The sequence below is a fragment of the Chrysemys picta genome, chromosome 13, assembly GCF_011386835.1.
Source record: "Chrysemys picta bellii isolate R12L10 chromosome 13, ASM1138683v2, whole genome shotgun sequence".
NCBI lineage: Eukaryota > Metazoa > Chordata > Testudines > Emydidae > Chrysemys > Chrysemys picta.
Genome location: NC_088803.1, coordinates 38957192 through 39101370, shown reverse-complemented (window position 1 = coordinate 39101370; position 144179 = coordinate 38957192). Strand labels below are relative to the sequence as shown.

Here is a 144179-nt window from a genome sequence, read left to right as displayed (position 1 = left end):
CCTTATTTCTTCACAACTGATTTGTAGTCAGCATGTCAATAATGACAGGTTTCAGAGTAGCAGCCGTGTTAGTCTGTATCCGCAAAAAGAACAGGAGTACTTGTGGCACCTTAGAGACTAAGTCTCTAAGGTGCCACAAGTACTCCTGTTCATGTCAATAATATCACTGTAATAGATACGTCTCTCAGTAAGCAGCATTGATAAAAGTATGTTTGTCAAATGGCTCTAGCCCAACCATAAAAATAGGACATATATACATAAAAGTTCATATCTTAGATTTTTTTTGCAGTCTTGATTTCATGGAAGGATACCTGTATAGTGTACCCTATACATTTATCTCCAATTCAGACCTATGACAGAGTTCCCTTTCCCCCCTTTCCACTTCAATACGCTCCATGTTACCTACTTACATAATCTCTTTATTGGAATTTTCTCAATTTGTGCATGCCTAGCAGGAGAATCTCAGTCATGCAGTTATGTGCTGTATACTGCACAGCATTAGTCAAGTGCTCCCAAGGAAGAATGAAATATGTCCCTAAAAGAGAACCATGCATAATCAGACTCTCAGAAATAAAACCTAGATGGAGCTACTATAAGGTGGATGCATAACTGGTTGGAAAACCATTCCCAGAGATTAGTTATCAGTGGTTCACAGTCAAGCTGGAAGGGCATATCAAGTGGGGTCCTGCACAGATCCCTTCTGGGTCCAGTTCTGTTCAATATCTTCATTAATGCTTTGGATAATGGCATAGAGAGTACACTTATAAAGTTTGCAGACGATACCAAGCTGATAGGGGGTTGCAAGTGCTTTGGAGGATAGGATTAAATTTAAAATCATCTGGACAAACAGGAGAAATGGTCTGAAGTAAATAGGATGAAATTCAATAAGGACAAATGCAAAGTACTCCACTTAGGAAGGAACAATCAGTTGCACACATACAAAACAGGAAATGATTGCCTAGGAAGGAGTACTGTGGAAAAGGATTTGGGGGATTTGGGATCACAAGCTAAATATGAGTCAACAGTGTAACACTGTTGCAAAAAAAATCAAACATCATTCTGGGATGTATTAGCAGGAGGGTTGTAATCAAGACACAAGAAGCAATTCTTCCGCTCTACTCCACACTGATTAGGCCTCAACTGGAATATTGTGTCCACTTCTAGGCACCACATTTCAGGAAAGATGTGGACAAATTGGAGAAAATCCAGAGAAGAGCAACAAAATGATTAAAGGTCTAGAAAACATTACCTATGAGGGAAGATTGGAAAAAAATGGGTTTGTTTAGTCTGGAGAAAAGAAGACTGAAGGGGCACATGATCACATTTTTCAAGTACATAAAAGGTTGTTACAAGGAGGAGGGAGAAAAATTGTTCTCTAACATCTGAGGATAGAACAAGAAGCAACGGGCTTAAATTGCAGCAAGGGTGGTTTAGGTTGGATATTAGGGAAAAATTCCTAACTGTCAGAATAGTTAAGCACTGGAATAAATTGCCTCGGGAGGTGTGGAATCTCCATCATTGGAGATTTTTAAGAGCAGGTTAGACAAATACCTGTCAGGGATGGTCTAGATAATACTAAGTCCTGCAGCCTGGCTTTAATGCATGGGACTGGACTAGAAGACCTCTCTAGGTCCCTTCCAATCCTATGATTCTATGAAATGACTTGCTTGGCACTAAATAAAAGGGGTTTCCAATTATGTTAACGAAGCTACAGAAGGGCTGCATTCTGTGAGCCAGATTCACTGGAGCTGGCACAGGGAAGTATAAATACAACTCTCTATTCCAGTGAAGCTTCTTGATCTTACTCTAAGGGAGGCATGTGATGTTTCCCACTAGGGGAAGGAGCTTTACATTCCACTGAGAGCTGCATAGGAGCAGTGCCTGTTGACCCCTTGAATCAGTGCACTCCCTGAATATCCACTCCCCTTTCCACACCAATGCACACCTTCATCCCCATCATAGAAGAAGGGAGACTGCAGGCATCTGGAACTTCTGCAACCTCCTCCCCTACTGGATTCTCTTTCACCTACATCAAATTTCACTGAGGGTGAACCTGGCCCATGTTCCCACAGCATGACCCATGACTGCACCATTCTTCAGTCTCCTAAGTGCCTTGGAAATACGTTAACAGCACCCCAGGTCTTCTCATGGAACTTCACAGTTAGTCCCCTTATTGCATGATACCAGTCCAATTTGCTTTCCTATAACAATACACAGCCCACAGCTTATTATTTCAATGGGATTCACCACCAGAATGTCTTCAAACAGTTTGGCCTCTCTGCTAGCTGCTGTAAGGTCCATAAAGTTGCTAGGTCCTCAAAGGCTGCTTTTGGCAGGAGGTAACTAGATTGAGCTGTGACAGTTGAAGGCCACAGATAGGCCTAGATGTTCAGAAATGTACATGCATAATTGCACAGACAAAACTGAATGTATATTTGCATACACATGGGCTGTAACTTAATGAGCAGCCAATTAGACATCTAACTTTCCCATTGTGTGTGCATTTACTTCAGTGCATACACATGTAAGTCACGTATGCAAATACATAATCTAAATATATGACTTTGGGAGGTTCCTTGCATTTTCTATCTGTCATGCTTTTGAGAAAATAGACGAGTCACTTTCTCATGAAATTCCAAAGACGAATTTAGAGGTTGATTAATAATACATAGTGGGGGGGGGGGGGGGGGGGGGAGAGAAACCATTACCTTACCTTTCCAGCATTAGCACAGTCACACTGTGGATCTTATAATTTGGGGGTCTAATAAGTTTAGCCTTAGCATCAATTAAAATGCTTAAACACAAAAGGAAGTGAGGGGTGAGCTCCTAAGGACATTCATCATACAAAGTACAGTGAGACTGGACTGTCATTAGCTGTGAAATTAAATACCGTGAAGCAGCTTTTTCATTCTGACAATTATGAAAACACCTTAAGAAAGCAGTTCTCATGCTCCTTTCTGTGCATTCAAGTCAGGAGGAGAGCCCAGCTGGGTGCCATTGTGCTGTAAGAGAGCTCCTGCAATTCAGAAATTCATTAATGGTGACGTGAAGGGGAAAGGGGGCGAGACTTGGCCTTGTGCCCTTCTCTGCTTCTTTGTGATAGAGAAGGTTAATCCCAGAGGTTTTTCGATTTTTTTATTCTGCTTGCTTTTTACATTAAAAAGCACCTGTCTAGGCTGACAGACTATAATGACTCAAGTACTAGTGAACTGGTGACATCACAAGTTCCAAGAGAGTAATAGCTGTACTATTAAGAAGGGAAGTGTCTTTTGGATAGGCTGCTTAAAGCATTTTTTTTTAATTGTATTTTTAATACTACTTATTTATGGCTAATTAACATTTTTGGCTAAAGGCAGCCTTTGTTAAAGATCCAGAATCCTCACCACTTCAATTAAGGTACTAGAGCAATAAATCACTGAGACCTCCCAGTGGTTCTCCAGCGAAACCAAGGAAGACCAGACCTGCTAATTTTTCTAAGGTAAGAAAACAAATAGTATTTTAAAAGCCTCTCTTTCTCCATCATAAAGAAATGAAAGAAACACAAACCCAAGTTGTTTGCAGTTCTTTGCAGTCACAGCAAAGGAGGGAAGGGATTTGAGGGGAGCATATGAGGGCTGCATGGGGCAGATGGAAGAGGCTTGGGAAACATTTCCCTTCCTCACTGGAGTGATTCTTGTGTGTTCATCATCACGATTCCATTGCAACAAGTCTGGCTTCTTCAGTGGAAACTCAGATAAATGAGCCAACAGCACACACTCAATAAAAGGATAAAATTCAGATGGAGTTGAATCTCTGAGTGAAGACAACTTGGTGCAAAAACAATTGCTACATTTGCAGGTAGCTCACATCTCAAAGTCAATACCTTGTCTATGTCAAAAATGAAATTTCATTTTTAAGAGAGACCCAGAAACCCTGGTTAAATACAATGAGCCAGATTCTCTCCTGTTACGCTGGTGCAGCCCCAATCACTTCATTGGGGGTTTCATTGGTGTAACTCAGATTATTTGTCTCTGTCATCCAACAAGCTTCATTTACTAACACATTTGCTCCAGCAAAAGGGGTGGAGGGAAAGCTGTGAAGGTTTTTTGTTTACTCTCCTGAAACAAAAACAAACAAACAAAAAAACAGACACAGAAAGCCACATCCTGGAATGCACTGGGATGTAACTGGCCAGGAGAGCAGCAACTACACAGGAGGGGTTGTGGTCAGGAAAGGGAGTGTGGCTAAGGTTTATGTGGGACCCTTGGGGCAATTAGCAGACAGAAAAAAAACTGTCCAGCAGTTTTCAGGCTGCTTTTAGTTATGCTGGAAGCCTGGCACAGCACAGAACAACCCAGGATTGTGGGAGCATAAATGTGATTTAAAGCCACCTTTGCACTCAATTTCTTGATCTATGCTGGGTGCTCCTTGGCTGGAACTCATGCTGTGGACATGGATTAAATAGCCCCATCTATTCAAATCTCACTGTCCCGCACAATTTACAGGAGGAAAAAACTCTCAGACTGTAAATCTGTAGATCACACCCATCTGACCTGGAAATTAGCAAGAGGAAACTTGCTGGATTTCTAGTTTCCATCAGTCTTACAGAGGACACAGAGAGGGGGCTGTCATTCTCACTATAAATCAATGCAGAAAAGCCTGTGAGAAAGGTAAAGGGCACTTAGCATGATATAAATGTGGAAGGAGTGGGGAGTGGATTGATTCCCTTGGTTATTTAGCTCATGCTAAGAACAAGTAGGCAGTTTCATGGAGTTAACATTAGTTGTGTTGATTTTCCGTGCAGATCTCATTCTACTTTTACTCTGCAAACACAGCACATGGTGACTTTTTGCATCCTGTTCCTGAGGATGTACTCAGTGTATATAGTAACAGAGGGTCCTGGGGCACCTTTAAGACTAACAGAAGTATTGCAGCATAAGCTTTTGTGGGTGAATGCTTGCGTCTGATGAAATGGGCATTCGCCCACGAAATCTTATGCTGCAATACTTCTGTTAGTCTTAAAGGTGCCACAGGACCCTCTGTTGCTTTTTACAGATTCAGACTAACACGGCTACCCCTCTGATACTTGACTCAGTGTATTATAGGTAATTATGCTATGTGAACAGTTACCTAAGGAGAGTCAGGGAGTTTCCACTCTGCCCAGAACAACTATGAAACCTAAGTGGGTGGGTGGCGGCCTCAGACTTATAATAACCCTCTCATGGGTGTATTCTGCTATTGAGGAGACACCTGTGACAGTTACATTTTCCACTGCATTACAAGCAGTTAGGAAAGCTCCAGAAGAACAGGGCGGGGGAACGGAATAAATCGAACACTTGTGAATTACAAATGCTTTAGAAACTAACAGTCATGCAAATGAGTATATTCAAACAAAGATGGACTGGATTATCAGTAGGAACTATTATATTCCCAAAATAATCATTGCAGAACAAACAGCAACACTCATTAAACAAGACAATGCAAGAAAAACAGGATGATATTAGCTATTAGTCCATGTAACGGTAAAGCACATACTAATGAGGGAGTATTTTTTATTAAGTAGAATTTATGGTGTTTGGTGTTGCCTCTTTGACACCAGCTCTATATTCTTCACAGCGGAAGACCTCCAGGATGCAAATTTTAACTGATTTTCTTCTTTCATATTTTTACTGCCAGTTTATTAACACAGAATTAAATTTTAAGCCTGAATGTCAAAAGTGCACATCAAAAACGGTGTGGTTGCATACCTAATTTGTACATGCAATTGTCCTCACAAATTTTATGTGCAGATAGGCAATTATGTGCATGACTGAGCAAATTAACATGAGTGTACATGAACATGTCTTTTTCCATCCATAACTGTGCATGCACACGTAGAAGAGACACTCACCAGCCAGCACATCACCTTGATGCTGGGCATGGCGTAACATGTTCTCCTTTGGCACACCCCTCTGATAGCCATTCCAGCCCTGCAGTGATGTAACTTTCCCCCTAACTCAGCCCTCCAGGCAGGTCACTTATAATCCCCCCATTCTGGGGTAATACTGTCCCAACTCAAAGGAACAAAAAAATTCTTCCACCCTTTCTGCGCCCCACGCTTGGCAAACTCCACCATCATCAGGCTCTACAGTTCCCCCACTTCTTCAGAATGTTGCCTCCCTAGGCTGTCTCCCTGGAGGCCTGGCACTTCCTGAGCTGCTGGCCGTAAGAGCTTGTTCCCTGGAGACTCTTCCCCTAATCTGGATCAACTCCAGTCTGCACTCTCAAGCATTTGCTTGTAGGTTGGCCTTCTCGCTGTCTTACTTCAGGAGTCTCCTACAACCCTCTCCCATCAGGACCAACCCCAGGATGCAACAATCCTCCCAGCAGCTTAGCTTTCTCAATCTTTTGTGCAAATCCTCTCGCCTTCTCAGCAGGGTTCGATCATTACCCAAGGCCACCTGATCCCCAGCTGATCAGGATGAGCTGGGAGAATAGTTGATCTCACAGGTAAGGCTGAACCTGACTCCCCTTAAAGGATCAGTCTGCCTGTGACAGTGCGGTTTTGAAAATCAACAACTATCGTGTAGAAGTTGCATTGGAAGATTGTAGCAGGGACTTACATTTTCCCTGTGAAATGCAGAAGATCTTACAATAATTCAGATTATCTGTCCTGGCCTCTTAATTTTACACACTTTCTTCTGTACACACAGTTGATTTCACCTGCAAAAGTGAGCATGCACTTTTTCTGTGGACACTAGAAGTCATGTGTGCCTTCAAACTGGCCAACCAGCTAAGAGTTTTGCCTGATTCACAAATTAATTATTATTTTTATTACTAGTAGTACTGTAGTACTAGGAGCCCCGGTCATGGACCAGAACCATATTGTGCTAGGTGCTGGATAAACACAGAACAAAAAGATGTAGGTTTTGGGTGCATGAAATCAGAACCCAGCTTGAGGCTGGACGAAAATGTGTTCCGATGCGTGACCAGAATGTGTTCACTAGCCACAATATTTCTTTGACTCTGAATTTAACCATCATCATTGTACTTAATAGATTTGGTATTCTGTAGGGAGGAGGCTCAGTCCAGCAGATACAGCACAGAGCTGGGAAGCAGAAGACCTGTAGCTATATTGGGGTCTAGCCTTTTATTTCATTTACTGCATAAAAACAGCCCTACTCACCTGTAAATATTTCTTTTTGTTTCACAATGAAAACCTTGTTTCACAGAAGGTTGACGTCATTGCCTGAGATGATCAGTTGTAGCTGGAGTTTGGCTGTAATAGAACAATTAGATTGGATAGCTTTTTTGTGCAAAACCTGAACAAATATGCTCAGGTCATCATCCTGGTGTTCACATATGTCCCCTAATTGGACACATTATACTGTGCAACCTCATTCATGAGGCTGGGGCATTTCTAAATAGGATGTTCAGTTCTTATTTCTCATTATCAAATAAAGAGAAGGGGGAGGAATGAAGGCGAATGAATGTGATAGGTTTTAAGAGGCTCTTCAGACTCAATAGGATGACTAGCAGGGGGCTGTGCTTAATTTAAGATCATATTCACACTCGTGCTGCCTAACCACTAACCAGGACTAAAGGGGTCCTGAGGATCTGAGAGTTTGCCAGCAGCACAACAGTTTGGCTGTGGCTGTTGCTGAAGGAGCCAAGAACTGGCTTGTTGTTCCCTGTGATGAAGATGCCGTGTTATACAACACCTTGTTCCACAGGACAAACACGAGTTCAGTGGCCAAGTTTGCATAGCTCAGCTGCTGTATTGGTCTCTCTCCCCCGCTTTGTTCATTAACAGTCATTACAAGTTAAAAGAGTATTCTGTGCAGATGCAGCGGCTCAGTAGGGGATTTCGGTTGGCAATGCTTTTGGTGAAATATGTGTTAACATTTTTTTTTGCTTCTTTTATTGTGCTTTACAGTTGAGACCCAAATCCCTGTATTCAGTAGAGCTCTGCTCAGCATCTGACCTGGTGTGGGGTAGAAAGGCAGGTCCCCTGTTCCAGCCTGATGGGGCTGGGCGAGGGGACCAGCTGCAGCCTAACTTACAGCAACCTAAAACTGTGTCCTTGTTGTGCCTCTGGGTCACACAGATCCTCTGAACTTGGGGTGGGGAAACAACTGGCATACAAACAGCTACACTGGTTTTGTTAATGCCACCCAGGGGTTCCTGCTGCATCCCTCATCTTCCCAGTTAGGGGTGCGCTTTGTCCCCTTGGCACTGTTGAAGGTGTTTCCAAGTGACAAATCCTGCCCCTTCCTCTCCATGGCTGCAGAGGTTCTCCCAGACACAGTGGAGCTGGTGTGGGTTTGCTGCACAAAAGGGAGGAGGATGGAACTTGGAGTGCCCACATAGGGCTATGCACTGTGGAGTCCAATTATGCAGGGAGTTTTTAGGTTGGCTGGAGGAAGGCTGGAGAATTTGTCAGCTCCGTGTATTGTGATCTTCCACAGGGGCCCAGGAGCTGCTACCCTGCAGCATGGGGTCAACGATTGCTTCCTTGGCACCAGAAAAGGGTTTGATCTGAAGCAAGGAGTAGATAAACACCCACTGCAATGGAGCAGTTTTCAGGTGGAAAGAAAGATGCCTCTCCCTGTCCTGGCCATGTGAGACCTGCTTTCAGTGGGCACTGGGCAGACCTCCCTGTGTTATGGGATATTAGGCAAGCAACCACCCTTTCCCCAGATACATCCCAATGGGCACACTCCCCCTTCCACATCTCCTTTTGCCAAATCCTAGCCATCCTTTGGGAGTCAAAGATCCTTCCTGAGAGCTCCCTTGCACCTGCCTGTTCTTCTCTTGATTTTTGTCTGCTAAAGCTTTAATCCAGGGATTAAACATCTGCATCATCCAAGTGGTAGAAATGGCTCCCCAGGGTGCTGAGAGCTCCCATGCAGACTCGGGCTATACAGGTTTTATTTGCATTTCCCAATAATGGACAAAGGCACCTTTCTCCACTGCTGACTGAACTGGGGCCTCTCCATTCCTTAGGTGTCTGTGTGTGTCTTGCCAGACAGAGATTCCAGTCTCCTGTGGCAGCCCTAGCAGCATTCAAACCAATCTGATGAATATTTAGTGAAAAGAAACAAAGAAAAGGAGGTGAAACCTCCCTTTACTCAGATTTGCTGGTGACCTCCCCTGAGCTGAAATTTAATCTGTGTCCAAATCCAAATCTTCATCTGGATCGGCTACATTTAATCCTGCCTGAGAGTGGGGGAAGGAGGAGAGGACCTCTTGAGGTCCTTTCCCATCCTATATTTGTATGGTTCTTTCTCAGTGCAAAATCAATATCTTAGTCTCAGAATAATCCAGAGCCAGGCACTTCCTCATTGGTCCAATGACTTTTTAATGCATTTCAAATACCATGTGGCCCTATATCCATTGTATTATTACTAATACTTCCCAATAATTTCACCTTGCTTTCCAAAGGAAACACAAACATCCGAGATACAGGCTCTCTGGTATGTATCTGGGACATTCCAGATTCCCCACTGAACAGATGGAACAGGTTATAACCCTCCAATTTCTTAACTTGTGCTAGGCCTGAATACATCCCTAAGGTGTGCACAGAGTTAATCGGGTTCCTTTGAAAGGGTCAGTGTGGAATAGATTAATCCCAGATGAGTTCACCCAGTTAGCCCCAGAGGACTAGTACTGCTTGTTGAAGGCCCACATACAGAAACTTGCATTAAGCTCAATTAATCTACCATGGAGTAATGAAGGGCTCCAGCATATGAACCCATTTCCCCAGGGAGTCTAGATGTTCTGTAGATGGGGCTTAGATTCCTAAACAACCAGTGCAGAAAGGCAGTATTATATTAATTTACATGGGATAAATGGGCTAAAGGTATTATCATAACCCAGTCGCTGTCCAACATTAAACAATGTTAAACAAGGTATGGGGTTTGGTATACAGAGACCTCAGCCTGCTTAGCACCATGGCAAACACACCATTAAAATCCTTTTAACCTTTTATTAAAGATACAGAAAAGAAGGAAAAACAGTCAAAGCATTTGAAATGTAAAATATTAAATAAAGCTTTCATTCTAACAACGTTCCTTGTTCTCTTTCCTTCAGCTGGAGAGAGTCTTTAGAGGGGAAAACCCGCTGTGTTTAATAGTCTCTTAGATACAAGATGGTAATAACTGATCTTTTGCAGAAAAGAGAAGAAGTTAGTTGAGGTGGGCTGGAGATGTTGCTGCTGTTGTCATTGAAGCCCAATCTTAGAAGGAAAAGCCCCCTTGTGTGACAGTCTCTTAGATGGTATCAGAGATAGCAATAACTGTCATCCCACGGGGTGTTTGGGATTCAGCAGGAGCTGGTAGGGATGATGATGTCATCTGGGTCCTGCTCTCTCTGACCCGTTCTGGTCAGAACACCTCTCAGGATCAGGATGAAGATGACCCGGGGTGCCAGGAAGTGGTGCGAGTGGCAGCCATGGTTGTGAAGCCTGCTCCAGTTGCCTCCATCTCTTCTTTCCATCTGTTCTTTTTGTCCTTTCCCCACAAAACCTCTTTCTTATATGGAACCAAAAAGGGAGTGATGGGTGGAATAGGCCATCCCTTCATTATTTTGTCCACCAATTAGGCCTAATATCTGACACACTAATTTTGGCTTATTAACTTCTGGCTCCACAGCTCCTGTTTTTAAAAAAAGCATAATGTCAATATAGTCCTTGAATCATATCAGCTTGGCCTTTTTGTTTAGACTAATTCAGTTATTCTGTCTCCTTTTCATACCTTTTCCCATCACCATTTGTTCGTCTCAGATTGAGACTCGTGAGCCACAAGTGGCTCTTTAATGTGTCTCCTGAGGCTCTTTGCAGCACAGGATATTAAAACACTCTGTGTGATTTAATTATTAACCATCTAAGTTATTAACCAATCTGGATGCTTTTACTATGTTAACCAACTGTAGTTGATAAAATAATACTTGGTCAGTCATTTTCCTGTGAAAATGTGAAAATATATATATACACATACACACACATACTAAATATTTCCTGTCATACTGATTAAATATGACTATATCGTACTATAGTAAATGAAACAATGAAGTCACACTACTGTGGCTCTTTTGAATAATGTTGATCACTAATTTGGCCCCTGAACCACTGAGGTCTGCTTATCACTGTTCTAAGTTATTGTAACATTATGAAATTTTACATAATTTTGACAGTTGAGCTCACAATTTGGGTAAATTCGTAGGCCCACTTGTCACAAAATAACTCACCCTAACTAACTTGGCCAGCATTCTATCTAATTTCTCCAGGCAGCTCCACCATTTTCATAGTACGTGAACATTAATCCAATGGGAATAATTTGATCATGAAAGCATTTTTATTGGCTGGCTAAGGCATAGCCTCCACCCTAATCCCCAGTCCAACCTAAAAAGCCTTTGAAATGTTTCCAGTTGACTCCCCTTTGTGATTACTGGTGGGGAAAGCTACCCAAATTATAAAAACCCTGTGACTTGTGTGCAAAACCAACCCAATGTCTTGAGAAAGTCATGAACCAGGCCAAACTAATTAGAGTCCACAGTGAAGTGGTGTACAGGGACCAGTAACTCAGGGAATGAAGATCTATTGGCAGGATCTATTGGCAGTTTAACACCAATTAGTGCCTTAAAATAGATTTACACTCAAAGCCAATTTAGTTCTACTTGAAGTAATTAGGTTCATCTGTCTGAGTGCAGTTTTGGATGGGAGTCTGGCTTTTTTACCCATGTATGAATAACAGTTTGTGGTTGCTCCATTTGTGAGATCCAATGTCATCAGTAATCCATGAAAAGGAATACTCTACCCCCCAGAGCTATTAGCCCAATAGTTATCCTCTAGGTAGTCTTGTGTCTTAAATGAAATGCTGCAGATAAAAGCCTGTTAGCAATTCCATGGCATCCCGCAATTAGCAGTGTAGTCTAGTTGACTAAGCACAGGGCTGGCAGCCAGGAACTTGTAAGCTTGAATTCCAGTCTCATATTGACTCCTTCCGTAGTCTTGGGCAAGTCACTTCACCGCTTTGTGCTTCAGTTTCCCCATCTGTAAAATGGAGGTAATACTACTTATCTTACTTGCAGAATCACAGAAGTTGAAGGTGGAAGAGATCCAGCCCATATCCCTGAGAGCAATGCATGATTGTTCCCTACAGTACATTTACTCTTTCTTTGTCCAGTCCAGCTTTAAAATTCTAAGCACTGGAGTTTCCACTCCTTCCCCTTCGAGACAATCCTATGCTTGACACAACTCACTGTCAAGAAGTTTTTCCTGATATTCAGTTCACATTTCTCCTTTCTCAGTTCCAGCCTATTAGTCCAGGTTATACCCCCATGGGGTCTCCTAAATAATTCAAAATCCAAAAAGAGACAGGGAGCCAAATTTTTATCTTTTTCACACCTGCTGGCACCTTACTGAGACATTTAAATCCTGCACATGGAAGCTCAGTTCAGCATTTAAATGTCCTTTCAACCAGAACATTCAAACCCAGTGTTTGGATATTCTATTGCATCCCACGTCTCTGGAAATAGGGCCCAGCTAATCAATGCGATGAAGAGACACAGAAAAGCTGTTGCCTGGTTGAAGGAGCTGCAGGGAGGAAGGCTCTCACCCCAGCACACTCTCACTTTCTCTCTCTTTGGAGATAGCTATTACTGTGTATTCAATATTCTCTCACATCACTGCGGGACGGACTAGTCATGCATCTAGAGTAGCACTATCTGTCGAATGGATCTCATAACTCTTCCCCAGCACACTGTTTAGGACCTGCTCTTCTGAGCTGCTCTGCCTGGGGCAGGGGTGTGTGTGTGTGCATTGCTGGATGTCCAGTTACCTCCAGTATGCACTAGTTCTAGGATGGTTCTTATAGCAGAACTCACCCAACACACCCTCAGCACATATCACCTCTGGCTTCGCACTTCATCGCAGGGTGGGAGCTCCTCATTCCACCAACAGTTAGTGCGACTGTCAGTTGTCCTGCCCGGCACATGGGGACCCCTCTCCTCACATTGTCTTCAGCTGAATTCCTTTTACAACACCTGCCAGTCTATTACTCATTGGCATGGCTCCTATTAATAAGGGGCTCATATGGTACACAAGTGGGGGGCAGAGAGAAAAGAACAGAAATAATGCAGGTATTAAACATCCCAGAAGCAGGCTAGAGCCATTAAAACGTAATTATCTCATTATTTCTTCCCCTCCCTCCCCTGTTTTTTTTTAAATGAGTAAAATATTTTTCCATTTATTTGTTATCAGCAGAGGGAGTGAATATTCTGAAAAGCATCAAACGTTCCACTTTACTACCCCCTATTAACTTTCTAAGCACCTTGGAACCTTTGGTTCAGCTGCATGAAATAACAGGAAAACTAATTAGACCAATAAAACATGATGACTTAGGCATCCTAAGAAAGTGAACATAACTTTTTAACTTTTTTTTTAAAATACACCCATATCAGCAAGCTTACTGTCTATCCTGCCAGGATTTTAAATGAGGAAGTACTGGGAGTAAACAAACAAACAAACAAATTACCAACCAGAAACAGCCATGAAATGTGGGGACAGAAGGTGATTCAACGGCTCCTCACAAACAGATGTGTCTGCCTCATCGTCTTTCTAGTGCCATTTCAGATATCACATGGCAATGGAAATTAGAAACGGTCCCGCTGGTACGTGAATGGTTTTGGAAGTTTCACAGCACATCACCAAATGAAGAACTGCAGCCAGGTCCTCAGCTGGTGTAAAATTGGTATCACTCTATTGACTTCAGTGGCGCAATGCTGATTTACACCTGCTGAGGATCAGGCCCCTGGTGTATAGTGCAAGAAACAACAAGACTTTTTTTTTTAAAAAGTGTGGGCTCCAAGGATATAAAATAGACAATTCCTTTAATGTAACTCTTTTTGACTGTAAAATCAAAGTCCTGTTACGGAGCAGGAATCTCCGTGAAGCAGTTTGTGCAATCATTTGAGTACAGAAATGGTTTAAAACAAACCCCACCAGTAGAATTTGGGTTGCCAGGAGCAAATCCTGTAGCCTTCCATGGCCTGGGAATTTGCTGTTACCCACAGGATAGCAGTTAGTTGAATTGCATAAGAAAGGATCATCATTAAAAAACACCCTAAGGCTGATGTACCAGTATTGGCACTTGGTGCATCTTCAAGCTGCAGCCATACATCCTTGGCTGCAGAAGGCTTTTTAATGGTATGAAGCAGCATCTCTTTCCAAAAAGCATGTATTGGAATCCAGCCTCTTTGCATATGAGGTGCTGCAACTCATGGAAGGGGTAGCACATGGCAGTGTCCACAGACTGTGAACCTACCCTGGATGGACTGTAAGATAGGAGGCCATATGGAAAGTGCCGTTAGCAGCTAGAATCAAACAGCATGGCTGTGTGTGCGATTACCCTGACAAGGACATTTTTTACTGAATGCTCACTGACTACTTCTTTACAAATCATGACAGGATCTCGGGATTTGAAGGCACATCCCTGTAGTGGGGGTGAGGTGGAGTCGCACAAGCAGAGGGTGGGCACTAGAAGGCACAACATCCCATAAAATTTCTTGGTGAGCATTAGGAATGCTCAATTACTCCTCCCCCCCAACATGCCAGTCATACTTTATGGGCTGGTAAGATGGAGGAAGATGGGACCATGGCCCCTTTGAGGCACCACAGGGTGCTCTCCATGGGAGCAGGGAGGGAGCAGTTCCTGAGCTCCTCACAGCAACAGAACTTCAACTGTGCCTAGTTCTTAGATTCATGCCGTAAGGTGGGACAGACTCCTTGTATCCTTCTCCTGCACCACTGTGCATCTGTGTGAAGGGACAGGCACAATTTAGCCCTGTATATAGTAGACATATAGCCTCACATTTTCTACACTGATGCATGCATGTGTGCTGACGTTTGCAGGTGTAAATCAGGGGTGCACAAGTGTATGTTCCACATATTGTGTGCCTGAAAATCTGGCCCACAGTGATTAGAGCTTCTTGGTGTCTGGGTTTCAGAGGTGATGAGCAATCTCTGCTCCTATTGAAATCTGCTGGAACTGTTGGTGTGAAACACTTGTGAAAATCAGGCCCTGATGCTCTTTTCCCAGCTCTGTCATTCCCTCTCTGGGTGGCCTCAGCCAAGTAGGTCACTTTTTTCAAAGGTAAAGAGAGGAGTGAATCATTTCCAAATAAAACGGCATCATTAGTTTGTTACTGCAGCATGTAATCTGGGGATAGAGATGGGTGAAAGCAAGACAGGAGATCAGTGCTGGAGGGTACCTTCACCAAGTGAACCTTTAAGAGGGACTTGAAGGAGGCAGCGAGGTTGCAGGCTACAGGGAGTCATGGAAGATGCTGCAGACACAGGCAGGAAGCGAATAAAGGTGTGGAGGTATTGTGTTTTTTATTGGCATCCCACTGTCCTTAATGAAAAATAAAAATTAAGGTCCATTCGTTGCAAGAGAAGAATGATCATAATTTGTTTCCTGTGGGAAAAGTCTTGCTTTTCTAAAACTTGGGGCCACACCCTCATCTGGGTAAACTGGCCTAGCTCTGTGGATAGCTGTAGAGCTAGACTGATTCATGTCACATGGGGATCTGGCTTTGGATTTTTAGGTAAACTGAGTTAATGAACAAACAGCAGCTTTGATGGGGTAGAACATTCTGTTCTACTTTGTACAGATGCTTGTACTACACCCATCACAAGAGTGCTTGAAAGGAGTAATCAGGCAACAGCAACAAACGAAGTTTTATACAATGCTCATGGAGACATAACCACAGACCACATTATTAAATTGCCTTCAGCGCTTTAGCTGTTTGCCTTTCAATCCAGGACGCACTCTTCAACTGAATACAAAGTTGACTGTTTTGTTGGAGGGAGGACGTGGGTGAAACCTGAGGACAAAAATTGTGTAATCCTTTTCGTTTGGGGGAAGTTTCTACAGACCCAGGTAGTCCATGAGGCTAACAAACTTTAACGCGTCATCAACTTAATAAAAACAAACCCCAAGACAACTGCTCACAGGTAAGGGCCTGATCCAAAGTCCAGTGCAGTCAATGGAACAGATTTCAGTGAGATTTGGATCAAGCCTTAAACTTACCTCTTCCTCTGGGTCTTCCTGAGCATCTTGGATGAAATCTTGACTGAAATCTTGACTCCTTTGACTTAAAGGGAGCAGGATTTACCCCTTCTTTTATGCTTACAATGTAAACTGCTTAAGGCAGGGCCTGTCTTTGGTTTTGCCCTGCACAGGGCTGAGTACATTATCAGTCCTTAGCAAATAACATTCACCCAGGTCAGCAGCTGGCCTTCAACAAGGTCCTCCCTCATGCTAACTCCCAGGGTGGCCTGCCATCTTTGACAGAACTGGCTAGTACATACTAGCTGCAAGGGAATCTGAAAAAGGTTTGGTGGTTCAGATCAGAGGAGCATCCAATAGTCCTGAATGTCTTTGCAGTGGGAATCTCCCAGGAACAGGGTTTCTTGAATGTTTCACAGTGCACCTGGGTTTGTCTGGGCTGTCTACCATGAAAACTGTATTTCTGCTAGGTTCCTGGATGAAACCAGGAGACACACGAACAGGAAAGTTTAAAAGAAGGGAACTGGATGATTCTGGGCCTAGGCAATGGGTTGGGGAGCCTTTCAAAACTGAGGAGTCAGTTTGAATCCAGCTCAGGTTAATAGTGACAGAAAGTGGTTACTACCTGATTAGAACGTAAGAACGGCCATACTGGGTTAGACCAATGATCCACCTAGCCCAGCATCCTTTTCTTCCAGCAGTGGCCAATGCCAGGGGCTTCAGAGAGAATGAACAGAACTGGGCAATTATCGCGTGATCCATCCCCTGTTGTCCACTCCCAGCTTCCGGCAATTAGAGGTTCAGGGACATCCAGAGCATGGGGTTGTGTCCCTGACCATCTTGGCTACTAGCCATTGATGGATCAGTCCTCCATGAACTTACCTAATGCTTTTTTTGAACCCTGTTATACTCTTGGCCTTCACAACATCTCCTGGCAACAAGTTCCACAGGTTGATTGTGTGTTGTGTGAAGTAGTACATCCTTTTGTTTGTTTTAAGCCTGCAGCCTATTAATTTCATTGTGTGACCCCTGGTTCTTGTGTTATGTGAAGGGGTAAATAACACTTCCTTATTCACTTTCTTGCCACCATTCATAGTTTTATAGACCTCTATCATATCCCCCCTTAGTCGTCTCTTTTCTAAGTGAAAAGTCCCAGTCTTATTAAGCGCTTCTCATATGGAAGCTGTTCCATACCCCTAATCATTTTGTTGTCCTTCTGTGTACTTTTTCCAATTCTAATATAGCTTTTTTGAGATGGGGCAACCAGAACTGCATACAATATTCAAGGTGTGTCCGTACCATGAATTTATATAGTGGCATTATATTTTCTGTCTTATTATCTATCCCTTTCCTAATGGTTCCTAACATTCTGTTAGCTGTTTTAATTGCCACTGCACAGTGAGCCTATGTTTTCAGACAACTAACTGAATGTTGCTCAGTGGCATGTGTGGTTGCAGTCCAGTCTCTAGTGTTATCCACACCACAAATACCACAACAGATAAATCTATCCATCAGAAAGACATTGATTTGTATTTGATGTATACCATAACCAATCTCTTGCCTGTGTGGGCAGAAAGTCATAACCAGCCACTCAAGGCCATGTTTTCAGCACCCCCACTTTTGTGTGAGCAACTGATTGGCCTAACAAAAGTGATTCTGGGGGTGTTTTGCATGTGCAAATGGCTATCAGTGTGCAGAGACCAGGCACGTAGGTGGAAATGAGGGTTTTGCACATGCAAAGAAGTGGTGATGCATATTTGGAGGCTGCCTTGGGCTTGGCTGAAAACCTAGCCCTTCAATTTTAGTTTCTACTGGTCATCTTTTGTGAGCGTATATAGCCCATTGCAATCTGCATGAGTTTAACACGTGAAAAATGGAGGTCAGACCCTAAGGAATCCCACTGGCAGATGAGAAAGATGCTTGATATAAAACCACTTCGCTAAAATAGGGCAAAACTCCCATTGACTTGAATGGGGCCAAGTTTCACCCATAGAGAGGAACATGGCAATTGAATCAGCGAGTGGCCTTTTTGTCATGTGAAATATCTAAGTCAGATGCTTTTAAAAAGTATTAACTTGCAGCTAGTCAGTGTAATTTGTAATTAATTATACCATGCTCTGAGTGAGATGACCAGCAGCTATGCAGTTCAGTCTGATCCTACCATTAACCCATTGCGCAGCCAGTTAGCCGAGCGCCACACTCTTTATGAACTGTGTCACTCCCTTTATTCACGGCACCCATACAATGTAAATGCAGTTCCAGCCGCTGACTTTTGTTTATCCACAGCCTGAGGAAGGCCTCATGCCAAAAATGTGTCTTTCCAACAGCCATGCTCCCGCAGGAAGAGGGAAAACGGAACATTCCTGAATTAATAAAAAATCACCTCCCCTTACATTTGTATTCTGTTTTGCAGATGGGAAATGCCTCTGATTCCTCAGCGTTCACGTCCACCTTATCAGAGAGAGAAGACCTGATTTTTGGCACACTCTATTTGCTCTTTGGTAAGGAAAGACTTCTTCTTACGCAGGTGATCTCACACCCATCTCCATGACAAAATCTTACTGACATGTCTGTCACAGGGAGATTCAGGCACCTTGCATTCACTTCCACTAATAGTTTATTACTCCCAGAAAAGTGTTCCATGTTCTTTGGGTTCATCTGAGCTCACCCCTCCCACACTCTCCTCCATCACAGACAAGTATGGCATGAGCACAGGACTTTCTGGATTCTACTCCTGACACCAATTTCCTCTGGGTTCTTGGGCAAGCCACATCAGTGCTCCGTGCCTCAGTTTCTCCACATGCAAAATGGGGCTAGTAGTACATATCTCCCTCACAAAGGGTTGTGAGGATTTATTCATGTTTTAAAATGCTTTGAAGTTGAAGAGTGATATATAAGGCCCTGATACAACTCCTACCGCAGCCAGCCATTGGGAAAAGAATCAGGCCTCAGTTACTTAGCATTATTATTAGCTTCAAGCATGTAAAATGCATTAACCTCAAGGAGCGTGTACACTTCTGAACTGCCCTTCACTATCAGCAGGGGGCACTGGTGACATCTGAAAGCCAATAAGTAAAGCTGAGGTGTAAAGACATGCTTTGACAAGGCCTAATCCTGGCTAAAGTGAGCAATGCCATAGATTCCCATGGGGCTGCTCCTGCTCACATGAGTAAGACTAGCAGTGTTTTGTCTGTAAAAATAACAATGAGGAAAGTAAGGAGAAAAACTGGTCAGAAAAATTCCAATAAAACAATTTTTTGGCAGAATTTGTCAATTCCGCAAAATCAAAATGTTCTGTGGAGATGGTTCGATTTGGCCAAAGTGCCAATGGAGTTCCTGTAAGAAACATGCCTGGTTTCCTGCCAGCTTGTCCTTCTGGCTGTTGGGCAGCTACCTGGTGCACAGCTGGTGAGCCTGAATTTCCAGGGTGTGTGGCTCTGGGGCACGCTGCCCCTGCAGACTGCGTTGGGGATGGGAACCCCAGGGATTGCAGGGTTTGTGAATGCAGGGCAGCTCACCAGGCAAACCACCCTGAGGCTGGGGCTCCATTCACTTTTGAAGAGAATGTTGGAATTTTTGATTTAGTTCCTCACTGAAACAAAACCAAATGTCGAAATACCGAAATCCTCTGGGAAAGGAATTAGCTCTCTTCGCCCAGCTCTAGGAATGAGTGTGAGCTGTGAGTGAAGCCCTGTGACACACACTGTGGTGTGAGGAGAGGTGAATAAATCCTGAAAGGAAATGAAGGATAATCTGCAAACATTCATAGACCCAGATCCTGGTCTCTGTTACACTGGTGTAAAAGTGGAATAACTCCATTGCAGCCAGTAGAGTTACCAGTTTAACTGAAAACAGGATTTGACACACTGTCCCACACAGCTGCCTTCTCAATGTCTTGTTCATTTCAGGTTTCAATAGATAGCAAGGTAAATGAATCAGCGTCTCTTCTGTCTACGGCTAGGAGACGCTTAATGATGCGCTGAACAAAGGATCTCTGCTGTCAAGGAGAGAAGGAATTAATGGCTTGGATGCCTCTGGAAAAAATAAATAGTTTGTAACAAAGTGATCACCCAGGGCGTCCGATCAGGCATGGGCGCCAGACCTAGACACAGATCATCCAGGCCCTACATCTCAAAGACCACTTCCTAGGTCAGAATTCTGTCCCCTGACCAATGAGCCGGCCTTGTGCCATTCCTCTGCATTCCCCCACAGCTTAGACCCAGGCTGGTCAAGTCCTCGTATTTTCATTCTTGTGAGCTGTGTGTGTAGGTGGCAGTTTATTCTAAAGGCAAAAGATTCCCAACAGCAGCGTTGCCAGCTCTTGAGATTTAATCATGAGTCTTGTGACATCTGGTGTTTCTCACAGAGCCCAGGCATGTGCAGTCATGTGATTACATGTAAATCTCCCCTTTCAACAAAGTTTCTGGCTCTTGTGGTGGAGGAAAAGCTTGAAAATGTGCCCCAAGTGCCCCCTGAAGGCTCAAGAGCTATAAGGTAAAAGAAAAACAACCCAGTTTGTTTGGGTTGTTTAAACCTCCTGATTTTTAAGGGCCCAACTCGAGTTTTGAATGCTTGAGATTAGCAACATTGCAATAGCTGATTCCCAGTCAAAGCCAGGGAGGGAAGGGAAGGACCAGTCTGCCCACACTCCTGCCTGGGATGCTGCATTTCACATCCTAATTTTCCTCCATCCCACCCAAATGTGATGATCTTCCACTTTTACTATCAGAGAAAACTCACTTCAAAAACCAGAACCGATCGCAAAGCAAGGTCGCAGGAAATCTTATCTGAACTTACGCTGAAGAAATGGATCCCATGTCATTTTAAACAGCCTGAGCTCATACACTCACTCTGTGTCCCATGTGTCGACCTCTGTAAGATGAGAGGTGTGCAAGCAATGCACAGAAATGCACACACAAGCGTGCACATCCAACACACATACACATGCAACCACACCAGGAGTACACAGAAACACAAACACACAACTACACAAATGACCATACACACACACAGGTAGACGTGTGCATACCAGAGCACTCAACACACACACACGCATATGGAAACAGACACAGGAACAAACACACATGTGCACACAGGAGTGCACCCGCTCACATAATGAAATGGCATACATGGAAAAAACCAGCCTGCGTCATGCCATTCTGAGTAAGACGGCGAAAGTCAGCAGCTCTTGCATGCAGCTAAGGAAGATCCTAGAAGATAATAAAGCTAGTAGAATACAGCTAATGAAGAGGCGAGGGAAGGAGTCAAAATAGCTTTGTGGAGGAGTCCTCTAGCAGTGCTGGAAACAAGGATGTGCATTTGCAAACTAGTTCCCCTTAAGTGACCCATAAAAAGCATTCAAAAACTATGTATCTGGGAGCAAGTCTCCCCTGCAGGAGTCCTACTTATTGAGGATAACATATTTATATTAGTCATTATACAGCTTTGGCATGTAATTGTAACTATAATATTTCATTTACAAGCTAATCCACTAGGAATTAATTCGAGTCCCACATAACCTGCCCCTTGAGTAGCTAGGTTCCCCTTTGTGCATACACAGGAAAATTCTTTTAATGTTACTTAACAGACGAAGAAAACCCTGGTATGAACATTTATTTACCACTGTTGTTTTAAATACATTCCAAGGAAACAAATGGCTTTTTCCTGTTGGTTAGGCTGGATTTACCCTAATCTTCATAATGTCCTTTTGTTTATGTTGTAAACCCAATATTGTACAGCACAGACTCACACTAGAGAGATTGCCAGGAAGGAATTAAAAGCGGAACATGCTCAGCTTCTTGGCATCACCACCATAACAACACTGTCACAAAGCTCACACTATTTATCCGGCTGGAAAGGGTTGGAGGCTCCCTGTCTTCAGTCAGAGGAATTCAGTTCTGCCTTGGACTCTGCTCCCAGAGTCCGTTTCACTGACATTCTGCCTGCTGCCCCATCCTCACAGCATCTAACAATTACATTCCCATTTAAAGTTGCTCTAAAAGTGCTCAGGCAGCCTCATGCCCTTAGGTGTCTAATGGTTGTTATTCACTGTGCCAGCTGAAGACACTCTTTTTGCCAAGTACAGCAAGTCCTGGAAGCAGATCATATCCCAGGGGGTGACCAGCCTTGAAAAGCCTGAAGACACTTCCGCCTTTTGTATAGCGTGAAAATGATGCATCCAGGAGAGCTTGGAGAGTTGCCTGGCTCTTGCCCTATATCTGGTTACCTGGAGCTCCTGAATGCAAACTGAAAGGGCAGTTACCAAGTTCTTAGAATGGCCATGACTATGCAGAGGAGATGAGGTAATGTTAGTGTGGAAGGAGCATGCCCAGTGTGAACTATATCATTCCAAGAGCCAGAACAGACAGATTGGACAGAGTGCTTGAGCAGTCCATATAAAACCCTTCTTCTTGTCTCCAGCCAGCCAGCCTGCCTGCCAAATGCTCGCTAACCATTGCACAAGGTGCTGATGCAGCAGAGGTACAAAGCCAAGTGCTTTATTGATCACGTCTGTCCTGGCTGAGTATTCCCCATGTACTCACTACACTCCAAATTCCTGCACCAGCACACAGTGGACGCTGGGTAAAAGCTGAGACGCAGTTTTCTCCTTGCATGTTTCAAAGTCCTGGTTAGCAATTAAGAAGGGACGTGACCCAGAGTGTTATAGGGCCCCACAGATCCTAAAGTGGGAAATCTGCATGTGTGAGATCTGTGTCTGTTCTTCCCTTTACACATTCATACATGCAGTGAGCGGCATCTCTGCACGTACACGGCTGCCAAATAAACACAACCCATCAGTGTTTGAGGATAGTAAGTGAATTGCAAGACAGACCTGCACACATGCCCTCCCTGTCCCTATGTCATGCACTGCACTGCTGCTATCGAGCTTGGGTATCCTATACTGAGTCTGTCTCTCTCTGCCTTTTCTCAGGCATAGTTTCTCTCTTTGGAAATTCCCTGCTCTTGCTGGTGGCCTATCGGAAGAGATCCATGTTGAAGCCTGCTGAATTCTTCATTGTGAACCTGGCGATCAGTGACCTGGGCATGACGGTGACCCTCTTCCCTTTGGCCACGCCATCCTTCTTTGCACACAGGTAGCTCATTTGCATGGCATTGCATTTAACGGGCATTCCTGCGGGTGTCAGTTTGCCAATCCTGCCTTGACCTGGAGAAGGAATGAAGACTAGGGGCCAAAGTCTGAGCTCAATCACAGCGATGTAAATTTGAAATAATCCCGTTGAAGGCAAGGGACTTACACCAGTGTAAGTGGGAGCAGAGTTTGGCCCCAGATCTCTCCTAATAGGAATTCATATCCTGCACTGGGAACAGGGATCATTCCCAAGGGACTGAGCCAAATATAATCAGATATGAGCCACCTCAGCAGGAAGAGCCACCCGCCGCCTCCCCTCAGCAACTCCCCCCCAAGACATAAGCTAGTGCTGCTGGCCCTTCTGTGGCCACCACATACGCGCCTCTCAGAGGCAGTGGCTGCAATTAGTCCCCTGCACTGGCTTAGGCTGCTCCCTTGTTCACCCTCCTCTGGTTTGCCATACAGGGTTTTTATGGGGTGCACCTCCCCTCCCCACAGCAAGAGGTACGAGCCCAGCCATCAATCTGACCAATGCCTGGTGTTGCAAGTTGGAGTTTAGTTGAATCCATGTGGCATTGTGGGGATGTATCCACGTGGGGCAGTAGGGAGAGTCGCAAACGTGGTCCAAAGAAACCACATGTGGCTCATGAGCTGTAGGTCCCCTGCTCTAGAGCCTTGCAACCCTGCAGGACCTGACGACAAGTGTCAGGTTTGGTTTGGGTATGAAAACAACCTGACCCTCCCAGCCTCGGGTTGGGTCACCTCTGCTCACCATCTGCTGGCCAGGGGGTCGGCGTGGCAGCTGCGTGCCCCACTCCTGCTGGCTGGCACCACTTTGCTGCTCTCTGCATGTGTTGCAGTGTGAGCATGCTGACACACAGCACAGCGTTGCACCAGCAGCACATGCAGCCGCCAGCCCGACCCCACAGGGAAGCAGCCAGAGACAGATCATGGCCATGGGACGTAGAGCGCAGGAAACCCCCACCAGGCCCAGGGACTCAAGGACTAGGGGGCAGTGCCGACACAGGTTCAGGGCAAAGTGTTGGATTTGAGTGGAATCATTTTCAGAACTGACCTGACACGCTCCAGTTGGGTTGGGGTCGGCTGTGCTCAGGTCAGGTTTGGGTCCAGGTTGGGCTTTAAAATTAGGCCCAAGCAGACCTCTACTCTGGCTCCACCCGATGGCAGGGGGCTGGCGGGACTTGTACAGTATGTACCAGCAGGTGCTGCAGCATATTTAAACTGAGCTTTGCTAGGACAAAACCTTTCAGCCACGTGCAGTGTCCTTCCGAAACTGACTTATCACCTTTCTGTTTTGAGGGAGGTAGCGTGGGCTAGTGGTTAGGACACAGGACTGGGAGTCAAGAGACCAGAGATTATTCCCAGCTCTGCCACTGACCTGCTGTGCAACCTGGGGCAAGTCACTTTGTCTCTCTGTGCCTCAGCTTCCCCATCTGTAAAATGGGGCTAATGATATTAACCATCCTCTGTAAAGATCTTTGAGGTCTGTGGATGAAACGTGCTAAACAATATTACTACTTCCTTGAAACTGACACTCCAACAGTAATGTGCAAAGAGTGAAACTGTTTCAGTTCAATATAGAGAAGGCTTTTTTTTTAAAAGCAGTACATGCAGCTTGTGTGTACAACTGCATGTGTGACTAGCTAATCACGGTAATTTGCATTCACAATGACTCAGTTTGTGCTCACAGCCATGATAACGGTGTGTACCGTAGGGGCACAACCACATGCACAACTCCTTAGACAATCAGGCCCTAGGTATTTATTTCCCCATTCCATTGCATCCACCAGAACAGCCTCCTAGAGCGCAGCTCTTCCGCTTCGGTAGTTTTGCTTTCTGTGTCAAACCATGAGCTGGAGTGGTGCCAAACTTCTGTAATCAAGTGTCTGGTTTGAAATGCCGGGTGGGAAATACCCAGGTGACTTCATGAACTGCACAAAGCAACTCAGACAAGTTCCTTCTCAACAGAATCACAAGCCTGGCGAGCTCAGCATGGGGTGTAACTGTGAAGGTTTTGATTTTACCTGATGCTTTTTCCCTTCCAGATGGCTGTTTAACCATGCGATGTGCACATTCTATGCATTCTCCGGCATGTTCTTTGGCCTCTGCAGTCTTACCAGCCTGACAGTGCTAAGCACGGTTTGCTGCCTGAAGGTCTGTTATCCAGCATGTGGTAGGTGCTGGGATGTGTAACCCACGTTATTCTCTCCACTTCTGCCATCCGGCTAATACTTCCAGTAACCTCACTCCATCTTCCCCATTCTTTCACAACTTAGGTTAGTCACAAATCTCTTGGCAACAGCCCCCTGAAAAGCTCTCCATTAGGGAACATTTTCATAAACATTTTAAATTACCCTAATTAACACAAACAATAATACCATAGCTACTTGTTTTCCTCTTTTAATTTGCATATGTAAATTCATCACCATCCCATTTACTGTTTGGTGCCATACAATCAACGCAGCAGGTCCTTAGAAGTGTGGGTGGGAGCAAGTTAAATTTATTATTTCACAACCCCTAATTAAATAGGGCGATGTGTTAGAGCTCCAGTATCCTTTCCATGTACTAATTGTACACACAACGGGGCGTCACTTTGAGTGATCGCTGCTCCCAGAGATCATTGGGATCTATGGATCAGCAGTTCCTTTCCAAAAGCTATGTCCTAGGGGTGTCAGTGTGGTTGTTGCCCCTTTGCCCTACTGCTCTGTGTGGCTTTTGGTTTTAAGGATTTCATGGATTGTCTCGGGCCAGGCAATTTCACACCAGTCTGAGTGCTGGGCTGCAGATAAAGACAGTTATGCTGCATGTGTGAGCTCCTACCTTAGTGTTAAATACATTTTGCTTGACTGACTCTGTCCTTGCATAGGAAATGCAATGGATGTGCAGTGGAAATGCTGCACATCTGATTTAGGAAGTTCCCTGGTTTATGACTCTCAGTCTAAGGGTTATTCAGATCTAATCACCATCTTTTAGTTGAATGTTAGCCATATGGCTGGTTTTGTGCAAGACAGAAATACAAAGAAAATCGTAGCCCGGCCCCCCAGTTGTTCACAATCAAGGCAGGGTTTATCCAAACTGATCCTAATAACTAGGGCCCTACCAAATTCACAGCCATGAAAAATGCATCGTGAACCATGAAATCTGATCTCCCTCTGTGAAATCTGGTCTTTTATGTGCTTTTACCCTATACTATACAGATTTCACGGGGAGACCAGTGTTTCTCAAATTGGGGGTCCTGACCCAAAAGGGAGTTGCAGGGGGGGTTGCAAGGTTATTTTTGGGGTGGGTCACGGTATTACCACCTTTACTTCCGCACTGCCTTCAGAGCTGGGTGGCCGGAGAGCGGAGGCTGTTGGCCGGGCACCCAGCTCTGAAGGCAGCACCCCGCCAGCAGCAGCACAGAAGTAACGGTGGCGATACCATATCACACCACTCTTACTTCTGCGCTGCTGCCTTCAGAGCTGGGAGGCCAGAGAGTGACGGCCCAGCAGCCGCTGCTCTCCAGCCACCCAGCTCTGAAGGCAGCACCACTGCCAGCAGCATCACAGAAGTAAGGGTGGCAGTACCACAACCCCCCCCTACAATAACCTTGTGACACGCCCCCCCCCCCCCCCCCCACAGCTCCTTTTTGGGTCAGGACCCCTACAATTACAACACCATGAAATTTCAGATTTAAATATCTGAATTCATGAAATTTAGGATTTAAAAAATCCTACATCTGTGAAATTGACCAAAATGGACCGTGAATTTGGTAGGGCCCTATTTCTGACAGATTACACTGCAGAGATAGCAAAACAAAAATGTATTCTAGGTCCAGATTTTTAGGACTGTACATGCATAAGTTTGCATGCATTTGCACACCTAATCTGTGCACACAATTACTGTGATTGGACATGTAAATGCTTATTGCCATTTTGGAGGATGATTAGCAGCTGTGGACCCAAATTAGGTACACAGACAGCATGCACAGATGAGCACTTGTAATTCTGAATGTCTGGGCCTTCATCTCCATCCCCCCCACCGATAGAGTAAATTCATAGACCTCTTGTCTCATGTATTCTGATGTAAAACATGGCGGATAGCTTTCTTGGGGCTTTCCGACTTTGGAGAGTGCCTCCACTTAAAAGAGAGGGAGGTGGCAACAGAACATTCTCCATGAGGGGCCCTCAGTCTGAAACGGCTCAGGTCACTGGACCTTCAGGGCACAATACAGGGCATATGCATTTATCGAGAGCCCAGTTCCAGTGCCTTACTCACATGGAGTAGTACCTGACTCCAAGTGGTCTCTCAGAAATCAGTGGAAGCACTTGCAGTGTCAGATACTAGCCCATGTGAGTAAGGGTGGCAGAATCAGGCCCCAAAACACGTTAGGAGATGGGGTTTATTAGGGGCTGAGATTGGTGAGGGAGGGAGAAGTTTGGGGGAAGACTGAGTTGGAGGGCTGCTGGGATCGTTAGTTGTTCATTTGCAGTTGATTGTTAGAAAGGCTATTTTCCACTGAGGAAAAGGCTCATGCTACAGGAACCAGCACTGCTCTTACATACAGCCAGGGCAAAAGCCCTGGGGCACCAATAAAAAGACAGCCGAATGCTGCAAAAAGGACTTGAATCTTTTCTGGCAAAGTGGTGTGCTTTAGCTAATGCCAAGGAAACAGCTTCCATAGCAGGGCCAGAAAACACTAGAGAGTCAGAGCTGTTTTCATAATCACATGAGTGGGAAGCCTGGGAGAATTCCAACCCCCAAATTAGGGCTGGATGGCAGATGTAGTCATTGCGGGTAACATCCACCCTCCACACTACTTAAACCCCACAGTGGGGTCATGGATGGGGGCCTCAGGAAGACCAGCTGTCTATGGGAGTCTTTGAATCCTCTGTGTGCTATGGAGAGGGACTCCCTGCCTGCTCCAGCCAGGCCGGTGCAGTGGGCAGTTGAGGAAGGCTGGAGGATGAGCCACTGGATCCACAACTGCACAAACACAGGAGACAGGAACATCCCACCCCCAACAGGAGGGTCTGAGGTGGGCTCTGGAACAGCCAAGGCGAGTTAGTGGCTGCACAGAGGCTGCAGGTTGGGCTGAATTCCATTCAGCCTTTGGGAAGGGAAGGGTGAGTAGGACAATAACCTGCCTAGGCTTCATTCTAGTGGGAACATCACTCCCGGAGGGTTGTATTTTAAGTACATTGCATCATGAAGCATAATCTGAGTGGTGCAAACTAGAGCCTAGATCTTTATACATAGGCACACAGTAGTGAGCGTATGCCAGACTCATGCATGAGAAATGAGGTGTGGCATGAAAATCTGGCTCTAAACTGTTGCTATTTATCTAACCATGATATTGCAAGAAAACGCAGTATTTCCCTATGGCTGTACCAGGAGGACATGGAGGGCAGGCTTGACTGTGACATGTTCAGTGCTGACCTTTTATTTTGATCCACTATTGGCAAGACATATATAACACTGGGAAATAATTAATATTGTGGGGCCAAATTCACAATGGGGCAACTCCCTTTTGCAGCACAATTTTCACCTGCATTATTGTTGCCGGGACTTTAGTTGTAGATGCTAATCTGAGTGCTTGCAACACACCAAATGTGGGTATGAATGAGGTAGTTAAAGAGATATGTACTTAGATTTGCACTTGCAGTTCATTGTCTGGGTACAAAAATTGGGGTACAAATTGCACCCACAAAAGAAGAGCTGAGGTCCAGACACCTATCTGTAAATGTACCCTATATGTTTTTATATTGTCCTGCAGGAATTACTTGCATTTTCTCATTTAGACAGCTGAACCTGCCAACCAATATATCTTCACAGATTTTGGATTACAGACAAATATAAATATAATAGAAACCAACAATATTAACTTGATTTGCAGACAAATTCTCCAAGATATATTCTCCAATAAATTCCCTCTGTAGCAACCCAGAATGGATACTGTGTGGGAAGGACCTGAGTAGCTGGATTTCAGTCACTCATCGCATTGGCATCCATCTTGTGGCTGAATTTGGTAGATTGCAACAGAGAGTCCTGTGGCACCTTTAAGACTAACAGATGGATTGGAGCATAAGCTTTCGTGGGTGAATGCCCACTTTGTCATGCATGCATCCGATGAAGTGGGCATTCACCCACGAAAGCTTATGCTCCAATACATCTGTTAGTCTTAAAGGTGCCACAGGACTCTCTGTTGCTTTTTACAGATCCAGACTAACACGGCTACCCCTCTGATACTTGGTAGATTGGTGATTTATACACACACTAACTAACACACAGCAGCGTATTTCTGAAATGGTGTGCCTGGGAAGGGAAGCCCAGGCCAGCCTACAAAGCAGCCAGGGTCGGCTCTGGCTTTTTTGCCGCCCCAGGCAAAAAAGCTGCCCGCCGCCCTCCCCCCCCCCCCGCAGCGTGGCAGGGGAGGGCACCGAGCCCGGCCGCAGGCCGCTCTCCCCAACCGGCCAGAGTGCCGGGGGGAGGGCGGCGAGCCTGCCGCGGCTCCGCTGGCGGCCGGAGCCCCGGGAGGAGGGCAGAGAGCCTGGCTGGGGCTCCGCTCTCCTCGGTGGCCAGAGCGCTGGGAAGAGGGTGGCAAGCCCGCTGCGGCTCCGCTCTCCCCGGTGGCCAGAGCGCCAGGGGCAGGGCAGCGAGCTGGCCGGGGCTCCGCTTTCCCCGGCGGCCAGAGTGCCGGAGGGAGGGCGGAGAGCCCGCCGCGGCTCCGCTGTCCCCGGTGGCCAGAGTGCCGGGGGGAGGGCGGAGAGCCCGCCGCGGCTCCGCTCTCCCCCGTGGCCAGAGCACCGGGAGGAGGGCGGAGAGCCCGCCGCGGCTCCGCTCTCCCCGGCGGCCAGAGTGCCGGGGGGAGGCCGGAGAGCCCAGCCGGGGCTCCACTCTCCCCGGCGGCCGGAGCACCGCACCGCCCCCCTCCAGGTGCCGCCCCAAGCACAAGCTTGGTGGGCTGGTGCCTGGAGCCGGCCCTGAAAGCAGCATCTCAAAGGAGGCCACGAGGCTGGGTAATTAGGGCCTGATCTTGCACCATTGAAGTCAATGGGAGTTCTGCCATTGACTCCAATAAGCAGAATAGAGCCCTTTGAGGAGCTGTGTCATGCTTAGCAGAACATGCCATGTACCTTGTAGGAATCCAGACACAGCTAAGTGAGTAAATTGGTATCCCTCTTGGTAACGAATAAGTACCCGAAGAACAGACTGCGGTAATGAGCTTCTGCAGCTCCTGAGCCTTAAACCACCAGTGGCAGCTGCCTTTGCCCCGCTTGGGAGCATATACCTCCAGCCAGGTTGGAAACGTGCCTTCTGTTCTAGCAGGCATGTCTGGCATTTCCCCTCTCAATCTTTTTCTTTTCTACACTCTCCCAGCCCAGCCACACAGTGGGAGGAAGCAGCACCAAAAGGAGAGAAGCAAATTTTAAATTCTGCAGGAAAACAAACAAAACACAAAACCTCCTATAGAACTTTGCTTGGCAAATGCCACTAGTGGCCACATTCTCTGACTGGCGTGGCACAAGGCACCTGCAAATTCACACTTTTGCATACCCCAGTGGTGTGATCGCACATACACAAATACTGACAGGAGGAGTTACCCCATTTCCATGTGCAAAATGCCCATTCATGTGCAGGAAGGTACATTTCACATTTCTGAAGTCTGAGATCTCTTTGGAGAACCTAGCCCTTAGTGGTAAGGAAAGGGACTCCCAGTAGCTAGAGCAGGGACGCCTGGGTTCTAGTCCCATTTCTGCCAATGACTCCCTGTGTTACATTAGCAGAAGTAATTTGATTGTTTGTGCTTCTGCCAGCTGTATAATGGAGATAATAAATAGTGACCTACCATTTGGGGATTTGCAATAATGAATTGTTTGTATGTAAAGCACTTTGAAAGAAATGAAGGACACGAGAGAAATGCCACTGTTACTTAGCATATTACTAGATGAAAGTCAGAGCCAAACTTTCAGCTGATTTCTCGTTAATGCTTCTGTCAAACTTGTGGTGCCTCCATTCTGCACAATGCAAACCCCTGCTTTGCCACAGCTGAACTCAACTGCCAAGCTGCAGGGACACACTGATTTGCTTGCAAACTTTTGCAGATGCATGACCGGCAGCCACAAAGCAGATTGTCCCTAGAGGCTAACGGTCCAATTCATAGAGATAGCATTGGAAGGAAGTCACCTCAGTTAAGCAGCCAACAGAAAGCTTATGGGATCACTTTGTATAACTGCAGAAATTATCACAAAAGGTGGGAAAAAAAGAAAGATTAAATTTGGCCATTAAAAGACAGCCAGGTACCAGCATCTTTTCCCTCTGCAATTTCTGTTTCTGCTCTCTAGATGATTACTGCACTTGGTTGTGTGGCTTCTCAAGCTTATCTTCCTGTAATGCACTTGTGCATTTTCCACTAGGAAATGACTAATCTCAGCATATTTTTAATTGCTTAGTTTCAAAGAAAAGTTATTCCGACATATGTCTGAAGATTTAGCTCTTTAAATTAAGCCCTTAGAAGATCAGAGAGTTTAGGATTTAAGGGAGGGGGGAGGGAACTCAGAGAAAAACCCAACTCATGTTTCATCAACTGGCTTTTCTGAAGGAAACTCTGATAACGCTGTTGATTTAAAACTTAAAATAAAAGCTCTGATCTTTCTCCATTTCCAGATGCAAATCCCCCCAGGCGCCTCCCCCAAACCCTTATTTTCATCAAGGTTTAGGAAATCTGCATCTTACTTAGCATTTCACCTCCAGAATTTTAGGGACTCATAGAAACTGGAGCTGAAAAAGGTCCATCAAAGCCATCTTCCCTGGAACCAGTACAGGACAGAACTTGCAGGACTCCCCCTCAGCATATTCTTCAGCACTTTGGCCCTGATTACTAGCCTTTATACTGTAGGTCGCTTGTCATACATAAATGTATATAATGGGCACTATACACATGATTAAGTAATCACAGTTCCTGCTCTAAAGAATGTACACACTCAATATGCAGTGAACTTTCAAACTGTAGCATAGAGTACACTTTAACTGCAGAGCTACTATGCTTGAAGGGTTTGTGTTGTGTGTACACAGGTCATTTCAATGAACTCAGCCCCCAAATTAGTGCATAGTAAACCCCACCTCCTTCCCCTGTGTAGACAAGCCCTAGAAGGCAAGGAGTGGGGGAAAGGGAATATTACGAAGTAGAAGTGCCTGGTCCAGTTTTAACTATCCAAATGCTGATGCTCTCCGTATCTTGCATGTGAGACTATTGCCAGTGAAGTAGATCTCACTCTTGGGTATTTCTCCGGTTATTCCGGTGAAACAGGCTTTACCTCAATTTCCCCTGGTTATGTGAATCATCTCACCATGAATTCCATGGGCCCCCACATGAAAGAGGAAGGCCAGGATTTCTAGCTATTACCATCAGTCAGGGTTTTACCACTAATTGGGGCAAGTCATTCAACCTCCTTCTGGGATTTGTTTTCCCTGGCTGTCTGACGGGGATGAGAGTACGTGTAAACTGCAGTGCTTCATTTGTGCCAGGGCTGAGCCCCGGCACCTCTGGGGCTTGGCAGTTCAGAGCCCCGGCACCTCTGGGACTTGGTGCATCAGTTATGAAAGTAAAAAAAAATTGCTTGAGCCCCAGCATCTCTTTCATTACAAATTAAGCCCTGGTGTACTGCCCAGCCCAGCGGCTTGGTGAGGCTTCATTAGTTAGTGTTCGTTAAGTTCGCCAAGGTCCTCAGCTCCAGGCAGATTGTTGTTATCCATTCCAGTGTTTCTCTGCTAAGCCAAGGCTGATTGCTTCAGCTCAGGAGTGCCATATTGTGCACAGTGTTCACGGAGACATCCTCCTGGTTGGACACAGGTCAAAGTGGTGAATGGCAGGCAGCTCAGGCTTCCTGCCCAGAGTTCGCTACACGGGCAGAGCTCCCTGTAACAATCAGCATCTCATCTCACTGAAAGTAACTACAGTGAAGTGGAAAAGGTTCATTTCCCAGCAACCAACTGCTTGACAGCTTTCTGTTCTATCCTACTTGGAGTTACACCAGGGATGACTTTAACCCACTGGATATAGGACAATGTGCCTGCAAACCGTGAGGACTTCAAACTACATTTCCAGAAAGCCACCTGATTTGTACCAGAAATTGACAGGACTGCTCTAGGATAGCTCTTGTCCTACCTTATAGGATGTTCAGAGAGAAGGGCGATAGGCAAATCCTCCTCCCCCCTCAGACCAAAGATCTGTGGAGTCCCATAAAGCTCAGTCCTCCTTCAACTCTTAAGACCTATGGGGAACTATGAAACACCATGGTCTCAAATGCCAACACCACAGAGGACGTCATCTATATATCATTGCAAATAGCCTCATCTCCCTCTGCCTGGCTGAAGAAGAAACCAAGCACGACACAGGTGATGCTGGGAGAAGACAGAAACACTTTGGAGACCTACCAATTATTATCACCTTTCCCTGCATCAAAGGTCTCTGCTGAAGATGGTGGCATCAGCCTTCCTGGACTCCTCACTGCTCATGAACATGTGCCACACTGTGACCACACACATTGTTCTCTTTTATTTGTGACTAGCCAGAAAACTGCACCTCAGCTTAGCCAAGAAGCTTGGCCGTAGAGATCAAGGCCCTCCAACCCTCCAGACTGGACTCCTGCCGCTCACTGGATCTAGATATGAACACTCCAACATCAGGAAAGCTTCAGTAACTCCAGAAGACAGCAGTCTTCTCCTCAGCAACACCAGTCACCAGGAGCACTTCATTCTCCCCAACTCCTGATGCTCTGCTTACTACTCAGGGTCCCTGTGAAACACTGCATCAAATTCAAGGTTTCAGAGCTAAACTTCAAGGCCTTACAGGGGATTGTCCTGAGATGTCACAGGGAGAGGCGCCCTCTGAAGTAACACCTCCCTCACAGCTGCTTTTCTTAGGAACAAAGAAGCTGCCAACCTCCAGTGGAGCTTGTGGGAGCAGGGCTTTCTCAGCAACAGGGCCAAGGCTCTGGCACACTTTCCTGGGGAAGACCAGAGTGACCGTGGATCTCTACTCAGAACCCAGAGAGACAGACTGGTGCATTTGTGCATGCAGTGACCATGACTGTGCACATGTTCATGGTAACTTTGTGCCGGTTGAGGCGTGTAATTACACGTGCATCTTACTGAAAATGCAAGCCTCAGCAACACTAATTCCAAAGCGCCATATTTTTGGTGTCTGTCTTTAACAACTTACTCTGATAGCTAGGACACCAGTCACCGGAGACTCAGACCCAAATTAAAGTCAAATATTAAGTACTGTCCTGCATACGGTAATGTATGAAAATACCCAATCCAGCCTGTTCCAGGTATGTAGACACACACACACACACACACACACACGCAAAATCAGCCTTCAGTGCACATGTGTATTGGATTCCCATTCTGATCATTGCCCATGGCAGCTATGAGGAAACGCCGCCTTTTGGGTTACAGTCAACATTGCTAGAGTATTACTTGGGAAGGTGGGGGCCATAAACTGCTGCTGATGCATCCATACAGTGACTACTATCAAAACAAATGGCAGTGACTGGCACATACCAAGAGGAGGCTATGAGCTGTCCATCAGCACTGACATTAAGGGACACATGTTCAAATGGCTTCTGAAAGTATTTGCAGGTGCAGCCGTGCATGTGTGTAAATACGCAAAGTTTCATGCGCAGAGGTGCAGACTATTTACTGTGCATCACATTCCAGAAGCCCTTTGAAAACGCAGTCCTGACCCATGTCATGTAAAATGTAAAGCTTTGTTGAAAACCTTGGAGGAGCTACCAACACTTTGTCACACAATTCCTCTGAAAGTAAAAACTGAGAACAATAGTTATTCAAGTAACGCTACTGACTGAAGCTGAGAAGAGTAGTGGGGTGGGGGGGGGGGGAGAGGGATCTCTGCTAAGGGTGGTTGGGTTTGTAAAAAAACCTCATCAATCCAAAAGAGCATTTGTTACCTGCAGCAAAAGCAGCATGAATCAGGGGACAAGCCCAGAGCTGGGGAGCAGGAGACATGTTCTGTTCTTAGCTCTGCCTCTTGTCTGTGACCTTGGGCAAATCACTTAGCCTGTCTGTGGTGCCTCAGTTTCACTATCTTTAAAATGGGGGATGATAACGCTAACCTGCCTTTCTAAGCTCTGCAAAACCAGAACTAGGGGGTAGGGGTCATATGTGGGTCCTATTTCATCTCAATGCCCTACATTTGGGGTTGGCTCCGATAAACGGCTCCAGATTATGGCCCTTTTCTGAACGCCACCCCCTCAGAACTGAGGGAGCTCAGCCCTTTTCTTTGGAAACCTGCCAACTGCTGTCATTTCTCTCTTTTCAGGCAATAAGTTCTCTCCCACACACGCTGGTGTCCTGTTACTGTGTGTCTGGGCATACGCCCTTGTCTTTGCCATAGCTCCTCTAGCCAACTGGGGCAGTTACGGACCAGAGCCCTATGGGACAGCCTGCTGCCTTAAGTGGAAAGCTTCAACCAGGGAGGCAATGATCTATATCGTGGTCCTCTTCATCTTCTGTTACCTCTTCCCTTGCCTTCTGATCCTCATCTCCTACTCGCTCATCCTTTGGACTGTGAAAGTGTCCCGAAGAGCCGTGAAGCAGCACATGTCACTGCAGAGCAAAGCCAACAGCGTGCACAGCTTGATTGTCAAGGTAAGGCAATGGGGCTTGTGTGCAGCAATGAAAGCAAAGGGGCTTTGCTGGGAGATCTCTCACCACACATAGGGAAAGTGTTACTAAGGGGATACAGCATAAACTGGAATGTAGGACCCCTGGGCTCTGCTCCCAGCTCAGCCAGAGATTTCCTCTGTGACCTAAGGCAGGCCAACACCCCTCTCTGTGCCTCAGTTTACCTGTCTGTAAAATGGGGATAATGATACTCATCCAGCTTCGTGGAGCTCCTTGAGATCCTTGTATGCAAAGTGCTAAGTATTATCAATTATTTAAAACAAAAAATAAGTGGAAAAAATAATCTGATTTGAGCCTGCTGAACTATTGGGAAAGTTCAAGCTCTGAGCCAGTTTGCAGCAGAATTCTGCAGCTTGAGCATAGCTTCTAAGACAAGGTAAAACATCAGACACTGCCTGTATCTCTTCTCCATTCTCTGTTCATCACTTACCAGGGTAGGGCCTGATACATGGCTTGTGGGGGCTGGCTGATCTTGCAGGGAAATGGACTCAATGATCTCTCACTCCTATGGTCTTCTAGTGCAGCTGGAACTCCTGCCCAGCTCATTGGTTGAAGAGGACAGTATGGCATTACACAGGATTTGGTTTACTGCATCAGGTCACTAGTACTTTAAGTCCAGCATTCTGCCTCTGGCAATGGCCAATACCTCATGCGTTAGAGCAGTGGTTCTCAACCCGCTTGTGGCCCAATCAGCACACAGCTGCAATCCATGTGACATTCTCAGGGCCAAAGAGGTAGTATACATATTGTGTGGATGTGGCCCACATGACACAGAGAGAGCTGTGTATGCGGCTCACAACGGTAAATAGGTTGAGCACCACTGCTTGAGAGCAAAGTACCCTCCTCTTCTCCATGCTGCTGGTCAATTGATTGCATGGGCCTTTCCTTCCTAACACCAGCAGGGATCAGCTGATGCCAGAAGTATGAAGGTTCATTACCCTTTCCTGAGCAATTAATTGCTCTGTCAGCTGAGACACCCTGAACACTGCCCAGGATTTGAGGGCCAGATTCTCAAACAAGCTAGGCATGCAAATATATGCCTAATATGCATGCACATGGCTAATTAGTTACATTAGGTCCACAGTTAGCCCATTTGATTGCACAGCTGCAGTAAATGCACACACATTTTAGGCTTGTAGTTGCTGAGTCACTGGAAGATCGGCCCAAGTATATCTAGATAAATTCAGCAGAAGACTAAGAATTCTGAAGCCACTTGCTCCTCCCTAGAAATAGGCTCAAACCAAAAGCCAGATGCTAGGCCCTCAAATTTTGGGTGAAATTTGGATCTGAACCCTGGCTCCAAATTTTGGAAGCTCTATCCTATTTCTATTCCTCTCCAAAAGGAAAAATACGTACACTACTATCCAAATACCACCTAAGCACTCTGGCAGTCAAGACACACAATGGAGGGGTGGGAAAGCGTGGCTAATAAATAATTGAGAACATGAAAATAGGAAGGGAAAAGATGGCTGTTACCATTTCCCTGCATAATGACACATGAAAGAAACACACAGGATCATGAAAGAAGAAAAAATTTTTAACAGATCAGCAACAAATAATCTTGTCTGCAACTATTCCATCCCTCCCCCACATTCCCCAGGCACAAAACATTAAAACAAAGGCAAGTGCAGGCTGAAAATATGACCACCCCCACCCCCCGTATCTCAAAATCTGAGCGTTTCCTGACTATCTAGTGACAGCAGCATAACTGACTGTTCCCAGAGCTGCCTTGATTTGTTGGCAAACACGTTCTCCTTTTATTATGGAGGAGTTTGGAGCCAGGGTGGCAAAGCCACCTTCACCAGTGACAGATGGAGGCAGCTTCCTGGAGGCAATATCCAAACATGCTAGGGTCTTGCTCACTCAATCAAACACTGGTTTGTTTGGAATTCTGAGTCAAGCATTTGAATGAGTCCACACAAATCCATATTTATTTGCACCTAAAATAATGAGACTCCTTGAAGGCTTCTGAAAAGTAGAAGTATTTACCAAGCCAGATTAATTCTCCAGGTGTTTATATTTGTGCTGCTAGTAATACATCCCTTCTCCTCCTCCTTATTTAAAGCCATCTGATGGATTTGTTTTCATATTAAATTACATTGGAAATAATAAAAAAAATGCTGCCTTCATGACTCATTGTTCCCCAGTCTACCGCTAATACTATAATTTACCAGGGGGTGTGGGAGAAGTCTGTCAAAAGAATTGATGCCTTTTTTAAAGGAAGAAAATTTGATTTTCTAACATAGACTCAAATGTGCGTGCGGTATAGGAGGAAGGATGGACTTGTGGTGAAACCACTGAACCAGCACTCAGCTCCCAGCCCTGCCACTAACTTCTTTTGTTTGTGCCTTTGTTCCTCATCTGTAAAATGGGAGGAAAAATGCCTCTCCCCATTTGTTTGCTGTCTCTCTCGAGATTATACATTCTTTGGGACAGAGACTGTCTCTCTCTGTGCACAACAGGGCCCTGTTCCAGTTAGGGCTTTTTGGTGTGACTGTAATACAATAATTCTTCTCTATCCCAAAGAACTTATTATGTTCAGCCTACTTGTGCTTTTTGCCTTCACAGCTCATCATGATAAGGAAAGCCTCAGGATTCTTAACCTTTCCCCAACAAGCGTCCTATGTGATACAGAACAGAATGATATGGTTGAAGCAACTAACGTATCTGAGCTGTAACATGCTGACTTGCTTTGCCTATGTTACATTGCCGGCTGGCAATTTAACTATTTACATACTGAACCTTTCCTGCACGTCCAAGCATCACACAGCTTTTCAGATCATAGCTATTTAAATAAACAGAGGAGTAGGGCTCTCAAACTGTGTTCAAAATACCACCCCAACGGACATCCATCCCAACATACAGATAGGGTTAAGACCTCACAGCAGGAGAAGGTAGAAAGGGGATATCACACACACCACCTGGTTTCTTTTCAGCACCACAGTCTCTCAGGAGCTATCTATTTCCTGCAGTGAGGCCTTCTGACCCCACAAACATATCTAGTGTGGATGGTCTGTTGGTGACTGGGAGGGAATATTGAAAAACAGAGACCCACCTAACTATTGTGCCAGGGGTCTGTGGCATCATTTCTCCCTTTAGATACGTTGCTGCAGATGGGATGACAGCCAAAATGCTCACTGCAAAGCTAGGAGCTGTCTTTATTATTATTCTTTGTACACGTGTGTATGCTACAGAGGGGCTGCTGAGGAAAAGTTTGATCTGGAACGTTTGAACCAGAGGGCTGGCTCTGGCCCCTAGGGGCCATGGCTGAATTGGGATTAGGTTCAAAGTGTAACCTCCCATCCTCTCAAAACTTAGGGTTGCTTGGCCTTGGGATTATGGCATAGGCCTGTGTGCACTTCATGAGTGTTGGGGGAACACTATGCTTCATACCATAGTCATTTCCTTTTCTCTTCCAGCTAAGCGTTGCTGTGTGCATTGGATTTCTGGCTGCTTGGACCCCGTATGCAATTGTTGCCATGTGGGCAGCCTTTGGAGATGCCAGCCAGGTTCCAGTTCTGGCCTTTGCACTCTCTGCCGTTTTTGCCAAGTCCTCAACGACCTACAACCCTCTGGTCTATCTGCTTTTCAAACCCAACTTCCAGAAGTTCCTCTCCAAAGACCTGTCCCTGCTGCAGGCCATCTGTGCCGTCATCTGCTGCAGCCACCAAAGTGTCGTCACACTCCAGTCTTTCCAGACCAGAGAGGGCAGAACCTCTGCCAGGCTCTCCACAGCCTTCCCTGAGTCCCCTGGGGCTTGCAGGAACTGCAACGACACTTTTGAATGTTTCAGTAACTATCCCAGGTGCTATAAGCTCACCCAGCAACCTGACCCTACAACCAGGCCCAATCTCCTGGCAGACAGGCCTGCTTGCCAGCCGGCTCTGAAAAGGACTGTGCAGGTCATGGTGCTTGTTACCAGGAAGAAGTCGGGAATGGGGACTACAAGCGTGGCAGGAAACGTTCTGCCTTCAGACCTTGTGAAAGATCTTATCTGAGCATCCAGAGAGGCCAGGAGCTCCTGAGCAGGGCTAGGCCTCCCCATCCTAGACAACAGGGAATATTTTAGCTTCATATATTAAAAAAAAAATCTGTTTATATGCCTGATGGGTCCTAACCTGCAAAAACGCCCTTTATGTGATACAGAAAACTGTACACCAGCCTTCCATTTTTGCTGTTGCAATTTTGGACCTACAATTTGCCCCTGTAAAAAGGGACACTGGTGTCTGAAAATCTGACTATGTATTACAGTTATGGATGTTTCCACTGAAATACGCTCCTCAGGGCCCTTTACCTTTGTTTTTCCATATTCTGGTGCTTTGATGGCCACACATGAACTTTATTCTCTTGAGAAGCATTGTCTAGCATGCAGGGCTGGGAGCTAGAAAGTTCTGACCCCAGGTCTGATCCAGATCCCTGTAGCCTTTTGCAACCAAGTCACTTAATCATGTCAGTTTTCCCACTCATCTACCCCACAGGAGGACTGTGAAGATTAAGTAGTTAATGTTTGCAAAGTGCTTTGACTCCAAAGAGCCTTATATAAGCACTCAGTATTGTATTAAATCTCAAGAGACATCACTCTGTGTTATGCCATATTACCCAACCCCCCACCATTAATATAAAATAAAGCCCTGTCCTACAAATAAGGATTTGGGTCTAAGATGATCCTGTTCAACTAGTACAGATTCCATGTGCTGCTCCCCACCGTGTGAACAGCAAGACAAACTGCAGGACATCCGTTTAGGTAGATTGGCAGTGATGCAAGACTGGGCTTTATTGTCCATTTAGCTTTTAGGTGTAATTTAAACAACATGTAGGCAACACATTCCTAGGGGAGGGGACTGGGGTAGAGGAGAGCAGAGCAGTTATCAAATAGCATGAGCCAAAGTCCATTGAAGTTGATGAATAAATTCCCGATTACGTGCTGAACCCTGTCACAGGGCAATTTACGAGGCAGAAAAAGATGGCAGCGAGAAGCCCGTGCACCAATCCACAGCCTGGTCAGCTCGCATTGCTTCCTGTTCTCAGAACTCCACCTTCTAATGGCAAAACTGACAGAGTGGGCACAAATACTATATATATGCACAACTCTTCCTGCATAAGCACTGCAAGGAATGCAATTTACTAGAACATTTGGGTAAATAAGGGAATCCCCAAACAAGAATATCCTTCTGTGACAGAAAAAAGGCTGCTATGTCCTGGATATATACAAAAGGATCCAACTCCAGAAATGCCATGTCCAAGAGACCCAGACTGGAGAAAGAGTGGCTACATGGAAGACAAAGAGAGATGTCCAGTCTCTTTACTATAGAGTTGGCTATTGGAATTACATATCCAGAACCATAAAACAAACTGGGGAAATGAAATGAATACAACACCCTCAGGAAAAACATCCTCAGCACATGGAACGCTAGCTACCATGTTGTATAATATGCAAAACATTTCTAAGATCCTGTAGAAACTCTGCAAAAAGAACAGGAGTACTTGTGGCACCTTAGAGACTAACAAATTTATTAGAGCATAAGCTTTCGTGGACTACAGCCCACTACTCTGTTGGTTACCAGGACCACTAATCAAATGAGGAGTGAGAGAAAACAATACACACTGGAAATGGAGCAGAAGCCAGGTAACTCATACACGTTCTGCATTTTGAAAGAAGTTACTGGCTAAGAAAAATTTCCACCTTAAAATACAGCAGTGGAGGTGGGGAGAATGATAATATGCTCAGACTAGGAAATACAAAAATATAATAAAAGAAGAACAGAGGTGTAGAAGAGTAAGCTCATCGCTGGAGCCCCCCCCATGACTGAGGATGGCCTAGCAGGCCCTCCTTGTCTGGCAACCCCTGCCCACAGCTGCTCCAGCCTTGCAGTGATGTGGCTCATCTTGTGACTCAGCCCTCCAGCCAGACTGCTTTTCATCCCACCCCTTAAAGTCCAACAAACAATAGTCTCATGGCCTCAAGATGAGTCTTTGGTGCAAGTCTGGACTTGTTAGTATTACCACCCCCCGCCCCAGTATCTGGGGTCTTCAACCACCTTTGCCAGTGGTTGGTAGGGGAACCCAGGCTTTCCCTCTCTTCTAGGTTCCAAGCCAGGGACCTTGTATCAAGCAGGCAAGGTCTGTCTACTCAGGCCCTCTGCTTCTTCCTACCTCGGCTATCTGCGGGCCTCCCTAACAGCCCCTTCTTGGTCTCACCCTGTAGCAACATTCCTCACACCTACCTGAAGGATTCAGGCTTCACCTGTCCTTCAGGGCTATGGTTTGCAGGATTCCCCTTGGAGTTCTCTGAAGGATCCCAAACCCACCATATAAACTTAAACCACCTCTACCCTCACTAGACTTAGGCTTCAGAACGCCTCCCTGATACTCTACTCCTCAGCTGAAGACTAGCTCCCCAGGGCTGCCTTCCTGAAGTCATATCCCTCTTTTGAAATCCACCATAGGTGCTAACTCCCTCCTATCCCCACTCCCTTATTAAGGGCAGTAATCTCAGAGAGCAGGAGCTCATAGCATCCTCTCTAACTGAGCTTTCTAAATCCTTTTAAGGAACACCTGACTCTTCTTCAGGTGGATCTGCTAATTGACCTACTTACCACCCCTACAGGTGCCAGCAGGCAGGCTAATTGAGTTCACAGGCTCCTGTTAACCCTCTCAGGACCAGTGTGGGATTTACACTCCATCACCAGAGAAGGTGGGGGAGGGGGAAGATAATACATATTTCCTAACAGCGAAGGGCCAGATTTTGATGCCCCACAACCCACACTCACATTGAATTGTACCGTACTAACACAATTGGCTATATTGATTTCAATGGGGCTACGTGCAGAGTAAGGATCTACTGAGTGTGAGTATGGGTGGCAAAATTTGGCCCTAAATAAACAGATACTCCCATCCACTGGAAAGACAGAGCAGCTCAGACACTAAATGGCTCACAGTATCTGCACTAATATTCAGCTGGCCAGATGCCTAAAGAACTCCCGCCACTGCTCGAAATACAGAAACTGCTTCCAGACTAACTAAATTCGACAAACATAATTAAAACAAGATTGCAAAATTCTCCCCCCTGGTTTGACTCTTATTACTTTAATGTAGCACTCAGGGCTGGGAGGCATCAGTCACAACATCTATTCCCAGCTTTGCCATTCAGTTCTTGCATCACCTTGGGTAACTCACATCACCTCTCGGTGCCTCAGTTTCCTCATTTGTAAGATAGTTTAGCCTCTGTGAAAGCCTGATTATGGCTAAGGTTTCTAAAGTGATTTTAGATCCTGAGATGAAAGGGGCTATTGAAATGCAAAAGCATTGTTGATCGAGATCCTGGAAAATAGAAGTAAATACTTAGGATTCTTGTTTCATACTAAGAAATATAGGTCTGTCATAAACCAGAGTAACTCTCAGAGCCAGTGACTGGGTAACAGCTGCTCCAATCAGTGTCACATGGAGGTGGATGGGACACTAACTACCAATAAGAAACACAGGAGCAGAATTGCCAGTGCCAACTGTTCAAAAATCCTGAGTCAGGTCCCAGAAACCCAGGAGATTGGCTTAAACATCCTGAGATTTAAATAAATTTTGGGGTAATTTATACTTCCCTCTGACTGCTGAGCCTCCACGAGGTTTTCAAGCTTTTCTCTGTGACCATAAGTATGAAATAAATAAATAAAATGAAAAGTGAAATTCTCACCTAATCACATGAATCTGGGAGCTGGAGCTTTAAGAAAAACACTAAATATGGTGAAATTGTTGGCAACACTGTGAAGAGTCACCTGGCAGAACAAGGAAAACATTTTGAAAACCCTGAACACCCATTAGACCACATCATGACAATTGGCCCATAGACAGAGCAGATGCCAAAACAGAAAGAGGTTGTTTTCACTATCTACTTTGAAACCCTCAAGTGAAGGGTATGATCTCTCTGGGTCTAAGCTGCATTAAGGCCTCTTCACACGTCTTGGGTAGTGCAAATAGGGCTGGAAAGCAACCAGGTCTCCTTAGCTGGGGACTCCACTCTGCTGGGAGAATCTCTAGCTAGCAGATACAGCCAGCTCCTGGAACCCAGAATAATTTTGAGCTGCTTTGAAATACTTTGAGGCCAGCATGGAACCAGCCCAAGGTCATGGAGCTGTGCTGATCAGAATCCAGCCCTCTATGCTCTCACATCATTTTGTTTACCACTGAAATCATGATGCTTATCACATAGCTCCTTTCATCACAGGAGTTCACATTACTTTGCAGTCAGCAAGTAATTTAGCCTTCCCACGGTCCTGTGAGGTAGGTAAGAATTGTTATACCTATCTGCAAAAGGGTCAACCAAGAAGCAGAGATGTCAAGAGACACAGTTAAGGTCTCAAAGAGTCAGTAGCAGAGGTGGGAACAAACCCAAGCTCCCTCGTGTAGTGATTAGAGCAAGCTGCCTTCTTGGTCACATTTAATGAGCTACTCCTAACAGTGATTTTCTACATCAATTTTTCAGTATCATTAGTTAATTAACAAAACTACCCTGCTCCACAATCCATTCAGGAACACTGCAGGGGAGTGGCATTAGACCATTAAGGCACTTAACTGGAATGGTAAATTATTTTCTCTCTAGTGAGCTATTGGCAAATACCATCTCACATATACAGTGCTACTGTGATAACATGTTGCTCTGTATTCTTTCCACAGCACACAATAAATTACTTGTCTTCTCTATTCTGTAATCTGATTCTTATCTCTTTCTCATGGATTATTCTCTGCAGATACAGATATTGCTATTCTTAGAACACACTCTCTGAGCAGTGGAATATTGCTATCTTTTCTTAGCACTGTGTGGACTTTTCAGTAATGCTAATACTTTACACTTATGTAGCAGCATCTGTTATTCAGAGAGCCCAAACCACTTTACAAAATATTAATTAATTTGAGCATCTTACAAAAGAGAAAAGTGTTATCCCCGTTTTACAGATAGGGAAACTGAGGCATAGGGCAGTTAAGAGACTTGCACAAGGCCACCCAATAAATCAGTGGCAGAGCAGGGAATACAATTCAGGCCTGTGCTCCAAGTACTGTGCCTTCACCATGACTATAATTCTTGTGCATACTTCTCCTGCCCCTGTTCACAGAGTTTATCCAATAGTGCCTAAAACATCTAGGGCTAAGAATGGCCACAGGGTCGAAGAGGAAAGCAAATCTCACATTCCTGGGGAGAGGGAGTTACACTCCATGCAGGAAACAGGAAGGAGGCAAATCATTCATCAGCTGATAAGATGACAAACGGTCCAAAAGTTTCTCCTGTAATTTGATACTGGCTATGGTTTCGGGCTTCATGTGAGATAAATTTGTGGGTGTCCCATTTCACTGAGGAAGCCTCAAGAAAGTGTCTCTCTCCACTGGGCCGATACTGTCCAGAGAAATGAAAAATGTCATCAGAAACAAGCTTTGCTTTACAGGTGTCCAGAAGAGACACCTGTAAACCAAGTGACCGCAGTGGGAGCAGCTGCCCCTTGCCCAGCGAGGAGACAGTAAGGGTTCCAGTTACACCCAGCCACTGACTGAGCTGAAAGCAGTTTGCTGCCCATCATTACATCCCAGCAAATCTTCATTCTCCACATGTCAAAGGACGCCCTCCAAGGCCCAAACCCGAATTCTGTGAATTCCGTACTCGTGTCAGTTCCTGGCTGCACTGACACACCTTCCCGCCCACTTTTCAATTAATATAGAATCAGGCAGTGTGCAAATGCACAAGTGACTTATCCAGAGTTATCCAGGGCCATCGCTTGTGCGACCCAGGTGCTGTAGAAATTGTAAAGACTCCCAGAAGGGACTGAGGGCTGGAGCAAGGCAGAAACAGAGGAAGTGCGGGGAAATAGGATCATAGGGGTTAGAGATAGAAGGCACCTTCCATTGGCCACCTAGGGCAAAATCCTAGGCCCCAGTGAAACCAATGGCAAAACTCCCATTACTTCAGTGGGGGTTGGATTTCACTCCAGTGCTTCACTCCCTGCTGTGTATTTTCTAGGGGCTTTGTCTCGTTCGGGTTTAAAGAGGATGGCAGATATGCAGGCAGTTTAAAAAAAAAAAGAAATAGGGTGTTAGCCCCCAATGTCCTGATCGAATTCCAAGGTGGGTCATTATATTCTTCCTACCTACATTTTTCTAGCAGTTTCTATTACACGTAGTATCCTCCATGTCCTGTCCTTAGACTATTGTTTCGTGTTGCTATGGATCGTTGAATGGTTGCTGCACTTTAACCCAGAAGTGGCTGCACCCCAATGGGGGAGAAAGTGATTGCTGTACATTGACAGTAAATCAATCAGCAAGGCTTGTAACAGTACTCTGGGACCTTCTAGATGAAAGGTGCTTTCTACGTGTATGATCATTATCAGCTTCTGCTGCATAACTATAACTAGCATGTGACAGCATGACAGTCATGTGAATGGTGGCATATGCCTTCGTGCTTCAGTGGTCTCTGCTTAGCCTCTTCTAACTAACAATTCCCTATGATGTGAGTGGGTTTGTGAACAAGAATGGGGCTCAGCTTTTCAGAACTGAGTGCACATTTACCCCTCTCCCCAGTACTGTGATTTCATGTACATGTGCAAGTGACCAGTTAGACATCCATTTGTACAAATGGAACAGGTCAAGTTCTGAAAATCTGGGCTTTGGTTTCTGTTCATGCTTTGCAAAAAACTTACAATATTTGCAAAATCTGGGGGGTGGGGTGGGAAACAAAAAAACCCAGGGCAGCAAACGAAGACAACAGCCAAAGGAAAACCAAGTTTCAAATGTTTGCAACTATCTGTGTGTCACAGCCGCCTTGGCCAGTCAAGACAGCAAATCCCACCTGAGCCAGGCCAAGATCATTCAGGAGTTGCTACAGAAATATGTAGGGCTACTGCTGGGAATGCCCCCACCACAGTGACACCCCTGCCCAGGAGGAAATACCTAACACTCTCTTTCTCTGTTTAATATTCATTGTCTTGCAAAAATTGTATGTTTTTAAAATAAATTCACTCCTGCAAAACTTGTATTGAAGTCAGTTCAGTTAGGCCGGTATTCACTCTCCTGTATAAGATAGCTCTCCACCTTCTGCTGAACTAATATAACTGCTAATGCGAGTCCCCCTGGGCATGAGAATACAGAAATCTCATGGATTAAGAGCACTATATCAAGGAGATGGTAGGAATGGCTCATTTGTCAGTAGTACTAGCATTGCTGGGAGAGAAATTCTTCTCCAAAATTTCAGCCCTTCTCGAAGGGACATCTCCTCAGCCAGCTGCTTAGCCACTCACCCCACACTACTCCCCATAGCCACTGAGCCCAATTCTGACTCACTCACATCCGTGTAAACGAGGAATAACTGCAGTGAGTCAGTGGGGTGACACCAGGAGAGAATCAAGCCAACTAACATACTATTGAGTATCAAAGGCTCATACACTCCAGACAAGGGATTGGAGCAATTAGGTCCAAACCATTGGGCAGATCAGTTCAGGATTGTTCCTTACAATTTATTCTTCTGAGCTTTGTCTAATGCAGTGTATATAACTCCTCAAACAAGCTGGGAGGCCAACACTTTCCTTGGGAGACCACTCCACAGTCCACTTGATCTCCCCACAAGGAAATATTTCCTTCGATTCAGCCTAAAATAGCAACATGGAGAGCAAGTCTGGGCCCCTTTCTGGCTGGATGTTAGGGGCTAGCTTGCCTGAGCTAAACGGCCTCACTTAGGCAGCAGCACTATCAGCAAGAGGCGGCCTCTAAAATCTGAGGGGAAGAGCCAATAGGTGGGCAGCACACATTATTGTTTATAATTTTTATGAGCTCAGGGCCCCATTGTGCTAGGTGCTGTGCATACACATAGCGAGAGGCAGTCCCTGACCCCCAGAGATTGCAGTCTAAATGGCAAGACACACAAGAGGTAGGAGGGGAAACAGAGGCACAAAGTGATGAAGTCTAGGGTTACAGAGCCAGTTAGTGCAGAGCTGGGAACGAATCCTGCCCTCCTAGTCCAGCGTCCTATGTGCCAGCCCTGTGCCAATGTGCTTTAGCATGGTTACATCTTACTGCTAGGTACAGAGCTCCTTTTTCCAGGCTCTCTCTGTTTTAATCAGCTCTCCTAGCAGCCACAAGTCTGGCTCTGCAGGACCTTCTGCAGCTGTCAGTGCAATTGCCCTTGATCAGTGATGCGTGGTCAGTTGAGAACACCCACTTGGATTTCAGACAGGGGAACAAACTCCTGAGCTGACAACTTGTTTTTGCTTTTGGGCAAGGCACAAGCATTTCCTGCTGTCTCCAGAACCAAAGAGCAGAACAGGCCATCTGGCCTGACAGACCAGAATAGGGGATCAGCTGCTCCTGCCAACCCCAGGACCGCTGCGGTGTCTGCTCAGCTGTGGTTTGTGAATACTCCCATGGGCTGCCCTGAATCAGGGAACGTTCTGGTTCCCAACTTTTGGGAGAGAGGAGCACGAATCAGCCGCTGCTCCTGCACCTCTGTGCTGCGGGCCCAACCCTGCCAGCCTTACTCACAAAAGTAGCCCCAGTCATGCAATGCCATTCACATACCCCCTCAAGCACCTGCTGACCTTACCCTCTCAGAAAGGTCACTCAGGATTATCTGAAAACCAGAGGCTCCTGAAAGCAGCCCCATAGGGAAGATCTCACCAGGTACCACTCAGAAAACGCTCTGGCAAACCACACTGAGGACAGAGAGGGGAGCTGGATTCCTGAGCCTGCCTGGACCTTAATAGCTTTGAGTTCCCACAGGCAGGATCTGATTTACTGTTACCTCTTTGCTTTGAGCAGACAATGAACTAAACTCTCCATCTGATCTCAAGGTGCAGCAGCTGCAGAGTGCCTGTGACCTGGCCTCAGCTTGCTGCTCTTTCCCCAAGGGATGGGGATTAAAGCTGCCTACGAAGACCAAGCTCTGGGAATTGACCTTGAATTGTGTGTCCTGAACACACTCCCTTTCCCTTCCAAGCACCAGGTCACAGCCTGGGCCCTGGCGTGAGGTCCTCTGCTCCGTGTCCCTCCCAGCTCTCCGTGAACTTCACCCTTGCCCAGTGCTTAATTTGTAATGAAAGAGATGCCAGGGCTCAACCAATTAGGTGCTAGGGGTCAAGCAACTGTTTTTACTTTCATAACTGATGCGGTAAGCCCAGCAGTGCCGGGGCTATGAACGGGCAAGCCCTGGCGCAAATTAAGCACTGCCCTTGCCCCTATTTTCTCAGTCATTCTTCCCAGTGCTAGTTGAACCCAGAGCTCTGTAGTCCCGCCCTCATCTGCGGGGGCGGGCCTTTTGGTCTGGTGAGCTTAGGTTTTATAGGCCCTAGTTCCCAGGGAACGAGGGGTTAACCTCAGCTGAGCTTCCCCTGTCTTAGTGCAGAAAAATTGTCCATATGGTTGCCCAGGCAGGCTGTCCTTGGAGGGGGGTGGGCATTTTGTCCAGCGTTGTAGGACTGGGCTGAAATTGCTCTTGGGCTCCTTTGTTTCTTTCTGCTTCCTTATTTCACATTATTCGTTGAGGAACAGACCTTGCTGCCTCTCTCTGAATTCCATCCCCCAGCACTGGCCACTAACTCATTCCACCAGCCTTCTCAAGCCACCTTGGAGCCGTCAGCAATGCTATTTCAGACACTACAGGTTTCTGCAGCACCCCCAGCACAGTGAGTGAGAGCTGGCTTCAGCATAGGCCCTGGGACAGGCTCATGGCTGCAGAAGGCTCTGAATGAAGCCCCTCAAGGAGAAGGCTCTGAAATGGGGCACGTATGCGATCATGGCCTGCTGCCCCTTGCTAGGTGCAAAGCATCAGTTCACTTGCTTAGTCGTCCCCTTTAACATTATTAGTGTGTGGCAAGATGAAGAATATTTCTCTCTCTGTGACATGGCCAAGGAGTTTACAGTCTGCGCTGACGTGGGCTGTGTTCCCCCATGTGCTGGGGTCTGCATGGTCAGAGTGTGCTCCCAGCTCATCACAGTGGTGGAATTCCCTTAAAAGATTGCTACGCAGGTCCAGAGTGTTTACTCTCCTGATACTTTCCCCCTGCTGCCTGATTCTCTGGCCAGACGGCCCTCAGCTGCCCTGTCCATTTGGATTGCATTCATCTACAGGGCAAGCTTTGCACTCCAATGGAAATAATTGATCCCAGCGATCTCGGACCAATGCAGACTAGAAGATGGGAAGTCCTATTTTCCGGCCTGGGGATAGAAAGGGAATAAACAACCTGAAATGCTAAAAAGATTCATTTGGTGGCAGACAAGGTAATCAGTTAGAACCCCTAAGCAGTGCAGCAGCACCTTCAGGTAAGGAGCACGTGAGGGACCGTTAGCATCTCATCTCATCTCATCTCATCTCAGGCTTATAGTTCTAGGTTTAGCTCTCCTTTGAAAAGAGACGTGGCCTTGAGTTACTTCTGAAGAACTGCTAATCCTGGTTGTGTGAATAGGATTTTGTCTTGCCAGATAGCTATTAGTTACCCATCGCTGACCTGCAGGGATGTCTCTCAGAGCTTAGCATGTCCCGGACCGACCAACAGGGGGCTTGTAATAACCCCAAAGAACAAGGCTGTTGAACTAACAGATCAAGACAGACACTTGCTCGTTGTCAGATCCAGCAGGCTGCAACCCTCCCAAACCTGGAGACTTAGAATAGCAGCACATGCTGTTTCTCAATAAAAATTATTAAACTCCCCATGAAACCTGCTCAACCTAGAATTAGAGGCACCATGTCTTTCTGAATTACAACTGCACTCATTCATTGCTCGTTGGACTTGGGGCCCGTTGCAGCTGGTTAGGTTTTCTTGCCATGGCTACTACCAGACAAGGTTGCAAAAATCAAGGCAAAGTATCTTTGCAGAGGGAGGTCTGTATCCTCTATCAACACCCCTCCACAAACACTCCTGCCCCCTAGCTGAAGGATCCCGAAGCACACACAGTGACAAGCCAATCTGCCAGACACCGAGAGCCTCATTTCCTCCTCTAGGTGAGATTATCTCTTGGTTATTTGCTCAGTGCATTTAACCCAGCTGCTGTTCATGCCCAATGTAGGAACAACACTTAGCGCACGCAGCTATGTTCAACTTCTCAATGATATTGACAATCTTAATCCATCTGCTGCTGTCTCAAGGGACTTCGTGTCATTTATCTTCTGCCACTCAGTGCTAAAAACAGACTGCGACTTCAGAAGGTTAGAATCCCAGCGTGCAGCAGGAGAGAAATCTCATCTTGAAACAAAACTATCCCTTCAACAGTGGCCCATATTTATCTTTACTGTCTTATATCAACATTCACATAAAGGCATAAGAGTGACCTTTATGTCCTAAGAACATTCATTGAGCACACGGACACAGTTACTGAAGAGCACCAGAAGAGGAGGGGCTGGCATCACATGGCCATTTGAGGGTGGTGACAGGGTGTCTCCCTCCCCCCCCCTCCCGGCAGAGTAGTTTAATTTAGATAAATTAACTTTATATGCTGCACCTGGAGGAGGCCAGCACTCAATAAAGCCGAATGGAAGATGAAGTTCAGCTGGGAAGGAGCAGGCTGGGCCTCTATAAAGAGAGGAAGCTGCAAAGAGAAGGGGGCTGCTGGGGAAATAGCCTGTTGTCAGTCCCTAGGAGAAGAGAGGCTTGTTTAGGGCTCTAGAACCTAGTGAAATGTGAAAGAGGAGAAGTAATCTATAGTCATTGCCTGGGAGGAGGAGGAAGTTTAGGCTGGGAACCTAAAGGAGAGGGGGTGGACAGAAGGGAAGGAAGAGGGAGTCAAGGAGCAAGCAAACTGTAGTTGTTAGATGTAGAGCCCCTGTCTGGAATCTACAGTAGGGGGTAGGCCTGGGTTCCCCTACTGGGCATGGGGACCAGGACTTGGAATGGCATGTGGACAGCTGATCCAGTGGGACTCTGATACCCAAGAAGAAGGGACTTGTTTGGAGGGCTGAGTCACGAAAAGGGAGCATTGCAAGTCCTGGAGAGTGAGAAGAGACACCATGTGAGCAGCCATTGGAAGGAGGGTATCAGACCTGAATGGTGCTAATCCCCAGGTGCAGCCACAAGGAAACACTCCAACAGTGAATGACCCTGTTAAGGGGGATCCACTGACTTTACTGCTGTTTCTGATTTTACATTAGTGTTGTAACCTGAAAGGCTACAGATCCAGCCTTGGAGCATTCTCAGCTTTGGGGATTCCTGTCCCTCTCTAATCCAAATCTCTAGGTGAGGGATTAGACTCTGGATCAGTGTTCAGTGAGTCAGTTATAATGTGACATTTACATTCCCTTGTCTGGTTGAAAAGACTCAATGTGATGCATTTACTGGCATATGCTAGATCTGTCAGCAGCTGATCAAGCCATGGTACTGTGTGTGCATGTGCAGGGATGAGTCACAGAAACTGGAGACTAGTCCTTCTACCTGTCAGTTTAGCTCTGTTCCCTGGAGCATGTCTTGTAGGGTTCTGTCCTATTCATTTAAAAAGTCCCATGTGATGGCACTTCTGCTGGAAAAGACCATTCATTTAGCTGGCAGATGTTGCTGTCAGGAAGGTTTTCCTTTGCTTATCTTCATCCCCCTTATCCCTAAGTTATTGCCCCTTCCTCTGCTGCTTGTGATTCCTCTTCCTTGTTGTTTCCAGCCTTCAAATATTTATAAACTAATTATGTGTCCTACTAGCCTGGCGCTTTTTTTTTTTTTTAATTCTGATGGTGTCAATTTCACTTACCATTCTAAAGTCTTTGGTAATAACATTTGGGCACATAGGTAACCTTAGTCACATGAGTTGTCCCATTGAATGGGGTCACTAGCACGAGTAAAATTGCACATCTGGGTATATGTTTGCAGGATTGGGCTCTTACATTGCACATGGGTAGTACTTCTCCGAGGATCTCCAAGAACTTTACAAAGGCAGATGAGCACCATCCCAGAGCAGAAACTGAGGGACAGTGACATGCCCATGAAGGCTGGGTGGTACTAATCTTTGGGGTGATAGGTACTATAGAATTACAGGCTATTATAAAGCTGAGGTAATATCTTTTATTGGACCAACTTTCATTGGTGAGAGAGACAAGCCTTTGAGCTACACAGAGCTAGCATAATACAGCTTAAATGGCTTCAAGTACAAGCATGCTAATGTCCAATGTTTACCTATTTTTTAGCAAAAGGGGATAAATAAGAAAACTTTTTCCTCTCTAGAGATAAGAGCTTTTCTTAAGGTACTGAATTGGGACTTAAGAGATCTGAGCTAAATTCCCATCTCAGTCACAGACAACCTGTGTGACCTTGGGCTAGTCACTTATTTATTCTGGACCTCCTTTCCCATCAATATAAAAGAAATCGTGTTTCCTTTCTCCCGCCCTTTGTCTGTTTAGACTGTAGGCACTTGGGAGCGGGACTGTCTCAGGGTGTTTGTACAGCACCTAGCACAATGGGGCCTCTATCCTGGCTGGGGCCTCTAAGTGCTACTGTAAACTAACACAACTGCCCATGGGCTGCCTGCCTAGTGCTCAGCACTGCTATGGTGCTGCATAATACCAGCTTCTGCACATCTGCCCCAAAATCTGCAGGGTGGAAAAGTCTGATGGAGACCCAGAAGCTGTAAAATCAAGAACAAGTGAACTATCTGCTTATCAAATATCTGCTGCAGAGAACAGAAATCCCTTTTGGTGGACAGACTGGCTGTCCTCCTATCTGCACTACAAGTAAACTGCCCCAGCCACCAGCTTTGGTCGCTATTTAAATAGTTCTCTGATCTGCCCTGCAGCCTGTGACCCTGGGTCCAGCTCACACCTCTCTCTGATGGGGGGGGGGGGGGGGGTGAACGCTGCAGCTAATGATTCCTGATCTGACTTGAAAGGTGTTTAGGGTGTCCTTAGAGATCAGAGATGAGACTTGACACGCAGCCACAGGAGATGCTTCAGGGAGAAAGAAAAAGCCTCCTGCTGCCAGGCATGGGTGTGGATTACATGCTCTGTGAGTAACTGTGGTAGCTCCTGACTGGGATTCTAGTAACAGTGCTAATGCACGAGACCTGTGGCAGGGGAGGGTAAGCTGTGCCCTTGGGCTGCAGGCAATGGAGTCTCTCACCCACTTACTTCACTGGAATTGTGCCAGGAAGGAACTTGACAACCCCCCTCCCCCCTTACGTTGGGCCATGATTACCACATTAATACATTTTTAAAGAACTGTAGCCTTAAATAAATGACAGTGAAGGTCAAGGGGGATATTTCCAGAAGGAGCTGGGGGGAGTGAAAGCCTAAGACTTTTTAACCCTGTAGCACAGACAAGGGAGAGTGAGACAATCTGGCCAACCAGAAGACGCTGCAGCTTCAGGTCAAGGCCTGTCTGCAGCCATGTGCAAAACAGCAGGGGGACAGGAAAATGGCTGTCAGAGATGAGCATCAAAACCCAGTGGGCTCCCTTTGACATTGGCTTCACAGCCAACATCCTCGCTGTGCCTGGCTCACTTACTGCATGTCACTTCCTGGGGCAGTAGGAATGGACACGCCTGGGTATTAGTTCTTCTGAGACCATCTCCCCACCCTTTCCCATGGTGCCTTGCTGCAAGTCCTGAGGAAGAACAGGGGAGAGATGGGTGTCCAGTCTCTCCTTGGCTCTCTAGGGCATGTGATTCCACCAGTGCCCTTGGCGGCATGTCCCAATGTGAACGCATTCCTAAGGCTCTGCGTGGGCTGCCCTGGAGCAGTGAAGCCCATCGCTGTTCTATCCCCATAGATTCATGACTAATCATTGATCCCTCTCTGCTTTCTACTGGCCCTTGCCATAGCTGTAGACAGCTGTCAGGCCTCCCCTAGGTCTTCCCCACAGTGCCCATACCTAGCTCTTACCCAGAGCTCTGACTTTCCAGCTCATGCATCGTTTTGGCTGCTCTCTGCCAAGCTCCCTCCAGTTTGTCCTTTTGAAAGGCAACGCCCTACCTGAGCCCAGCTTCTCCCAGGAGCAGCACTTCCTTCTGGAAGAATAACTAATATTGAAACAGCGCCGGTCTCTTGGGACCCAGAAACAGTGATAGCAGGGGGAGGGTGGAGTGAGTCCTCCACTTCTCACTGGAAACTCCCATCTGGAAAAGTAGCAGCAGTGGGGGCAAGCCCCTCCCCCCCTACCCAAAGGACAGTGAACAGCCGGCCTCACCTCCTTGACAGCAGCACCAATGAGGAACGGGGATCTGCTGTCCTGACCCAGCTATACAATGGGCTTTGTAGTTCTGGAGCAATGGAGGCAGCATCCTGCTTGGCCATGCTGCTCCCAAGCTGCTGCTGTACTTCCCGTTGGGGAGAAACGGTGATGGTGGCTGCAGTACCAGAGAAGAGCCTCTTCCAGTGAGCTATGGAGAGTCTCCTCCTCTGGGTGAGCTATGGAGAGTCTCTCACTCCCGCAGAGGCTGCTCTAGCCCGGTGCTGCCTCTTCTCCCCACTTCTTAAACATAGCATATTCCTGAGGGCATTCTGCACCAAAAAAATTAAAATTTCTGTGCCAAAAAAACCCATCTGTACACAATATTTTAAAATTCTGCAAATTTTATTTGTCAAATAAATGTGGAGGTGCCAGCATGGCACTGGGGAGCACAGCCCACTGGCTGCACAGAGGTGGGAGATCATTCTGTAACTCTCTTGCAGGACATGGACTCAGCGTGAGGCTGCACCCAACCCTGACACAGAGCAAGGACTGGGCCTGCCCCAGAAACACCCCAGGGCCCTGCCCCTCCATGCCAGGTGCACCAGGTATGGGCAGGCAGGCTCATCCTGGCAGGATCCAAGTATGGAGGGGCTTATTGTATGTGTGTGGGGGGGGGAAATCCAGGTATGGGTTGAGAGAGTTCTGTGTGGGGCAATCTGGGAGCAGGTGGCTCAGTGGGGGATCTGGGTGCAGGGAGGGGTATGGATGCCCAGGTGCAGTGGTAATGAGACTCTGGATGTGGGTGGCTCATCAGGGTGGTCCAGGTGCAAGGGGAGTGTGGCTTGGCAGGGGGGCTTTTGGGTGTGGGCGGGTGAGGCTTAGCAGGAGGGTCTGGGTATGAGGGGGTCTGGATGCACGGGGGTTGGGCAGATGGGGGAACAGCTTCCTGTACAGTGATCCCTTCCCCTGCTGCTGGGGAGTGATGGGCGCAGGAAATGGGGGGGGGGGGGGAAGAGACTTTGCAGAGCTTCCTGCAACCTGGGGAGAAATCTGGGGGTGGATCTGACCCAGCCCCAGTTGCCATGCATAGGATGAGGAAGTCCCATCTTCCTCAGCCCAGCTGGGGCTAGCAGCTGAGCCCGATGCAGGGTAGGAGTCCCCAGCCCCGCCCTCTTCCCCACAGTGATTTTCCTGTCTGCCAGCTGCCCTGGACACCCAAAACATACTGTTGGGGATGGTTGCATGACCGCTCTTGTGGCTTCCCTTTGCTTCCCTGTCAGAAAGTCATTTTTCTGTGGGGAAGCAAAGAAATCTGTGTGGGACATGAATTCCGTGCATGCGCAGTGGCGCAGAATTCCCCAAGGTGTAATAGCCAGTGGATGGTGCTTTGAATCTGAGAGGTCCTCATTTTGCCTGTGACCTGCCCAGCCCAGCCCAACCCAACAACCCGCAAGGGTCAGGCTGGAACAGCCTCAGGCCTTGCAGGGACTGAAAGAGGAGAAACTATAGGATCTTTTCAATCCCCCTTCAGTCCTTTCCTCTGATTTTCCAGCAGAAGCAATTAGGGCCCTGTTACTGCCCTGCAGTTAGTTTAATTATTTTCTTATCACAATTCTTTGATCTGCCCTGAATCTTAATTTAAACCTTAATCTTATGTTGTGCAGCAAAATGATTATTATTAATTTTTACTTCTCTGTGCTATAGTGCTCACTGATTTTGCCAAACCACTGACCAGGACTTCAGGCACAATAACTGAGAGGCGGGCATTGCTCAGGCCCAAAGCTGTTTCCAGCAGTATCACTTCTGGATTTTACTGCAATAAAGAAGTGAACAAGGCAGGCTTTAAACATTCCCCAGGGTTGGCAGCACATGCTCCCCAGCCTTGGTGCGCTCTGCTGGCCAGGGCAGAAGAGAAGAGGGAATCTGGCCCCACCCCATTAGCCTGCTTGCATTAGCACAGTGCCTATATGCCATTTCTTGACTGTGCAGTACCAGTGACAGCTCAGGGCTCAGCATGTACACTACGCTTTCCACCTTCAAAGCACTGTGTTCTGCTCACTGCTTCCTAGAGCTCAAAGGTTAATTAGCTCAGTCCACTTACAAGCTAGAGCCTAGATGAGCTCAGTGTTACCTGGCTCTGTTAGCTAATAAACAGTCAACAGATTTTTTTTTCGTGTTCTAGCCTTCACATGCTTCCTCTGAAGACAGCTTGTAGGAGACCATGTAAAGCTCAGATTGCTCACTCTTTAGAGGGTTACTGTACAATGCGGGTTGCCTTGTTTTTAAGGAAATAGAAATGGGGGCTTTGTATTCCTCAGAATAAAACAGCTTCAGCTCAACTTTTGCTTGAGGAAAGGTGGCAACGGCTGCCTTCTTGTGGGATACTCTATTGGACCAATGACTGGGTCTATTAGATTGTGCAGACTCTGAACCGGGGCATTCTGAAAGGAGAAACTCACTGAGCAAAGCCCATTTAGACCCAGCTGTTTCCCATGCAGTGGAACAGTTCTCTCTTGGCAGTCACATCCTGTCCTAGAAGCCATTTTCCAGCTACTCCTGGACCAAGAGGCTCATAATAAAAGTCCCAGCTTTGAATGTCCGTTTTATTCCTCTTGGATTCCGTGAAAACTGCTCTGTGCTGCTGGAAGGAATTCTGTGAACACAAGCCAGGAATACTGGTTCCATCAAGCACTGTTTTTAGCTGGCACAATGAACACCCCACTTTAAAAGTTTAGCATTGCATGGAGCGCTATCCATAGCTTTTAATTTGTTTACGATTGTTTAAAAAGCCACCTCTTGAAATAGGCCACTTCAGCAGAGCTGCTGGAATGTTAATTTCTTTGTACGCTTGGAGAACTTCCATCCATGCTGAGATTGAACATCAAATATTGATTAACCTGCCTTCTCATTTCTATGCTATTTCAGGTTCTTGAGCTGCGCCCATCACCATGGTACAGAGACTTGCCTTCTGATAACTTAGTGTGCCAGCTCTTGCCAGACTGGCTCACTCTGAGTGACAAGTAACAGTCACCCCAAAAGGTATCAAGCCTTTCAGAGAGCCGGAGATCTGCTAATTCAATGACATTAGGTCCCCTGGCTTCCAACATTGCCCATCAGCGTTTAGGGAATAAGCAGTTGGCTATTGTCCCATGAAATGGTCATTTCCTGGTGCACCGCTCTGCTTTCTCAAAGCCCCTCACACATTGGGAGTCTAAATGTGCTGATTAGATGTGGAGCTACTACAGATATGCACATGGTTCTTGGTCATTCCCCTGCTCTAACATCTGTTCTCTTTCCATGCACCAGTACAGCCTGACAGAACTGGAACCATGAAGAAAGTCTAAAGACAACCACTGTGCAGCTGCAGGAGAATTCATGGAAGGGTGACGCAGCAACTTAATGTGCCTCAATGTAGGTGTCCTTTCATCTGTTGTAATAGTGTGGAAAACAATGGCATAGAGGGCCAAGAACAGGGATGCATGTAAAGATGTTGCTGGTTGTTTTCTCATCTCCACCGAAGAACCACTTGCTTCCTTTGCTTGGGCGGTTTTGCTAGATCCTGCTGCAAACCCAAGATAAAACTTTCCACAAATGGGCTTTGCCACTGGGGGAATTTTGCAGGTGGGATTCCCTTGCTGTGTTGTCACTGACCTGAGGCATATGCTTAGTGGCACAGTTCACAGCTGCCAGGAAAACCAGCAGACCTTTGCTATGGCTAAGACACTTTATAAATCCTGAATTTTCTAGCTGGGTATTCAGCAACCACGTTATTACTGTAGTGGGTAGTGGCCTCTGGACTGGGGAGTGTACAAACTACACATAATGCAGCTGTACAAACACATAGTAGGAGATGGGCCCTGCCCAATGTGCTGACAATCTAAATATACAAAACTGACAAAAAGAAGTATACTATCCACTGATCAGATAGGGGACAGAGATCCTGAAGTCGGGGGGATAGCTCAGTGGTTTGAGCATTGGCCTGCTAAACCCAGGGTTGTGAGTTCAATCTTTGAGGGGGCCACTTGGGGATCTAGGGCAAAATCAGTACTTGGTCCTGCTAGTGAAGGCAGGGGGCTGGACTCAATGACCTTTCAAGGTCCCTTCCAGTTCTAGGAGATGGGATGTCTCCATTAATTATTAGGTGTGTGGCACAGGTAGGAATTGAATTGTGAAGAATTCTTCCATTGACCTAGCTCCTGCCTCTTGGAGAGGTGGATAACTACAGCAATGGGGGGGGGGGGGGGGACAAAACCCTTCCATTGCTGTAGCAAGTGTCTACAGTGCTACAGGAGCAGCAATGCCATAGTTGTACTGCTTTAGCATCTGTCGTGTAGACAAGCCCCATCTTCGGTACTCAGTTCGCAGTCCTCGCTGTTATAGAATAGTAACTCCCCGGCTGCCTTCCTTGGAGTCCCTCTTGCAATCTACCTCTCACTGAAGTTCCCTGCTTTTTCCCCCTATTCCTGGGCCCTACAGCGTTCTTCTTTGCCCTTTAACTGAGCACTGTCTCCCACGGCTTTCTGCCCTGAATCTCTTTCCTAGCAGACTCCCACTGCCTCTCCTCTCAGGGGACTCAGCAGCTTCTGCCAGACCCTGCTTCATGGCCTCCCACAGGAGCCTGCCCTGCTTCCTGTATTTTCTCACTTCCTGACTTCTCTCTGGCCTTTTATGAGGCCCATGTCTGACCCCATTCATCCCATCCTCTCAGGCTGGGGGGCAGCAAATTATGGGAACAAGTGGAGCTGGCCCCATTTCTCCTTTAAAGGGGCCAGTCACCCTGTGACAGCATGGGATGAAGAAATCTGAAAGAGGTTGGCACTGTTCCATCATCTACCTTTAATAGCTTTCAGTTTGAAAACAAGTCAAGGAGAACATTAAAATGAAGTGTAATAGGATCTCCACTGTAGCAGCTCATTAGTGATACTAAGGCAATTGATGGGTTTTTTTTTTTCTGTCTTGAAAAGATTCAGATACCATTACAGACAGCTGTGATCAAATGGACGGAGACCTGGGAACAGAGCCTCGGCTGGTGTCAATTTGTTAGAGCACCATCATGACAGAGGAATCCATTGAGAGAGCTCTGAGGACAACTTGCAGCAGCTGAGGATCTAGCCCTTGGCATCTTTTCTTGACATTGCCATTGTTAGACTGTGGCTCATATTACTTGACTATAGGAACAGTCAGGTCATTAAGCATCTACATTCTGTTGATGGGAGGAGCAGAACTGGAGTCGTTAGACATTTGGCTAACAGTGTTTTGTTTACAAACAATGTGTTGCCTGATATATTGATTGTGTAAGCAGTGGTGTAGCCCTGTTGGTCCCAGGATATTAGTGAGACAAGGTGGGTGAGGTAATATCTTTTATTGGACCAACTTCTATTGGTAAGACAGACAAGCTTTCAAGCTGCCACAGACCTGTTCTTCAGGTGTAGGAAAGGAATTTAGCTGTGACACTGAGCGCCTTTCCTACACCTGAAGAACAGGTCTGTGGAAGCTCAAAAGCTTGTCTCTCACCTACAGAAGTTGGTCCAATAAGATATTATCTCATCCACCTTGTCTTTCATTTGATTACTTATATTTATGGATTGATTGATTAGAAATACCACTTACACTCTAGGTTTGCAGGGGTCGGCCTTGTGACCAGATCCTGAAGTTTTAGTTATTACACGGGCTCTGCTGGGCACGAGAGAGGCAATTCTGCTTAGGAAACGGGTTCTGCCCTTGTAATATTTTTGTGAGCCCCGTTAACAAAAGCACAAACACGCCCATCCAGCAAAGTAGACAGCGATAATACAAAATGGTCAAAACATCCAGCATCTGAGCAGCCGTATACTTGCCCACCACTTGCAGAAAAACCTGAAGTGTTGGTTATCATCTTGATCATCCTCACCACCATCGTCCTCAGTCTGGTCATCGTCCTGGCATCTCCCAAGTCATGCAGGCTGGGATACAGCTTCTGTAATGTTATGCTGACTCCCACTATGCCTAATGCATATTCAGTAGGGACTTCCGTCCCTTTCCCATACTTTGTATTTCCTCTCCTCATAATGTTGGTGCCCTTTTCCTGTAGGTGATGAGGCCTTTTACCTCCATGCTTATACATCAGTTACCCTGGCATCTGGTCATTGAATGTCTGCTGATTTCTCCCCCTCAACTTAAAGTACCTAAAGATGGTAGAAGCTGGCATCAAGTCCTTGTTTGTTAGAGCATTCTGGCTAAACTGCTGACAAGTATATCTGGTGCTCTATGATTACTCCTGGTTAGCTGCTTATGCTAAGGCTTCTTGGGCTTTATGACTCGATTAGATACGCTTATTACCTTGCTAGCTTGACGCTTGTAGGCTCATTGTGTTACTGCCTGATGCCTTTCCTAGCAAGTACCTAGATCCATAGGCCACCAATGGAATGTAAATATGAATAACTGCTGTCCTCTAGTGGTGATGGTTTGTCTTCTAAACCCGTGTTTAAACTATACAAAGGGTTTAGATAATGCAGAGCAGTAATGCAAGTTTCCTCACCCAATGACCTGCCACTGGTGCAGCCTTGGTTTTGAAAGAGGCTTGGTAGACAGGGAGGCAGAACACCTAGATGGCTGAATTTTAGGTCAAGCCAACACAGAAGAAGGTTAATGGGGCTATGATCTCGCCTTGGCATACGAACTGCATTTCAAAAGCTGGCTTTTTCTAAACGTGTTACAAAACTGATCCGTGGAAAACCCCTGCCTTCCCCAGTGTTTTTCTTAACGTTTTATTGAAGTAGCAGCAGGGCAACAGGCCCTGCCTGCACTCACTAATTCAGCATGCTTGGCAACGGGTGCTATGGCCCCAGCGATCGCCTCAAAGCAGCCGAATGGTTCAGTTTAGGTGCAACGCGGATTAGTGTTGTTGCTTTGGGCAGGGACTGTCTTTTTGTTTATGCAGCACCTGGTGCAGTGGGGTCCTGGGCCACGCCATGCCCGAGGCTCCTAGATGCCACTGCAGAATAAATAAATAATTGCACTATATCCTGGCTGGCTTAAAAGGCCACGCCACCAGCTACCTTCTCCTGTGAATGGGCTCGGTAAAAAGGAACATGGCCACAAACCAGTACAGAAAATAGGGAGAGCCCCCTCCTTGCTATAGGAAACGTTGCCGATGACTTTTCTCCTGGATGCTCAAGTTGTTGTCAGAAGTTTAAATCAGCCAGCGTGCCTTATATCAATGGGACTTAAGCCAGTTCCTTACCAACTTAAGTTCAATTAATATAAGCTACTCTTAAATCAGTTTAAAGAACAGGAGTACTTGTGGCACCTTAGAGACTAACAAATTTATTAGAGCATAAGCTTTCGTGGACTACAGCCCACTTCTTCGGATGCATACTAAATCAGTTTGTGTCCATACAATGGGGCCGTCTTGTGTGTGGGGTTTTTGTTTTAAACTAAACCAATTTTGAGTTAGATGGATGCAACTTGTGTGTCGATAGGCCTTAGTGGCTGGGTCTCTAAGAGGGCCAAATGCAAATTCTGGAACAATAAGTTCTATTTAGCTTTGGAACAGAGAGCAGTAATGCAAGTTTCCTCACCCAGTGACCTCTAGGCGCTAGAGCAGGGGCTGGCAATAGGTAGTCAATAGCCCAAATCTGGACTGCCAGATGCTTTTGAATGGACCCCAAAATCTTTTTATTTTTATTTTTTTATTAAATGAATTATTTTTATTTTTAATTATTTTCTCCTGTGTCTGGACCTTGACTCTATCTTGACCAAGAAATTTGGATCCTGACAAAAAATGATAATCTACCCTCTAGAGCAGGGGTAGGCACAGTGCTAATTCAGTCATGGTCTACTGCTGGAAAGGGTGTGTATCAGCCCACTAAGAATTGTCTGGAGCTCACCAGCTCATGTCACATTCAATATCAAACCACTGTGAGATGAGGAGTCTAAAAGGATTTGAACCTGTGACTTCAAGACAAAAGGCTTTATTTCTAACTAAGCCCTCACCTGAGCCACCTCAGTTTTTCCTATATCTTTTCCCAACAACACTTATTTTAAATTTGATGTACAGTTCCAGGACTTAACTAATACAACAAGACTGGATTTCAAGACATTTTAAAGTAAAGTAAACAAGGAAGGAAGGGAGAACTGTAGAATACATGATACTGACCGCCCACCCCCATCAACCCCAGGTAAAACTAGATTTAACTTTTGAGCTCAGAGCTAGCAGGGTCATACAACATAGCAGCCCCAATCCAATACACCACATATTTCACATCTGCATGGGGGAGATGGGCAGCATGTGGGGTGAGGGCCACCATGCACATCTGGAAAGTATTGGCAGAACAATCCGGCCTGGTAGAGAAGTGGACTATTTGGTCTTTTCTATCTCGGATTTCTACCAGCATGGCACAAACTGCAGCTACACCACCCTACTTCAGTTGTATTTAGCACTCGGACACTAGAAGAGTGAACCCCACAGAAACAGCAATAAATCATGAATAGTATGAAGCAGAATTACATCACATTACACATCCTGTAGTATTGGAATAAGACACATTACTGCAGTTTTCTGGTTATAACTTTTATTTCAAAATAAATAAATGTCCTATTCAGTTTACAACTCCATGAAGTTTATATTGCTCAGACAAATATGTCTGTTTGGATTCTGTACACCCCTTATAAATAACACAAATTTACTAAAAAATTCATTGCAATAAGAACCATTTCTCAAAGGCAGGAATCTGACAAAGACTGAAACAGAGACCCCAGTTACAATCATAAGGCAATTTTCAAAAGCTATCTGTGCCCAGATTCTCAGAATTGTGGGTTTAATTTGCACATAAGTAGACCATGATTATGCATGCAAATAAAGTAATTTAAAATCACTTTGGTACAAACATCTATACAGTGTTAACAAGTGCCTGACTATCAGCTTCCTTCACCAGTCCTGCATTTCTCCACTATCAACTTGAGCAGAAATTGAAATGTATGTTTTCATACATGTCATTTGAGTAAAAGGCCTGAATAATTTGCTGGGAATACAATTGTCACAGCTGGATTTTAAACTGTGTTTTCGATATGGAATGTATTTACTGTGACATTCATTGAAGTTCAGGATTTGGAGAAAATGACCATCAATATAACTTCTGTTTGGATGCAACACCAATTACTTAAAGCTGTATTAAAAAGTGCTGGAGAAACTTGTTTGCACAGCCCAGATTCCATTTGTCCTTCAAAGTATATACAACATTGGAGGTGTTCATATTTCACTGCAAAGTGTGTGTGTGTGTGTGTGGGGGGGGGGGGAAGGAAAGTTGGCAGAAAAATCTGCGAAATTGTATAGTGTGTTGCTCAACAGCTGAAAGATCAATTTTTACATGTTGCACAGCAGAACTGGCTATTGTTGCAAAAATACAATCAAAAGCAAAACTTCTGGGTCATGCAATAAAATGACATGAGGGGAAGGGGTAGTTATTTCCCCTGTTCCATTAGTGTCAAAGTTTAAATACAATAATTATGGTGTGAACCTTGCCCCATCCCAACTCCACTGGATCTCTCCAGAGCGTTATAGAGCCAAATAATTAAAATCGGTGTATTTAGATTTGTGTAGATCCTCAACCAGATGAACATGGCTTTAGACACGAGTTCCCATTTATTCTAAAGGGCTTCAAAACTTCCTGTCAGGGTAGTTAAGCACTGGAATAAATTACCTCAGGAGGTTGTGGAATCTCTGTCATACGAGATTTTTAAGAGCAGGTTAGACAAACACTTGTCAGGGATGGTCTAGATAACTGGTCCTGCCTTGAGTACGGGGACCGGACTAGAAGACCTCTTGAGGTCCCTTCTAGTCCTATGATTCTATGTGTACTCCAATAGAAGAATGTCTCTCTCAATTTCCATTAAACTAGAAAGTAAATTCTTAAATGTGATAAGCTACTCATTTCAAAGCCAGGGCTGTATATAGTTATAGCCTCATTCACGTGATTACACACTGCTGCATGAACCCTGATACAGCAGTGCTATTCACATAGACTATCTTCAATCACGGCAGCCTTTCAAGATCCATTTTTTTAAAAACAGTCTGGATACATTTTGTGGGCTATTTAATACCCAGGTGTGCACAAGTGCATGGAAACATGGTGTAGTGGAACCCCTAGAATTTGTACAGGACGTCTCTAGAAACAGTTTCAAATGATACAGAACAGAACGGAACCAAATGCCACCTTGGATTTATTGGTAATACATTACAAAATGGGTGAAGAGAGTGTAGGATCATGCTTCAGTTTTGAGCATCTCTTGGTGAGTACATAACTGTACATTTTGCATATACACTAGCTGCTGAGCATAGATAAAACAGGCAGCCTGTGATTCCAACCCAGTAAAAAGTTATTTATCTGTAGGCTTCATTCAGCTCACTCTAGTATATTGTTTTACCAAGCACTACAGAGACTAGGGTTGGCAGGGGCTGCGAAAGTATTTGTATGACCAGGTTTCCTTCTGTGCTTATGCTTTACAGCAAAGCTCTGACTACGAAATCTCAGAGTCGTGCAAATAACCTTCCTTTGCCATCTCCCTCCCCACTCCATTTGAGTTTCAAGACTAACCAACTGTTTTCTCAGTTGTCCACCCTGTCCATCTCTGTGAAAAATATTAACCCTTGAAAACCGATCACTGAGCTTAACTCCTACTAAAAACTGTTAAATAGAAGCAACAAGGGCAGCTTCACCTCCAAGAAAGCTGACTTGCAATGTGCTTTGCTCACCTTCAAAGAAACTCTACGGCTAAAATAGTGCAACTCACGCTAGCCATTTCCTTTAGCAGTTCGAGTGGAAGCTCTGAGCAATGGGAAATGTTTGACGCTGAAATACAGCCAAGCCAAAATGTTCATCGTGCCTCTCTGAATAAAATGCATGGCAGTGATAAGGTAAATTGTTGTTCATTCGAGCTGGAACTGTGACAATCCGTTCATCTCCAAGGTAACGGAGACACCAAATCTATCCAGAAATGTTATATTAATTTACAAGCTTTTGCATTGATTTTCCCAATATTGCACAACCACCCTAGTCCCTTCCAACTATAATTCAAGATCTTGCTATTGATCTTCCCAGCCCGATTGGTCCTGTCTACTTCAGACACCGACCTACTATGATGACAGGAGCTGTAGAATTGCTGAGAGATAGTATAAAAGGTCTTTTGCTAATGCTGCCTGGATCAGAATGTCTAGGGCCCAGTGGCAGAGTGCTGTCAGCGGACAGCTGTTTTGCTCTGGAATCTGCTTTCTACAATGGTCAAATTCAATGCAGTTATGCCAGTGTAACTGACAGGAAAATCTGGCCATAGGTTGACTTGGGAGGTGGACAGGGGATATCACTGTCAACAGTTTAGAATTTTTCGTAAAAGCTGTACGTTTTTGTGTCTTCGGTATGGTGGAGAGGGGGCTTTTTACAGCAATGGCAGTCTCAATGTCTTCATGTTGCTAGAACGTAATTTCTAGTGGTACATGGAGGAGAAGCAAATCCTAGCTTTTGGCTCAAACGTTTCTGCTGATGCTACAGAATCCTTTATCTATGGACCATGAAACAGGCTGTTCAGAGAGACGTGCCCAATTGTAAAGAAAAGCTGTTAGCTGAGAATTGTTAGCCTGCTTGTGTCAACTTGGCAAGAATGATACTCCCTACATTCAGACACCTGCCCTCATGTACCACCCTTTTAGCAAACACGTTTATAACCCTGATATTATTCCAAGACCTATTGCTCATATTTGTGATAGGAGGACTCAGACTAAATTGGATTGAGCGATAGAAGTAGTCAGAAGTAAGGTCAGCAAGTGGCACAAGAACTAACTAGACAAACTCACACGAGGATGATTGGAGAAAGCGAGCAAACACTGGATTTGAGGCAGATCTTAACAGTGCTCTCAAAAGGCGAGAGGACATTCTCTTCATCATTGCACCTTGACAGTCTCCATTTAAACATGATTTCTGCTCCCTTTTCAAATGAAAGCTACTCAAAGTTGAGATCCCAGCAGAAGGATGGGGTTGCAGTTGTGGTATCGGACTGGGAATTGGATTCAATTCACTACTCTGCCACAGCCATTGTGTGGCACCCTGTGCAAGCCACTGATCTCTCTGTAATTCGGTTCCCTCTGTGAAAAGGGAGTAATAATACAGGCCTTCCTCACAGAAGTGTTGTAAAGATAAATCTGTTCATGTTTGAGCTGCCCACAATAGAGTGATCAATGCCACAGAAAAGCCAACACATTTATAAATGAACCTACGAATCAGTCATCACCATAAAGTGTCAGAACTGGGTTCTTCCCTGTCTTGTCTTGTAGTCAGGGAAAAACCAGTTACTGCAAGAAGCAAGACTAAAACATGATCAGAATGGTTCACACAAAGCCTGCCTCAGTGTCTCTGAAGCTCTCAAATATTACCCGAAGTGGCACCTCAGTTCTATAGTCCTGCAAATGGACAAAGAGCTGGGCAGTGGTGGGTCATGGCTGACAAACAGATCTCTGAAATGATTACAATCCTAAAGGCACAAATGAAGAAAAATCAGAATAAGCTAACGAAACTGAGGCACACAAAGGCTAACTGGCTTGCCTGAGAGTCACATAGTGAGTCTGCAGCAAAGCTAGACTAGAACCCAGGAGTCCTGACTCCCCAGTGATGTGCCTTAACCACAAACCCATCCTTTCCTCTCAGATGCAAGTCTTTGATAAATCCACTAAATAGGATCTCATTGTTAAAGCTTTTGCACCGTTGCTTTTTACATTTAAATAAAGTAAATATGCCTTGAAATTAGGAGTTTCAGGCTGCTTTCGTTAATTCAGAAAATATCAGTTCATTGCATCCATTTAATGTGTATTAAATTATTCGCAGCAAATGTTTCCTAATTTAGATCCAACTGTATTTTCAAAAATTACCAGCAGAGGGCAGGAAATGATCAATTTATCACGATCTGTAACTTCCACAAAAGTCCAATATATTAGCATAGAACCTTCATTCATTTTATAGATTGCCTCGTCTTTCAGTGAAATAACTAGCTAACTGAGAACAGTGGCTCTGATCTTCGGCTATTTTATGTTGCATCACCATTACAAAGTGGCTCTAAACCCATCCTAATGGCCACAGGGCAATCAGTGGAGTTCAGTGGTGCAAGAGGCAACATAGCAGCTCACGTGCCACTCCTTCTATCCACAGCTAACCTGTGGAATGTCTACAGAACAAGAGGTATGGCCAAGACTTCCCTAAACCTTGGCAGTCCCTGGGTGCCATAACAGTCCCTTGGGGCTCTTGGCAGCCAGCGTATCTTAAAGCTGCCTTCAGGGTGCCCTAAGTTATGTCTGGCACAAAGGGAGCACAGAGTGACTTAAAACTGTCTTTGCAGCTCTCCTGCTCCATCTGGAGGTGCACAGTGCACTATGCAGGCGTAGCCAAGAATTGGTACCATTGTGTTCTACACCACACAATTCTTAGGAACAGGTAAATCAGGACAATAGCTGCTATTTATTACTAGAAAGCTGAAATGATTGACATCTCAAGGATGCAAAAATACCTCCAAGAACTGACAATTAACCTCAATTATTTAGTTACCATAGTGCATCAAAACAACAGAAACTGCTGTCTAACATGCAGCCCATTGTTTGAACGGGGAAAGCTGGGTCTCACCTGTCTTTAAAAAAAAAAACCAACACCACAATTTCTACCATTCTCCTGTAAGCCAAGAGCATATGCATCTGGCAAAGCGATCCTCATATACTCAGCAACCTCAAAAGGTTCCTAGCCCCCACAGCTTAAACTATTCTTCGTGAGCAAGTGTGACATCCCATAAAAAACCATACAAACGGGCGCGTACTCTGGATGGGCACCTGAGGAAATAGCTGTATTATAAAGTGGAATTTACATTTTTCTCGCTCTCTATCACACACCCCTACCTTATAGTACTGCAGCTAGCATTTGCACATCCTAAAAAATGTTTTCAAGCATATACCCCTAACTCTGAACTAGGAACAAAGATCTAATATTAGAGTTTCCTTCAGCCTGGTTAGTATGATTCTTTACAGATCTGTTCTCCTCCCAAACAACAAGCAAGATGTGATTCTTCAGTACTCAACACTGGAAATAATCTGAGTTCATTCCCCTTCATGCTCACATTACGCAGCATGTTCCAGTTCTATAAAGCATGAAGCCAAATTCTGTTCACGTACAAGGGTAGGAAATAAAGTGCATTTCATGGTTGATTAGCAGAGAGAGGTTCCTTGATTTGTTACCCCCCAAAAAAGTGTTCTTTCCTGGTAAGATTAATTAGTTTTCAAGTGAAAATGCAGAATTGAGTCTGAAATTAAAGTGAGGAGGGCTGGACTATACAATCAACCTTTTAATGGCAGCATCATGCAAATCACACATTGTCTCCCTCATTGGTGAGAGCACATTCTCTAACAGTTCTGCTTCTGCATGGGGCATAGCTTTAGGAAGCCCACATATTTAGTAATGCTCTGCTTCAAAGCTAAATTAATCAGATATCAATGCCGAACTTTAGCATGTCTAATTTACAGCTGTTGGAAAGCTGCCAGCTTCGAGTGCTGCCACTAGACTGGTTTCAAAGTGGGTATGTAGAAAAGGGAACCAAAACTTTAATTCACTTCCCTATTCACCTTAATCTGTATTGATTTAGGGGATGCAGATACCACTAATGGTGGCTCGAAAGTACAGAATGCTCACCAGAGAGATTAGCCAGAAACAGCTGCACTTTTTTTTCTTAAACATCAGGACTAGCTTTCAAACACACACACATATGAAAAACTAGTAAGTCAATCCATATTTAGGATTTTGAGCATTTATGCTTTTTGAACACATTCCTGAAGTGTCCTTTATTTGTCCAGAAAAAATACAATAGATCCATGATTGAAAATGCTCAGTAAAGTTTTTTTTTTTTTTAAAGCATGTGCAAATGACCAACTAGGCAATACAAATTTGTATTTACTGTAGCTGAAACACAGTAAGTATGCACCATGAAAAGGTGCACACTTGTGTGTGTGCAGTTCTGAACAAACGGTCCATTGCATGTGGGAAAAGCAAAACAGTGCTGATCATTTTTACACACTACTATGACCATAAAAAAATTAAAGTAGCAGGACAACTTAATGGACTGCTAAGTGTCTGGCATTTCCCAACAGAGGATGCTGCAGCAATGCATAATAAAGTCTTCCACCGCTAGGTTAGGTTTTCTGGGGGCTTTTTCTGTGTTTCCAAAAAAACTATATGGAAAAGCCTGCTACTGATGCCTCTAGAATTTAAAAACCTCCCTACATTCCTCATGAACCCTCAGGCGTGTTAGGGATATTTTAGGAATTTAGGCAAAGCAAAAACGGCTGCTTCCTGAGATTCAAAGCCTGTAGCTAGAAGCAACCTTTTTTATTATAATTTTTGTTAAAAAAGTGTAACCATTTATAAGTTACAGGAGTGTGTGTGTGTGTGTGTGTGTGTGGTGGGGGGAGAAGTAAAAAAATCTATGGATTTCAAATCCAGTTCTACGCTTTCTCATTTAAAAACACACTTTAGGCAATGGCAAGTACTGTGGATTAAGTCATTTCAACATTAAAAAAACAACAATGGCAGACACACAGAGTATTTAAAAGGTTCTGGTGCTTTTGTCCATGCACAACATCTGCTTCTTGTCTGGGGGCTCACTATGCATTCTGGATCCGTAATATGCAAATTACAGTTTTGGTCCAGACAAAGATTCAATTATTCTTATTGGCACAAATTCACAGTATAAACCATCATGACTCCCCAAGATATGAATGAGTATTAAAGTATACAATAAAGTGCAACTCATTCTGTTTTGTGGAGCCGTATTATGGAACCTGTACTGTAACATGCATTTACAGCTTACATCAGAATGGAAGACACTCTTCTTCAAGGTTATTTCAATGCAGTTTTGAATGGGCTAAGTGAAACTTACAAGTGCTGTGATATTCGGAATTAAAAGGTACAGCTCTATCCTCAGCCCACATTCTGCTTTTGTGTTACTGTAGAGGGGGTCCTGCAGCGACCGGTCTTATGAAGTACAGTGTATATGGTTCTATGAAACCTAAGTACAACAGCACATGGTGGGACCTGCAGTGGGAAGTCTTCATTCTTAATACCCTGGGCTTTTGTACAGTCAGAATCTTTTGTTACTTAAATCTAGTTTTTGGTGCTCTATGATAAACTCGTTACAATCCTCCTCCTCTAGCCTGCTATAGCAGCTCCTGTTCATCATCTTCAGACCCTGAGGGTCCTTGTCGCACCTCTTCATACCATTTGTTGGTGAGACTTTTCATCTGTATGCGTCCATGATGTAGGTCCTAAGGCAAAAGGAAATCAAAATTGCTGTTTAGATGATACAGCACTGTGTGAGTGAGAGTGACGATTTACTATATCTTCATTAAATACCCTTCATTCCTATCGCTCCTGTCCCTAAGCGTAGACACAGTTATGCTCACAGTGGAAAATAAACATCAATGTACAATCCGTCAGTGGTTATTTTCAGCAACGATTATTTCTGATGACAGATTTCCCACCCCCCCGTGTTCTCCAGAGGCCCACAGAGCTGAGCTGTCAGCAGTAATGTCTTCTGGGTGGCCTGGCTCCGAATCGCCTTTCTTTGTATGTACGTCAGGTTGAAGCAGGAAGCTTGTAGTCAGCTTCAGTGGCTCATTCTATCTTCCCAGGCCTTGGATGCTGCTCTGTTCTCCCGGCAGCCTATATTCTGGCTCCCTGGCACAAGGTGGACTCTAGCTCTGGTTTCCCAAACCCCGCACTGCCTGGTTCTATGGAACAGTGCAGGGAGCATGCCCTGGAATCTAATTAATTTTCTCTTGCAGGGAAAGGCGCAGAGCAAGAAGTAGCCTGAAAGCAGGTTTACCAGGGCCCAGAGACAAAACAAAACATGCCTGGTGCAGCAAAACGGTGAATTCTGCAACAAAAAATGTTGAATTCCACAGCATGTGGGGAAAAATGCCCAATCTGTGGCCGCAGAATCCCAGAGTCTACGGGGCTCGGAGTGAGAAGAGTAGAGCAGTTCACACCTCTGTCATAATTTGTAGAGAGCCTGAAGCAGAGGCATCAGGTTGCTTTCGAGTCACAGTTTCAAAGTTCTCTTCACAAGGAGAAGGAGCAGAAACTTTTTAAGTGAGAGCTGCAATTCCAATGCACAACTCTGTGACAAGGGGTGAATTCTACAGCAAATCCCACAGCTGCAATATACACGGGGCCCTGGGTACAACCAGTATTGCACCTGCTTGTGCCATAGGGTTTTTAAAAAGCATGCATGTGTGTGGGCAACATTTTACACTAACATTTTAGCTTTGCCAGGTCTGATGCTTCCATTTTTAGGCACAAATGTCTACTAAGCCTAAGTTTAGTAACCAAACTGTTGATATAGGTATCTTAGTCTGTAACATTAAAGAAGAGTTTAATAAAAGCTCACACTTCTGTACATTTATTACAAACTTTGGAAGCCATGAAAAGTGATAACTTAAATCAAATTAGCATTTTACAAGGCAGTCAACTCTCAATAAACAAGTAAGACTGGTCACCTCACTATGCCCAACTCAAAAGTTGCAAGCCTTTGAATGGAATTCCACAAAATACTATGCCAACACTTACCACAGAACAACAAAACAAGCAGAACCCACCTCCTGTGTGAGCCGTCTTGTGAAGAACGGATTCAAATACCTGGCATCAAGCCACATAAAGCCTTTGAGATCCTGGCGCTTTATGTAGTGGGCTTCATACTCTTCCTCTGTGAGTTCTGATAAATGTTCAGATTCAATGGTATTACCCTAAAAAGATCAGACATATTGGAATAACCTTATAAATCTGACCACTGCACCTTTTGCTTTTGTTTTGAACTTGTTCCTTTAAACAACTTTCACCTGCCTCTCATGATTGAGGTGCCAGTGGCCTCCCTCAGCAACACGGGACTAGCTATTATCGATTTGTATATGACTTAGTCCATCCTGAATCTTGCCTGTGTTTCCATGGGGGTTACTTTATTTTGTGTTGATCTATTTGTAATTAGATTGGGTTATAGTCATTACTTTAGATCCCTACATTTTCAATAGAGTTACTCACATAAATGTTGGTTTAGTCATGCTTTTACAATATTTTAAAATGACAAGCAGGGCTTGCTCAGCTGGTGCTTGGGGCGGCAGATTGTTCGAGGCGGCCTTCCGCCCAATGCTAGGGCGGCACGGCCGCTTTTTTTTTTTTGTTCCGCTCCGGCCACCCTGTAGGGGGCGGCGGCGCCGAGAACCAGAGGCAGTCCTCTTCCTTCCCTCCCCCGCCGACCGGAGCAGAGCCCTCGTGGCAGGCGGAAGCACGTCGGGAGGGGCCACGTGGCAGCGCCCCTGCTGTAGCCCTGGCCACCCCCATCTCTTTCTCTCCCGCCCGCTCCTTCTCCCTCCCCCCCCCCCCCCCCCCCCCCCCCCCCCCAAGCCAGTCCCCCTGCACCTGTGCTCCGGCCGCACCGCAGGTTTTTGTTTTTGTTTTTTTGTTTTTGCTTGGGGCGGCCAAAAAGCCAGAGCCGGCCCTGATGAAAAGGTTTTATCCCTTAGTGTATTTTCATAAGAACAGCCACACTGGGTCAGACCAATGGTCCATCTAGCTCAATATCCTGTCTTCTGACAGTGGCAAATGCCAGATACTTCACAGGGAATGACCAGAAGAGGGCAATTGTCGAGTGATTCATCCCCTGTTGTCCAGTCCCAGCTTCTGGCAGTCAGAGGTTTAGTGACACAGAGTATGGGGCTGCATCCCTTGCTATCTTGGCTAATAGCCATTGATGGACCAATCCTCCATGAACTTACCTAATTCTTTTTTTAACCCAATTATATTTTGGCCTTCACAACATAACTTGGTAACAAGTTCCACGGGTTGACTCTGCATTGTGTGAAGAAGTTCATCCTTAATTTTTTTTGTTTTTAAACCAGCTGCCTATTAATGTAATTGGGTGATCCCTGGCTCCCGTGTTATGTGAAGGGGTAAATAACACTTCCTTATTCACTTTCTCCACACCACTCATGATCTTACAGACCTCTATTGTATCTCCCTTTAGTCGTCTCTTTTCCAAGTTAAACAGTCCAAGACTTTTTAATCTATCCTCAGATAGAAGCAGTTTCATATCTCTAAGCATTTTTGCTGCCCCTCTGTGTACCTTTTCCAATTCTAATATATCTTTTTTGAGATGGCTGACCAGAACTGCATCTAGTATTCAAGGTGTGGGCATACCATGGATTTATATAGTGACATTATGGTATTTTCTATCTTATCTATCCCTTTCCTAATGGTTCCTAACGTTCTGTTAGCTTTTTTGACTGCCACACCTATCCACAATGACTCCAAGATCTCTTTCTTGAGTAGTAACAGCTAATGTAGAGATCATCATTTGGTGTGTACAGTTGGGATTATGTTTTCCGATGTGCACTGTTTTGCACTTATCAACATGGAATTTCATCTGGACCAACTTCTGTTGGTGAGAGAGACAAGCTTTCCCTCAGGTTTTTTTTATATATATAGTGGCATTATGGTCACTATAATAGTGACCTAAAGAGCTCTCTGTGGCTCGAAAGCTTGTCTCTCTCACCAACAGAAGTTGGTTCAATAAAAGATATTACCTCGCCCACCTTGTCTCTCTAATATCCTGGGACTGACAGGGGTAGAATTACTAGAACCCTTTGTAACTTTTCACAGTCAGCTTTGGACTTAACTATCTTGACCACAAGTTGAAAACCAACAATAAAGAGAATCCCCTAAACAAGGGGTTCCCAAACTTGGCTCGCAGCTTGTTCAGGGTAAGCCCCTGGCGGGCCACGAGACGCTTTGTTTACCTGAGCGTCCACAGGTACGGCCGCTCGCAGCTCCCAGTGGCTGCGGTTCGCCGTTCCCAACCAATGGGAGCTGCAGGAAGCAGTGTGGGCTGGGCCACCACTTCCCACAGTTCCCATTGGTCGGGAATGGCGAACCGCGGCCACTGGGAGCTGCGAGCGGCCGTACCTGCAGACGCTCAGGTAAACAAAGTGTCTCGTGGCCTGCCAGGGACTTACCCTGAACAAGCCGCAAACTAAGTTTGGGAACCCCTGCCCTAAACAAATCCTCCCCTAAAGGATGTCTCTGTCTGAACTGTGTGCCCCTCCACACTGTCTTAGCCCTTAATTTAAAAACTCCTTTCTTTGCTTTCATCTCTTTTTCCAACAGAAAGTACCACTTTATATTTATTATGCATTGATCTTTTTTGAAAATTAAAGAAAAGTATCAATGATCATTCATTTAAAAAAATTAAGAATAAAAGGAACAAACCATCTTTTCAGTCTTGCTGAGGTTAATATCCTTCTTGTTCCTTCTTCGCGCTTTAGAATCCTCAATATCAATCAGTCTGATAAGGGGCATGGTTCCTCCACCCAACAATAAAATTGTGAATAGCACAATAATGATAGTTGTGGTCCCAATGAGCTGCCGCTTTTCTATTGGCTCCAAGCCCAAATGGAGGCTCAGGGCATATGGAATTGCCCCACGTAAACCTGATCAGAGAGGATTATAAACCAAGAATAAAAACTACATCAACAGCAAGATTTGGCCTCTGTATCCTTATAAATGAACATGATGTTCAACCTATTAGAAGTCTCTTCTTCTAAACCTATTTCATGTTTTAAGGCTATCTAGGTTCGTATGCTGTGCCCATTACCCTAGCATTTGATTGCCTATCTGAATTTCTAAACAAATCAGATCTCTACAGCTTTTGAATGCAAATCTGTCAAGCTATTAGGTCCCTAAAATCAGGCTATTTTAAAGGCAGTCTTTGTACACTTTCCCGGACTGGGCTCTTTACTGCCTGGCTCACCTGCATAGGGAAAACATAGCATTGCGGCTGCATGTAGATTTGAGAAGGACACAAATGCCCATTTAGCGTTTGCACCATAGACAGAGGCACAATATTATGCAGAGCAGCACCTACTATGATACACTTTGCTATAAACTCCAAGCTTAGACTTACCACTAAACCACATGATGAACATCATTTTGGGAGTGATTTTATGATCACGAAAGAAGTTGAGCAGGTAAGAGAGAGGAAAAATATTCACTGCTCTGCCAAACAGGACAAGTACCTGTTAACAGCAACAAATTAGATAACAAGTTAAAGGCTTTTTAATGCATTACATCCATTCTCTATAGAGCAGTATAAATTGTAACCAGTTTGTGAATAGTTAAGGTAATGTATTACTCTCAACATACATGCCTCATAACTAGCTATACTGGTAATCCAACTTAAAGCAATTGCTCAGCATAGGTCAATGTGGAGCTTACATTTTCAAACACCGAGTCACTGGAACTAAAACTCATTACAGAGAGACTATAGAAATAATTGAAAAAGTTACCAGATGCTGTTTTACAAATGACAAGTGAATTGAAAGCCAAGAGGGCATTCCAAAAAACCCAGGGATTCATTTGAGTGCAGGTTGAGTGCCTCTGATAGCCCCCCAAAAGCAGTCCAGCTCCTTTAATCATTTGTGGAGCAGCTGAAAGGCAAGCAGAAATTTCTGCTGCCTCCCCATAGGCCAGTGCCTCAGAGAAACGGGCGGAAAGCCAAACAGCTGGTTATAATTCAGTCCCTCAGCACTTCCCAGAAATCATTATAAAAGAACATACCCAATATATGCAAATAGAATTATGAGAACTGAGGATAATTTTCTTCTACACAATGAATGTCAACAAATGTAAAGGAAAATTCCGCTTAATAAGGTGGAGTTCCGGTAATGCTGCTCATGAAAGAACACTGCAACAAACATGCCTTGACAAGATAAATATCCTAGAGCTAGAACGTGTGGGAGTTCCTAGGGCTGGCAACCAGCCATAATTACTGCCTTTGCCTTTGGGCTGTGAAGGCAGTCTCCAACAAGAATGAAATGCCACTCTGCTTGTGGGAAGAGGAAGTTAAATGTAATGTATTGAGAGCAGCCTCTCAGCTCCCACAGATGAGACCAACACCTCAACGTCTCTCATGGCAGAACAAGGGCGCTTCTGAAGTATACATGCAAATGTGGCAGCATCTGGTGCTACCCTCTAGGCCAGCCCCACTGTGGATTAATATTTTGTTCTTTTCCCTTTGTGAAAGGGGAGCATGTTATGCATTTGTAAACTGATATTATGATAATAGTAACAGGCACATTATCCTCGTGTGAGGCATAATCTAAAGTATCATTTATTTCTTTTACTTTATAATTAAAATATGTAAAAAATTCAGGAACTTAAAATGTTACGTAGAGAAGAAGTGCTCCCCTCATAATCTTTCCACCCTTTGGGACTTCTGAAAAGGTGCTATTTTAATAAATCTGACTGAAAGTCAGACTCAAGCAGGGATTCTTCAGGTCTTTTCAAATAATCTCATACACACAAGCTGCACTAGTTACACTAGAATTCCTTAAAATATGCTCTTAGAAATCCATGCCAAAGTCGTGTGGACAATCAGAAGAAATAGTTAATTTCATTTCACTGCTGGGGATTCTGGGTGCATGATGTACAATATATAAATAGCCTGAGAATATTTTATGAAAAGAAACATAGGAGGTTTTGTAAAAACATAACTCTTGAGCCCTATAGACCATGAAAAATACTGTAATTTTTTTTTTTCAACTACTGTAAAAGGTTTTAAAAGCTTTCAGAGGAAAGTAAATACTTACTATGCACCAGATGACAAAGGACATTTCAAACTTGTGAGGAAAACTAAAAATGGATAGACCAAGAAATGCAAAAACACAGGTTTCTGAAAAAGAGATCAAACTTAGTTATTCAAATAAAACTATGCTGGTCAATAAAAGCTGGTATCTACAACCTTTCCTACTCCTGTACTAGGCTATTACATACATTATATATATGCGCGCACACACTCCCTGCTTCTTCAACTCAGGCCAGATTCAAAATAGACATATATACCATAATGCAGGGGCCAGATTCTGCCACCCTTATTCTCACTGAGCAGCACCTTACTCCATGAGTAGTCTGATTTCAGGAGTAAATATTAATCAGCGTGAAGAAGGCTAGCAGAATTTTACCCTAAATTACTGAAAAATGTCTTCACTGGTATGCTTGCCTGCTTGAAGAATTTGGGCCTGTTTCAAAGCCCATTGAAGTTAATGAAAAGACGCCCATTGACCCTAGTGGATTTTTTTAGATCAGGTCCTATATAAAAATGAATATCTCACAGAACTTTCAAACATTCTGAGTCAAACATTTGATTATAAAGTTACATGCATAATTATTTAAATCTTACTAAATTACTGCACTTCTTAATGCTTTGCATGATAAATTAAAATACTGCATTATACAAGCAAATATATTGTTCTAACAACACATGGAAGTTATTTTTACAAATGTCTCCGATAGTGCCATTAACAATTACTAACGCATTTTCATAATGTCACTTTATTTCTGAAGCACAAAGTCAATATGCTATTTAGAACATTCAATGTGTTTTAAAATGATTAGACTTTGCATGTATATGATTACTGCATTTTCAGCTGATCTAGTCCTAGCAAAGCGGGCTCTTTGTTAGGAAGAGAGACAGAGACACTGAGACATGGTCTACACTGGCGCGGGGGGAAAGTGGGGAGAGAAATCAATCTAAGATACGCAACTTCAGCTACGAGAATAGCGTAGCTGAAGTTGACGTATCTTAGATGGAATTAAAATTACTTACTTCGCGTCCTTGCGGCGCGGGATTGACGGCCGCGGCTCCCCAGTCAACTTTGCTTTTGCCTCTCGCACTGCTGGAGTTCAACAGTCGACGGAAGAGCGATCGGGGATCGATTTATCGCATCTACACTACACACGATAAATCAATCCCCGATAGATCGATCGCTACCCGCCGATCCGGCGGGTAGTGTAGACATACTCTGCTATTCCTCTTGCACAAAGGTATGGTATCATGCAGGTGCCCTTAAACGTAAGTTTATATTGTGATGCAGAATCTTCTCCCTTTCTTCCTCACAAGTTTGGCCAACAGGAAAAAAAGGAAAGGCTACCAATTGCATTGCTCCGGGCGGTTTGACTGGAGATACCTATTAATCTTTGCCAATGTCTGAAACACTATTATTTTTTCAAATAGCTTCTTTATATCCAAAACCATTTTAAAAATAGGGACATGTTCAAGTCTCCTTCAACTGAAATTAGGCCAGAGGGGAAAAGGAGGCAAGAAGATCTATTTGGTTCTCAATTGTGTGTCAAGTCTTTGCTAGAGCTTGGACTGAAGGATGTGGGAGGGAGAAGATTTACTGTATAGCTTACCCAATATGTCAGTAAAGGTGACTTTAGACTACCTGGCAGCCTTCATAGTAGTAAGTGTGTTGGTAGAGACATGTAGTACTGATATACGACTGGCTAGAGGATCACTCAGCCTTCCCTCCTGACCCTAACAGAATCTTCCTTTCATACAAAACAAATATTAATCTAATGGATATTAGGCTCAAGCTAAAGGTAGTACCTACCACACATGAAAGCAACGGCTCTCAGTGTCTGTTGCATTAGGATCTGTGTAACGGGGGAAAGGTTATGGTGTGTGTAGTGAGACATCACAATGCCAGAGAACAGGATTGCCATGATACCTGTGGATACAGTGCAACTGTCAAACAGCAGAATAATACTTAGCATTTATATGGAACTTTACAAACACTGCCTACTTAATCCTCACAACACCATCACAAGGTAGGATTATCCCATTTTACAGTTGGGAAAGCTGAGGAAGAGGTTAAGGGGGCGTCTACTGTAGGGGAAATTTTCCCATCATTGCTAACACTGGTTCAGCGCCATAGTCATAGGAACATTGGGAGCTCTAGTGTAGATGGATTCCTGGCTGCTGTTGGAATGTAATTCACCTCATCAAGCTTGCACAGGTGTATTCAAGGGCAGGATCTAGAACTCAATGTCTAGTTTAAAGAATAAACCCTTGTTCTTTCAGGTTTTCCTATCAGGATGTCCATGAGGTGTGTAATACGCTGAACCCAAACCATGTTTTCCTGCTTTTAATTTCCCTGACACACAGCAAAGATAGGCAAGATCAAAAGGAAAAAACTCAAATCTATGGGGCTAGGAAATTGCAGCATTTAATTCTCCAAGCAAAGTTCGTCTCCCCGCTCTACACACTGCTCACTATCAATCTGAGACAGAGGGGGAATTTTATCATTGGTAGGGAGAGATGGCACAATCCTTACGGCCCATGATGGAGCCAGGGTAAAGCTGCTGTGCAAGGTGGGCCGATGCACGCCCAGAATGATGCAGAGGGGGCCTCTAACCCAGCCATTTTAGGTTAGCATGGAAGGTAGCAGTGGAGAGAGCTAAGGGAGGGGACATTAGGTTTACAATTATAAAGATCTGTGGCCCTAACACCGTATGCAAGTGGCAGGTTGAGCCAGCAGTTGATATTCCACCCCATGGGCTGGAGCAGCAGCCTTAGAAAGTGAGGTAGTATGGTGCAGTCCTGCACCCTTGCTTTAAGTTGGGGGAGGATTACTTTACTCCATTTTCCATCCAGTTCTTGGGCTATATGTTTTACTTTCTCTGAGCACTCAAGAAGCAAGAAGAAAGCATTATGTGCAGTGTTCAGTAGTTCATGGAGAGCTGAACATTTTAAAAAAGGCTTTAAAAGTTTCAAAAGCAACCCCAGGGTCTTGTTCTTGTGAAAGAGTGAATCCAAGATGGTGGCTGTGATTTTTGCAGTTCTGTGGAAACACATTACATTACTTACTTGTGAAATTACTATGCTGTCACCTGTAAGGAATTTGTGGAATAAGTAAGCACAAGGCCACAACATGTTCCTCAAGAGGAAATCAACTGCGGTGAAGATTACGGAAAGGACTAAATGACATTTGGGAATAATGATAAACTTAACTGAGGGTTATAACACAATGCCCTGTTTAGTCAAAAACAAAGAAAGTTTGAAAAGCTAACAGTATTTGACTACAGCTACATGCCCAAACAGGATGGCCCTGATGAACTGGAATGGAAGGAAAAGAACACGTATCTGAAGTGTACTCAAAAGAATCCTTTGTTTGGAATGCAGAGATGACCTTTGTAGTTACAGAACATGACCAAGGTTATTCAGAGTTTCTACTCTTCTGATAAATCATTTTTGGAAGTAGTTTGAACAAATAAGGGAGTTTGTCATTACAATGTGTTACGTACTTAAAAAAGAAGTGAAGTACTTTCTAATGTCAGCAATTAAGAAGTCATATTTGTAAACATTCTCTGCCATACACAATAATTAATGACTAATTTACAGTATTTTACAATGATTTTTATATTACTATGCAATACGTACCAGGAATAAAAAGGTTTCATGTTTTGAAATGTTTATGTAATATGCTCAGTATTTTAGCATAGCTTGTTTACAGGGCAAAGTCTGTTTTCACAGCAACACCAAATACTTTAACACATTAAACCACTAGGTCAGGTTTCAAAATAGTTCACATTTCCATTTGTATGCCTTAGTAACATGACTGTATGCACAGAGTAATTGTGCATGCAAATATGCAGAATGAGTCATTTGAAACTACAGTATTAATATTAGTGTCAATAGGTATCTCACACACATTGGAACACTGGGGGAAGAGAACCCAGTACCAGAAACTGAAAATCCTGTACATCCAGATCGCTAACTTTTTACAATTCAATAACTAATTTTGCACATATTCATTTTGCTGCCTACCTGAGAGTGAGATTCCTTCTGCAAGTCCATAAGGAAGATAAGCAAAGATAATCATCATCCCAAACTCCAGGGAGGGTGTTTTCCTTAAATCAATGTGCTTTAGTACGTACATATCAAACCATTAAGGAAAAAGTAAGAAAAGAAATCCACAGAAAAATTCTCATCTATTCCATATAGGTTCACCATTCACCACATTTCATATATTTGTTTCGTGAATAGCTAATATTAAGCCTGTAAAACATCCTGTGGATTGATTAATCATTTCTGGGATGGAGGGTTTGAAGTGAAATTAAAGTTGGTGAAAGCTGTTAGACAGACAGCCCTAGAGACTGAAGGCCACTGTTTTTTTTTACCGAGTACATAAAATATGGACAGCAGCATGCCAACGTGTTTAAACCTGGATCTAGAAGCACCACTTTTGTATGCACATTCACTTGTTGACCCCTCCACTCAGACTAGCAGACATTTCCAATCATGATGTGTATTCCTGTTCCTTCAGAACTGAACTGAGACCACCAAATTTATTGCAGAGAAGTCACAGAACAGTCTTCAAACAATAATGGCTTTCTATCAATATGGGATGGGTTAGAAGCTGGGACTCAGAACTGAAATGGCCCACACGTTTTCTCTCATTTCTACTTTTGACAGAAATAAAATCCTCTTTTGTCCTTGCTTAGACATTTATGAAAATGTGAGCTAACCTCTGACTGCATCTGTATTCGTTCTAGAAAGATTTACTAGGAGTGAAATCCTGGCTCCATTCAAATCAATGGCATAGCTTCCACTGGTTTCAGAGCAGCAGCCATGTTAGTCTGTATCCGCAAAAAGAACAGGAGTACTTGTGGCACCTTAGAGACTAACAAATTTATTTGAGCATAAGCTTTCGTGGGCTACAGCCCACTTCTTCCGATGCATAGAATGGAACATATAGTAAGAAGATATATATACATACAGAGAACATGAAAAGGTGGAAGTAGCCATACCAACTGTAAGAAGCTAATTAATTAAGATGAGCTATTATCAGCAGGAGAAAAAAAAACTTTTGGAGTGATAATCAAGATTTTAGACAGTTGACAAGAAGATGTGAGGACTGACTTCAATGAAGCCAGGACATCACCCAGGCCTAGATTGCTTTTGAAGCAGCTGTAATACAGTTATTTCCCACTTAGCATCAAAGATTGGAAAAAATTAAAAGCAAAATGATTCTTTACTGTGAAAGTGCAAAGAGTTGAACTAAGTTAGAACCAAACCTGGACCCCACCCCCACCCCCACCCCTTAGCTGGCCAGGCTGCGAGCTGGGCTTCTCTCAGGAAGAAGGAAGCAGAGCAGAATCAGAGCTGTTCCATAGCTGGTGTTACAGCCTCAGGGCTGCAGCAGCACCCAAAGCAAGTGAATTCCCAACTCAGGAGGAGATTTAACCAGTGGCTCAGCATACACTACCTGTGAATTAGTGTAATCCACCCGTTCAGATTCACTGTAGCAGACCTCTACTACCTGTATGAGAGCTTCGCCTCGCCATATCATGCAGTGGAAATACAACATGGTTGCAGAGGAGGGGAGCAAGATTTCACCTTATATGTTTAGTAGGGCAAACATGCTCTATATGTCATCAGTTGTATATTCAGCTAGATTTTGAGTTCGTTCCAAATGGACATGACTGATCAGCGATAACATCTACATCAACATGTTCATGCACTTGACGAATCATGCTCTTGTCTCACTTTCAAAATAGTCCACATTCATCTTTGTTAAAATCTGTGACATGGAAGTTCAGGTTCCTCCAGGCTAATGAGCAGGCAAGTTTCAATCATATCTATCTGCCGGCAACTATTATAAATTTTATTTGCTTCACAGAAATATTTTGCGCTAGCTAATATTTTCAGGCTCAAACAACAATAAAATATCAGAGCAGTTAAACTGCTTTTCTGTTTGGCCTTCGTCAGTTAGATATTACTGAATGAAAAATAGCTGCATCAGGAAAATATCAGTCTCTCTCTTTTGCTGAGATGTTTTGAATGAATCAAAAGTGCATGGAACAATTCTAATGAACAAAGATAGCAAATGTGCCCATGTTTAAACAAACACTCTGGTCCTCTCATTTACAAAACAAAGTACTTGACAATATGGACAGGTTAAACAAAAAACTGTAGCATAAGGCTAGCGCAAAAAATATGAAACAGGTTTCTATTTTAAACATTGAAGCAAGCTTTCAAAAGCAACAAAGGTGTCTGGTTTAAACAAACATCCTTCCTTATCTTAGGGGAGAAGCTCTCGGGTTGTTTAGCAACCAATTCAAGCTGGTGTAGAAAGCCACAGATATAATTCAGCATATACACCCAAACTGAGCGGTATCCATATTCAGGTCGCTGAATATGACATGTAAGGCTGGCAGATTTCATGGTCTGACTTTAAAATTTCTTGGGGAAAGATATTTTTCTTATTTTTAAAAAATTAATTTACCATTTTTACATGTGAAAACTAGGACGTATGCTATTAAAACAGATCAATGTTGAAAACAGAATTAATATTGTGAATTTAGAAAACAACTAGCAAATTTATAACACTATCTACATCTAATCTAAAATAGTATACAATAATTTAGACCTTAATTACAATCATCTAAGCATACAAAGCTTTTATGTAAGGTTTAAAAATAGGCCCATTAGCACTAATATTACAAACAAAATAAGCGAGAGAAAATATCATGCCCACAAAAAGACCTTATATAAAAATCATCCCTCTAAGGAACATTACAGAATGACTGGATGAAAATCATTGTTAGAACGGTAGACTTCACCAATTTATGCATGTGCATCACATTACCCCCCAAAAAGGATATTAATGCAGAAATAAGGCCGGTAAGAGTGCCAAGTGCTGCAGAGCCAAAGAACATCTTAAGAAAGTAACCCAGTGCCTGGAGAAAGGTTTGCCATCCACTTACATCTGACATATTTTCTCTTGTCAAACCTTCTGCTGTGCTGGGAATGATTTTAAAAAAGAAAAAAAAACATTAGCAACAAACAGTTATGAAGACTTGATCTGAAAAAGCCAAATGTCTTTAGAAAAAAATTCAAGCAACCTACAGTTCTCTGTTGCTACTGCTTTTAAAAGGCTTTTACTGTGATATAACAAGAGCAATGTCAGAAGATATTAAATCAAGTGTTGGTATAATCCCTAAAGGGAAACCTAATTCCATTAAAAATCTGGAAATCTAACATTGCTCTTGTGAAATCTTCTCACAATGGATCAATAGGCTACAATGATGCCCAGCACAGCAACACAGGTTCCACACTTTAGGCAGGGAAAAGAAAATGCATTTTTCAATGGTAAAAACTAAAGGTTGGAGAAGGAATAAAAAGACAAATCACATGATCCTTATGTGGGACAGTAAACAAACAAACAGAAAGCCCCATCCCAATGTAGAGGGGAGAGGCTGCAGGGTCACTGAAGAAGGGCAAAATAAGTGATTTAGGGGAGAGGCTGGGAGGAAAGGGGAGAGCTCTTTGGATCCCATGGAATATGAAACTGCTACAGCATGAGGCAATATGGAAAGAAAGAGCCCAATTGTGTTAGAGCTCGCAGACCCCATGGCCTTATTGAAAAGTACCTATGATAGATAGTGGTTAAAGTACATTTCTTCCCTGAAAATGGCTATGTAAATATAGCACCTTTTTACTCAGGAGATCTGCTGTCCCTATGTATTCTTAGTGACGTCTACCGACTTCAATGAAAACAGTAAAATTGGGGAACATTTTATTCCTGTCAGCCCTGCAGAACCAACATAGCTAAGAGAGAGTGAACTGGATTCTCTTCTGGCTCATGTACTGTCAATAGAATTATTAACTTAATTCCCTTTGCAGGGCCACCAGTGCAACCCCACTGGCTTGCAGTCAGGATTCCATAAACCAATGACCAGGAGTCAAAGAGGAGCAATGACAGAAGGATTTGGCTAGCAAAATCTTTCTAAATAAGCCAGAAAGAACAAAGCTTGCTTTTCAGATCCCAGGACTGGGGTGAGGAGGGAAAAAATTTAACATGTAAACTGAGCAAATCTGATCTGGAATCAATGAAATACTACTGAAATAAAGCTCAACAAAGTCGCTTTATAAGGTAATTTTTCAGAGTAGAACTGCACTTTAAGGATAAGAGATAGTCAAGCTAATGTGATTGCTATTATAATATTAGAATAGAAGCAGAATGACAATACTTAGTTCCCCTGTTATAACTTTGGATACATAGGCAAGCAACACAACGATATGAGATGAAAAACATGTATTTTCTGCCTATACAGTTTTTGTTAAGAATCAGGAATTTTGTAAGTCTAAAAGGGGATCTGTAACAAAATTAATTAAAGCTTTATGGCCATCTACAAGGGAGTGCTACAGTACAGTACAAATTCAAATGCACTTACTTTGTCAGGACAATAGAGACTGCATCATTGAGAATACTTTCTCCAAAAACCAACATGTTAAGCACAGGATCTACGTTAAGGGCATTGAAGATGGCAATAGTAGCCACCGGGTCCACAGCAGATATTAAGGAGCCAAATGCAAAACTGCGAGAATAAATAAAACCCAAAAAAGAAAACATGCCAATATAAATGTACAACATATTTGATAATACTGACGAATGAAAAAGCATGGAAAATACCAGTGGATTTTCTAGGGAACAGTATAGGTATATTTTGCAGAAAGTTGTATCTTCTCATTAAGGAGCACTTGACTAGCAATATTTAAAACAAAAGGTAAGAGAATTTTTTTCTCTCTTTTTGGAAGAAAGGATCATCTGTTAAATACAGCAAAACTTGTTAATAGACCATGAATTCATGGGGATCTTATGTACTCTGAGTTTTCCACCAAGCCTGATAACTCAGGCTGACCTATGGATGTCCAAATTGCAAAGAAGTAGGAGCAATATGCCTCCCCAGACTTTCAGAAATAAGTAAAAGTGTCCCACTAAAAGCAAGAAAGGGAAATCTGTGGAAACAGATTTTCAATATGTGACAATCCAAACCACCAAATCAGATATGTACAATGATACAGAGTGAACAGACTGCATAGAATCCCATTAACAATGTAAAACCTGCCCTAGATAGTTACTTGAAAAATTGACTGTGGTCACACTTGTATTTACTGTCATGCCATTAAAGTTATTGAAATTGAAAGAGGCTTTATCAGCTAGGTAATGCCTAGTTTTCTTTCACAGTTAGAATATTTTACATTTCAGATTTCACATACACGGTCAGACTGTCAAACTTTTTTATTTTATTTTTTTAATGTAGGTTTCCTTACATCACTATGTTGGGTTTTAGTTGTGCATACATAGTGGGGAACTTAATTATTTTGTCAGAAAAAACCCTGACATAGAAACTGACTCTTACATACTTATTCGTAGACTAGGCGACTAATAGAAAAGACTGAGTCAGACCAAAACAAGGAGCTGGTTTAGCCATGCTATCAGTTGCTACTTACAATACTCCTGCTATGTAGCACAAAAGGGAAACATTTAAAAAAAGATGCTAAAGCTTCCTTAGATCTTATACCAAAAGGTAGAGACCACAAAATCAAGAGCTGTCAGCTGTGCAAAGCCAGATGCTGGAGCCAGTAAGGAAGACATTTGCAGTTCATGCATACTTTTTCTTGTCACGTTTCCTGGTTCTGACTAAGCCAACAGATTTGTGGACTTTAATACAAATCTTCTGTGCTTGTGTACACGATAAAAGACAAACCAAAACAAAAAACCAAAAAAGTAAATGCAAGTTCTCCATCCAGTTACACTGGATTTATACTAGTGTAGCCAAGAGCAGAAATCTGACCTCTTGTGCAGTTTGGGGAGTTTCTAGAAAACTATGTTGAGCCTTTGCCAGCCAAGTGCTTTGAAAAGTCTATGGTATTAATTCTCACAAGTTCACTCCTTGTTTAAGGAGAAGCTATGGGTAAGGAGGCCATCCCTTTATAATATATTTTAATTATGTCAGGTTATCAAACACACATCACAATTTACACATTTTAATTCTGAAGTCTGGGAAAAAAGATTTTGCAAGGAAAAAAATACTGTGAAAATATTTTTGTGCCAAGCTGTTCGTTATTGTGTTTCTGTTGCTCCAGTCACTTTGATCAGATAATGCTATCGATTAGTAAGTCTTAATATACTTCATTAGGAAAACGGCATTACAAGAATTAAAAATGTTAATTCTGATTAATGATTTTACAAGTGATATTAAATCTAAGCGATCCAGAACACAATCAGAACACCTGGGTGAGTACTGTTCATCACATCTACTGCAGTATTTTGGAGAATGCCTCTTGGAAGATACTAGGCAATTTTACCAAGAACTTACCTGTCTGTCATGTTCAGTTTATAAATTACCTCAGCCTAAAAGGACAGGCCCAAAAAAAAAAAAAAAAAATAAAAAAAAAAGTTACAATCAGCTGTGTAAAGATTTCATTTTATTATTTTTACTAGGTATATATTTAGTATAATTTCATAAGAAGCTTTGTTTCAAACTTCACTTTAATCCTGATGTATACGTGTGCATCATACAGCAAAATGATAAAAATGTCATAATAAATTAATAATTAATACCCAAGAAGTGCTTTACAGACTGTAAATTCTAACTAGAACTCACGGGACATCAGTGAGGTAGGGAATTATTGTTAGCCCCATTGTCGAGATGAGGAAATAAGAGATAGGAGAAAGATTAAATGAAATTGCCCAAGCTATTCCGTGAGTCAGTGACAGAGCTAAGATTAGAACTCATAGAGGTGCCTTACTCCGGTCCTATGATCACTTCTTTAGTTTAGCCCATGCTGCATTTCTGAAAAAGCAATTAATTCTGATTCTCCTGTTTAATGCACTTTTCCACCTTGATCCACCTTTTGTGCACCTCAGTTGCCTGACTTCAGGAGCTAACTAGGAAATTACATACACTGATAGACCTTCCCCCGCTTTTTGTAACGTAATGTGTGGGATACATGGTAAGGTAAAGCTTATCATCAGTTCTTGTTTTATATAATCTTTTCCATTGGCTATTGACCCTTCTTTAAAAGAATAGGCTTTCGAAGGACCATCCTATTACATGCAGGAGTTTCAAAGACATTTTTCTTACCTGACCCAAAAAATAAATTCCTCCACCTACAATGAAAGCTGAAATTGCTGTGCCAAACACAGAAAACAGAGTGATGGAACCTATGTTCTGAAAGAAGTTACCCTGAAAACACAAAAGCAAGACAGAGTGAGGTAGTGAAAATGAACTGTAAAACTAAAAATCCCCAAAACAACCTAAGAAGTTAAAAGCAGATTCCTATATATTTGTCTTCCAATTGCTGGGTTATATGTGCTTAGCACTTGGTTGGACTGAGCTCAATGTACCCATATTCATATCTATACGAAGCAGGCAGGGGAAAGACATTTACAAGACTTGCTTTGACAGTGTGCATACACATGTACCAAAGCACAGCTGGGAGGCCTTTGTTTATTTCTATTCAGTCTTGACCCTTTACGAACAGAGTTTCACCCTTAACTCAGAATCTCCTTGCTTGTTTTGTTATTTTGTTCTGCATCCTTCAAATTAAATACATATTCTCCTACTATAAATCTGAAAATCCTTTATGTGCAATACTTTTTTAAAACGAATACATTTTGATGTTTGTACTTTACAAGTATGATTGAAGTGAAATTTTATTTCATTGCAAATACTTACTTTACTCCTAATAATTAAAATAGATTACACTAATCTCTTTCCTGGTCTTCTTTATGCAGGATCTAATTCTCATTTAGCTCAGAATGGTTATTAAGATTCTCCACACAGTGATACTAGAAGCCCTGGCTGATATTAATCATGGAATTAAAAGTTCATTCAGATTTAAGCTGTTATTAAAGAGCTGAGCAGCTAAAAGTACCTCCCAATATGTTGTAACAAGAAAACCCATCTGTTTTTTTAATAACATGAAGAATATATTTTAATACATTTACTTCCTATTTAAGGCCAATAGCTTTGATTTTAAACTCTTTGGGGCAAGGAATGTGTCTTCCAGCTTGTCACTAAAATACAACAGGGCCTTCTTGACTTCAGCCAAGCCCAAAGCAAAGGCTTAAAGTGTGGACACTACAGCCAAGTTCTAAAAAGGAAGAGAAAACTCTCTAGGGCTATGTCTACACTACACAGCTTTTAGCGACATGGCTGTGTCGCTAAAAGTCGCGTAGCGTAGCCACTGTTTGTCGGCTCGCCTGCCGACAATACGCTGTTCACACCGGCACTTGTCGCAGCAAAACTTTTGTCTTTTGGAGGGTGCGGGGGGTTAAAACCTCTGAAAGACAAAAGTTTTGTCATTCAATTGGCAGTGTAGACATAGCCTAGGTTTCTTCTTAGATCTTTCTTCCTTGATTTGCCTGCATCAGACTAGAAACTTCTTGGAGAATGGAACATGACTCTATGTTTTTATAGTACATTGCCAATGCTCAGTTAATAGGAGCAGAAACTACATGCCCTGCATTCTGGGTCCAAGAGGCCAAGTTCCACTCTCAATTCCATGAGTGTAAGTATGGTGGAATTCAATGCAATTATTCCAGAGTTGCATCACAGTAACTGAGGCAGAATTTGGTCCAAAGGAGAGATCAAGTTGTAAAATGATTACCTGGCAGTATCTCACCTTGTGTAATGAATATCCAGATTCAAATATAATAGGTGGAAGCAAGAGAAGAAAAAACATATTTGGACGAAACATTTCTTCCTCCTGCAAAATAAATGGAAACATTTTTAACAAGCAAAAATACTTGGAAATACAAATTATACTTAACCTGTCTCATTTTCCACCACTAAATAAAAGAGGATTACAGGATGGTAAACAACCGTAGGATTGCCTTTTAAATAACTTTTTTATCTGATGTTTGAGACAGGACATGTTATTTATCATGAACCACTGTTCCCAAATGTACTGTATGGAAAACAGACTGCTTGCAAAAAAAAAAAAATATAAGTTTCTATATTACAGAAGCATTACCATTTTTATTGCAGGCTTTCAAAGCCTGAAAGGAAATTGGTGGAAAATGCTAAAAGGACACACCTTTCACCTTTAGGTCACTGATCTGAATCTAGTCCAGGACAGTAATTGCCAAATACTGTTGCCATTAGATAGCTGATCAGGGGACCATGTGAAATCAGTTCATCGTCTCAGTACAGTTCCTGGTGGGCACATGTGCATTTAAATACTTTGCATTTCTAAAGTGAAGATCTCACAGTGCTTTACAAAAGGTGAGTAAACTTTATTATCCCTTTCTTTAGAGAGAGAGAAAACAATGAAGAAAGAGATCAAGGTCACATAGGGCCTGATCCAAAGTCCATTGCACTCAATGAAAAGACTCATTTATTTCCATGAGCTTTAAATCAGGCTCACAGGATGCCAATGAAAAAATTTAAAGGGCTTGAGTCTCATTTGCAAATGTAATTTATGTCCAGGTTAATGCCCTTTTACACTGTCACAGTGATGTAAATGAGCCTTAGGCTATTTCTACACTGCAAGCTAGGGGTGTGATTCCCCTGCTCATGTGCACATACTATCATTACGCTAGGCATGGCTATAAATAGCAGCGTATGCACAGTAGCACTGGTAGCAGTAGCACAGGCATGGCTGAGACATGCCAAGTACATACTCATCACAGGTAAGTACTCAGCACAGCTCATCAATGCCCCCACTGCCGCTACCAGCGCTAGTGCAGCTCCGCAGCTATTTATACTCACACTAGCTTGATGAGAGCTAACACGAGTATGTGTACACGAGCAAGACAATCAGATCCCTAGCTTGCTGTGTTGACATAGCTTTAATGTAAATGAGAATCAGGCTCTTAAGTCTCCTGACTCCTTCTGCTCTACTCTAAGCACTTGGGCCGCACTGCCTTACAAAAAGCCACCCTCAAAAATGGCTCTTTTTTTTTTTTTTTGCTGGCACTCTGAGCAAAGAAGCTGAATCACTCGTGCACAATCTTTGGCCCAGTGTGGTTCTCTTTACATCCCCCGGCTCCCTCAAGATTCCAGGGGCACTGCCTAAGAAGCCTGCTGCCTTTATAAACAGCAACAAGGATTCTTTCAATCCAGGTTGAACAATATTAAGTCCTGACACTGTAATTCCTACGCTGTATCCTTGCAAGGAAAAACTGCAACTTTGTTCCTAGTATCACCCTGCAAAATAGAAACACCTATCTATTTAAAACCTCATCCACATTTGCACATGTAATGAATTTACCTTCTTAACACAGAGGATTTATGTGGACTCATCAGCATACAAAACTCATCTCTTACACTGAAGTTTATTTCATGGAAATATAATTGATTAGGTTTTTCCTTTATATGAAATTCAGTTTAGTAATATGTCTAATAATACCAGGTTTTCACTCGGATTCAATAACTGTATGCTAGGCTACCCACTAAACATATTCGTTCTCTAGTATTACAATTTTTAAAATCTAGGTAAAAGTGAGAGCATAGGAAAAGAAGAGGACGAATTTAAGCACAGGACAAGCAAGTGATTATGGTGTCTGTTTTAGCCACCAAGAATCATATGAAAGTAAGTACAAGCTTTGCTGATCTCTAACTCAGACTTGGCTGCAAGAAATCTAAGTTGTAAAATTCTTAGGGCAAGGATGGGTTTCCTTATGTTTGTACTGAACACAGTGCAAGTTCAATAAATAATAAAACTGCTGTCCAAGACCTTGTTTGCTTCCTAGCCAGTGTCACCTTGACCTGCACCTCAACATGCTGCTGTTCCACACCGGAAATACTACTTTTAATGGATTGTTACACCCTTTGAAACAAATTAAGATCATAAGAATGGCTCTAGTGGGTCTGAAGTCCATCTAGCAGTGTCCTGTCTTCCAACTGCGGCCAATGCCAGATGCTTCAGAGGGCAATCATCGAGTGAGTCATCTTGATCTGACCATCTTGGCTAATAACCATTAATGGATCTATCCTCCATGAACTTATCGAATTCTTTTTTGCGCCCATTATATTTTTGGCCTTCACAACATCCTCTGGCAATAAGTTCCACAAGTTGACTGTGCTTTGTGTGTAGAAGTACTTCCCTTTGTTTTAAACATGGTGCCTATTAATTTCATTGGGTGACCTCTGGTTCTTGTGTTATGTGAAGTGGTAACATTTCCTTATCCACTTTTCTCCACACCATTCATGATTTTATAGACCTTTATCGTATCTCCCCTTAGTCATCTCTTTTGCAAACTGAATAGTCCCTGTATTTTAATCTCTCCTCATATGAAAACTGTTCCATACCCCTAATAATTTTTGTTGACCTCTGTACTTTTTTCCATTTATATCTAATATATCTTTTTTGAGGTGGGGCAACCAGAACTGTATGCAGTATTCAAGATGTGGGCATACCATCGATCTATATACTGACATTATGATATTTTCTGTCTTATTATCTATCCCTTTCCTAATATTCTGTTAGCTTTTTTGATGCAGCTGCACACTGAACAGATGTTTTCAGAGACCTATGCACAATGACTCCAAGATCTCTTTCTTGAGTGGTGTGGTGGGGCGATTGCCCACACTGTGGTGGGGCGATTGCCCACACTCAGAGAGGGTAGGCTGCAGCAGGTCTAGGCGCCTGCGCAGCCGCCCAACCAATCAGGAGAGGGCTTACTGGGAGCCAATAAGAGTGCAGATTGGAGCCAGCCAATCAGAGCCCGGCTTAGCCATATAAAAGGCTGCCCAGAGCAGGAGCAGTCAGTCTGTCCCAGGCCTTCAGAGGGGAAGGTCTGTCTCCAGAGCTGGGAGGCCAGCACCACGGACAGCGCAGTGCAGGCCAGCCTGAGCGAGTGGGAGAAGGCCCTACTCCATAGCCTGCTAGGCGGCAGGCCTGGGAGGAGGAGGCCTAGCGTAGCGAAGGGCTGTTGGGGAAACGGTCCAGAGGGATAGTCAGAGGAGGAAGGAGAAGGAAGACAGTGAGACTGTCACACGAGGGCCTCTGGACCGGGACTCAGAGTAGTGGGCGGGCCTGAGTCCCCCCCCCCCCCTTTTTCCCCCTTTGTTTGCTGTGCTACCCCACGCACAGCCACAGGCCGCAGGGAGCGGCCGCTCAGAACCACACCAGATCCTAGACTGTAAGGATTGGACTTGAAGGTGTGGGGCTGTTGTTTACCCCCCCCCCCCGGAAGGGGGTGTGATTGGACAAAGGGACACTGTCGGAGGGCAGTGCTCCGGAAGAGGACGCCGACGTCGGGAGCAACGCAAGTCCGTGCACCCCACAGAGGCGAGACGACAGGCGGAACGCCACCTAAAGAGGGCGCTCTACTGGCGCGAAACTAATTCCCCGAAGCGGCCAGGAGGAGGCGCCACAGCGGTGAGCTACCGAACCTGTCACAAGTGGTAACAGCTAATTTAGACTCCATCATTTTGTATGTATAGTTGGGATGATGTTTGCAAATGTGCATTACTTTGCATTTATCTACCATTTTGTTGCCCAGTAACCCAGTTTTGTGAGACTTTGTAACTCTTCGCAGTCTGCTTTGGACTTAACTATCTTGAGAAATTTTGCATCATCTGTAAACTTTGACACCTCAGTTTAACCCTTTTTTCCAGATTATTTATGAATATGTGGATCAGCACAGGTCCCAGTACAGATCCCTGGGGGACACCACTATTTACTTCTCTCCATTCTGAAAACTGACCAATTATTCCGATCCTTTGTTTCCTGACTTTTAATCAGTTACTGATCCATGAGAGGACCTTCCTTTTTATCCCATGATTGCTTAAGGGCCTTTGGTGAGGCACCCTGTCAAAGGCCTTCTGAAAGCCCACATACACTATATCCACTGGACCACCCTTGTCCACGTTTGTTGACACCCTCAAAGAATTCTAATAGAGTGGTGAGACATGATTTCCATTTACAAAAGGAGTTTTGTCTCTTCCCCAACAAATTGTGTTCATCTATGTGTCTGATAATTCTGTTCTTCACTACAGTTTCAACAAATTGGCCCAGTGCTGAGGTAAGGTTTACCAACCTGTAATTGCCGATCACCTCTGGAGACTTTTTGAAAAATTGGAGTCACATTAGCTATCCTCCAGTCATTTGGTATAGAAGCTGATTTAAGTGATAGGTTATATACCACAGTTAGTAGTTCTGCAATTTCATATTTGAGTTCCTTCAGAACTCTTGGGTGAATACCATCTGGTCCTGGTGACTTATTACTGTTTAATTATCAATTTGTTCCAAAACCTCCTCTACTGACACCTCAGTCTGGGACAGTTCCTTAGATTTATCACCTAAAAGAATGGCTCAGAGTTGTGGGAATTTCCCTCACATCCTCTGCAGTTAAGACTGATCCAAATAATTTGTTTAGCTTCTCCACAACGGCCTTGTCTTCCCTGAGTGTTCCTTTAGCACTTCAATTGTCCAGTGGCCCCACTGATTGTTTGGCAGGCTTCCTCCTTCTGATATATTTAAAAAAAAAATTGCTGTTAGTTTTTGTGTCTTTTAATTTTGCGTTTCCAATACTTTTTTGGCCTGTATAATTATACTTTTGCACTTGACTTCCCAGAGTTTATGCTCCGTTGTATTTTCCTGAGTAGGCTTTGACTGGAAACAGGACTCATGTGCATGCCCTGCTTTGCTCTGTGACTTTTCCAACATGGCTCCCAGAGTATAGAAAATGCTGCTGCTCCAAGCACCTCTGGCTTCTGTAGCATTTATCAGCAAACAATTCTAGGGGTTCCCAAGAAACATGGGGTGCAAAATGCGAGTGTTTTAAGGAAAGGTTTGATTTATTACTCATTGGTGCTAAACACAGTCAATTGCTAAATTTTCAAAACATAAAGCCCATTTTAAAAATATAAAAATCAGTAAATGCGGCTTCTTTTGATTTTTAGCAAAATAGTTTTGATGAAGGGTTTCTGCTCTTCTCTGCCAAGGCTGGCTCGACAGTCACAGGCAAAAAAATTGCATTTGTCTGAGTATAAGAACAGTATTTTATAAGAAGAGCTTCTAAACTACTGACCTACTACAGTGACAGTACCAAGTACGTTGATTCAACCAGAAGGGGAGTTGTTAAGAAAAAATAATTGAACTTTGTTCCTTACTAAAATTGTTCCAATCCTGCAAGATACTGAGCACCCTCTACTGCCATTTAATTCAATGGGAATAGAAGAGGCAAGACACCTTGGAGAAGGTACCTACTATCCAGCAGGATCAGGCCCTTAGCAGGGAAACACAAGTATCTGGTTGTGGTTATTCGAAAATAACCATGGTATGCAGCAAAAAAAAAAAACAGCCAACACCCCAAAAAAACCACCCTTCGGAACTAAGCCTAAAATAATTAATATTTCAAACAATAATCAACATTTAAAAAATCCCAGAGAACATGATTACAATTAAAAAGGAATTGCTTCAAATATACCTTCCAGTTGGCCAGTTTTTGAGACTCTATAATTTTTATAAATGCTCCCATGAGGATACCTGGAGGGAGAGAGCGAGAGAGAGAACATTCTTAATTCACTAATCATGAAACACATAACTCTTCAGGTTACTGTCACTGACTCTCTGTCGAGAGGATCTTAAATTGTTATTTGCAACTCCATAGACATATTTTCTGCATATACTAAACAACATTATTTAAAGCAAAAGACAAGGCAAGATATAAATAAAGCAAAACATTTTCCCATTCCTAGAACAGCATATTAGAGGACTGTTTCTGTCTTACTAAAGTTTCTGTAGTACATTTCAAAATAAAACATGCTCATACTGCACCAAAGATTACCAGATAGGATATTTAAATGCCATACACCAGTTTTGAGGGGGTTTTGTTCACAACTAATAAGGAAAATAGATTTTGGAGAACACTTTTGTAACTTTGCAATTTGTTTGTTTGTTTTTCATTTCTTTCCTCAAGTGTGAACAGCAGGTTTACTTACTTAAAAAGGTTCTTCACCTGTAAGCAAATGAGAAACCCTATTTCTCTTCCTACTGAGTCAATTATTCAAATAGGGACTGATGGGTGAAATCCAACCTTGTGTCAGCACTAGATCTGCACAACACTGAAGGCCATTTAAACCATCAGAATAGGGCAGGAGTGGAAAATGAGAGTGCACAGACCCTCCGCAGAGAGATGGATTTCACCCTGATGTGAGCAAGAAGCAGCAAACTAGGAACCCACTTCTGATCAGAGTGGGGAAACTGACAGAACCACTCCTCAAATGGGTTGGCATACTGTAAAAGTCACCAGCATATTAAATATATTGCCCATTTCACACATGGTCATTTTATAGAATAATTACTAACCTAACCAAATATGTTAAAGGCTGAATTGCTAAAGTTCATGATGCTCTCCCACCGAATGCATCTCCAGAGAGATCTGAATGAAGACTTCAAACTAGGAGGACAACTTTTAGTGTGAGTCAGGGGCATAATTCACAGCCTGCCCCAAACGGATTACAGAAAGGGATGAGGCTTCATCTCGTTACTCAGACTCCGTTTTTGTGTTTCTCTGTTTGTATACAGAGTGTGGGTGTAATAATCAAATGATAGTGCTTGGGAAAGGTGAAATACACTGCATGAAAAGTACAAGATGACTAAGTAACTAAGAAGTTTTAAAGTACGTTTTCAAGGAAACTGATGTAATTTTTATTCTGTCACACTGTAGTTATCAAAAGAATTTCACAATAGCATCACATGGACCACTCCTGATGGATGCATCATACACATGATGTTCCATAAGGACTAAGCCTTCTTTCATACAAAAATATTTCAAGGGGCTTGTCCAAGCGGATACAAATAATTCCTCAGTGAGATGGTTTGAAAGGAGACCAAAAACAAAATGTTAATACAGGAACACCAAAGATCTGCTGTTCTTTGATGCAGGATGGAATCTGCCATGGTAATTCATAAGTCCCATTACCAATTTGTAGCCCTTCAACTCTGGGATGCGAGCTACGTTGGAAGCCAATGACTGGGAAATTGATTATTATTTGCTGAGCACAAACAGTAGGCTTGACTGTGTTAGAAACAGTACTGATGACAGAATATACCCCAGGGAAAATACATTCCAAATGAGAAAAACAGTATAACCCACATATATGAAGCAAAAATCAGCAGCTGAGACTTCAAGAAGTGTATTTTTCAAACAAACTTTCTATGTTTGATAGATTTTCACTGAGAAGCTCCCCCGCTGGAATAAGTGTTTTAAGGGGGGTACTTCAGTGACAAGAAGGAAGTGACTTAGTGAATAATTATTGGAAGGGAATTACAGGTGTGGAGCAGAAGCAATTACAAAGGCATGAAGAGACGAGTGGAAGGTGGATACAAATGGAACATTCAGGAGGAAGAAGCGGTGGAAACTGGAAGAGGAAATGATTGTATAGATATGGCCCAGGGAAGGATTCTTTCTCCCTCTGCTGCTCTCTAATTACTTTAGATATTGCAACATATAATTTTAAAGTAACATTATTAATACCGGGAAATGGATATGAAAGATGTTATATAACATTTATCATCAAACACTGAGGGTAAATATATGACTTTCAAATTGCTCCAGACAAGAGAGTTGAGCTATAGCCTGGGTTTACACACGAATCTGTCATTGACTGAGGGGTGGCTAACAGTCTAGGTCAATTCAATCTGCTCTCCACCACACCACCACTACACAGTTAGGTACACATGAGTAACGGAGCAAAGGAGCACTGAAGAAGGGGCACAGGCAACCTGGCCTGTGTCCAAATCTTCAAGGTGCTTGCTGGGCACCCTTTACTCTTACTGATGTCAAGAGGGGTGGAGGATGCTCAGCAGCCAACAGATGTTGTTCAGACCCTCATAGGAACTGAGGCCCTCTATCGATTTTAGCTTTCTACATCCACAGGTATCTAGTTGTGTGTTCAGGATGCATGAATAGATTTGCCCCCTCTGGGAGAACGTCTTTTTCTGGGAAGATGGAAGAGCTGAATCACAAGCTGCACCACACAATAGTTGCATGGGCATTGGAAGGCCTTTCACCAAGCCTTTTGTTCCCTCTTAAAAAAAATATTATGCTCCCTGTTCTGATCAGGGCACCAGAAAAATCACTGTCTGTTGTACCAGTTCCTGAAATTTGTTCAGAGAACTTTCCACTTTAGCTTTGTTTGAGTCTGGGAAATGGTAGCGATTTAGCTTATTACTTGAAACCTCTGCAGTCAACATATCTCCTGCATCTATTTTAATTACTGTCTTCATTCCCTGTTTATTTCTTACTCCTGACACCTCTGGGTAGCGATTTGTCAAAGAATGCAATCTGTTACGTTCTAATCTAACACTTCAACTACCTCTCAAAGCTGTAGTCACACTAGCAGTCATGATATAACATCTGTATGTTTGCTAATAACCTTTTTATAATGCTTGTGTAGATTTCTTTGGTGGCTTATTCTCAAAGAATAGATATATCATTTCTAGCTTTAGAACATAAGGATGGCCATACTGAGTCAGACCAAAGGTCCATCTTGCCCAGGATCCTGACGTTTGCATTTGTTTTATTTTTAAATAGATATTGCAGGTAACAGATATGATCAAATGGACCTGAATTACAACAGACATCAGGATTTCAAGATGTAAATACTTCGAAGGGACGTTGTGACAGACATGGCAATTTCCTGCAATATCATTGGAAGATCTTACTGTATTAAGTTTATGTATCACTATATATAATTCCATAGGGGAGCATGACCATACCTACTCCAAGATTTAAGAACAGTGCAGGGTGATAAGGCAAGTGCACTCAGGCTGTAAAGTCTCCAAAGATGTACTGCCACCTGGAGAGGCTCACATATACTAGCTCAAACTAGGTTTTCCAGAGACCAATAGGCAGAGAAAGGACTTTTGGATAAATGGCCTGAGTTTAAACTGACTCAGGGACTGCTTTCTGACCAAGCAAACATACAGGTCGGTCTGTCCAAAGAGGGATCCAATCCTTTCGAGGAAGGGTTGGAAGGACTTTGGCTTACAGAGGCCACATAAGACTGATGGGTGACCTCCGGTAAGCATTTAGCATGTGAATAGGAATTTTTATTAGTTCTTATATGTTTTCTCGGTAATGCTTTCACCTTAAGAATAAATGTGCTTGCTTATAAAGAGCTGTGTGGTAACTTGTAAGTATGGGCAATTACAGTTATTCATAGCCTCTGAGGAGATTGCAGATACTGGTCTATCTAGGCAATCTGGCTTTCTGCAAATAACACAGTGTAGGCAGGGACCTGTGCAGCCTGGAAAAACCCAATCAGGAGGGAGAGAGAGGCACGTCTCTGACAAAGAGACGGGATGGCTGAGGAGCCTAGAGTAGGTGCCCTTGCTGGACCACAGAGTGGGAGACACAGAGTGCAATTGCCCTGAACTGTGAGAGAGGACAGAACCAGCAGTTTGCCTCAGCTAATACAGGAGATACCCAAAATGTGTGCAGTGTATCTTGGTGAAACTCGCTTCAAGCAGAGGAGCAGCACAGGGCTTATGCAGCACTTACAGTCTGTTTATACACAAAAATTAATAAAAGGCAATGAGGAAAGAAGGATGAACAGGAGGAGTGACAACCTCTAATGTCCCAATATCCCCCAGCAGTAGATGGGAGTTTCCCCTAATACCATAAGCCTACTGAACAATAAGAAGTTCATAAGGCAGCAGCAGAGTGTGAGTGGAAAAGAGGAGTAAAGGGAAGAAGCATTGGCGGGGGATAATGGAGGCTGTGGGAGGCTGACTCCCCCAGATCTTGGCTAATGCTTCCCGCTGCAGACCCAGGGCTGGGCCACGGCAGGGCTCAGAGCTTCTCTGGATGGCCCAGGCTCAGGGCTCCTTTGGACTGCTCCAGGCACTGGCAGTCTGGCCAGGGTACAGGGCGGCATCGGTGGGTCAGCCGGTGAGAGCAAGGGGGAGGGGGGAAATGGAAGGAGCCTTCCCAAACAGGGGGGGTGCACACACCGTCCATGGGAGGAAGCACAAGCTACACCAAGCTTATGACTTTTTAATGGGTACAAGCTAGTTCTAGCTACATAACATGCAAGACACCACTATGATTACCATAAAAAAGGAAGGACAGCTGTCCACATAGAATTCATCAATATATTAGGCTAGGTCTACACTACCCGCCTGAATCGGCGGGTAGAAATCGATCTCTCGGAGATCGAATAATCGCGTCTCGTCGGGACGCAACAATCGATCCCCGAATCGACGCTCTTACTCCACCGGTGGAGGTGGGAGTAAGCGCAGTCGACGGGGAGCCGCGGAGGTCGATTTTGCCGCCGTCCTCACAGCGGGGTAAGTTGGCTCCGATAGGTCAAATTCAGCTATGCTATTCGTGTAGCTGAATTTGCGTATCTTAAATCGACCCCCCCCCGTAGTGAAGACCTGCCCTTAGTTTGGAGGGATGCAGAATGAAAAAACCTCCTGTGCTGGTTTTGGATAATGGAGGAAACCCACCTCGTTTTGTAGCAGACACTAAAACTGCTCTTCCTTAGAGGTTAGTTTAATGGCTGCACTTTTATCAGAGCAGATTTCTTACTATGTTATTACTCAACGCTTTTGTTAAAGTGCAAGCTGGAAAGTTAATAGTCTCAAAGGCCAAAAGTCCTTCCTTTGATAACTTTATATCCAGCTCCTTGTTGAAAACAATCTTTGGCTCGAGAAATGAGTTACTGTTCAATGATAAACAAAGGGCCTGATTCTGATCTCACATTGGTGCAACAGCGATGGAACTCCATTAACTTCAATGGAGCTACTTGGGACTTACATCTGAGTAAAGAAGACCAGAATCTGGTCCAGTGAATGCACTCATTTCCTGCCCCTCATAAGAGAAGTGTAGCTAGAAATTGCTAAAAGCAAAAGGAACAAACAATTAAGAAGATGATCATTGGCAGAAAAGCGATTATAAAAATAACTGTTCTGCTGTGGTATTAATTCTCCCTCAGTGACTGCCACAGCACATTTGCTTATAGCTAACTTCTGGCACACAGGCAGAACTGGGTACTTGAAAATGTAGTTGTGCTCTTTCAGCTGCATAGCTCATCACCAGTAATAAGGATTCTTTATTATGGCAATTAGCTGGCAATTTTGTTAATGAAGCAGAAGCTGTATCTCCTCTACAGAGCTGACAAGAGCAAAAATGTGATTCTGTTGGTAAACTAAACAGGTAAGACGCAAAAGATCAAGGCCAAACACAGCCCTGATGTAAGTGGCCACAACCCCTATTTACTTCAGTGCAACTGAACCTGCTTACACCAGGTCTAGATTTGGAAAGACAGCAGCTATGTAATAGTTTGCATTCAAAACAGCATTGAATGTATTATCCTTGTGACAAATGGGAACTATTCTTAATGGTTTGCATAAATACTGTGTGCGTCTCTGTTTCTCCTATGTGCTGCATGTTTATCGAGGTGAGGGGAGGGGGTGTTTTTTGTTGCAGAGGATCAGGTGTGACCTCACCTAGCAGTTGGGACCCCAGACAACGGCCTGGAGATTGGGCACCCTAGCAACTGCTGATTGAGAGGCCCACCGCATCTTGGAAGTCAGCCAGTTCTGGTCAATGGGAGGACAAAGGGCTGAGGAGAGTGATCGCCAGTGACCTGATTTCACTCAGTGGGGGAACAAAGGATGGAAGGAAGAGGCCCAGGTAACCTGTTTGCCTGGAACCACAGCAAAGGATGGAGAAGGGGCTGTTGGGGAAGGCAACATAGGATGATCAGCTTGAAGGACTGGGGACATAGAGCAGCCTGAGCCCATTGGAACTGAGACAGAACCAGCTGGACTATGCTGAGATGTACCAGGCTCGAGGGCCCTGAGAACTTCCTGTGCTGGGATCAGACATTCAATAAACCCTTCTGTTTTACGCTGGCTGAGAGTCACTGCAGTCTAGAGATCGGGGTTGCACTGTGCCCTCTGGGTGTGGAGGCCCCAGGGGTCCAGAAAGTGAGTGGACTTCCTGAGGAGGCCCACAGTGAGAGACAGGGATGCTGAAGGCTCAGAGAGGTGCAGTTCTGGAAGGTGGTGGAGCCCAGAGCTTAACCACAAGAGTGAGTGTGACCCATAAGAAAGGCTGTCACACTCATGGGGGTTCCTCCCAGGGATTATAGGGAGCCAAGAGAGCATGGGGCCTGTGAGCCCATGACAATCATAGAATATCAGGGTTGGAAGGGACCTCAGGAGGTCATCTAGTCCAACCCCCTGCTCAAAGCAGGACCCATCCCCAGACAGATTTTTGCCCCAGATCCCTAAATGGCCCCCTCAAGGATTGAACTCACAACTCTGGCGTTTAGCAGGCCAATGCTCAAGCCACTGAGCTATCCCTCCCCCACAATCTTATACTCCATCCAATTTGGAAACATCTTTAGATGCCCTTGCTGTGACCACCACTACCTATTACATACCCTGAGCTGCAGTAGCAGCCTTACTTAGTTAGAGATCTTAGAAAGTTTCACTGCAGTCTCTATTGGGGTTGTGCTATGAGCAGGAGTACAGACCACAGTGGCCTAGCCACAGTCCTCCACAGCTGCTGTGAATGCTCTGCAGAAGGGAGAGAGAGAGCCTCTGCTGTTCCTGCGCAGTGTTCCCCAGAAGGAGTAGTAAAGCAACACTGACTTAGTTTCTCGTATCAGTAAAACTCTGTTGTTTGTGAAGCCCTTGGGGCGGAATCTTCAAATAAGCCAAAAGTCAGAGGCCAAAACCAAACCGGAAGGAGCCATCAGTGAATAGCTACATTTCAGGATGGAGATTGCATCGGAGTTTACCTAAATCACAGTGATAGCTAACTGGATTAGAAGCCAAAAGAAACGCCTACCCTTTCATCGGAAGTTGTGTGTGCGGTGCGGGAAAGAGGGATGGTGATATCCTCTTCTGTCCCTCCAACAGACTAACACTACACTGAAGCCCTGATATGGAAAGCACAAAGGAGATATTTTGGGAGTCTCCCTTTCTAACAATGACTTCTATTAATATATTTGCCCTAATGATAAAGTCACTCAGTTTCTGAGGGAACAATGCACATGCTGGGCCAAATTCTACTGTCCGTAACTCCAACTGACTTGAGTAAAGTAACTGAAAGCAGAAGTTGGCCCAGAATGTATGTGCCTCTTCAAGTAGCACAGATAATGTAAAACATTCAGGAAATCGTTATTAGGCAAATTTACTTATTAACAAGCACTGAATATCAACAATTTAATCTCGTCCATAATTTCACAATGAAGCATTATTAAGCCTCATGTTGATGTTTGATGCAAAAGGAAAATTACCCTAAGGGGTCATAGTCAATGTTTGATGTATCCCTGTTTCCTGTCAGCTGCTTTTCTAACCCCATCATATATCATATTTTCTTTTGGTTTTACTGCAGTCGAAGCAAAATATCACATTCCCACTAAAGTGTGTGTACATCATTGCTCTAAACCACCTCACCAAGTAATGAAAAAAGAAACAGATTTTCTGAAATATGTAAGGCATTTTACAGAACATGAAAAGATACTACCCTACCCTAAAGATCTTAGGGTCTAAATTAGATAAACACAGATAATCTACCTCTTGCTGGAATAAATCTAGATACAGCAGGAAATGCTTGGTCTTCTAGAACAGTGTCTTTCGATCATTTTGATACTAGGGACTGGCTTGCTGCCTTCCTAAACTATGTCAGGGAGATCTCAGAGACCGGCACCAGTCATTGAGAAACCCTGCCCTAGGGCAGAGGTTCTCAATCTTTTTCTTTCTGAGCCTCCCCCACCCCCCAACATATAAAAATTTCACGGTCCACCTTTGCCACAACTGTTTTTCTGAATACCCAGTAAATTAAAAGCCAGGGCCAGCATTAAGGGTTAGCAAGCAGGGCAATTCCCCAGGGTCCAGCACCACAGGGGGCCCTGCAAAGCTAAGTTGCTCGGGCTTCAGCTTTTAGCCCTGGGTGGCAGGATTTGGGCTTTGGCTTTCTGCCCTGGGCCCCAGGGAGTCTAATGCCAGCCCTGTTCTTGGGTTTATTTTGGTGGACCCCCCTGAAACCTGCTTGCACAACCTCAAGGGGCCCCGGATCCCTCTTTGAGAACCGCTGTTCCAGAAATCTATCTAGGTCAGACTTGATGATCACAGTGATCCCTTCTGGTCTTGGAGTCTAAGAACTATTTGCTTCTCAATTTAAGACTAATCTGTGCCCAAATATGTTTTTTCAGATGAGTGTTCCTTTAAGCTAAAGGATTTCCTAATATAGATCTTGCTGTGGGCAATGTAATGTGCCATGAATCAAGTACTGTGAACTAAAAAGCATCTGCAATACGTCTTATGCTTGGGGAGGAGAGAATCTGATTTCCTTTCCACTTAGAAAGGACTTTGAATTCAGATCCTTTTGGCGCAACACCCAGAAGGTTGCAACATTCTTATTTCTGTGAAAGCCCTAAGGTTTTGCAAGCACCGGAGGGCTTTGTTTCCTCCAGCACAGTAAGCTGATGGAGAGAACTCTGAGAATTTTTATGAAAACACTATTAACCTACCAGAAAATGCAGCAGGCAGAAGTCCAGGAGAAAGATGAGAACTACTTGCTCAGTAGGTATGACACTACTACACTCCTAGGCCTAGTCTACACTGGGGGGAGATTGATCTAAGTTACGCAACTTCAGCCACATGATTAACGTAGCTGAAGGCGACATACTTAGATCGACTTACCGTGGTGTCTTCACCGCGGTAAGTCGACTGCTGCTGCTCCCCCGTTGACTCTGCCTGCGCCTCTCGCTGAGCTGGAGTACAGGAGTCGACGGGAGAGCGCTCGGGGGTCAATTTATCGCGTCTACACTAGACACGATAAATCGATCCCTGCTGGATCGATTGCTGCCCGCCGATCCGGCTGGTAGTGAAGACATACCCTTAGTTTAGTATTATAGCTAAGCATCTTTTCCTTTGTGGTGTATTTTTAGTCTGACAGTGTGAGTACCACTAGTGACTGAAGTAAAAATATCACCACTACACAAAGATTATGGTAAGCAGTTACAGAGACAGTTGAAAAGCTGTTGCCTGAGATGACTTACGAAGGAAAATACTCTATTTCAGTGATAGGACTCAAGTAGATATTATATTGTCTAGAGATCCCTGATTCTCTTCTCATTTACAGATTTGTAAATCAGGAGTAACTGCACAGAAATCAGTAGTTATACCAATGTATAACCACTGTGAGAGCAGAATCAGGTTTGTGAACTTTTCAGACTTACTAAGAAGGGGCGAAGAGCTAGATCTGAATTAAGGGTGGCATTCTCTTGCCTCAAGTCATAGAAAGAGCCCAAGTGTACAATAGGGACAGTTCAGTATCTAGTAATCCAGGCAAGTTTTCAGGCTACTAGTGAAATTTATATTCTCAGAGTAGGTTAAATCACATGTACCACACACAAAGTTCTTCTGCAATTAAAATAAACTGACCTCATAAATGGAGATAAGATTCATGGTAGCAGGTGCCACCATTGTATCTTACCCCAGGTTAATGAGGATGCATGAGCGAGAGGAAGTTGGTAAAGTATTCCCCTCCTCCTAGATGCATCCCAGTTTTGCAGAGAATTACACCTCACTCAGGTCCACCTTTGAAGTCAATGGGACTTAAGCACATATTGAAGTGCTTTCCTGTCCAGGGATGGATTTATGCACATCCTTAAGTGCTCTCCTGAATCAGGGTCTCAAAATCTAGACAGCAAGATAAAGCACTCTGTAAGGAAATATGGCATACTAGCAACATCCTGCCATTTGACCTTACTGGCCAATTTATTTTTTTAATCTTGGCTTGTTCACTGAGCCTTGTGATTTCCTGCCCTCTTCCGATTTTAACTTCTGAAAGGCAGAGTAGCAATCTTCATGTTTCCAATCAGCTGACTGTGATAAGTCAGGTAGGAATAATAAAAAAGGAAAATGGAACCATCACCCAGCACTAGTGTTAAAATTATAGAATCCCAGGGCCACATTTTCAGAAGCGCTCAGTGTCCAGCAATTTCGTTTGAGCTCTGAAGGCAGTGCTCAGCCCTTTTGAAAATCTGACCTGAAGATTCTATAATGTTAGCACTAGCACTGGGGGATGATTCCTTTTTCTTTTTGATTACTGGCTGATTCATCACTCACACTCAGCTGATGAAGAACAATGGGAGCTGCTGGGTGCCGAGCACTTTTGAAAATCTAGTCACTTCATTTAGATGCCGAAATAGGAACAGGGTTCTTTTGAAAATCTGGCCCTTAGATGTTAAAAATGACAAATGACAAGGTGGATCCAACACAGTTACAACACTGCAAAGCACTATTAGGTCATTCTGTCCACTTCCCAACTGGTGTAGGATTGTTCCCTGCAGTAACACATTTTGCTTTGTCCAGTCTAGTTTTCAAATGATTTCGAAGATGGGGCTTCCACTTCCTCCTACGGAAGTGGATCTCACTATCAGAAAGATTCTCATGATATTTAGCATTCCAGTTTCCTTTTATTAATTTAATGCCAGTTATACCCTCTTTACCATGCGAGATATTTCGTCTCCCAACGTAGTGCTTGCACCTTTAGCTATTTAGAGCGTTATCATGATTCCCCACTAAACACATCAAGCAAGTGCCCCAGTCCTACAAAGTGGTCCATGGAAATGTGCTCTCATGGAGTCCAATTGATTTCAATAGGATTCCACACAGCCAGAAGGGTCTGCTCACATGTATCACTTTGCAGGGTCATAACACATGCTTAGCTCTTTAACTCTTTCCTAAATTAGTCCCTCCATCCCTAGAATTCCTGTTGCTCTTCTCTGAACTATGTCCAGTGTGCCTACATCTTTCTAGTAATAGTCAGCGCAGAAGTGAACACAGTAAGTAGTTCAGGCATTGTCACACCAGTTAAAGAGGGCACCAAAGTATGTAAACCCTTTTTTTATCCAAAAATATTATAACATAAATCAAGTTTTCTTCAAAAATATTAAAAGTGTGGTCACAGAAATACTCACCTAAAGAAACAACAGCCACACTCTCTGGCAAGAAATGTAGTCTGTATTTTATCAGTAAATGCACCAATATGATGCAGATAGCTGTGGGGAAGAAGTAAAACAGTATTAAAATATGTAACTGGTAGGACAGAAAAAGACATTCTTCTAAACAATGTTCCATGAATACAAACTGTGAAACTTTCCTAGTAAAAAATAAATCTGAAAGTAATTAGATGATAAACTGTTGTTCAAATATTTCAATGATTCCTAGAAATGGGTTAAATTAAAAGATGAATTAGTCAGAGGGGAAGGGGAATGTATACACACACACACACACACACATATATGTGTGTGTATATATATATATATAAAAACACACACACAAATTAACAGGGGATGGATCAAATTATGGACCTGTCAATCCCACGAGTGTGTCTTTAAACTCTGTTTGATATTTGATAAAGCTTATTGTGACAAAGCAGAAAAGTAATTACTAAGGCTATCTTCATTCCCTTACCTCACTGTGCCAAATAATCATTTGGGGGTCTTTTGCTAATTCAGTTTCCAGCCTCCACAAGGCTCCTGCAACTAGACTGCAACAAAACCTGTTTCTGACTCAAGAACTAAAAAGCTTCTCTGAACTGCTCTTACTAATGGACTAATGGTAAGCTTTAGCAACTCCCCCTAGCTACCACTGAACTGTCTTTGTTCAAGGGGGCAATCTGATGTGCTTCTGATCTAGAGTTGATTGTGGCTTTCAAGCAGATCGCTTATTTTATATGCTATTCCTTTGGAATATGGCCTCACTGAAAATAATGATTTTCAAGTACCTACAGCATGAGTGAACTTGTCACTTATTGTCCTTTGTCCCACGGAAAAGGACTTTCCCTCTATACTGTTCAGAAATGGAAGTCATGCCACTGTGTTCAGAATTCTGCACATTGTTATACTCATATTGGTAGGCACCTCACACACAGCGTGCTTTGCATTTAGTAAATTTACAAGTGACAGGCCCGGTAGACTAGAGAACTGAGCAGAGACTCCTGATATATACAGTAATACTAGCTGTACTGCTGACAAGTGTTGGCCCTGGGCAAATCACTTACCTTCTGCATCTCGGTTTTCATATCTATAAAATGGGGATAATAATATCTACCTCCCGAGGGAATCTGGACGATTAATTAATGTTTATATAGCACTTTGTGAACGTAAAGCTCTTACTACTGCCTTATTAATAATACAATTTCTGTTTAGCAGATCCAAATGCCAGCACCTTCCTACTTCTATTTCTTTGAACAAAAAATAAATACTGTGGTGCAACTGTAGGCTCAGATAATGGACTCCTACCAGTACAGATATTACAATGAGTGGCAGGTTGGTTGCCCATAGCTATTTGATACCTATTCTCTTGGCAATAGTTTGTCCAGTTGGTAATTGACTATTTACTCTGCTCTGCCCGCACCCTCTTCTATGGGCATGACATGAAGCAGTCAAGAGATTGACAAGAAAATGCTTCAAATGGTTTCGTGGAGGGTTTGAGTGTTACACAAGGAAGGCAAAGAAGATTAAGGGCCCGTAACACAGGTCAGGGGAGCTTGCGAGCCACGTTTATCTACTAGGATGCTGTATAAAATGGAAAGAAGTGTTACAAAGATAGGCCCTTTTGGCCGAACAAGGTACTGAAGTTAAACTGGGGTTTGTCTTAATAGATAAGCAGACTGCAGAAACCTGGGGCCAGAGACTAAGCAGTGTCACTTCTGGCCTGCTGAATTTTGAGCTTAGAGGGGGACCTATCCAGCCCTAAAGTAAAGCAGCTCCTTTGGCTACTCTAATTTAGGGCAGCTTCCCATAGCTGTCTAGGGGCCACTTTACAACCCAAAACAGTCAAAGCCCAGAGCACTCTGGCCACACCCTCCTTCATCCCCACCACACTCTCTGTCAGATGCTATGAATGGGGCAGCACAGAGCTCTTATACTGGCTCTCCACTGCTCTGGAAACTCTCCTTTGCTGGGGGGAGGGGGAAAAGAGGGAGGAAAGGGAAATTCAGCTGCTTCCAAGATCCATTATGCTGCTGGAGTGGGGTAACGGGGCTGGAATGTAGCCAAGAATTGTGACCCTACTCTTTAGCCCTAGGAAAAGATGCAGAAACTTTACCATGAATAAGCCTTTTAAATTCCAATTCTCACACACACACACACACACACACACTCAGAATTTCTCTTTTAAACTTCATGTTTTTTCTGATCTATTGCATTTTGTTTTGATTTTTCTTTAATACCTACTTAAATATCACTTTGGTACTGGTCACAGGGAGAACATCAGAGGGAGATGTGCATATATCTAAAGGACTGGGTTTTCTCTTTGTTGCATTTAATAAAATATACTTCATAGAGGGTGACACAGGTAGGATTTTATCCAAGTGGACTTATAAAATCTGCTGTTATGACAAATACACACATGTTTTCCTACTGAGTTTGCCAGATTGTGACACAAGCCACATATCAACACTGCAAACAGCGATCATCTAGAACAGGGGTCGGCAACCTCTGGCACACGGCTCGCTAGGGTAAGCACCTTGGCGGGCCGGGCCAGTTTATTTACCTGCTGACGTGGCAGGCTTGGCCAATCGCGGCCCCCACTGGCCGCAGTTCGCCGTCCCAGGCCAATAGGGGCTGCGAGAAGTGGCGCGGGCGAGGGATGTGCTGGCCGCAGCTTCCCGCCACCCCTATTGGCCTGGGACGGCGAACCGTGGCCAGTGGGGGCCGCGATTGGCCGAACCTGCCACGTCAGCAGTGCTTACCCTAGCGAGCCGCATGCCAGAGGTTGCCGACCCCTGATCTAGAAGATATTGAAGAACCAAGCAAGTAATATTACATACTTCTTCAGAAAGGATCTCTTATTGCGGTTTGTTTATAGGTCCCCCACTTTGCTTGTATTTCATACAGCAAGAGGTAGGACAAAACCCTTAAACACACTACTGAAACTGTGTTGTTACAGTTTTGACTACCGTATAGTTTACACTAGATCGGGGCGGGCAAACTTTTTGGCCTGAGGGCCGCATCAGGTTTCATAAATTGTATGGAGGGCCGGTTAGGGTAGGGGGTCGTGGCCCGGCCCTCACCTCCTATCTGCCATCCCCCCCGTGACTCCTGCCCCATCCAACCTGCCCTGTTCCCTGACGGCCCCTCTGGAACCCCTGCCCCATCCACACACCGCCACTCCCTATCCCGACTGCCCCCGGACCCCCGCTGCCTCATCCAATCCCTCCTCTCATTCCTGACGGCCCCCTGCCCCCCTGCCCCATCCAACCACCCCTTCTTCCTGTCCTGACTCTCCCCAGAACCCCAGCCCCTGACTGCCCCATCCAACCCCCTCCTTCCTGACTGCCCCCCGGGACCCCTGCCCCCATTCAACCCCGTTTCCCCACCACCACCCACCCCACCACCCCCTGACCACCACCTCAAACTCTCCTGCCCCCTTACCGCACTGCCTGGAGCACCAGTGGCTGGCAGCGCTACAGCCGCACTGCCCGGCTGGAGCCGGGCCACTCTGCCGCCGCCACCACAACGCCGCGCAGAGCACCGGGTCAGGCCGGGCTCTGCAGCTGCGCTGCCCCAGGAGCTCACAGCCCCGCCCCCCAGAGCATTGTGCTGGCAGCGGAGTGAGAGAGCCGAGGCTGTGGGAGAGTGGGGACAGCAGGGGAGGGGCCGGGGTGAGCCTCCCGGGCCAGGTGCTCGGGGGCCGAACAGGACTGTCCCGCGGGCCGGATGTGGCCCAGCCCTGCACTAGATAGATATCAATTAACACTGTTTATCAAAAAGTTGTATAATGTAAACAGACAGACTTACTGATGGCCCAGATTTTCAGAAAAATTGAGTGTGCAACTGTATGTGCAAAATATCTGTGCAATTATCACAAATTAGTGTTCAAACTGGGTAAGTGTACATGCCTATGAAAAACTGTGGCAATTTTCACTATAGTTACTTAATTTATGTATAATTACGGTAACTGTGCATGCAAATTCTATACAGGTTCTTACACCGCACTCTTCACCATAGCTGAGCACCTTCCAGCAGTGCTTTAAGTGACGTGACTAATGTCTCTCATGTGTTCGCTCATCCTCTCCTCAAGGGAAAAACTGTGCATAGTGCAGTATTTTGTTTTGGTAGGACACACACATTGCTATGTGTTTATAGTAAAGACAAGCGCAAAGAAACATGCCTTGCACTTGGAGCACAAGGTGGTGAGGTCTGTGAGGGTCCTTAGTTCCCTTAGGAGTTTATTCCACAGTCACTCAGTTCCACAAGCTCACCTTTTTGAACACGTAATTGCATATCCAACTTTTCTAAAAATCTGGGTCTATATGACAAACTTTCATGGCTGGGGGTTTGTAGGAGAAATACAGCACCATACTAAAAAAGTATCCCCAGGACTCATGCATCTTACAAATGTTTCAGACATAATACAAACTCAACAGTGAACAATAAGAGATTTTTCAGTTCAGCATTCACCTAATACAAGGAGACTAAAGAATATAGTCATGCCACTAGATTGCTCCTCTTGCTGAGCTTGGACTCCAGTCTGCACTGGAAGGATAGGTTTGGCAGGTGTAGGAACCACCAGTTTAGTCGTAACGGACAGCGTGGTGTGGAGGGTGACATTGAGGACTTCATGGGTAGCATTTGAGAACCTGTCAGGGCAATACAGAACATGATTAGACTTAGCAAAAGCTGGACATTGTGGGGGAGGTCGGTCAGGGTGAAGCACAAAACTACTGAAAGATTAAAAACAAAACTCATCAACAAGTTATCTTGGCAACAGAATTAATGATAATCATGTGCAGCTGCCTTAAAGAAGTGGTCCCTAATAATGGGCCCATGTGCAAGTACTAGGATTTCAGGCTCGTGGAACAATTTATTGCTGAATTCTTTCACTCACTGTGTGCAAAGAATACTTTGTATTGGAGCTGGGATTTAGCACACAGATGAATGGAAGGTGTGCAGTGTGGACAGGGACTTATTTTGCTTAGTTTGTCCAGTGGAACAAATCTACTGTAATCTCCATGGAGGTGCCACGGTATTGCATTTGCACACTACTGTACCAGGCAAAGTGGCAATATTTTGAGGGACCTTCCCCCTATACATTAAATACTGCATCAGGACATTTGATGACCATTCTTTGCCTTGTTACCATGTTAAAACTGAGATGTGCCTATAATTCAATTAATGGTACTTAAGCCTTCCCACTTTTAAAGATAAACCACTCTGCTACACCCCAGTGCACCAGTACTGCCTGGCCATCATTTGACTGTGCATGTCCTATCCACGGGGCTTGCATCATGCCAAACCTCAACTGTAAGACAAACATACCTGCCAGAGCAGGCTGGCTCACTCACAACCCAAGGGAAGGGGCAGGCCCCATCCCACTCAGATGAGCCTCACAGAGCTGCCTCTTGGTTAATTTGCACATCAGTGCATGTGTGCTGGGGAGGGGCTTGTTTTGCCTGTACAAATGTGGCAGCGGGACCAGACAGCCCTGTTTCATAGAATATCAGGGTTGGAAGGGACCTCAGGAGGTCATCTAGTCCAATCCCCTGCTCAAAGCAGGGCCCATCCCCAGACAGATTTTTGCCCCAGAACCTTAAATGGCCTCCTCAAGAATTGAACTCACAAGCCTGGGTTTAGCAGGCCAATGCTCAAACCACTGAGCTATTGCTTGCCCCCCCCCCGAGGGGCTCGCAGTGGCTGCACTGGACAGACCCATTTCACGGGGGAGAGGGCCTTGCGATTCCTGCACCAGGTGGCAGGGCCGGTGGCCCCGTTTCACAAGGGGCCCAGTAGCGATGTCAGGGCCCCTTGGGCGGGGGGACGGGGGCACACAGCAGCTATACGCTCACTGGATAAGCCAAGGCAATGGAGCTAGGGGGGTGGCTACCACTGCCCCTACCCCAGAGCGAGAGCCCCCGGCCTGGGCCTGAAATGAGGGGCTCGGCCTCCCGCCCCCGTATTCCCGCCCCGCTGGGGAGAGGGCCTGGTCCCCCCACCCTGCAAACTCTCCCCTCGTCCCGCAGCGCCCTACAGAGAATCAACTCACTCCACTTCCGCCATCGTGCCGCGCGCTCCGCCCCGGCCCCGCCCCTTCTTCCTGAGTCCTCCACCGCGCTCAGGGGCGGGAGCGGCTGCGCAGTGCGCCTCCTGCTTCCGGGTTCTGCCGGCGGCGGCGCTCTAGGCAACTCTATGGTGAGAGAAGGGGCGGGACGAGGAGGGTGAGATTTAACCGTGACGGAAAAGGGACAGGAACAGCTCACGTGACCCGGCGGTGGTGTCACGTGACGAGTGGGAACTGTCGGTCCCGCAAGAGGAGAGCCACCGCCCTCCCCCCGGGAGCGCCTTGCGGGGAGGAATGTAGAGAGCAGCCACCGCGTCGTGCCAGTGTGCTGTGTCCTCACGCGGTTGCCATGGCATCGTGCTGTGTCATCGCGTCGCTGCTGTCACTAACCCCCAAATCTGAAATTGCCCCCAGCCCCGGGAATCCCGAGCTTTCATAACAGCCCCCGCGGTTCCTATTATTGCCGTCTAGTGAGTGACACGTTAGTTCAGCCACGCCACGGTTTCAAGCGAGGCGCTGACCACAGCCGCCAACTGTGGGGGGAAGGGGACGGACTTAACTCTTCTAAATGGAAGTCGAGCTCGTGCGGTAATCACATGGCTGCAGGAGCTGGGGCTGTAAGAAAACACTCAATATCTTCAGCCTCACCCTACACTTGCAAGTGCTGGCAAGCGACGCTGCGTCAGCTGATGGTGTGATTGTGCAGCCGTGCTGGGTCCTCACACCGCGTCTACGTGTAGTGCTGCCTAAAGAAACATCTCTGCATTGGCAGGTCGCCTTATGCTGTGATCCGACTCAATGATACCGAAACTCTGTGTGCCTGGAAGCGTGGCCTTTTGTCTGATCATGGTGATTGATTGGTTCGGAAGCACCATTGAAATTATCTCGATGTTATCCTGGCTTGAGAAAGCCCTGGGTGGGATGATTTAGTTGGGGTTGGTCCTGCTTTGAGCAGGAGGTTGGACTAGATGACCTCCTGAGGTCTCTTCCAACTCTAATCTTCTATGGTTCAATCACTGAAGTGTGATAATCCATCATTTCAAAATATCTTCATGTTGTGTCAGAAAGGTTCCTTCATCCTGATGCTAAACCAAAATGCAATTGTCTCTAAATAGCATTGTATCAAACTACCCTCAAGCTGAATCAGAATACTGTGTCTCAAAATCCGTGTCAAAACATACTTGGATGAAAATGTCTAACTGATAAAAATATCACCAAATTGTGCCACAACAAAGGGAAAGGACAACTGAATGGTAAGGGCATAAGCCTGAGACTAGGGACATGCAGTTTCAATTCTCTGTTTTCCCACACACTTCCTGTGTGGCCTGTATCATTTAACTTCTCTGTGCCACAGTTCTACATCTGTAAAATAGAGATGATAGTGCTTTGGTGTTGTGAGGATAAAATACATTAAAGATGGTAAAGAGGTGAGATATTACAATGTAAGTACTAAAATAGATATCTGTGCCATGTTATTCCTTTATAAGGCTCTTTTTCAGCCCCTGCAAGGAATCTAAGGATCTGTCACTTCACTTTCCAGTAAGAGTGCCTCAAGAAAATGACTGGTTTGTGCACACAGGCATATGTGCCTGCACATTTTGGGTGCATTTTTGGAGGCCCTTTTGAAGTTGTAATCCAAGTTTAATAACTGGGATTATTATTCATTATGCATACACAATCCAGTAATGTGTTAGGGTTTTTGCAGACACTTACATACTCACTTTGTATATGTGTTTGTGAATGTTATTCTAACATGCATCAAAATGGAATAAAATGTAGGTGTGTTTAAAAAAAATGTTAAAACTGGAGGAGGTGCTATTCCTCCTTCCCCCATTTTAGGACCATGCTTGCAATTTATAGAAGGGTTTATGACTCAGGCTTCCTGTCTTTTTCTGGACAGATATACCCCCACAACTCTCCCTGTATAATCAACTTTGGGTGGCTATGTAGTAACATACTTCTCTAAAGCTAATGGATACGATCAGTGAAAGTGTTAGAGTCACCATAAGGGTTCATATGCTACCCACCCCAGAACCTTGTGCAGTAAGCATACCCAGAGAAACGGGGACATGGCTAAGGCTGTTGTGTGCCCTGGTGATGTGCCTCAGCTGCTGGAATGGTCCTTGGGAGCCATGGGCAGCTGGCCCAGCAAGCATCTTTCAGTCATCAATGGTCCTAGGATTGGTGTGGAACAAAGGTATTTTCTAGCCACTTGTGCCCCTTCCCCTTCCCTGACACCTGAGCTGTGCCTGGCACAAAAGGACAGACTCTTGGACCTAGCCATGGTAGTCTGAAAATTTAGCTGGAGTTTACTTTTTTATTGTGCTTTTTTTAGGGTTATTATATTTCCTGACTGGTGTGATCTAGTCCAGTAGCTCTGAACCTTCCCAGACTACTGTACCCCTTTCAGGAGTCTGCTACCCCAAAGTTTTACCTTACTTAAAAAGTACTTGCTTACAATATCAGACATAAAAATGCAAACGTGTCACAGCCACTATTACTGACAAATTGCTTTCTTTCTCATTTTTACCATATCATTATAAATATTGTACTTACATTTCAGTCTATAGTATATAGAGCAATATAAACAAGTCATTGTCAGTATGAAATGTTAGTTTGTACTGACTTCGCTAGTGCTTTTTAGGTGGCCTGTTGTAAAACTAGGCAAGTATCTAGATGAGTTGATGTACCCCGCCTCTCGTAAGACCTCAGCATACTCCCAGAAGATACATGTACCCCTGGTTGAGAACCACTGATCTAGAAGCTCCACATTTGTTTGTTGGCTTTGCTGAAGAGGTGAGCCTTTAATATAAAGGGATTGTAATGTGTCTAAAGTGCAAGGCCAGTAATAGAACTGTTTATAATATAGAAGGAGGTCAGTTTAACTCCAGCTGCTTGACTCAGCTGGGGCAGAAGTGGGGAACGGATTGGGGGGCAGGGGACCGGAGAAAATGTATTGGGACAAGAATTTGGGAAGGGGAATAAAGGGGAGGGGATTTGGGGGACCTGGACTGAGAATAGAGAATCAGAGAGACATAGAAGGGTGGCACGGAACCATGCTCCCAACCTTAGTATGGGTGGGCTCTGAAGGAAGCCAAAGGAGGCGATGCATTGGAGGAGGGCAGGGTGCTGATGTGGAATGGAAGGAGGGTTGCAATATGGGCAGGGGACCCCAGGAGCATAGGAAAGGAGGGCAAGGAATGTGGGCAAGGGAGATGGACCTGGAAGGGGGTACAAAGAACCAGGGGAGGCATATAAGGTGTTTGTGTATGGGAACTGGGGAGACATACATGAAGATTGGGAAATACAGAGAGTTTATAGTTTCCAGGGCAGAATTTGAGGGGTGTAAATTATTATAGCTCCATTGAAATCCAGTCTCAGCCTTCAAATCTATAGACTGCTAGCAGAGTTATCTCAGGCGATCTCATTGGTACATCTCTCAGACAGCCAGGACCCAGACCATATAAGGTTACAAACTATATAATACTCCATGACGATGACGGGAACAATCCCCATTTCCTGTACTTGATTCAGAGGTGGAACTTACCACAGTGTTTGACATTTTGACCTAGAGACATCACTGAAGGAAACAAAAAACAAACTGTCAGTGACACTGATAGTAACTGAACCAAATACTAGGGTGGCATAATTGCACAGATGGGCTCTTCATGCTCTGAGAGCACCAGCACAACACAAACTGATCATTTTTTGCAGGAGGACTTTCTGCAGACTTTTCATTTGTGGTTTTTTGATGTGTGTCTAATGAGCATCTGCTGGCAAATGTGTGTGTTGAAATGTTTCTTTTAAAAGATCCCAGGAATTTCATAATTGTTTAAAATTCATCCAAAATGATGTGGCTGTAGGTATCATTGTATTTAATCTTATTTCTTGAATAATACAGAGTAGCCTAAATAAATAATTATGATTATAATTAAGAGCAGACACACGTGAGCACCTAACTATATGTAACCCGTGCACTGGAAGCTTGGGAGAAATAATTAATCTTCAGGTCTAGGGCAAATTCTCTTCTCAGTTATACCAGTATAAATGTGTAGGTAACTAGCTGCAGTCAGCAGAGTTACTTTAGATTTATTCTTGAAGAAAGAAGGAATGGTCCAGTGATTAGGGTGGTAGCCTTGGGCTTAGAAAGCCAGGGGTCAAGTTCCTGCTGTGCCACAAACTTCCTATGTGACCTTGGCCAAGTCACTTGGTCTTTCCATGGCTCAATTCTCCATCTGTAAAATGGAGAAAATAGTACTTCTCTACCTCACAGGGTGTTATGTAGATAAATACATTAAAGATTGTGATAATTGGGAGCTATAGAAGAACCTGAGATATACTTACATCAGTGAAACTAATAGCTGAAGTTGGGCCTTTTTATCTAAGATGTTTATAAGATGTTCTTTATCATGGCATCTTGGCTCTGCAATGGGAAAAATAAGTGAAAGGAATTACTTTCTTTGAGTGAAGATAAGACAGGGATCAAATTTTCAGCTGACCTCAAGTCAGCTTCTGATTTTGGGTGCCCACTTTTGCACATGCAGGACAATGGCTGGCTGTTGGAGCTGCATGTGGAAAATGGGATGCAGGCCCACTTTGCAGGCAAAATCAGTTGTGTGTTCTAAAGATGATATGTAACATCAAAACCTAAATGGGCCTAAGATGGTCCACGTCCCTTGCTTGCATGTTTGTGAGTTTATAGAAGGATTATACCAGCAGTGCTCTAGCATCCATCCTGTTGATACAACGCCCTCACCTCAGAGGTGCTCAGTGTTCAGCATTCCTCAGGATCAGGCTCACAGCGACTCCTCAAATGCTGTCAGACCCATGCCAGACACAGTGGATGCTAATGAACTGTTGTGAAATTACCTATTTGTCAGAAGATCATCTGCTTGCAGTCCCTTATTTTATTTCCCCCCCTACACTTCAGAATGGGGTTGAGGAAAGAAACCTCATTGTACGCTGAGTGGACTGATGATGAATGACTTTTGCTATCAAACTCAGGATATGTATTAATTTTCGAGAGGAAGGCTAAGCATGCCACTGAAAGAAGGGAGAGGAAGAGACAGCCATGTAATGTACTTGCTTTATTGCTTTTGGGCAGATGGGGAGGATTCTCTCAGGCTGACTGATAAAATACTGAAAATTGTTTCAAACCCTTCACATAACAGAGTTGTTTTTATATCTTCTTATCTTATCTTAATCTTAATAAAATATATTTGGAAAGATCTGAGCATGAGCCATCAGCAGATAGCACCTCTCCTGCCCCCTTTGTATTAGTTACTTGGAAATCGTTAGGTACTTTGGAGTCCAATGGTTTGTTTGCTTTTCATTTAATATTTCTATATTTTAAATTGATAAATCCTGAGTTTATTCAGGACAGTTGGAGATGTAAATAAATCACACCTTATGGGCTGTGGGCAGTGCTGGGCATGATGTACCAGCAGAGTCAACACTTTATGACTGTTATCAGTCATAAAATAATAAAGAATGAAACTGACACAGACCCAGCCCAAAAGGAATCCAAAGGGCACAGGGAGGGGACATTGTTCAGGGATACTGTCATATCACACCCTTGCTGGCAGGCTGAGCAGAATGGCCAAGGACAGTGGGCCATGGAGCGTGAACTCCTCTCTGACCATGGTCAGGGTTGAGGCACGTTAATTAAAAGGGGGACAGTATAGGGAAGAGTTTATTGGTTGGCTGATGGCATAATCCATGTCTTCACCAGCCTTTTCCCATCTTCAGTTGGCGTGCAGATCTCCTTGACCACTGAGGGATTTCACAGGCTCATTTCCTCTGTCTCTTTTGTAAATACTAACTATTAACAATAATAAATAAATAGTAATGTATTTACTTATAATGCAGTAGAACCTAGGAGCCCCACTCAATGATGAAAGCTTCATTGTGCCAGATACTCTGCAGCCAATGTATAGAACCCAGGTTTTCTGCCTCCCAGGCCAATGCCCCATCCACTGGACCACGCAGCCTCTGCTATTTGAGCATTGTTCCTAATGGATAAAATGGGGTCAGGTCACTTATCCAAGGTGACACAGCAAGTCAGTGGCAGAGCTAGGAATAAGAAACTCAGTGTGTCGACTCTTACTCTAACTACCAAACCACACGCTCTCTCACAGTTCCTTTTTTATTAGAGGAATTTTTTTTTCAAGGGCACATCTCTGAAGCTTTCATCAGTAGAATGTCCTGCTTCTTAGGCTATCTCTGTAATTCCCCCTCAGGATAACATTGGCTATGTTTCTTAAAGCATAGCTCTCATGAACACACAGCATACAAATCACTTCTAGTACGCTACACACAGGACCTATATTTTACATCTAGAGACATCAGTTCCCAACACTGTATGGCCTTTCTTGCCCTAAATAAAGGACTGGAATAGGGTCCTTGGTCTCTGGAGCTGAGATAGAGGGAGACGTGCAGATTTAAGAGACATACAAAGAGAAATCCAGAGTGATAAAGGCTTAGCACTAGCAATGGGCACAGGCCACTCGTGACAATCTGCCATCCTAGGCAAACTTCAGTATGCTACCCACTCCAGCTCTCTAGAACAGAGAGGGGAGAAGGGATGCAGTGAGCCTTCTGATGTTTCAGTGCTTGTGGTAGGGGTGCAGGGGGAGGGAGGTGACGGGGGTTTGTGTCAAGTTGCAGGTTGTAGCACCATTTACTCAGGGTTGGCCCAGCTCCCCTTCTGTCATGACGGGGCAGCCAGGCAAAATTTGAGTAGGGGGCATTCTGACCTGGCATATGGGGTTGCAGCACCACTCAGGTTCGGCCCAGCTGCCCTAGCCACCCTATGCAGAATCTGCCACCTTAGGCAGCTGCCTAGTTTGCCTATAGCTAGTGCAGCCCTGATCACAGGTCAAAGTTGATTTAATGAAACAAATAAACATGATGAATTAACATGGAATAGAAACTATGTAGCTAGGCATTCCAAAGCTGAGGTGAGACATTCATGGGGGACTTTTAAGAAAGAGGAAGGGTTGACGTTATCCAGTTAATAGGACTATTTCCTTGGCCAGATGAGACGATTCTCCTTGGAATCCTCTCTTCTGACGGAGAAGTGATGTCAGCTAGCCTCATTTGTTTTCACCTCTATAGTGTAAAAAATGAGCCCTCAGGTAGGGAACTTCCAGCAACCACTCCTTTTCTCTATGCCAGAACCTGAGGTCCTGCCTCAGGGCCAGGGCCGGCTCCAGGCACCAGCCCTCCAAGCATGTGCTTGGGGTGGCACCTGGAGGAGGGCGGCGCTCACCCAGGGAGAGCGGGGCCGCTGGGCTCACCGCCCTCCCCCGGCGCTCAGGCCGGTCAGGGAGAGCGGGGCCGCTGGGCTCACCGCCCTCCCCCGGCGCTCAGGCCGGTCAGGGAGAGCGGGGCCCCGGCTGGGCTCGCCGCCCTCCCTCCGGTGCTCCGGCCAATCGGGGAGAGCGGGGCCCCGGCCGGGCTCTCCGCCCTCCTCCCGGTGCTCCAGCTGGTCGGGGAGAGCGGAGCCCCGGCCGGGCTTGCCACCTCCTCCCGGCGCTCCGGCCGGTCAGGGAGAGCGGGGCCCTGGCCGGGCTCGCCGCCCTCCTCCTGGCGCTCCGGCTGGTCGGGGAGAGCGGGGTCCTGGCCGGGCTCGCCGCCCTCCCCGCAGCGCTCTGGCCGGCTGGGGAGAGCGGGGCTGCGGCCGGGCTCGGCGCCCTCCCCTGCTGCGCTCCCCGCCGGGAGGCGGGGGGCGGCGGGAGGCTTTTTTGCCTGGGGCGGCAAAAAAGCCAGAGCCGGCCCTGCTCAGGGCCTGATTCTGATCTCACCCCCTCATCTCTGAAGTAACTAGCTAGGAGTCAATGGAATTCTGCCTATGTGAAGCTAGTATAAGTGACTGCAGAATCAGAACCTGGGTCTTTACTGAGGCAGCCTTCCATTGACTTCAATGGGAGTTTGCCAGAGAAAGGACTGAATAAAATCTGAGTCAGAGTCTCCAGATTTGGCCTGGTGTTAGAAGTTTCATTCCTTTTAAACTTGATCGTTTAAGCACAGATTATGTAACATTCAGAGTTTATTCCTGTAATTGCACATTGAAAAGCAAAATCTAGTTTGCATTGTTATAAGGCACTGTCTTCACTGAACTATAGCCTTTAGCAACATTCAGCAGCTGTGAAGAACGAATCAACGATACTTAAGAATATAAAAATCCATGCACCTTGATATGCAAGCTGTGGTGCCAGTGCTCTGTGTTGGAGAGGATGTGGGGGGGGGGGCTCAATCAGAATGGGGGGGGTTGGGCAGAAGGGGCAGGGCTGGGGCCAGACTCTCCCTGCCAGCCATTTGCGTGGCCTGGTGGAGATTTAAAGGGCCAGGGGCTTCCAGCCGCCGCTGCCAGTGCTACCCTGGGGCTCCAGCAGTGATTTAAAGGGCCGGAGCCCCGGGCCCTTTAAATCACCACTGGAGCCCCATGGTAGCAGTAGCGGCAGCTGGGAGCCTTGGGGCTCTGGCCCCTGCCGGGAGCCCCAGGCCCTTTTAAATTGCTGGGCCCCGGGAAAGCTGCCCCTTTTGGCCCCCCTCATCAGTGGCCCTGCCGGTACGGTCGGCTGTGTACCGGCTCTTACTGGTATGCTGGACTGGACTGGACTGGCTTACTTTCACCTCTGCTTGGATCTGACTAAAATATAGTTTGTGATTGGTTAAAGCATCTCTTCCAAAAAGCATCCTGTCTTGATCTGAAGATATCAAGAGATGGAGAGTCCACCACTTCCCATGGTAGTTTGTGCCAATGGTTAATCATCGTCACTGTTAATAATATGTGCATAAATTTAATTTGAATTTGTCTGGCTTCAGCTTCCAGGTGTTGGTTCTTGCTATGCCTTGTGTCAATTCAAGATCACATGGCACTTGTGATAACTGTCAGAATGTTAGTGATGGTGTCTTGACTGAATTCCAATATGGATGATTACACTCTGCCTCCCTAAAACTCCCAATGAGTTTTTATTGCCAAATGATATTCCACATATCCTGTCCCATCTTTTGTACTATTGCTGTGTGTTCTTCTGAGTACGGGGTGTCAAATACAGTGGTGGCAAGAGCAACATAATGGATAAGATGGGTAGGTGGATAGACAGGCTGAACATCCACAACCCCTATTGACTTCATTTGGAATTGAGGGTACTTAGCCTCTCACAGGAAGTGCTTTGCATCTTGCAAGTTCCCGAAGAGCTGACTGCATTTCAGTAACAAATAAGTTTTAAGGTGCCTTGAGGTCCTTGCACAGAAAGATGTTATATAAATGTAAGATCATTATCATACCAGATTAGACCACACGGTAGGTTCATATGGTCCAGACTCCTGTCTTTGTCAATACCTGGTGCTTCTAAGCACCTGGTTTTCTGTTTTTGTAAAACGTAGCAATTTGGCAGGGAGAGTCTTAGTGTTTCGGTAAAAAGTATTAGGCCAGAATACAATGGCTGGTGCTATATAAATATCCAGGACAACTGGAGAGATACGCTGGCTTTGGGCCACGTATAAAAGTTCCATTAAAGGAAAAGGGAGCTGTTTGCGTGGATCAGACACAACACAGAATTAAAATCTCCTTGTAGTAAAATCTGCATACAAATAAACATGGGGAGTATATTCAACAATGAACATCAAGAAAGATGGGATCTATATAGTAACTTGTTTGTAAAGTATTGCAATGAACTGGAGTGTGTGAGTGTATATGCGCACTCGCTCTCTTTCTCTCTCTCTCTCTGCTGGAAAGAATCAGAACTGATTAGCTGTGTGTCACAGGCCCTATATTAATATACTAACTAATAAAGTTGCTTGGACTCAAGTGGGTGAAGCCTATGCTTTTGAAATAAGAGGACCTGGGTTCTATTCCCATTGCTATAAAATTCAGAATGGTCTTACTGAACAGCATAGTGGTGGTTATGAAGCCCCAAGTAGCTAATGGTTTGTTACAATGTCATATATATTGTTTATGGCTTGGTAGTCTGAGTAAGTATTATTTTATTTGTTACATGTAACCCTACATCCAAACTGAATGGGTCTGGTTTTAGTTATGTTTGATGCTGGGAAATTTCTGGTGGTTAATTTTTCTGATGGATACTGTGAAGCTGACTAATCCATTGGAACACTCTTAGTCTGCCTGAGGACGCAGCCTTGGATGGAGTTACACATTTTATGTTCTAGAAAATGTATGCAAATAGCTTTTTGAAAACATTCTCATCACCATCCACATTAAAAGCAATTAACTTCCCTCATAGTGACACTTCTATGCAAAAAATATTACACAGTATGTCAGCAAAACCTGAGTGCAGCCAAGTAAATCATTAGTGGCAATAACTCTGGTCTTTGAACCGTTGTTCTCCAGATGAGGTAAAAATCATTTCGAATAGAAGCCACTGTAGCGGCTGTATTCAGAGCAGGGCAAAGGCCTCTCTAGCTTGATATCACCTTTTCCACTCTGTCATGCTTTCTCTTGCAAAGACTTTGGAATTGGATATTTATAGAACAGCAAGACCCCCCCCCCCTCCCGCCCGACTCCGCTAATATGAATAATTCTGAGCAAAGGAGGAAAATAAGCAGGATTTACTTGGAATAAACTAAATATAGAAAGAGGAGGTAAAATCTCCCATTTGGGGAAAAAAATTAAAAATGCAAATGGTACTAAATGCTGGGAATAGATAGGAATTAAAGGTAGACGAGAGAGAACCAAAAATGACCCTTAGGGCTTTTCTACGCTTGAAATGCTGTAGGGGCACAGCTGAAGCACTGCAGCTGCACCCCAGTGGTGCTTCAGTGTAGATACTACCTACATTGATGGGAGGAGTTCTCCCATCAGCATAGGTAATACACCTTCCTGAGATATAGTAGCTAGGTCAACAGAATTCTTCCATTGACCTAGGGCTGTCTACACCGGGAGTTAAGCTGGCTTAAGTATGTCACTCAGGGGTATGGATTTTTCACCTAGATTTTAGTGTAGACCAGACTTTAGGTTTGCAGTAGTCCACATGGGGGATAATCAGCACTCTTAATCACTGATTCATCAAAGCATTTAAGCACGCATTTAAATCCCACTAAAGTCAATGGGCCACGTATGGGTAGGTCTACACTTACCTCCGGGTCCGGCGGTAAGCAATCGATCTTCTGGGATCGATCCCAGAAGTGCTCGCCGTTGACGCCGGTACTCCAGTTCGGCGAGAGGAGTACGCAGCATCGACGGGGGAGCCTGCCTGCCGCATCTGGACCCGCGGTAAGTTCAAACTAAGGTACTTCGAATTCAGCTACATTATTAACGTAGCTGAATTTGCGTACCTTAGTTCGGAGTGGGGGGTTAGTGTGGACCAGGCCCCTGTCAGCTATAGACTATCCTTCCTTTCTTTTGCATGTTAGCACTGTCTCCTTCCCCATGCTCAAAGATGTAGGGACTCACCTACAACCCAGTGTGGGAAAAAGGCAGCTGCCAAATGTGGGAGACTTACCAGCAGAGATGGGCTCAGGCTCAAACCAAACTCCAGATCATACTCCAAAACTTAATGGTTCCCTGAGCCTAAGCCTGCTACATTACACCAACAGAGGGTCCTGTGGCACCTTTGAGACTAACAGAAGTATTGGGAGCATAAGCTTTCGTGGGTAAGAACCTCACTTCTTCAGATGCAAGCGTACATTGACTTCAGGGCTAACTGAACATCCCGAATCCAAACCCACCAGGTTAGAGTTTTGCAGCTAAATCCATCTCTGTAGGTCAGCATCACAACACCTGGAAAAGAAAATATCTGGCCCTGCTAATGCATATTTATTAGTCCCTATGTGTAAAAAAGGGGGAGTTCATCTGAATAATTTGAAATCTTCTCTGCCCAATGTGCTCTTGAAAGTCTTACAGTTACTTAATTGAACTACATTTAAATTAATTGTGATGTGCTAAGAGCTGATATTGTGCTCCTTGTACAAGGCATATTAAGAAAATATCCCAGGACAGTGTTACACTCAAATATGCAAATTCATTTGTATATCTAACTTGTACACACAAATGACCAACTAGCAGTATTGCTAGTACTTGCAATTTAGACATGTAAATCCATACCTACTTTTGTGTGCATATCTGTACATGCATCAATCTGAAAATCCTGGTTCTGAGCTTCTGAGTAAAACTGCATGAACTGTTCATTAGAAATAATTAATTTGGCAGATTTAGACCTTTTTAATTGTTTTGTTTGTTATTTGATTAATAGAGTTTAGGAACCATGTTTCAGCCTGCTGGATTTTTGCTAACTATTCATACTAAGTATTCAGAGTTTACTGTTCGAGCTGTGTGACTGGCCTGCAAAGTCACAGGATATGGTTTCTACCTTCTGACCTCAGATGAACAGAGAATACTCTTGATCATAAACAGCTAACTGTTAGGGTTACCATACGTCCGGATTTTCCCGGACATGTCCTGCTTTTTGGGCCTCAAATCCCCGTCCAGGGGGAAATCCAAAAAGCCGAACATGTCCGGGAAAATAGGGAGGGGCCGGCGCCGCTGGGTGCTGGGCCGGGGGCCGAGCCGGGGCTGGCGGTGCTGGCCCAGGGGTGCGGGGCCGGGGATGCGGGGCCGGGGGTGCGGGGCCGGGGGCCGCGGTGCTGGGCCGGGGGGGCTGGGCTGGGGGCCGGGTCGGGGCCGGGGGTGGTGGGCTGGGGGCTGGCCCGGGGGTGCGGGGCCGGGGGTGCTGGGCCGGGGCCCGGGCCGAGGGCCAGGGGTGCTCGGCCGGGGGCTGGCCTGGGGCCGGCAACCCAGGAGCCGAGCCAGGCTGGAGACGCTGGGGCCGGGGCCGGTCGCCGGAGGGAGCTGCTCGGTTGGGGGGGCCAGACTGGGCCGCGCCTCCTCCCCCTACCCCCACCCCCAGCTTACCTGCTGCCTGCTTCAGGCTTCCCGCGAATCAAATGTTCGCGGGAAGGAGGGGAGGGGGCGGAGTTGGGGTGGGGACTTTGGGGAAGGGGTGGAGTTGGGGCGGGGCCGGGGTGGGGTCGGCATGGGCGGGGCCGGGGCGGGGTCGGGGCCCCGTGGAGTGTCCTCTTTTTGGACACTCAAAATATGGTAACCCTACTACCTGTATTCACACAAATAACCCCCCCCGCACCTCCCCCCGCAAGTGTTTATGCAGACACAACACAGCTAGGCAATGTTTGTAGAAAAGCAGACAAAAATGATCTGATTGTGGCTGGATCAAACTGAGCTCTGGATTTAGTGAGCATACTCACATATATTTCTGCCTATTGTTCTCAAACTCTGGTTCTGTGTAGAACAGTCCTCTGTGCTAATGTGGTTAATGCTGTAAACAATGCAGATGCAGTCATGCTCTTTATTTCTTGTACTTGGTGCTTGAAATCTATTATGCACATTCTTCTGCTTAAAGCCTGACAAGGTGGTTGCTGTATAACTGACACCCATATATTTGGAAGACTTCAGATTTCTTATGACAATTTAATCTTTTTAATACTCTGGCCCATTTGGGGAGTTAATTAACAGGATGAATGTGGACTCGATTTTTCTATTTCATGTGTATCCAAACAGGAGCTTTCTTTTATTATAACAGTGCCCACTAGCACGGCTGTACTTTAAGGTTTGTTACCATTTCTGTGACAGAAACCTCATATTTCAGCATTTGTTGCTAGGCCATAAAAAATAGACAAGATTTAAAACCTGACGTGAAAAAAAAAATCCATGTCTTTGTTTCCAAGTCACAGGAGAGCAAAAGCAATGAGTTGCTGAGTTCAGTTGTTTCTTTTATGCCACTATACTCAAAAATGATTTTGTCATTTAAGCTGATGTTGTGGAGTCCTGTCGTTTATAATGCACGTGAGTACCTGGGGCTATTTTAGGGGGAGGGGAAAGTGACCAAGTTTATTTTGTCTAGAAGTGTGGGTCATTACCTGGCCCAAATCCTGCTTGACTTATTTGCATAAATAAATGTGTGCTGTTGGGCCTAATCCTGCTCTATTTGAAACCACTAGTGTTGTGCTGTGATTGTGTACTACAATTCATATCAAATGCAGTACTAGCCTGTTGGCATGAGCACAGCACTGGGAACACGAAACACCTGATCTCAAATCCCACTCCTGACAGTGACTCCCTCTGTGGCTATGGGCAAGTCACTTAACATCTCTGTGCCTCATGTTGCTCATCTGTATAATGGAATAATAATAATAGCTATATTGCAGGGTGTAGTGAGGATTCATTTGTTTATATTTGTAAAGCCCTTTGATGGCGAGGAGCACGACACACATGCTAAGTATTTCTTCCCACACCCCTTTCCACTGCCTAGCTCCATCCAGTGCTTTCTCTTGACTGTTCCCTCCTTCCACACCCAACTCCATGCCTTCTTTCATGCAGGCCTGTATGCCTGGAATAGCCTCCTAATTAATGCTTGCAACTGGCCTCCCAGTCCCATGAAGGCCTATCTAGTGTCACAGAATCAGTGCCTAGTGCCTACCTACCTAGTGTCACAGAATCACCGGGCCGATGCTCTGGAACTACTCCATACGAAGCCAGTCAGGACTCTGGTGTAGCATGCATCCTCTCTCTGAGCATATTGTCACCAGGGCAAGAAGCTGACCCAGCTTCGACCTTCCTGGATCTGACCCCAGAGCATTCAGCAACCCCACCCTCGGAAGGGCACTGCTAGCAAGTTTGGATCACAATGTTAGGAGTCCAAACCTTGGGCTATGCCCAAAGAATTTACAATGCAACTGAGGAGGAGGTGTGCAATAGTGGCTTTATGTCACCTTTGTACTCCTCCAGTCCTGGGCCAGCTGTGTACCTGAAGGCTGCTCTAATTTGTGCCAGGTGACCAAAGATAGTGGTCAGGTGAGTGTAAGGGAGGCTCAGCCATACCCCTTGGCCACATCCTCTATATTGTATGTAAAGGGGGAGAGTGGTATGTTCTGAGTTTGTACAGCACCTAGCACAATAGGGCCCTGTGACTGAGGCTCTTAGGCATCAATGCAGTGTTAATAAAAATAACAATAATAATAGAAACTGCTGTGTAAACATGTGGAGGATCCATTTATGCTGGAGTGATCTCCCTAAGGCTGTCCCAAGGCCCGGCAGGCCCCTCCCTGCAGTGCTAGAGCCCTGATTCCCCCTCCCTGTGGGGCAGAAGCCCCGGCCGGTGCCTCCCCACAGGGCTGGAGCTCCGAGCCCTGAAACTCCCTTTCCCGCAGGGCTGGAGCCATGAGCCCTGGCTGGCGCCTCTTGTGGGGCTGGAGTCCCAAGCCCCGGCAGGCTCACCCAGCTCTTGAACTTCTGAAGATTATTGTATGCAGCTCGGAGAGTGAGTACATTTTTCCACCCCTCATATATAGAACAGTATGAACAAGTCATTGTATGAAATTTTAGTTTTTACTGACTTTGCCAGTGTTTTTTATGTAGCCTGTTGTAAAACTAGGCAAATATCTAGATGAGTTGATGTACCCCTGGAAGACCTCTGCGTACACCGAGGAATACACGTACCCCTGATTAAGAATCACTGAGGTCTGAAATCTATCATTTGCACACAACTTATGCACAATAAGAGGCAGAACTGAGCCCCCTTTGAAATTTTAGCCTTCAAGTTCTCATCCTGTGCTCATTGAAGTGAGTGGCAATGCTTCAATTTACTTCAGTGGGTACAAGGTCAAGCCCTCAATGCCTGTGACACAGCAACTATATTAGCACTTGAGGTGTACATTATTTGAGGGACATTCTAATAAGCACTTGGTGGGGTTATGACATAGCAGTGAATGTATCTTCCCACATCTTCCATTCCTCTTTGCTACTGCAGACACTGAGCCAATGCTATAATTACACTTGATTCCAGATCATGAATTAACACAGGTTATTTTATATTTAGAATGAACTTTATTCAGTCAAACTTTGTTCCTTGGTTACAAGTTAATGTTACTTCCTTTTGAGTCTGATGTTTTTGCTTTGAGTCTTACTTCAAGTTCCGAGGAGCTTTATTACTCAGATCCTGGCATTATCATGCTTATTCTGTGAGACACATGGATGCATCTTGGCTTCCTGAATGTATTTATTTTCTCCAATAACATTCCATAGTTTCCTTAGCTAAGGAAGACCCTAGAACAGTTCAACACTAGGCTTTACTGGCCTTGTATATCAGGAAGCCAGGAGTGAACTTTTTCTGTGGGCATTTATAATCAGTTACTATTTAGTTGCATAAAAATAGTTTCTTGCTCAACTTGATCATGTCAATAGATCATGAAAGGATAAAAATAAAGAAATGAATAGCAGGGAGAAATTCTTGGAAGGGCACTGCTAGCAAGTTTGGATCATAATGTCAGGAGTCCATACCTTGGGCTATGCCCAAAGAATATACAATGCAACTCAGGAGGAGATGTGTAATAGTGGCTTTATGTCACCTTTGTACTCCTCCAGTCCTGGGTCAGTTGTGCACCTAAAGGCTGCTCTAATTTGTGCCAGGTGACCAAAGATAGTGGTCAGGTGGGAGTAAAGGAGGCCCAGCCATACACCTTTGCCCTTGGCCACATCCTCTATATTGTATGTAAAGGGGGAGAGTGGTGTGTTCTGAGTTTGTACAGCACCTACCACAATAGGGCCCTGGTCTGTGACTGGGGCTCTTAGGCATCAATGCAATACTACTGCTAATAAAAATAACAATAATAATAGAAACTGCTGTATAAACCTGTGGAGGATCCATCTGTGCTGGAGTGATCTCCCTCAGGCTGTCTAAAATGGCGTTAGAGCCACTTTGTGCCAGTGCAAAGTGGCCACAGTTCAGCCCAGGATCAGGGTTATTAAAAAAACCAAACCTAGTATTACCAGAAATGTTTTGGTTTTTAAATTCAAATAAAAATATTTAAATGTAGACATTTCCCTGCTGTGTTTTCTCAGTCCAGCTTCTGTCATGTTGCACTAAGGGCTTGAGAACCGCAAAGTGAAAGTGATTAGAAATAAAACTAACTGAGGAATCTAATTTAACCATCCCAGCTCAGTGAAAACAGCCTGCAGGCCAAGATAAGAGGAAATAGCGTTTTAATCATTATTTCCATTGGAAACGCTAAATGACATGATTCTCAAACTTTTCTTTGCTGTCGGCCACTTCCTAAGTTTCAGACCATCTTTATTCCCAGCCCCTATTCTTTACACCAGTGGTTCCCAAACTTGTTCCGCCGCTTGTGCAAGGAAAGCCCCTGGCGGGCCGGGCTGGTTTGTTTACCTGCCACATCCGCAGATTTGGCCGATCGCGGCTCCCAGTGGCTGCGGTTCGCCGCTCGAGGCCAATGGGGGCTGCTGGAAGCGGCGTGGGCCGAGGGACATTCTGGCCGCCACTTCCAGCAGCTCCCATTGGCCTGGATCAGCAAACCGCGGCCACTGGGAGCCGCGATCGGCCGAACCTGCGGACACGGCAGGTAAACAAACTAGCCTGGCCTGCCAGGGGCTTTCCCTGCACAAGCGGCGGAACAAGTTTGGGAACCACTGCTTTATACTATACCTTCTGTGTGGCAAGTGGGGAGTTCAGTTACATGAATAAAGACTATGAGGACAGAGTCAAGGAGACAAGATGAAAATGAATTCACTTCAACGCAAGGGGTGCAGGAGCTTGGTTACATCTAAAGACAGGCCTGAAGTGTGAAATTCAGAACTGGATTCCAATTCCCACATAGTTTGAGACTGTTCTGATATGGGAAGTGATATGCTGCCAATAGTTAAACAGAAGACTCCCTCCCGCAAACATTTCCCCCACTAGCCTGTATTTAACTCCTTGCTCAGTGGAACTCGTGGACAGGAGTGAAAGACTTATTGAAATATAGGAATTAACGTATCAGATCAGACCAGTGGTACATTTAGTTTAATAACCTCTCTCTGTCACTAGCCAAAACGGGGCACTTCAGAGGAAGATGTTAAGATCCTCTTAATAGACAGCTATAGAAGTTAGTGTGTAATCTGTGCTATGAAGGATTTATAGTCCATATCTAAAAAAAATCTGATCTAATGTAACAGTGAATATTCTCATTATCCATACACATGTCTAATCTTTCTTTTAAATCCTACGAAGCTCTGAGTCTCAATGATGACTTGTGGCAGTGAGTTCTACTGGTTAATTATGCATTTTGTTAAAAAAAAATTTTTTTGCAGTATCCCCTGGAATAGCCTCTTTGTCATATATTATGAGAAGGTAAATAGGAGTACCTGATTTATTATATTATTTAATTCATTATATTGTTTACCTCTATCATGTCCCCTCTTATTCATCTCCTCTTTACACTAAACCGTTCCAATCTTTTCATCTCTCTTCATATGGAACTTTTTCCACATCTCTAATAGTTTTCATTGCCTATCTTTGGACCATTTCTATTTTTGCTGTATATATGCATATATGTTTAGTTAGGTTGACAGGAACTGAGCATTCTAAATGAGGACATATCATTGATTTATATAATGGCATTTTAATATTGATATGATTTATTTTCAATCACATTTTTTATACAGTCCAACACTTCGCTTGTTTTGACTTCCACTGCTTACCAAGCAGAGGTTTCCATTAAGCTTGTCATACTTGCAGTGTATGGTGAAATCCTGAAACTATTAGTAAATGGGAGCTTTGCCACTGAGTTCAATGGAGCCAGAATTTCACCTCTGGTTTTATTCTAAGTTGTTAATTTAAAACCCAGCAGTGCATCTGAGTTATCCAAATTTTTTCCTTCCAGTGTACATTGACTTGCATGATTCAATACTGAGTGTCATCTACCACTGTGTTGCCCATTCACCTAGCTGTGTGAGGTCCCTCTGAAGTTCCTCACAATCTTTCATAGGCTTCACTAACCTAGAGAATTTTGTGTCACTTGTAGTTTTTGCCACCTTACTGTTCACCCCCTTTCAGAGATCATTAATAAATATATTAAACAACACTACTCCTAGTACAGAACATCTGGCACTCCACTGTTAAACTTTTGCCATGTTGAAAATTGACCATTTTTACTAATCTTTTTTCCCCCCTATTAGCCAATTTCAAATCTCTGACAGTACATTACTTCTCATGCCATGACCAATTCGTTATTTAATAGCTTCTTGTGAGGGACTTTGTCAAATGCTTTTTGAAAATCCAAATAAACTATAACCACTGGATTTCCTTTATTCACTATCTAGGAGAGCCTGGAATGTTTTCCCTTGGAAAATGTTTGAAAGTACCTGCTATCTGGTGCAATCTGGTGCATTCCACAGAAAAGAGATTTTGCTCCTCTGAGGCATTTTTATGTGCCCCAGGGTAAGTCATCTCTTGTAGGGATAAATTAGAAGTATCCAGAGATGGGCTAACACCATCAGAGACAGACAGTATTGATATGTCTTCACAGGAAAAAAACCCTGCCTCAGTGAGTCTCAGAGCCCAGGTCTGCAGATGCCAACAATAGATGTGTAGACGTTCGAGCTCAGGCTCTGAAGCCCGAGGAGGTAGGTGGATTTCAGAGCCCAAGCTCCAGCCCAAGCCTGAATGTCTACACAGCTATTTTAGTGCCATAGTGTGAGCCTGTCTGTAGACTCACTGCCACAGGCTTTTTGTTTTTGTGTTTTTGTTTTGTTTTTTGCTGTGTAGACATACTCAGAGAAAGCACCTCAACCTTTCGAAAAGGTCAGTGACAAACTCTTAATATTTTGACCTATCATTCCACAGCTAATTACTTCAAGGTGAAAAGGTGTCTCTTTCAAAACATTTTGATTGATTGGTATTGTCTTCTTGCAGGGCGTGGGGGGGGGGGGAAGGGGAGGGATGTGACACTCCGAAAAAGCCAGCTCTCAGACACATCTTGGGAAGTGCATGGTGTAAGAGTCATCAATAAACCAATGCCCATTTCTGCCAGACCTGAAGAAGAGTCCTGCGTAACTTGAAAGCTTGTCTCTTTCACCAACAGAAGTTGGTCCAGTAAAAGATATTACCTCATCCACCTTGTGTCTCTTCTGTTGATGTCAGTCCTGATCTTTCAAAGGCACCTTAACTTTACACATGTGACTAGTCCCATTGACTTCAGTGGGATGACTCACATTCTTGAAGTTAAGCACGTGCATAAATTCTATCAGGATTAGGGCCTTAATAGTCTTGGTAGAAAGCTTAGCAGGTGGAGCAGTCAGAAAACAGGTCTGAACCAGTCCCTCCTGCAAAGAGAATATTTCAACTCTGATGTTCTTGCAGTTAAGTATTAAAACATCTTAATAAATACTTATGAGCCTCCAGTCTCTTAACTATTACTCCAGACACAACATTAAATAAATTGACAGTACACCTAAGTGCTAGTCCAGACCCAGCCTTTAGTCTCATGCTACCAGTGCCACCTAGGTGTGATCTTATTATGAAATTAAGCACACACCCTGTTGTGTTTTTTATAAAACTTGTAAAGTTAGATTCATGGCTGCATCAATAATTATTTTTCAATGGTCCTGCATGAAGAGCCATATGCTATGTATTTATGCTGTGCACTGTGTGTATATGCGGGTGTGTTGGTTTAAAATGTATACATTGCTACCACACACATATCCTTATGGTCCAATTATAATACTTCCACTGACTTTAAAGGGCTCATGATCAGACCTAAATGTTGCAAAACTGGGTATTTGAAAAATGGGGGAAAAAATCATTAATTTTTTTGACTGGGGTTGCAAAATAAAGTAATCAACTGTAACTCCCAGTCACTCCCTGCATGGCACAGCTACCATCACCTACCATCTCTCTTAAATAAAATATATGATAGTGATCATAGGAAGAGCTGCAGGGAAAATGAAATTGCAAACTAACTAGTACTGAATAACAAAGGGTCAGATGCTGAGAGATGCTGACAATCACCAGCCTTACAGGGGAAATGTTCTACACGCACAGGATTTTGGACCACTAGATAGTCTCCTCTTTGACACCTGAATTGAAAATGCCAGGCTCTACAAAGATATTGGTAAAACTCATAAAATGCCAGCTGGACTTTTAATGGCTTGGCACCATTCTATAATTTGTTGAAGCTGGCAGAACAAATATCATCCCCCTAAACTGGGTACCAGTTCCATGCTAGGGGTGTGTAGAAACTGTCAGAGGCAGACTTTGATAAATTTCCAGCTGATCAGAGACTGGACTGTCATTTAATGAGAACTTCCAAAAAGTGCTGTTAATTTTTTTACAGGGGTGAAGGAGTGCTCTGAGAATTCTACCTATTTTCTTCTACTCCTTTCTGGCCACATTATGCTACCCTTACTCATGTTTGGTAACACCTTACTTTGCAAGTAGTCCCAATTGACTCTTATAGAGCTTCACATGGGGTCAGATTCTTCTCAATGGCCTTGTCTTTATTAGGAAAAAAAGGGTGTGTTCTTAACTTGATGTTGCTAACTTGAGGTAACTTACTTGAGGTCAAATTCTAGTGAAGCTAAGGCAGTTTGTAGTTTTCACATGAGTTAGCAGGTCAAGTGATGAGTTACTGTATCACATTTTGGCTTTCAAACTTTTAGCCCCAAATTCTAAGAATTACCCATGAAAAAATATGCTTGCACAATTGCATGACTAATCTGCATTGGCAGTTGTTGCAGTTGTGTGCGTATAGTGATGGTTACTGTGCAGGTAAACAGCCAGTGAGAAATCTAAACTGTCATTTGCCTGCATTTAGCACAACAGAGTAAACAACTGCAGAAGTTGCATGTTTGGTTACACTCACACTTTTGCATGAGCAATTGTGTAGGTGCAGTTCTGAAAATGGGGACCCTAACTCTTGTCTATGTTGTCTACAAAACTTTATTTTTGTTCTTCCTTATCTTTTCTATCCCTGTACGTGCAGTCTTCAGCCTTGGTTATACACCCTTCAAATCTGGACTGTAACAAGTCGATATATTTGTATGTAGCTTGTGGCACTGATTGACAAAGTCAAAAGACAAATATGTTGTCCCTTTCATTGCATTGTCTTTTATTCATAAATGATTGCACTTTCTTACACATTTACTGGAGGCACCACGCGGAAATATTGTGCCCAGTTCATCTCTTTATAGTTCTATGCTGCTAGCTGCTTCCTCCTGCTCCAAAATGTCAATCTGTTCTGGATTTGCATTCTGCTTTCACCAGTTTATACTTTTCATTAAACCTGTGTGTTTACTGACCCAACAGAATATATTAACTATTTGTTCAGGGCTATTATCACCAAACTAGCTGGTACCCCATCCACTGTGGGTTAGGTGCACACAATCAAACAAGGCTATTAAGCAGGGATGCTATTACAGCGTCTGGTTTGGCAGGCAGTGATCCAGTTGAAAAAAGCCATCAGGACTTCCTGCAGAAGCTGAGGCTAGCCTGGGCTACCAGCAGAATCTGCACCTACCTGGCAGACATAAGATTGCTAATATGGCCTGGAACAGACCCAGGTGCAATATGAGAGACAAGCACAGCAGCTCCCTGTAGGGCAGGGTTTCTCAAACTTAATTGCACCACGACCCCCTTCTGACAACAAAAATTACTATATGACCCCAGAATGGGGGACCGAAGCTTGAGCCCACCTGAGCCCCACAGCCCTGGGCGGGGGGGAGGGCAAAGCTGAAGCCATCATGCTTCAGATTCAGCCCCAGGCAATGGGGTTCGGGCTTCAGGTCCAGGTCCCTAAGCCAGCCTTGGCGACCCCCTTTTAATGGGGTCACAACCCACTTTGCAGTCCTGACCCACAGTTTGAAAACTGCTGCTGTCCAATATCTGAGGAAGAGCAAAGAAGCAAAGGGCCCTTCTCCTTGGACCCTGAAGTCCTAGCCTTTTCCCATTTCCTCCAGTATTCACCACCTCTGAGATGTCAGCTCTTTCTAGCTGACAATTCTCCCAGCTCTGCTAGATAGCAGGAAATGTCCTACTGATGCCCCAAATGATGCAGAGCTGAAGAAATCACAGTGCAAGAGTAATTGAGTGGGAGCAGCAGAGCATAGGAGAGGGAGGCAGGGCTGCTGTAGAGTGACCAGATAGCAAGTGTGAAAAATCGGGACAGGAGGTGGGGGGTAATAGGCACCTATATAAGAAAAAGCCCCAAATATCAGGACTGTCCCTATAAAATCGGGACATCTGGTCACCCTAGGCTGCTGGGAGGATGTCTGGCTTACTGGATATTAAAATTCATATCCTCTCTGCTTCACCTATGTGAAACTCCCTCATCTCTCTGCCTTCCTCCTTCTCCATTCCTCCACTACCCCTTTTCTGTCCTCCCTCCCTGCACTTGCTCTTCATGTTTCCTTCTCATTTCTGTGTCACCAGAACACTTCTGCTTTCTGCCTTCCCCTTTCCATCCATCAAACAACAAAATCAAAGGAACAAATTAAGGACACTGTGTACCTTGTAATGTGCTTCTCCCCCTCTCCATGGAGTGCTGCCCCCTCTCCTTAGAGTATTTTGAGTGTGCTGCTGGTGGCTGTCCTTCATAGGCACTCTCTGAACAGCCTTGCAGCACTGCTCCTCCTCTTATGTGCAGTGTAAGAGCAGAGAAAGACAGAGGAAAGTGGAGGAACAGCATCACTGCAGGGTAGGCATATATCACTGATGGGGTTTAGCAGCACTGAGTCATAAACATTGAGAGGGGCAAGAGACATAATTACAATCAGTAAATACTTTGAATTTATGTTATACTTTCCAACCAAGTTTCTCAAAGGAAAGGTAAGGATTATTATTGTCAATTTACCGATTAGTTTGTGACTCATGGGGTTATTCTTAGTGTGGAAGTCTCCAGACTAAATATAATTATTTTTATTTATTTATTACTTATTTGTATTCCTGTCACCCCTAGGAACTCCACCTTAGATCGAGACTGAATAAAGGCTTGCCTACACTTAAATGTTTTGCTATTCCTACAATACCGATATAGTTAAAGTGCCAGATTCCACCCCCTAGTGTGGATGCAGTTATATGGTATAAAAGTGCTTATACTAGTATGGTTTATTGTGGTTCACAAAGGCCATCTCTGCACTAGAAACAAATGACTGGTATAGGAATACCAGGATACTATACTGACAAAGCATTCCTGCCTAAAACTGCAAAACTGCATGTAGTAAAACTACCCCTCATAAGCAAAACGAGCCATACCAGGCATAAAAGCACAGCTTTGCTGATGTAGCTACATCTACATCAGGGGCTTCTGCCAGCACAGCAATGTCAGTCAGAGATCACACCTCTTCACACCCCGGATCAACACAGCTATGCCAGCAGAAGTCTGTAGTGTAGGCATAGCCTAAATGAGAAAAGCTATACCAGTATAAGGCACTTTTATACTGGTATAAAAATATATCTGCACTAGGGCTTTTACCAGCATAGCTATGCTAGCAAAAAATCTCACCCCACCGAACGTAGTTGTTCTGGTAAAACTTTTTAAGTGTAGATAAGCCCTGAGAGACTGCCATTGCCCCAAAGAGCTACTAAACCAGAGGTGCGCAAACTACAGCCCGCGGGCCACATCTGGCCCGCGAGACCCTCCTGCCCGGCCCCTGAGCTCCTGACCCGGGAGACTAGCCCCCAGCCCCACCCCTGCTGTTTCCCCTCCCCCGCAACCTCAGCGCGCTGCACCGCCGGCACAATGCTCTGGGCGGCCGGGCTGGGCAGCACAGCTGCCGAGCCCGGCCTGACCCGGTGCTCTGAAGCTGCGCGGTGGCGTGGCTGGCTCCAGTTGGGCGGTGCGGCTGTAGCACCGCCAGCCACTGGTGCTCCAGGCAGCATGGTAAGGGGGCAGGGAGCAGGGGGGGTTGGATAGAGGGCAGGGGAGTTTGGGGTGTGGATAGGGGTCGGGGCAGTCAGAGGGCAGGGAACGGGGGGTTGAATGGGGGCAGAGGTCCCGAGGGGCAGTCAGGAAGGAGGGGGTTTGGATGGGGTGAGGGGGAAGTCGGGGCAAGGGTTCTGGGGGCGGTCAGGGGACAGGGAGCAAGGGGGGGTTGGATAGAGGGCAGGGGAGTTTGGGATGGTGGTCAGGGGGCGGGGGTGTGGATGGGGGCAGGATGGTCAGAGGGTGGGGAATGGGGGGTTGAATGGGTGCAGAGGTCCTGGGGGGCAGTTAGAAAGGAGGGAGGTTGGATGGGGCAGCAGGGAGCAGTCAGGGGTGAGTGTTCTGGGTGTGGTCAGGGGACAGGGAGTGGGGGGGGTGGATGGGGCAGGAGTTCCGGGGGAGGCCATCAGGGGGCGAGAAGCGGGGGGGGGGATAGGGGGCAGGGGTCGGGCCACGCTTGGCTGTTGGGGGAGGCACAGCCTCCCCTAACCAGCCCTCCATACAATTTCCGAAACCCGATGCGGCCCTCAGGCGAAAAAGTTTGCCCGCCCCTGAACTAAACAGTGTGTAACATACAAGCCAGTGTGATGGTTTGCAAACATCATGTTTGTGTCATCATGCTCTTGTTGGCTGGCTTCATTCTTTTTCTACTTATTTGGATGGAGTTTTGTTGGGGGGAGAGGTGGGATTAGCTAACCACACAGGCAAAGGGCAGGAGAGGGGACATTGAAGAAGGGCTAAAGAAATAGGGGAGCAGAAGAGGAACATGGAGGGCAGGGTTGACTGAATAGACTGGGAAGTGAATAGACTGGGAAGGCTAGGGCAAGAGGGAGCTCAAGCCAATAGCCAATCAGCAGAAAGGAAAGAATGTCCAGAGTGAAATCTGTAATAAGCAGCTGGGCTTTGGTGACAACATCAGTGTCTGACCGGCCCTACTACAGCTGTTGTTTCTGCTCCTGCTGTTTCTCTCCCAATTAAACATGTACGCAGGCTAAAAAATTGGTGGCAACTGTGTATCACTTTTGACCTTTCCCAGGCTCTTCTGGACCTGGTACGAAAGTGATGACACCTCCTCATCAATTATTGGGAGTGGACCACATCCACCCTGATTGAATTGGCCTTGTCATCACTGGTTCTCCACTTGTAAGGTAACTCCCTTCTCTTCATGTGCTAGTATATTTATGCTCGTATCTGTAATTTTCACTTCATGCATCTGAAGAAGTGGTTTTTACCCACGAAAGCTTATGCCCAAATAAATCTGTTAGTCTTTAAGGTGCCACTGGACTCCTCGTTTATGTCAGGAGAGTTGTTAAACAGGTCTATCAAAGGAATGTGTATTTGATTTTCTGACAAGCCCGATATTCAGACAAAGACAATGAAGGTCCATGTTAACACATAAGCAGTAGACAGACCATCAAGACAGCAGGGGGAGGAGATGACATTTTCATTTCAGCAAACACAAATAGGGGAAAAAAGAGCCTGGAACTTCCTTTACCATCAGACTCCATGTTGTCTTCCTTACTGCTTGAATACGCTTTACTTTGAGGGGTAACTCTCAGAAGAATCCATTTCAAAGGTTCACTGGTCTATAAAGATAGGGGATCTGAATCTCAAGTGATAAGCAACTGAATCAACTGACTGTAAACAATGTTACTGTATTATAAGGGTGTATGGAGTGAGGTCTTTTCTGAAAGCTAATGACACATTGGTGATCAATATAATTGTGAAATGTATGTAATAACACTATGTAAGGAATGATGTATAGCAATGGATACACCGGTCTACAATTTTTGAGAAGTCATCTGCTTCAGAGATAAAATGTGCTATTTATTATGTATTTTGATGTGCTGAATTCAAATATGACAATTAAAACAACTGATTGGCTACTGTTTCTAAGATATTTAAGTTTCTACATTTTATGTCTATGTATATTGTGTAGATAGTAGAGTTTGCCCTGATAGCATTTCTCCATTGTTGCAATGTCCTGGTGAAATCGCTCGCCGTGCTCGTCGCTCACTGCTCTGCAGTTCGGTGGAAAAAAATCTAGATGAGAGTGCAAAAAATGTATCTTTAATGACATGTTGCAACCAAGGCTTTTGTATACCTTGAGGAGGTTTTCCACCAACAACCTGTAGTTGTCTGCCTTGTTGTTTCCGAGAAAATGTATTGCCACTAACTGGAAGGCTTTCCATGCCGTCTTTTCCTTGCCACGCAGTGCATGGTCAAATGCATCATCTCGAAGAAGTTCACGAATCTGAGGACCAACAAAGACACCTTCCTTTATCTTAGCTTCACTTAACCTTGGAAATTTTCCATGGAGGTACTTGAAAGCTGCTTGTGTTTTGTCAATGGCCTTGACAAAGTTCTTCATCAGACCCAGCTTGATGTGGAAGGGTGGTAACAAAATCTTCCTTGATTCAACAAGTGGTGGATGCTGAACACTTTTCCTCCCAGGCTCCAATGACTGTCAGAGTGGCCAATCTTTCTTGAGGTAGTGGTAATCTCTTGCACGACTATCCCATTTGCAGAGAAAACAGCAGTACTTTGTGTATCCAGTCTGCAGACCAAGCAAGAGAGCAACAACCTTCAAATCACCACAAAGCTGCCACTGATGTTGGTCATAGTTTATGCACCTCAAAAGTTGTTTCATGTTGTCATAGGTTTCCTTCATATGGACTGCATGACCAACTGGAATTGATGGCAAAACATTGCCATTATGCAGTAAAACAGCTTTAAGACTCGTCTTCGATGAATCAATGAACAGTCTCCACTCATCTGGATCATGAACGATGTTGAGGGCTGCCATCACACCATCGATGTTGTTGCAGGCTACAAGATCACCTTCCATGAAGAAGAATGGGACAAGATCCTTTTGACGGTCACGGAACATGGAAACCCTAACATCACCTGCCAGGAGATTCCACTGCTGTAGTCTGGAGCCCAACAGCTCTGCCTTACTCTTGGATAGTTCCAAATCCCTGACAAGGTCATTCAGTTCACCTTGTGTTATGAGGTGTGGTTCAGAGGAGGAGGATGGGAGAAATTGTGGGTCCCGTGACATTGATGGTTCAGGACCAGAAGTTTCATCCTCTTCCTCTTCTGACTCAAGTGAGAATGATTCTGGTGCATCAGGAACCAGCAGTCCTTCTCTGTGGGGTACTGGGCATATAGCTGATGGAATGTTTGGATAATGCACAGTCCACTTTTTCTTCTTTGACACACCTTTCCCAACTGGAGGCACCATGCAGAAGTAACAATTGCTGGTATGATCTGTTGGCTCTCTCCAAATCATTGGCACTGCAAAAGGCATAGATTTCCTTTTCCTGTTCAACCACTGGCGAAGATTTGTTGCACAAGTGTTGCAGCATATGTGTGGGGCCCACCTCTTGTCCTGATCTCCAATTTTGCAACCAAAATAAAGATGATAGGCTTTCTTAACCATAGTGGTTATATTGCGCTTTTGTGATGCTAAAGTCACTTCACCACAAACATAGCAGAAGTTATCTGTACTGTTCACACAAGTATGAGGCATCTCTGCTCACTTTGGCTAAACAGAAATGTGTCCCTTTGCAAAATCAAACACTGACAAATAAGAGCACGACACTGTATGATTTCTAGAGCTGATATAGGGCAATTTGTTCAGCAGAGTGATGTAAGCTTCGTTATGATTGCAGCATCCATGACTTCTAGGAATAACATGATGCAATTCATATCATGTATGACGCAATACCAGCTTCAGATTGCATCATTCATTGTTTTGCCTAAAAAGCAAGTACTGTCCAAACCCAGTCATAGATTTATTCATAGATCCAGTCAAAGATGTATTTTAGTCATTTCTGGTTTAAATTGAGATCCCTTCCCTTTATAACTCACTTATCCTCCGCCATTCCCAAGTCAAGGGTCGTATATACTGACCCAATAGCATATCTTGAAAACTAGAGCCAATCAACAATTTTAAGCATCTTTTTCGTTCTCGATGACCCAGAATTAGTAAAGTCTGACTACATTTATTTCAGAAGCATTTTGGCTGTAGAGCAGTGATATTAGGCTGTACAATCTGCCTGGACAGGTGGGAATGTCAAATCTATCTACCTGTCTCCTATGTAAATTAAGCATGGTGGAATGAGAAACAATGGAAGCCCCATTTACACAGGATGGGAAGCTCACAGTAAGGGAAGAACAGCATGAGTTCATCCTGCCTCTTGAAAGAAAGTCACTGAAGTATAAGCAAGGAGAAAAGCCATATTGGGCATCCATCACTAGACAGACAGAAGAGGTCAGAGCTCTTACAAGCTGAGAAATATGGATCCTTCAAAGAAAGGGGGAGGGGAGAAGCTGAACTCTCTGGAACTGAATATAGGTGAGAAATTTGGTTAGGCAAAGATCTTTCAGCTGCAAAGACAAGGGAAACCAACCCCATTTGCTTTGTGGAAGGTCCTGACTGAGGGAAAGTCAGCCATTGCTGCGAAGAAGAATGACTGGTGAGAGAAACCATCTTGAACAAAGCCTTTATCTTGCTAGATTAAGTTTTAGACTTTTAGATGTGTGTTTTCATTTTTATTTGCTTGTAACCCTTTCTAACTTTATTCCTTTTATGTAGCAACACTGTCTCCAGCTATGTCTTATTGTTAATAAGTTTGTTTTATTTTACTATAAACCAACTCAGTGCTGTGTTTAAAGGGAAGGGTGTATTTACCCCAGTTAAGTTAATAAGCTGTGATGTGGTTTTGTCTCTTTACTGGAGTAATGAATCTTATTTCTTTGAGCTGTTCAGGAGAGGGCTGGGCACTTCAGAACACATGGTTTTGGGGAAATTCACGACTGAGAGCATGTTGGGGCCATCTTGCTAGTTTTTACCAACAAGACTGGTAGAAGCCAAAGTGAGGCTGTAGACAGGCTGCTGGGGTCAGAATTACTGGACCAGGGCTGTCTAGCACACAGAAACTCAGGGTGTGATCTGCATTCTTGTAGACTCATTGTGAGTGTCCCAGGCTGGGAGCTCCAGCAGCAAAGCACTGTAAAGGCACTCAGTGTTGCCGGACAAGTGGTGACACAACCCCTCACTGCTCTGGATTGCACCCCTGGATCCTGACCGGACAGTGAAAGGAGGTAATCAGGAATAGCTAATAGTTAATTTGCTTTAAATTCACATCCTGCTTTATTCTGGATTAATTTTCATGCATACACTAACCAATGTAATAGGAAGGCAAAGAGCACACTTCTGTAGTGTGAGTAGAATTGAAGGGTAATTTGAAGATGCTGCAGTGCGAGAGGATAATTTTCAGCCAGTGTAGAGTGGGAGAGAAGGGTAGTTTGTAGATGTTTGTAGACATCCCATGGGTGTAAACCCAAGAGGAGCAGACACAGAAATGCGAGGGGGGGAAGAGGAGGATACGGTTCAGAGGCTCTCTGGGTATTGTAATGTGATTAGGGACAGAAGAGAATTGACAGATGGTACCTGGGAACTGCAGTAGGACTGGGAGGGGTGGGTAAATTGCAGATAATTCCTGAATGCTGTAGTGTGAGCATAGGGTAATGTGTAGACTCTCTCTAGGAGCTGAAGCAAGAGTGGGGGGATCTTTATAGAGGCTCTCTGGATGCTGGAGTGAGAGTGCAGGGCACTTAGCAGATGCCCCTGTAGTTTAGTGATAAGTGCTGCAAAGAGATACTCCCCTTGTTGTGAGTAGAAGGGTGTTTTCAGGGAGTCCCTGAGTTCTGCAGTGTAAACTGATTAGTTTGTGGACACCCGCTGGGTGTTTCAATATGAAACAAGGGGTG

At 44.5% G+C, this 144179-nt stretch overlaps 2 protein-coding genes across 3 annotated transcripts; one reads left to right on the top strand and one right to left on the bottom strand.

Annotated features, from left to right (window-relative positions):
- The first annotated feature begins 18441 nt into the window (after positions 1–18441).
- LOC101953098 (opsin-5-like) lies at positions 18442–46834 on the top strand. Its single transcript, XM_024105854.3, has 5 exons — positions 18442–18529; positions 22960–23122; positions 25185–25312; positions 35465–35793; positions 39249–46834. Exons 1-5 carry the CDS (start codon positions 18442–18444, stop codon positions 39825–39827), a joined length of 1287 nt encoding a protein of 428 aa, XP_023961622.2. The 3' UTR covers positions 39828–46834.
- Positions 46835–69727: 22893 nt separating this feature from the next.
- Positions 69728–113800, bottom strand: SLC9A8 (solute carrier family 9 member A8). Of its 2 annotated transcripts, XM_042858328.2 has the most exons (16): positions 113655–113800; positions 112073–112251; positions 107582–107662; positions 96055–96113; positions 90300–90383; positions 88757–88858; positions 87989–88023; positions 86060–86203; positions 84488–84626; positions 81648–81753; positions 79432–79548; positions 77629–77711; positions 75945–76056; positions 75251–75471; positions 72589–72735; positions 69728–71256 (listed from the first exon to the last, which is right to left on the bottom strand). In XM_042858328.2, the coding sequence occupies exons 1-16, from the start codon at positions 113666–113668 to the stop codon at positions 71149–71151; spliced, it is 1731 nt and encodes a 576-aa protein (XP_042714262.1). In that variant the 5' UTR covers positions 113669–113800; the 3' UTR covers positions 69728–71148. The 2 variants fall into 2 exon arrangements, with proteins under 2 accessions (XP_042714262.1, XP_042714263.1); XM_042858329.2 differs by lacking the exons at positions 69728–71256; positions 75251–75471 and having other exon boundaries at positions 72600–72735.
- Positions 113801–144179: the final 30379 nt, after the last annotated feature.

What these genes read in the sequence shown, in the direction of transcription:
- LOC101953098 (XM_024105854.3), top strand. Translation starts at nt 18,442, where the DNA reads ATGGGAAATGCCTCTGATTCCTCAGCGTTCACGTCCACCTTATCAGAG. An exon ending in CCATCCTTCTTTGCACACAG is followed by an intron (nt 23,123 to 25,184) that starts GTAGCTCATTTG and finishes TTTCCCTTCCAG; the next exon opens with ATGGCTGTTTAACCATGCGA. An exon ending in TGCACAGCTTGATTGTCAAG is followed by an intron (nt 35,794 to 39,248) that starts GTAAGGCAATGG and finishes TTTCTCTTCCAG; the next exon opens with CTAAGCGTTGCTGTGTGCAT.
- SLC9A8 (XM_042858328.2), bottom strand. An exon ending in CTGGATATTCATTACACAAG is followed by an intron (nt 88,859 to 90,299) that starts GTGAGATACTGC and finishes TTGTGTTTTCAG; the next exon opens with GGTAACTTCTTTCAGAACAT. An exon ending in CAAGACGGCTCACACAGGAG is followed by an intron (nt 71,257 to 72,588) that starts GTGGGTTCTGCT and finishes CTTTTGCCTTAG; the next exon opens with GACCTACATCATGGACGCAT.